Consider the following 125869-nt stretch of genomic DNA (forward strand, 5'->3'; position numbering starts at 1 on the left):
ATGCTTTGTATGGATTGTCAGCTGGGTATTACAACTGACAGGCACTGCAGCAAACAGGCAGATGTTCCTATGAAGTCACTGATGGACAAATTATGAGCTTGGTCATGGAAACTGGCTGGAGCTGTGAGCTGCAGATTCCCACAGTCCCTGTGCAACTGATTTGCATGTACACATTGGAATCCACCAGAAAACTTGTTAAACTTATGGGACTTAAACTTCAGCTGTATCTGGGAAAATAACACCAAAAGTGATGCTCTGTGGTCATTCCATGGGTCACTTGGATATAATGGTGGCAAGGATTGTCTTATCTGGATTGTTCATACAAATCTAACTGGATTAGAAAGGGAAGCATACTTTAAAAATCTCCCAGGATTTCAATATTCTAACTGGTTGTAAAAGTGGTGTTTCTTGCAGCCCCCTTCCTAGCAGAAGCAGGCTTTAAAACACTTCCCTGAAGAACAGTTTTAGCTTACAGACATGCCTCTATAGACTTCTGCAAAGCTTTTAGCCAAACGCCATCCAGAAATATGGAATTTAAACATATGTGGTCTGTAGTCTCCCTTTTTTTTTGCCTTTTTCCAGTGGATGATGTGTTGGGAGTTTGTTAACAGAACCAACTGCTCTTGAACACCCTGCAGGAGGACACGTTCACAATACAGGCTGTGGACCTTGGCATTTTATACAAGATCAAGATTCGTCATGACAATAGCATGTTCAGCCCTGACTGGTTTCTGGAAAAAGTGGAGATCCTGGATGAAACCACAGAGGAGTCATTTGTTTTTCTGTGCGAGCGCTGGCTCTCCAAAAAGAAAGAGGACAAAAAGATAGAGCGCACACTTTATGAACAGGTATAGTTATGGCTAAAAGCAGATCCCACTGCCACCCATAAAAATAAAATTATTGAGTATCTGGTTGGAGTCCAAGGCAGCTCATTAGGGATTCAGAGGGCTTTTGGCTTATCCAAAATTAATTTCTGATTTTCAGACGAGAGCTGAAAGTAAGGCCACTCTCAGCCCATTATCATTAGCTCTGTAATTTGCAATTTCAACAGAAAAATCAAGGAGTGTAAGTGGAACCCTTCAGATGAGAGTTCACTACCTTGCTGATAAACAGCATTTCCCTGCTGCTGTCCTGGCCATGCTCACAAAGCAGGTTGGTAATGGGTCCCACTATTCAAAGTCCTCCAGCCAGAATATTGGGTCCTTTGACTTCATCCTCACTTGGACTGGGTGTTTATTTCTGTTCAGATCCCTATTCCACCACTGCCTGACATAAAAAGCAAGGTCTCTTTGCTACCACTCAGAGCACCAAACATTTTCTAGTGAAATGTCCTTTCTACTTGCACACTCTATTGCTTATCAGCTTAGTGCAGCTAATTGGAATTCGAGGTACATGCTCTAATTAAAATTAGCAAACAAGATTAATAGACTTCTCTTACTTCTATACAGTGAGACATAATAAAGCAGCTGATTATAAGTTCATTTTATTTAAGGAGTCCACTTTGCAAAATACAGAGAGGCTTTAATTGACAGTAACCACTAAAATGATCATCAATGGAATTGGCCCAGGCTCATCCTGGAGGCAGCAGAGCGGATGTAAGAGGAGTTACACCATGGATGAGTGTTGCCATATGCTGCCTCATAAAACTGCAGCACACGATGCTGTGAGTGCCTTGTGGACAGGCTTACCCTGTTGCTTTTATCAATTTCTAACGAGGAAAAACTAATCACCCCATTTTTGCTTTTAATTATTTGACTGTGTGGCAAAAGCCTCACGTTTATTGGACAGTGACACCAAGTGCATTGTCAGTGACTCTTCAAACACAAGTAGTGTTTCACATCACCCAGATTTGCAGAACTCTGCCTCTTAAGACATTTGAGCTGCGTCTGATGAGCAGCCCTGGGAGAAGGACCTGGGGGTGCTGTGGGTGAGAGCTGGACCTGCCCCAGCCTGAACCCCATGTGCCCTGGGCTGAGCCCCAGCATGGGCAGCAGGACAGGAGGGGGATTGTGCCCCTGTGCCCCTGTGCTCAGGTCAGAGCCCACCTGCAGAGCTGCCCCAGCCCTGCCTCCAACAGCACAAGGACGTGGAGCTGCTGCAGCCAGGCCAGAGGAGGCAGGAAGGTGATCAGGGGGATGGAGCAGCTCTGCTGAGGGAATTGGGAGTGTTCAGCCTGAGAAGAGGCAGCTTCAGTGTGACCTAATCGTGGCTATCCAGTAGCTGAAGAGGGCTGACAATAAAAATGGAGACAATTTAAAAGGGCCTGGAGTGACGAGACAAGAGGGGTCTGAGTTCAGATTGAAAGAGAGTAGGTTTAGATTTCATATTAGAAAAAAATCCTTGCCTATGAGGGTGGGGAGGCCCTGGCACAGGTTGCTCAGAGAAGCTGTGGCTGCCCCTGGATCCCTGGCAGTGTCCAGAGCCAGGTTGGAAGGGGCTTAGAGCAACCTGGAATAGTTAAAGGTGTCCCTGCCCACGGGGGATTGGAACCAGATGACCTTTAAGGTCCCTGCTATGATTCTATGAGCTCTGGCACTGCTCCATTGATCTGGATTTCAGACAATCTCAGACAATTTCAGACAGGTAGCACAGAAAAGGTCACAACTCACAAGACTCTTAGGTCTATTATATTTTCTTTTAATGTAACACACATCCAAAATGGCCTGTCAGGGTTACCAATGAAGTAAATGAAAGACCACCAGTACAATACAAGCCACATTTATTCGAGCTATGCTGACTAAAAAGGTACCTGGGGAACTACAGGGTTTTCTTCTAATGTCTTTCCTGAGGCACATGGGAACAGCTGACAACAGTAGGACTCAGCCCCATTGTACTAATGCACCCCCACCTTAGTGGGTGTTTCCATATAAGGAAATGTTTAAGACTCATCTCTTGCTGTCCTAATAAGGTAAAAGACCCAGAAACTTCCATGTTCTTTTCCCAGTAGTTGTCCAGGTGCCAGCACAAGGACACTGGTTGGGCTTTAGAAATGTACCCCAAAACTTGTGGCCAATTTCATTGGATGAGGTGCCAAAAAACCCACCTGGACCATCAAGTGCTTAAAACCCTGCCCAGAACTGCTCAGTTGCTTTTTTGGACAGTTTTACAGAGTAAGAGTATTCTCTGCACTGTGTTCAACTTATATTTCCCTTGTTTGATAATGTTTGTTATTTTTGTCATTATTAAGCCCTTTTCCTATACAAAGCACATCCAGAGAAATTGTCTCACCACTCTTATTATTATTGTGGATTATTATTAAGCCACTGTGAGAAGTTGCAGGTCAACCCTCAGACTTGATGCATCTTCAGGGGACCTATTCCACTCAGGGCAGGTATAAGACTGTATCACTTCCTCACCCTCCCAAACATTCCTCCCTCCCAGAGTTACGATGGCGAGAGGAACAGCCTGGATGCCTCTTCTCTCAGCATCTCCAGCCAGGACAGCAATGCCAACCTGAAGGAGCCCAAAAAATCCAAGTTGGTCAAGGCAGCAGAGGAAGGCTCACGTGAGTGGTTGTGGCTGAGTGTTTTGGTTGCATGCATCCATGTGAGATCTTCGCTTTCAGTGCTTAAGAGGCTGTGTTCATCCTCCTGGAGAGCAAAGAGAGGCAAAACAACAAATCATTTCTCCTTGTGCTGTGGCTGGTTTGGGACAGGCTGGATCAGGGCTGGTGTTTCTGTGTCCTCTGCTTTTCCTGCAGCTCTCTGGCCTCAACAGAGGAATAAGTCATGAAGTTTCTCAGCAAATTCAGTGCTTGCAAACTGTTTATTTGGCTTAATTGAGATGGTATTTCAAAAGGAAATATTCTTTAATTTGAGTTTAAATGTGATTTATTTTTAGGACTTCTCAGGTTTCTTTTTTCCTCCCCACAGGTAGTGGGGAGGAAAACACAACACAACAGATTTTGTGTGGGTCTAGTGGAGGGTGCTCCTGCCCATGGCAGGAGGGTTGGAATGAAATGAACTTTAAGGTCCCTTCCAACCTTGCTTTTCTATCATTCTATGATTTTATGATTTATATACCCTTTTTTTTTTTTTTTTTACCACCTCTGTGTTCCAGGGCAATGACTTATCAGCTAAATTGAACCTACAGTTCTTTGATATCCTACACAGGATTAAGATTTTAGATATGTGATTACAATACTGTGTTTTATTGACTAACTGAGCAGCAGCTGCATCACAGTTACCGTCTGTCTGTGTGCTCTTAATCCACGGCAAGTGCAAAATGATTAAACTTACCTCAAACTTCCATGGTAAATGAAGAGAAAATTATGTAATTTTCCTTAGAAGTCTAAGATAGCTCTCCAGGGGGACTCACACAGGGTCCAACAGTGGTCACACTGTTGTGTGGATGGTTTGCAGCTCCTCTGATGCCCAGTAGCTTGTTGTGGTGTGATGCCTGGGTCCCACACCTTTCATTTGGGAAGCAGATGTAATGCTGCACCTCACTAAACCTGGCCTGCAACCCATGTGTCTTGGGGCAGACCCTCCTTTTGTAATCCCACATTGTGCTCAAATAAAAAGTAAGTGATTTCCATGTTCCTCCTGATGTTACTTTTGTGCTGTGACAATGGATAACATCTGCCATGTTGGCATTCTGTGTAGTTTCACGAATAATGGGTAAAATATCATCATTTCCCATGGGAACCCTTCTCCAGCAGAGCTAGGACAGTTCCCATCATCCCCATTGTGGCAGGGTGGTCTTTTTTCCTCTGAGTCCTGGAGGTTGTCATCACCACTATCTCTGCTCAGTGACATGGCCTCATTTAGGAAACTGCTTCCTGCAGGAATGTCAGATAAGATGGACTGAGTGAGCCAGGCAGCCACCTTCTGAGCTGGATAAAGAGCCAGCTCAGCTGGGTCACTCAGGAAGTGGCACTGGGAGTTGGCTGGGAAAGGGAGTGACTTTTGTCAGTCAGCCCAGTCCTGACTGTGCTGAGAGCAAATTGGAAATGCCTTTGAGGGGCAGGAGGTGGAGGATGTGAGGATGGAGTTCAGGGAAAGGTCCTCTTGGCTGGGATGATGCTTGGATCTGAACTGGGAACCTTCTCCCATGCTGGAAGGCAGCCCTGGGGATGGCATGGATGGATCCCTCAGGAAACCCACCCTCCTGAGAGGGGAACACGTGGCCTCAAGGAGCCTGAACCAAGTGCTGGCACCCAAGGACAAAGGGAGATGGGCTGGAGGACCTGTGATGTCCTGCTGTGGCCACTTGCTGCAGGTTTTGCATCCTCTAGTGCTTGAAAAAAGGGAAATACGAGTCCCAGACAAAGAGGGAGAAGACAGGGAGGGAAAATAAACTAATTTAAGGATCCATTTTCCAGTTTTCAGAGGAAAGAACAGCACAGGACTGCTCTCCCAAGCTACTATATACCTCTGCATCCATTATTTAAAGTGGGAAATCATAGTTACTCAAAGTTCTCATTTCTTTTTTATAGGTCTTTCAAGTACCTTGGCTTCAGGATCAGCTAGAAATGCTGTTAGTTCTCTGAACTTAGTCTGTCACAGCAGAACAGGACAAAACCTGTATGAACAAAAATGTCCCTATTCAAAATACACTTTGTTTAAAAGTCTGGAGATGTCCTAAACATTGCCCCTCAATATATTCTTATTATATCTGCCTTGACTACAACTAAACCCTTTTCCTGCTAAATGCATCATTGTGCTGATGCACCCACTGGAATGCAAATCACACCATAAATGGGAGAATAAATCTTGCCTAATCATCAGCTCATTTTGTGTTGGTACACAAAATTCACAAATTGGGGCTGAACGAATCTTTTTGGGTTCTGCTCTGCCCAGAGGTAAGGACAAATTTGATCAGCATGAATTTATGCCTTCCCTGATGTTGCACAAGTGTTCTGAGTCTGATCTGAATTTCTAGTACAACCCCCACCTCAAAAACGTTGTTAGTCATCATAAAGCAAAATTAGGTGTCAATCTTGGGTAATTTGGAAACCAGGCAAGTTTTTCTTTTTTGTCAACTTATAAACTTTTGGGTTGTTTTTTTTTTTTAATCAGAAAAGTGATGATGAAGCCAGGCTGTTTTGAGTCTGTGACGAAGCAAGTTTCAGAGCTCTGAGTCTTGTCAGAACTGTTTGAACAGCCCTGCACAAATGTTCTGAGAAATCAAACGAGTATTCAGCAACCAGCTCTGCACCGCCTGCTCGGCTTACCCAAATGAGCTTTTGGAAAGCCCTTGAAAAGCAGTCTGGCACTTCCTCCCTTTTAACAGCTGAACTGAAATTTCTGAAAACCACAGAAAAACCACCTCCTCTTTTACCAAGCCTTGCCCTGAAGGTTCCCCCCCCCACCCTGCCCCTAACCAAAATTATTATGCAATGCATAGAATTATTGAATGACTTACCTTTAATACAAGGATTGTTCTGTCTGGGTTTGTACAGGGATGCTGAAACCCGGAGCTGCCCCATAGATCACAGCAATCCTTGAATGAGGCACAAAGGAGAGCGTTTGTGGTTGTTCTGGGACTTTCAGTCAGTGATGGCTTACCTTGGAGCCAGCGCAGATTTATTTGTCTTTATTGAACGGGGAGTGTAAGATCACTTTGGCCTAATAGCCTGTTTAAGATTTAGGTTCCCAGACTCATCTTCAGGAAGGTCTCTTGGTGTCAATAAGGATTCAAGTCTTCTGCTATTAGGGAGAAATCTGGACTCCTTGCAGCCGGTAGGGTTGTCTGGGGAGATTAACCCTTGCAGAATTCAGTCCCAAGCGTGCCATGGGAAAGCAGTCTCCAAAGCACACTCCTAGCCCAACAAAGCATGATGTTATCGCTTCTCCAAATGAATTCAATGGGATGTGAACCTATTTGGCACGCACAGCTGCTCCCTCTGATGGGATGAGCCCCTGGTTTCCTCAAGTCTGGTACAAGTGCATGTGTGTGTGTGGGTTTTATGATGAGCAGACCTCTCTGTGTGTCACAGTGATCCCGTACCACATCACCGTCACGACGGGCACGGAGTACGACTCCAGCACCGACAGCCGCGTCTTCATCATCATCATGGGCCCCCAGAAAGTGCAGACTGAGAGGCTGTGGCTGGATCTCGAAGAAGGAAAGGATGAATTTGCAGATGGCTCTGTGGAGAAGTTTTCAGTTTGGGGCCTGGATGTTGGGGAGATCAAGAAAGTGGAGGTATGTTGTGAACGCAGCGCGAGTGCTGGGGGCGTATGAGATGTGTGGCCAAAGAAAGCATGTGGTTCTGTTATTCTTAGCAGTGAAGAAAAGGCTCTTGGGTCTAAAAGGAATGTAAACAGGACTGTGCTGGTAAGATTTTGCATGTGTCTGAACCTGTAAATAAGTATGCTTTACTTTTGCACAAAACCAGGATCCTTGTGAAGCAGAAGATAATTGTGACTCGTAAAGAAGTTACAACATGTCCCAGTTTTGTCCCATCTCTGGCACTGCTTTTTCTTGCTCCATCCCTTCTATTGCTAGATGCAGTGAATCTTCCCAGGATGCAGTTCTTCATGGGTCTTTTTCCTTGTTCATTTTTTTTCACTGCTTCCAATTGGATTTCATAAATTGTGAGAAACACATCTTGTATAATTTCCTAGCTAAACATGAAAATTGTTTTCACAGTTTGGAGGACACAGGCTTAGAGAAGAAAATTAATCATAATTTGTGAGTAATATGCGCAAATAGATTTCGGTACAGGAACCATTTTTTCTGTTATGGCTCAGGGAGACATAATTTGCATATACTCTCCATCACTGGGCTTAAACTTCACATGAATATTCCAGAGTGTTTGTATACATCATTCTTGTTTCAGATGGCAGTTCCATCTCCTTAAAGCTTGTTCCAGCCCCTCAAGTACTGAAGCCCCCAGTACCTGAGGACTCCAGGAGCCTATTTAATCTTGGTTTTTTACCCCTATCCCTCTGTGGAAGTAAACCTACCTGTTGATATGTGTGCCTGTATAATTGGAAAGAGATGAGAAAGAAAAAGAAATACTAATACTAAGAAATACTAAGAAAAACTAATAAGAAAATCTTCACATCTGTAAAACCTACTGTTGCAGCTGAGAGACTGTCACTTGCACTACCTTTCACTCAAGCAATGAATTCTGACATCTTGAGAAATTTGGGTTTATTATCAAGCCATTTTCTTAATGCACTCCCAGTGCCTGGTTATTATGAGTATTAGTGGCACTTTCTGTCTAGCCCATCTCGAAGTACAACTTTTATAGTGAAATAAGTGTATCAATCCTTCTCTTCCAGACTGGGCACACATGGAAACAGCCATGGAGCAGGACAGAAGGAGGAAAATGACAGTGTCACCTCTCAGGGTCAGAGAGACAGGAAGAGCAGCCTGAAGAAAGAAATAGAAAGAGATGCTAAAAAGGATATAGTGAATAGGGTAGGGAATGGGTAGAAAATAGAAGAAAGTAGGAGAATACACTTTGAAATAGGCAGAAGCAAGGCAAAAATTAATTTGGAAAGGAATACAAATGGAAAAAAAGATAAAAGGTTACAAATAAAATGCAGAGAGCTGGAAAAAGAAATAACATATATCTTTCAGGCTGCCGATGTTCTCCTGCACTCTTTCACCCCAGCACTCAGTGATCTCACCAGGCTGGTGCCTCACCCCGGATCACTTTCCCCTTCTGGTTTGCAACTCCCCAGCTCGCAGCTGAAGGAGCCACCTGCTCCTGGCCTTCTGCCTTCCTTCCTGCAGTGCCCTCAGCTTGGAAGGTCCCTTCTTTTGGACCCGTGTCCCAGGGATGACATCGATGTGCTAGTCTGCCGCGGTTGCCATGGCACCAGTCCGCATTTTCCTTCTAGAAAATTGCAGTGTTCAGGGACATTGCAGAAAATTGCTGGTTATCTACTTGGGGAGAAGTGAGGAACAGTTCGTTCTTGGATTTGGCGTTTGTCTGTTTGTGTGGAAGGTGAAAAGTTCTGAATGTGAGCTGCCATGTGAAAATAGCATACTATGAGGATTAAATTTCCAGGAGCCCTCTGTACAACCCAGGCAGCACATTGTACTATTTAGCAGGACTGTGATTCTACTTCAAGTTTGGTATTGTGCTCCTGCTGCAAAGATACTCCACTTAAAGCAGGAACAGTGGAACACGAAGTAATCTGAAAGGGGCTCATTTATTCCTGTCTTGTAAGCCTACAGATAAAATATTTATTACTGGTGGACTTTAATAGATACTCTGACATGAAAATAAATAACACAAGTTGTTCAGTGTAGACACTTTATACTGTGTTTTCAAGATAATTTTAAATATTTCTTCTCCTAATGAATGGAAGTTCCTAGGCTGTTGTTGCAGCAGAGAGACTCAGGTATGTCTGGGAATGTCCTGCATTGTCTTGTTTTCATAAACTGCTTTTGGTTCAGGGCCTTTCTCTGTTATTAATACAGAGAAAAATCAAGGACACACAAATGTTGCAAATGCAAGTCCAGTCCCTCAGTGGCTAGGGACCTGACCCTTAGGTTTCTCTAGTATTCTCTGAACCTTCTTTACACAAATATTCTCTCAGATTTTCCCTCTGCAACTGGGTTTCTATGTGATCCTGAGCTGCTCAGTATAAATTGTGAATCTCAGTGCCAGTGATGAGCAGTCCCTCAAAGACAGTAGGAAAAAGTTACAAAGGTTTTCAAACAGCCAAAGTAAGGATCTACTTACCTTTGAAATTCTGTTATTCTAATTTAGTTCAAACATCTCAGCCCAAAACACTTGTTGTGATATTGATATGCACATCCTGGCTACACTGCTGGTGTGGCCATGCCTTGGCATTAGTCACTGTATTGGCATGGTCTGTCTGCAGAATTGAAAGTCAAATCCTGGTGCTCTGCTGCTGAAGTCCATCTACAGGGAAGACTTGGCTGACACGGATTGAATTTGTCCCAGAATTTGCATTGTTCTTGAGGTCCTTGCCTTGTGCTTCTCCAAGGCAGCTGGATGCACAGGTTGTTTCCTTCTGGCTGTCACTGACACCAAAGAAGTTAAAGTTTGCTGTGATAATGTGGCACCTAGGAATGTTCTGGAATGAGACTTTGCCCAGGGAAGCTGTGGATATCCCATCCATGGAAGTTCCCAAGGACGGGTTGGATGGGGCTTGGAGCAACCTGGGGTGGTGGAAAGTGTCCCTGCCCATGGCAGGAGAGTTTGAATGGCATGGGCTTTAAACTGTTCTATGATTCTATGATGTGAGCAGGTAAGGGTGTGCCATGAACCCCAAATACCAGCAAATTTTATTAGGCTCATTGGGATTTTCCCTCCAGCTGCTTTGTCACTGCAGAACCATGGCCCTAAACTTTCCCCACTGCCTCATCCTTGCCTTGCAGAGCTGCACAAAGACTCTGGGCTTGGAGAGGCTCAGCCAAGCTGGCAGAGAGGGAATGGGAAGGCAAGTGTTATATTCCCATTCACCTCACACCCCAAGAATCAGAGGATTAATGCATCCATTGTAGGCTTGAATTTCCCTAGTGGTTAAGCTCTAATTTTCTGCAGCTGCACAGACCTTAGTACAGCAATAATACTCCTAATAGCAGTGATGGCTGAGACTGTCAGACAGAAAAGATCACTTGTTTTTGGGGAAAAAAATAGATACCACAGATTTATCACGCTAGATGAATCTGTTATTAAAAATTGCTTTCCGAGCCTCCCTAAATATCCTAATAATTTAGAAACAAAAACCAGTGAGGTTTTTGGATGAAGAACTTCATTTTCCTAGAGACGACAGAAAAAACACTTTCTCTGTAATTAATGAGGTGCAGTTAGGTCTTTTATGGACAGGTAGCTCATTGGAATGACTGACCAAGGTTCGTACATCGACCTGGATACATAATTTTGCTTCCAAGTCTGCCCTAGGCTGAATTTCCAACCTTCTTTAAGAGGGACACACACAGGTTCTTGGAAAAATTTATACTGTCAATATTGCTTTGCTGCTGATATACCTGCAGGAACTCTGCTTCCTGGCAGATTCAGTTCCAGGTGGGCTTTGGCTTTCATAAACTCATCCTTGCACACTTGTGCACTCTCTCTGCATTTCTGCAGGACCTCTGCCCCTGCTGCCACCTCTAGTATTCTTCTTTTTTTTCCCCTTAAATGTTTTCAGGAGGTCTTTGTTCATCCATTCAGGCTTGTGGCCACCCATGTGTGACTTCCTGGTCTCCAGGACAGATCATTCTTGAGGCTGGAGGAGGTGGTCCTTGAAAACCAACCAGCTACAGATGCAAGCTCCATCTGTTGTCTCCTGCACAAAGACAGAGCTTTTGCAGTCTAAGGGGATGGGAAGCAGAGAAACAGCATCATACATTTAGTTCACTTATATGTGGATTTGTGAGGGAAGTGCTTGTAATAATACATGTGGGTGTTTGCTGAGCTGCATCTTCCCTCCTGGCTATAAAGCTTTGAATAATCACTTTCCAGTGTAGTGACAGAAGTGGAAAGGCTTGTCAAGGTGGAGAGATGTGTCTGCTGCCAACTGCAAATGAGCATATAGAGGGCAGAGTGACAAGAGACTGGACACATTTCATGCACAACAGCCCAGTCTACCCTGGGGTTTCTTTTTTTGAGGCTGGGCTTCCCTCATGCACAGCAGTTGATGACCTGATCTCCCCCGCCCATGGCAATGACGCTGTTCCAGAGTTCCCTCCATTCCCTCGAGGAGTGGTTTGTTGTGATGCTGTTATACAGACCCTGAGTCCTTCCTTGCCAGGTGAATCGCCCTCATGCAGAGAAATGCCCTTTCCCCAGGAGGTGTTTTCTCTCTGGCCCTCACAGGTGGGACACGACGGCGCTACCCCTGAGAGCTGCTGGCTGATGGAGGAGCTCACCATTGTCGTGCCCACCAAGGGCGTCATGTACAACTTTGTCTGCAAGTGCTGGCTGGCCAGAGACAAAGGGGATGGGCTCACCTCACGAATCCTCAACATCCTGGATGCAGAATGTGTTAACATTGGCATCAAGGTAGGCACCAGGCTCACTTTGTGCCTTTAGCTGCTGCAGGGACCTCTGCTGACACGGGTGGTGCATCAGCGGCTCTCAGACTTTGACTTTTGCAACTGGCTTGAGCCTTCTCTTTGCTTTGCTTTCCTGTCTTATTTTATTAGCAAAATCTCTTGGCATGGTTTAGGATCATGACTGTTTAGAGCAGTGGTTAGTGAGGCTGGCTGGGTGCAGCCATGGCATGGATGGGAGGGCAGAGCAGCCTGTCCTCACCTTGTTACCCCCTGAATCACCTGGTACCTGTGGAATGGGAGCAGCTCCAAGGTGAAGGATTACTTCTAACTCATCAGATTGGAGCAGTGGAAGTATCTTAATGTTTTAATCCCTCCACGATGTGGCTACATACCAAATTTTCCTATAGGGGATAGGGAAATGAACAATTACTGGGAGTTGTTGAAACATGAAAACATTTGTAAGCCTCGTCTTTGGTGAGAATAACTGATGAAAGTTGAATCAGTGATGAATAAAACTCTATAGTATTTTCATTCAAATATATGAATTTTGAAGTAATATCTGCTATGCCATATTTCAAACAAGTGCAAATTGGAAAGCTGAGCTATGCTGATTTTGGATGGAAGGTTTGTAGCAGAAATAACAGTCTGGATGAATGTGACAATAACACTGTGTTTAAATACCTGTGTGGCAATTTAAAATCTCCATAGATGTGCTTCTATTTAGAGTCGGGTTACACTTTCTTAGTACATTTTTTTTTCTTTATGCTGCTCTTGATTCCCAAGCTAAGGATATTCTCCTGAAATCTTTCTTGCTCCCCAGACACCCAAAAAATTGATAACATTTTTAGCATTTGTGAAGGATTCACCAAATCAACACAGATTTCAGTGGTGGAATTGACCTAAGAGGGTATAAAGAAACCTTCCTCAGACTTAATACCAAGGTTAAAACCAATCTCATAAAAATGTCCCATCTGTCATTTAACCTGCTGGATGAGGTTTCCACTCTCCTATTGGTGAGCTGATGGCTTGCCCATAGATTGAAGTGAGTGTTAATGAAGGCTTATGTTCAGTCTTCCTTTAAAAGTACAATCCTGAATATTTATTTTCATAAGCACACCAAAAATAGATACATCTAACAACATTTTTTTTTTCCTGTGATGTCAGGCCAGAAACTTGATGGGAGATTTGAAGGAAATCTGGGGAGTTGCTTGGGACATGAAACCAGAAGTGAGCATTTCACTTTCTGATCAGTCTCCTTATTGAGGGAATTTGGGGCTGCTCCCTCCTAAATAGCTGTAGTTAGAAACTGAGTCTTACAGGAATTTTAGAGTTCAAAGACAACTTATATGTTTAGCATCATTGGGAGGATTAATACTTTTCTCTTTTATTTTTTTTTCTGCTTGGCTTTTGCACAGCCATATGTACCCATTTCAACTTAATTTTCTTCTTGGCTTGATATTCCCTCTTTTTGCTTTAAATTGAGTGCTTGCTTTTATTTGCTTTCCCATAGTTGGAGAAATTACTCAATGTCCACCACAGTAATTAGAAGCCTTCAGTGCATTGGTAAAAGAGTTTCTTCTCCTTCCTATAAAAAATAGGATGCATCGCTAAGATGTAAGATACATGTGGATGAATATGTGATCAACAGCTTACTCAGGTTCAAACAAATGTGAAAAAGAATTTTTTTATATTATGTTATTCCTTTGCACTGTTTATTTCTGTGGCAGCCAAAATTCAGGCCAACAAAACTAGCCTAGCAGTGCACTATTAGAAATGTGTTTCTGGGAGCTGTTTCTTGATATTCTTCCACATCTTAAAGAAGCCTTTTACCACAGCTATGATCTTGAAAGCATCTAAGTGGTCTAGAAGTCTTTAAACCCCTGACAGCCACTGGGACTTGCACATTTTTGACATGTTTATTCTGAGTCTTGTTGCTCCCATGTCAGGAGAAAAGAACAAAATTAGACTAGTAAGGTGAAAATTATAAAAAAACCCCACTTTTCACAAAGTGGCGTGCCTTCAGTGCACACAAGATCTGGAAGGACTCTGTAGCTGATGCAGCAGTGAGCATCCCCTTGGAGAGCAGGATAGCTGAATTTTTGTACCACAGGGAGTGTCCTGATGTACAAACCTCCACACCATGTTACTGGAATAAACATTGACCAGATAAACACTGTACTTTTGGGGAAAACATTTTGCAGCCAAGAAAAAGAAATAACTCTTCTTCTGTGAGACTCTTTTTTTTAAATTAGCAAGAGTTTGATGCAGTGCAGAGCTGGAGTGCTGGAGGTCACCAGGCAGTGACACTGGTAGCAGAGGGTTGGAGACCCAGCTATTGCTGTCATGGTTGTGATTCCTGTGAAGAAGCAGCTTAAAAAATCTTCATCACTGACATTGCAACAGGACAAGGGATAATGGGTTTAAAGGTTGAGGGAAAGTTGACTTGGATTAGAAAAAGGGAGAGATTTTGTACACTCAGGGTGATGAGGGCCTGTACAGTTTTCTCAGAGCAGCTGTGGCTGCCCCTGGATCCCTGGAATTGTCTAAGGAGAGGTTGGACAGGGCTTGGAGCACCTGGGATAGTGTAAAGTGTCCCTGCCCATGGCAGGGGGTGGAGCTGGATGAGCTTTAAAGGTTCCTTTCAACCCAATCCATTCAGTGTTTCTGTAATTCAGATACTGTCACAATAAAAGTGTCTCTTTCAAGGCTGAGCAGATCTGTGGAAAAGGTCACAAAAGTCCCGTAGCAAGTTTTGACGTCCAACTTTACCTCTGAAAACAGTGGTGTGGACAAGAACCAAGAAGCTGAGTTGTCTGAGCTTGTCTGCCAAGGAAGTAGATCACCAGGAAAATGTGTTGTTGCCCTGTTCAGGGTGGGTTAAGGACAGGTGTTTAAATGAAACATTCTGATTGTTTGTAATCCTCACCAGATCCTCTACGAGGTCACAGTTGTCACTGGGGACATCGAAAGTGGTGGGACCGATGCCAACATTTTCATGACTGTCTTTGGATCCAATGGGAACACTGAGGAGATGCTGCTGGAAAAAAATGGAGACAGGTACAGCAAATTTTGTCATTTTTGTTGGTTAGAAGCGGAGTGATGGCAGATTTTAGTGTCAAGTCAAGGAGCACTCAAGGCTTTGATCATGCTCCCGCTGAAACACAAACATTTACTCCCATTGACATTATAGATTCAGACTTGGCCTCCTGTGCTTCTGTCAGATTTTTAGCAAAGCAAAGGAGAGGAGAGCCAAAGAAACCACCCTTTGTCATTTGTGCAAGTTTTGCTTAACCTGATCCTTGGTGGCTTTGAGATTAATATCTTGAACAAAAGTATGAAGTCCTGCATTGTCTCCAAGTGAACACTGCCCAGAAGAGCACTGGGAAGTGGATGGGTGGTGGCAGAGAGTGCTGCATTGAATGCCCTGATTTTACTAAAAATGTGGAACCTCATGTTTTCTTCAGCAGAAACAACTAGCAAACACTCTAACCCTAACCTGATGCCAGCACTTCCATAAGCCAAAAAAACCCACACACACCACCACCCATCCACTTCCCAATGCTTTTTTGTTCCTTCCTAGCACCTTCCCTAGTACAGAAAGCTTCGACCTGCTCAAGAATGAACCACCTTTTAGTGGCATCATGCTTAAATTTAATTAATTGCCTAGCTCTGATCTTATTCAGCAAGGCGTCTACAGAGCATCAGAAGGGTAGGAGCTTTTTGACACACAGTTTGAGCTCAGTTTGCTGAGGGAAGGCTGCATAACTGAGGATAAGGTGCACCTTGCATAGAGGTGTTTGCTCAGGGAATGTTTTACTTGAAGCTGTTGTAGCAGAGTGGGTGTCTGGACAAACATAGCTGAGACTGAGAACTTCATGTGTCTAGTTAGTAACAAGCACGAGCCTTGTTTGTTTTGAAGAAAATGCAGCAAAGGTGCTGCCGACTAAAATATCTGTGAGAAACACAGCTGAGTCATGCAGAAAACCACAGGTTTTGGGGCTTGCTGCTCCCCATCATGGAAGGACATCCAACACATGGGGCAGTGCCCCTGGGTTACCAGTGACTGTGACCATCAGTGGCATCCTCTTGCAAGACCCTAGGCAAGCCCAAACTGGCCTGTCTTCCACTCATTTAATCCCAGCACTCAGTCCTAGTAGGAGGGAAAATGGACCACTGATGTTTGGATTCAGAAAGGAAGCATATTTCACATCAGGGCGTGTCAACCAAAAAACTCTAAAGGGGATCAAGTCATCTCCAGCCTCTCAGGAGCAGGGTTGAAATTTTTCTGCAACTGGAGCAAGCCATACCCCTAAGCTTTGCGTCCTCTAAAAACACATCCCATTTGTCTACATGGGTGGGATGGACAATCTCTGATACAAAAAAATGCAATACAGGAGAACAGAAAAGTCTCTGAGTTATTAGTTGCTTGGGATATCATCTGGCAGTAGAGGACCTGTGAAAGGTGTTGAAAAATCACTGGGGCTGTGTAACGAAGAGGAAGTGCAAGGCACAACTCTTATTATGTTAATATCCCCAGGATGCTGTGCTATTCTGCTGGCACATCTCTGCTAGCTGGAGGTGCTCCGTGTCACACCTCCAGCTGTACAGAGCTCTTGTCATCTCATTAGCACCCTCTGCAGAGGACATTCATGTCCCCAAATTCACATCCTGTCTGCTTCCACGCCACTGCCACCAGCCTTCATCCAGCTGTTAAAAGCACAGGCTTTCCTGGCTCTTTTCCCCGTGGAAATCTCTCCAGCCCTTGCAACCAGCAGAGCAGGGATGGGTGAGAGCTGCTGCAACCAAATGGTAAAAAGCACTTCATCTTTATTGGGGCCATCCAGTGCCAATTCACTCACAGCAGCTTAGTGCATTACGAAGAAATGTCTGTCTAACCTGCCACAGATTTAAGGCAATTTTCGCTACATTACACTTATTGCCAAGACCCCTGGGCAATGGAAATATTTATAAGGGCAGGCATGGGTAGGAAAGCTTAATGAAATCCTTTAGATAAATGGTTCAGTGTCCTGAAAAGGGAATAGCAGCAGTCGGCTTGTCTGGCTATTCCTTCCCTTCTCAGTTTTTTTTTCAGGTTTATGTTCATCTTCATATAAATTAGGGATAGCAAAGAGCTTCTGGGTCACCCAGTTTGTCACTTTGGCAATCACTTCCCTCTAGGACTTCCCTCTTGGAAGCAGCAGATGAGTATCAGTGTCACAAACTTCAAACAAGGTATTTGCTGAAGATAAAGAATGTTTTATTTTGCTAGCAGACATTTTAGCTTAGAGTTGCTCAGCCTGGAAAGCCTCAGAGTGAGAGAGTTCTAGGAAGCTTTGTAGGTAATAGTGATTGTAATAAAAACTGATCATAGGATCACAAGAAAATTCAGACTGGAAGGGTCGCACCTTTTTGTTAAATAGATGTGGAAATCAATCCAGTCCAGGGACAAAAGTACATTCTATTTCTCAGAGTGAGAGAGGCTGCCTCAGTATCTGGTACCACAGAAAGACAAATAAGAAGAAAAAGGGGTTTTTCAAAGAGCAAACATAACCCTTAATAACTAGAAATGGACTGGGACCAAAATGCCCTGTCTAAATGCCTCTGGGAGTGCAGAGGAAGCAATGCCTGGATGAAAACTGAGAGGCTTGAGCCAATCCTTATTACTAACATCTGCAGCTATGCATGCTCAGATAATGGTGTGAGTATAATCACATTCATCCTGCAGGGGGTAATCTGAACAGAGGTTGGTGAAGAAAATTATTTTTTTTTTCTCCACACATTCTGGCACTGCTATGGAGGCTCTGTGCACTGCCAGGAATGAGATATCATCATTATGGATTGTTTCTGTTATGGCAGTGCCCACATCTTGCAGGGCTCTTCCCAAACCTCTCAGCACATTCAGGTAATTCCCCTGCAAGGAAAACTTTGCATGAAGGAGAAACCTCAACAGCAGAGTGGTCACCATATGCTTGGTAGACACCCCTGGATTTAGCTGTCGTTCTCCTTAGCAAGGACTAGATTTCCAACTCCAAGACCACATCAGTTCTCCAGGTATTTGAGGGAGCAAACTGGAAGATCCACTTGTTTAGAACAGAATACTGAGCCTGAGGCAGCAGTTCCACTGAAGCAAGGCTTTCCTCCCAGCACCAGTGATGCCAGGAGGGAGGGAAGGTGCAGTCCCAGCCAATGTAATCTTCTTTGGGAAGCACATGTTGGCTGCTTTTTTTCCCTTCTCCTGCTTTCTGCTGATTGCTATGGATGAGCAGCTCCTGCACATCCCTGTGCCTGCACAAAGCAGCCACGCACCGGGGAAGGTCTTTCACGCAAGCTTACACAAAACCACCCCAGCTCTTACCAGAGGCAGAGACAGTCTGCAAATCCAAATCCCCCAATTTCATCAGGCTGGTTTTGTCTCCATTCTAACACAATTTGCCTGTGCTTGCTAAACTTGGGTGTTGGGCTTCAATCCCAGGGCTGCGTTCAGCTGAGCTGCAGCAGCTGCCTCTCTCCACAGCAGACACAAAGTTTTGTGCTGCACCTCAGGAGAAGGAGATGTGGCAAAAAATTATTTTGCCTTCTATCTGGAACAAGCCAAGGACAGGCAAGTGGGTAGAATGCCAGGAGGGAGGCGATGTGCAGAAGCCTGAATGTGAGTCCCTATTGTTCTGGTTACAAACAGAACGGCAGTGTATGCTACAGGCCGCCTGGAGCAGCTCCAGGTGGGCTGTGTTTCCCAGGGAAGGAGGAATCCCTGTCAGATCTGCACTGAGGTGTCTTGCCAACAGCACAGTAGCTGGCTGCTGCAGCGCAGGAAAGCTCAAGTCCAATAAAGAACACTCATAAACTTTAGATTTGAGGCTGTTGGCATGGCCAGGGCTGCGGCACAGGATGGAGACGCAGAGAGGCTGTAAAGGAGCAGGAAAAAAAAAACACCTCCTTGGTCTTCCTTCCAATCCCTGCAGGTTTGAGCGGGGCCAGGAGGACAGTTTCATCATGGAGATTGCTGATATTGCACCCCTGAGGAAGATGAGGATCCGGACAGACGGGAAGGGGACGCGCCCGCACTGGTTCATGGAAAGGGTAAAGCTCTTGGCATCACGGGTCTGCCACAGCCTGAGTGTCCTGGAGCCTCCCAGCCCCTGGAAAAGAGGAGAAAGGCACAGAGGGACTGAGTTTTTATTAATTTTCTACTTTTTTTTTTCTGTTTGGTTTCTCATGTTTTTTCCCTGCAGGAATTGAGCCAAGCAAGAAGAGAGCAGAGGGAAAAGCTGTGTTTTAAGAGCTTTTTTTTTATTTTTGTGGTGGAATCGCCATGTCTGGAAGCATTCAAAAGGCTTGTGGGTGTGGCACATTTGTGGGCTGTGGTTTAGCCATGGTCACTGTGGTTTTGGGTTAATGGATGGACATGATCATATTGGGCATCTTTTCCAACCTAAATGGTGCTGTGGTTTCACCACGAATTCTGTGTTAGATCTCACTCTCCTCTGGACAAGCCTTGGTTTGCCACCAGGGCACCTGGAATATTTTCTGGTTCCCTGGGTTGTACCCTCAGCCCCTGCAGATCTCTGCCATATGGGAATCTGAATCCCTGGAGGGGAGGGTGGATGTTTTTCTGCCAGACAGAGACACATTGGAATGGGTGGGACATTTCCAAATAATCCATCCATTCAGCTAGGTCATTCTATTTCTCCTCTTTCCTTCTCTTCTAGCACACATATTTATTTCTTTTCTTGTCCATACAAGTAAGGTGTCATTTTTATCTTGCATTTTGAATGGAGCATGCAAATTGATGGTACTTTTCCCTGATGTCCTACCTTGCACTATAGTACAGTGCTTGCCTTTATCTTTGCTGCCAAACCACCAGCTCCTTGTAAGGATCACCTCTGTCTGGGCAGTCAAAAGCAGTTTGCTTTTCGTGAGTCCCTGTAGTTATATTTCTAAGACAGAGGGGGAATGATGTGCTGATTGCAGACCATCAGAAGTCATTAATGGAGAAACACATCTCTGCCATTTTCCTTTACCATGCTTTTCCTGAAGTTGACATCCTGATGGATTTCTGTATCTTGATCTTTTTATGAGAACAGTTTAGGACCTAGTAGTTTAACCATGGTCAGAGGGAATTTTCCTTTTTCCTGCCATTTTCCTTTACCATGCTTTTCCTGGAGTTGACATCCTGCAAGATGCAGAAATCCTGGATTTCTGTGTCTTGACCCTTTTATGAGAACAATTTAGGACCTAGTAGTTTAACCATGGTCAGAGGGAGAACACTGCATGTTTTTTAAATTGGATTCTTCACCCTTTTTGACTAATTTACAGCAGTCTTTTTCACATAGATAATGTGTTTCTAAACACTGATCCTACATAGCCACCAGTTTTCAGTGAAATGATGGACTCCTCTTCACTGTCAGAAGAATTTCTGTGCTGCAGTACCATTTTTGCTTCAACATTTCCTCTTCTAAATTTTTTTCTCAGCAGCTGGGAAAGGAGAGGAACTGAAAGAGGGGTAATTCAGGCTGGATATCAGGAATAAATTATTTACTGTGAGGGTGGCAGAATACTGGCAAAGGTTGCCCAGGGACACTGTGGCTGCCAGAATTGTCCAAGGCCAGGTTGGATGAGGCTTGGAGCAACCTGGGATAGTGGAAGGCATCGCTGCCCATGGCAGTGGGTGGGACTGGATGAGTTTTAAAGTCCCTTCCAACCCTTAACATTCTATGATTTTATGATGATGCTTCTGCAACTCCTCAAAGGATTAGACCTCCAGCACATATCTTTAGAACTGATGCCACAGATGCACAGTTTTTCTCTCTGTGCCTGAGGAATAACTCGATCTCGTTGTCTGATTTGATTCAGATGTCTTGGTCAAATCCCCTTTGTAATTTCTCACATGCTTTCCCCTGAGTTTTATAAATCATATTCATATAAAATGAAATCAAATAAAGCTCATTCATCCAGAGGCATTCCAGGTCCTGCAGCCATGAATCAGCAGCAGCATAAAGGCAAGGGATGGCTGCATCTTTAGCTGTGTCTTCCCACCTTCCTGTTGCCTTGTTTGTCCAGGCATTCCAAACCCTCATCCTGCTGGACTGTTTTACCAAAAGCAAAGATTCCCCAGGGAAGTGGGCTCATTTAGATCTATCCAGCAGGCTTATAACCCCCTTCCAGCCCTACAGAAGTCACAGGTGGACCATGCAACAAGAGCAGGTCTTGAGAACAGACTTAAGAGGGGGCTTGTAAAAGTGAGGAAGTGCAACTTTTTACATGAGCAGATAGTGACAAAATGAGGGGCAATGGTTTTACACTGAAAAAGAAGAGATTTAGATTAAGCATTAGAAAGAAACTCTTGGTTGAGAGGGTGGCGAGGCCCTGGCACAGGTACCCCAAAGAAACTGGGGCTGCCCCTGGATCTCTGGAAGTGTCCAAGGCCAAGTTGGACTTTGGGTCTTGGAGCAATCTGGGATAGTGAGAGGTGTCCCTGCCTATGTCAGGGAGTTGAAATGGAAGGTCCTTAAGGTTTCTTCCAACCCAAACAATTCTTTTATAATTCTATAGCTTTAGAAGCCTATGGAAATTATGCCTATGGTTTCTATTTTTTTCTTAGATAAACAGATCACAGAGGATTTTTTAACTCCAGTGTTACGTAGAGTACTGTATTTATTGGTTTTCCTTCCCACCTTCCCTGCAAAGGTAAACACAGCATTTGCATTCCCAGGCAGAGGGTGGCTTACAGAAGCATTCTGGAAGAGGGGAGGAAGGATTTTTGTTCTCTGATTTGTATTCCAGCCTTAAAAACTTACGTAGCCTGGTGTGACATGAAAACTGATCGGAGCCCATTTCCATTTCTGTCAAAAGTGCATATTAAGACTGCATAATGAAATACTTGTGGGGGTAGTGCTAAACTCTCAGACAGATGGTTCACAGTTAGTGCTAACTAGCACAGTGAAATGAGAAGCTAGATTAAGCCATCAACCCCGTAATTAACCATTTGTTGCTCCATTTATCTACATGATATTCTCAGTTTTCTTGTTCTATTAAACTAACAATAAATGATCTTTTTAATTCTCTTTGGTCTTTTGGTAAACTGTTGCTAGCCATAATTTATACTGCTTTTAGTTCACCAGATATAGAAATGCATAAATACCAATTAAAATGCATGAATTATCAATGATTCTGTACACAGCCAAAAGATTCAATTTACAAGCAAGCAAGTAGTCATATTTTTTTTTCTGTCTACATAAAATACACTAAAATTTCATTCAGAATCTCAGCGAAGTAATGAACTTGGTGCTGAAAATTCAAACTGCACCACGGAGTAGCAATAATGGTAGTACCTAAACCTCTAGAGGGAACAAAATTTGATAAGTAATGTTTTGTGACAAAATGAACATTATTGATCATTACTATGCCCCAAAAGGCATCATGAATGTTCTCCAAAGCTGAGCAATGCCTTCTGATCACACCGCTGCTGGGAGGGACAGAGAATGGGGATCTTTTGCACTGATCTAATGCTGAATCTCATGTTCTTCCACATCAAGCTACCATGACACTGCTCTGTGTTTCTGAAAAAACAAGGAACAAAATCATAGAATCCCAGAATGGTTTGGTTGGAGACGACCTTAAAGTTCATCCCATTCCAATCCTCTGCCATGGGCAGGGACACTTTCCCCTGTTGCAGGTTGCTCCAAGCCTCATATCCAACCTGGCCTCAGACACTTCCAGGGATCCAGGGGCAGCCACAGCCTCCCTGGGCATCCTGTGCCAGGGCCTCCTCAGCATAATTTTTTTTTTTACTCTAATTAGGAAAGTTATCTAAATGCATGCTTTGGAAACCTCTTCCTGGGATAGCTGCTTTCTCAGTCCCTGTGATGATTTCACCTGCTGCCCAGTGTCTTAGCTATGAAGTTGAAAAGCTAGTAACAAGAAGAGATGAAAGCTCAGTGAAATAGCAGGAATTATGAGACTGTTGAATTCTGCAGAGTTGCTTCCCTCAGAATTTTAATGTTACTTTGTGCTGTCAAAGCCAGACAGATAAGAAGCTGCCTTAATGAAGCACTAATTGCATTGCATTCAAACGTCACGAATAATCCTGCATGTGGGACTCGGTCTTTATTCAGTCCTTTCTCCTTTGTATAAAGGAGATTAAGAGAATTTGAGAATTATTATTGAGAATTGAGAATTATATAGCTGAAGCTGACTTTTATTCTTTGCAAAAGAGTGAAGTCTTTGTTTTACAGTCAGAAGTTCCTGGGTTTAAGTGAGGAATAGTGACATGCAACAGAAGCATAAAATCCTGTGTTTGAGCCTTTAAAGGTGAATGCCAGGAGCTGTGTATTTTGGTGTCAGCAGAGTGGGAGACCCTGTGGAGCATGTTTTACATGACATCTGGAAAAAGGCTGGGTAGGGGCAAATCAAATAATCGGACATGTCAAACCTTTCCATTGCAGGAGACAGTGTGCAATTAATTTCAAATTGTTGGTTTAATGTTCCTGTCAACTACTGTATTTGCTCAGCTACAAAGCAAATTATGGATGTGTTATTCATACACACTTCTGCCACTTTCTTTTCATGGCTTATTGGTGTTCTAGAGCCCAGTTAAGCTCCTTGCATAATTATCAAGAAAGTTTGAGCTGAAAAACCCACTGGATGCCCACAGTAAATTCTAGGTATCCTAAAAAATAGCTGGGGTGCAATGCAAAGTAGTGGCCTCATTGCCAAGCAGTAGCTAGTTTTACTGAGAGGAGCAGGCAGAAATTAAATATAGTCTCAGCTCACTGAAATGGCTTTCTTGACCCTCATAATTGAAACCAAAATCCTGCATCATCCTCTGTGTGTGTAACACCCACAAACATCTCCTTGCAGGATGGGATTGATTTTCTGCTATTTCAGTCACTGAAAAAGGCTACATTCAGCTTTCATCCCCTCCAACAAACTATTCAGGCCCCTTCTGTGGTCATGAGACAAGCAGACCTGAGAGAGGGGGTGATGCCTCGGGAAGATCCTTGTCTACCTCCAGTTCAGGTGGGATGTGGGACTTCCCTGGGGATACCCAGGCCACACCATGGACCTCATGATGTGCTTGGGCTGGATGACCACAATTTAGGGGGTTCATGCTGGGTAAGTGAGAGGCAATGTGCCCACACTGTGACCCAGAGGTCAGCCTGACACTGCTGCTGCCTCTGTGTCCCTTGCTGTGACCATAGAATCGTATTTTGGGTTGGAAATTACATTTAAAGATTGTCTTGTTCCACCCCCTGCCATGGGCAGGGACACCTTCCACTAGACCAGGGTGTTCCAAGCCCTGTTCAGCCTGGCCTTGGACACTGCCAGGGATCCAGGGGCAGCCACAGCTGCTCTGGGCACCCTGTGCCAGGGCCTCCCCACCCTCACAGCCACCAATTCCTGCCCCAAATCCCATCTTCCTGCCTTCCCTGTGTCCTGTCCTTCCATGCCTTGTCCCCAGTGCCTGTGCAGCTCTCCTGGAGCCCCTTGAGGCCCTGGCAGGGGCTGTGAGCTCTGCCTGGAGCCTTCTCTTGTGCAGGTGAAGAGCCCCAGGTGTCCCAGGCTGGCTCCAGAGCAGAGGGGCTCCAGCCCTGGCAGCATCTCCGTGGCCTCCTCTGGCCTGGCTGCAGCAGCTCCACGTCCTTGTGCTGTTGGAGGCAGGGCTGGGGCAGCTCTGCAGGTGGGCTCTGACCTGAGCACAGGGGCACAGGGGCACAATCCCCCTCCTGTCCTGCTGCCCACGCTGGGGATCAGCCCAAGATTCAGGTGGGTTTCTGGGCTGACATCCCTTGGGCAAAAATCACTCAAAATGAATTTCTTTCCCCTCTCTGCCCCTTCTTGGCACCACCCCAGAACAAGATACCAGGGGCAGGACTCTGTTTCTGTCCTCAGCTTGCAGTGAGCTGCACACAGATGCAATCACACATCCTGGGTGAGGGGCTGAGGATGGAAAAAGCTGGCATTTTGCTGCAGCAGCTTTGGTAGCCAGGCTTTCTTTCTCAGGCAGCATCTGGAACTCTGAGCATGGGCTGGGTCTTTGTGAGAGGCCTGACCTCTGTGTCTGTGAGTGCTCTCCAGCTGACAACTCCTGATCTGCTTCTATTCCCACTGCTTCCCTGACAATTCCCTGGAAGCTTTGCTCAGGACATTTTGCTACTAACAGTGTCACTGTCATTCCCAAGCAGGGCAGAGGTACTGCTGGCTGAACCTTTTCCATAAATTAGATAGATAGATTAGATAGAGTAGCATAGAATAGTTTTAATGCACTGGGGTGGGGAGGAAAAAATACATTTTCAGTCATTATCACTCACAGTCCAATTTTGCAATGAAAACTTTCTGGGTTGGACTCCTAAGAGGATGCAGGCATGGTTCACACATCCTTGAGAGAGGACACTTTTGTGCCCCAGCTGAAAGGCCACCAGCTGTGTTGGGGGAGACCTGATTCCTGCTTGGTTCAAAGCAAGGGTCTGATTCAATATCTCTTGACTCACAGAACAGTTTTTTCGACCACAAAGTAATAGTGTCACTGGCTATGAATAAGCAGCTTTTTAGAAAAGTGGGACATCTTCTACAGCCAAAAATGTCCTGTCCCCCTGGGACAGGGGGGTTAAAGTGCTGTGTTACTGATACCTCTTTATCACCAGGCAGACTGAAAACCCCAGATGAGTGTTCTACCCACAGAACCATTCAATGCACAAACACCATGGCTTACTGCTCATCTTCAGTGTATCTACTGCCCTCTTTAATACAATATTTTATAACCTGGAGCAGGTTTTGAACTGCTCAAGACTGCAGCAAGGCTTGGCTGAGGTCAACAGAAGGCCATGGGCTGGGACACATTTTGAAGACAGAATTTGAGCACATTTTGTCTCAAGATAAATTTTCCTGGGTTATTTTTTCTTAGGCTGATAAATGGGCATGCAGTGGAAAGGCACTGAGGTAGTCAAGGGGCTACCGGAAGCATGTGGCACACTAGGAAAAGCTGAGGAAAATAGAGTTTTTAACAAGAAAAGGCTGGGAGGGAATCCAATCACAGTCTTCTGTTGCTTGAAAGGAGGTTACAGAAACCATTGATCCAGACTTTTCTCAGAGGTGGACAGCAAAAAGTCATGAGGCAATGGACATGAGTTGCACTGAGGAAAATCCTGATCACATACATAGACTAAAATCTTCCCAATGAGAGTGGTGCAGTCCTGGGATGAGGACTCAGAGTGTCTGGGGAATCTACGCCCTTGAAGAATTTCACAGCTCAGTTGGACATGGCTTTGCATGGCACGTGGAGCTCCAGACATCCTTTTTAATATAACATTCCCCACCACTCCTGATTCATTCCTCCCTCATACTATGCCATGCTTCTCTGACACATCTGGGCTCATATTTCCATGGCTTTTGCAGAGGCAGTGTGTTCTGGTGCACTGCTGCACACAGGTGCAGTCTGTGTTTGTGTTGGATGGTAACACAAATGGCAATTTACAGCACTGTCTCATCCCTTCCCTCCAGCTCCCCCAGTTTATTGAGAACTTACTGCTAGGTTTTTGCTCTAGGCAGGTGTAATGCTTTCCTCCCATTTTACTGATGCTCCACTGAGCCCACACACAACAAGAGACATAAAGGTGGGTATTTTATTAGTCATTTGTTGGAGTAACTTGTTGAGTTGCTCTGAATTCATTCCCATTCTGTTCTTATCACCACAGCATCTGAGCTGCTTCCATGACACGTTAGATAGTGTGACTAATATCTGTTGCATACTGTTTGTTCTGTCACCTTTTCCCAGAGGGAGAAGTGTGTGAAATATTAAGTTTTTGCTGGCCTAATTTTATCTTGTGCCTTGTTTTAACTTGTTTGGGCTTGTGTCTCTCTACAATGATTTCTGCTTGTTCCCGCACAGGAGGCAGGCAAAAGAAAGATGCTGAGTGCTTTGAGGAGATGTAGTGAAGTTTTTAATAACTCTGTTGTTTCTTTGGAGTGAATCCCATGCTGGCTCACAGGAGAGGTCTGACTCTCTTAGACATGAGCTTCATCCACAACTTGGGTCAGAGGAGCAAATTTCTCCCTTTGGAGAAATATGGTTGGAAAAGCATAATAATACTGTGGTCACCATTTCTCAGGACAAAACACCACAGCAAATACTGTCCAAAGGAGAGAGCTGCATTTATCCCAGGAGAGTTCAGCAAGGGCTTTGGAGCTATGGCCAAGATCTCCCCATGTCCTGTCAGATCATAGATTTCATAAGTTTAACATTTGGCCTCACTCAAATGGTAAGTAAATTTTTTTCACCTCATTTTGGCTCTTCACAGATCACCCTGAAGAATCTTACTAATCAAGAAGTGGCCACATTTACCTATGGGGATTGGCTGTCCAAGCTGAAAAATGCCAACGGAAGCCTGGTGTGTGAGATGCCAGCTGTCATAAATGAGGAGCAGATGATGGAGGACACCACGTACACTCTTCAGGTTAAAACCAGCGACATTGGAGGTTGGTCCTTGACAGATATTTTATGAATTTTCTAATATGAAGTTTGTTTTTTAACAATGGGAAAAAAAAAAAGCCTCTGCTTCATTTGAAATTACATTTGAAAAAAAACATATTTTAGCTGGAATACAACTGTTTTGGCTGGATATTCACCATGGCAGTGTCTAAGAGACTCATTCTCATCTGAGCTCTGGGAAGAACATATTTAGACACAAAGCCCAGGTCTGACTGCTCTGTGATTCCTCTGAAGGCATCCTGACAGAAACTATTACCAGACCACGCTGCAGAGGTCAGCAGCCACATTTTTCTTTTTTTTGGTCAGGTCCATCCATGTAGGGTGGTCAGAGCTGGTGTGCTTCAGGTTTTCAGTCAGAACTGTCTGCCTGCTGTCTAAAGCAGACAGCAATAATTCACCCACCTTTTCAAAGTGTTTTGAGACCATTTATCTCAGGCTGTGAAAACAAATATTCCTAAATGCACACCAGATAAAAGAGGTGGAACAGACTAGGCAGAAAGAGCTTCAAGAGCCAAGAAAAGTGGTTTCAGTGCCATTTCCTGGGATCACTGCCTCTTTTCAGGGGAAATTTTGTCAGGCTGCTGGATGAAATCTGCTGCCCCATACAAGGTGAATTGTGCCTAGATGGGGCAAGCCAGACATTGCCTTGAAGACACCTTGTTTCAAAAGTTGTTCCTCAAGTGAGATTCTGTCACACCAGTGCACATAACCAACTCCTGACCTCAAAATATCTTTTCTTTATTTCCTTTTTTTTTTTTTTTTTTTTTTTCCTGGTTTTATCAGCAGTAATTTATGCAGCTTCTAAGGTTTGATCTAAGAACATCAAAATTTCTCTGGCAGAGCATCTTCCTGCCACTTCACCACTTCTTATCTATCTTCTCTGCCAGCTACTTGTCTGAAAAACAAGTAGTGAAATACAAAAAAAACCCCAAAAAACAAAAGAGACAGAGAGAAAAGATTTGTTTAAGTATCTAACCATCCATCTAATATAATGGTAGATCTTTCTGTGACCTTTTTTTTTTGTGAAAACCAGCCCTAACTCACGGAGGTGATGGAAATAGAAATGAGAAGGAGAATAGAAAATGACAGCAGCAGCAGACAGATCTGCCCTTCCCATTGAATGAAGGATGACGGGTATTAATGAAGAAACATTTTATTTCATTATGAACTGCGACAACCAGTAGGAAAGAGCAGATTACTGAGAGGTTTCAGAGGATCTGTTTGTGATTAGATCACACAGCTCACTGACATAATGCTGAACTTTATCCAGCTTATCTAAAGCAGGTGCAAGTCATGAACCATCTCCCCTCTTTGATCATTATGTATTCCACAATTACTCCTGGCTGGACCAATTCAGGAAGAAAGACATTTTATCCTTGGTGATGTTTAAACGTGTTATATCATCTCCTGCCACACTGACATTGTCGAGGAGCAATACTGCACAAGGACTGGAATCAAATGTGTTTATTTCTAGGTATAAAGTTTTTTCTTGGCAATGGCTTTCAACTTTTCAGCTGGGAAAAAAAAAAGGGGAAAAAAAAAAGGCGGCAGTTAAAATAATCTCACCTATTTGCCACTCTCTGAAAAAATTTATTTCTGGTTTTAGTTCCTCCTAGTCTAAATTGTCTCTGGTCAATTCATCTGGGAGAGAAGTCTCCATCAGTGGTCTGGATAATTCTCCTGAGGATCTCTGCCTCTTGAGTTTTTCTTCATCAGATTCAGACAGCAACATCATGATTAAGTCAGGTTAGATAGCTAAAGTTAGGGAAAGTGACTCCCACAAAGAAGATTCTGCAGCAAATTAGGAAGCATAAGATATTTCCTCCCCACCACACACACGTTTAACAACAGCATTGTTTTACATTTTCCTCAAAGAAACCTTAAAGTCACAGTTTGTCTTTTGCAAAGTCACTCTACTCCTGCGAAAATATAACCTACAGAGTTTGCAACAGGGAACAACTCTGTTCCTGCAAAGATCCAATCACCTCTTTTCCACCACCAGCAGTACCTCAGATGGCTCTCAGATTACACAGATAAGAAGAGGTTGTTAGGGCATAAACCTCCCAAGTCAGATGGGTAATCTTTGGTTAAAATCAAGGTCTTGATCTCAGATGTAAAGCACAATCTGGTTTTCTTCAAGGCAAAACCCACAGGCATAGTTGCAATAGAGCCAGGCCACCTGATGGCTCTTTCTGAGGCACGAAAATGTCCTTTGGCTGGTTAATTTTTACTTCCTCTATGCAGGCATCATATACATGTTAATGCAGTAAAGATGGAGAGTGAATAAATACTGCTTTCTCATTTTCCAAGCATTAATGAAGCAGAAGGTTCTTATCTCTGCTGTTATAAGATTAATTAGGATGTTGTCAACTCAGTTCCAACCTACAAATTACATAATTTAGGACAGTTGGGGTCAGTTCCTAGTGCCTTATATAGGTCTTTCTTATTTCAAAAGAAGGACATTCTTTGGCCTCAGAAGGCTCTGACTCAAGCCCAGAGTTTGTTTAAAAATGAAGCATCTGCTCAGTAAGAATCACATAATCATAGAGATTTCTGTTGAAAGGGTCCTCTGGAGGTTATTTCACCAATTTTCCTGCTCCAAGGGCTGTTCCCAGCATCAGGCCAAGCCAGCTAAGAGTGCCCAGACAACTCCAGGAATGGTGATGGCACCACTTCCCCAGGCATCTGCACCCAGACCTGCACCATATCACTAAGAAATTGGTTTTATTCCTTCTTTCCCAGCCTGAACCTCCCCAGCAGCTTATGGCTGAGGCTTTTTGGGGTGTGATGTGGCACAGTGCATGGCCCTGCCATCATTGCCACTGTCCCCGCACGTGGGGCCCTTGTGCACCTGCCCCAGCTCCTCTCAGGGCTTCTCCTCACAGTGCTGTGTCCCAGCTCTTGTCCACCTTAGTAGCCACCCTCTGAGCTCTTCTCAGTGTCTTGATGCAGCCTAGGAATTCAAACTGGTACTCTGCACCAAACAATTCCTGCTGGTTTCCACAGGAAACTTTCTGCTGGCTTGGATCCGATCAGGATATGAATGGTACTGCTCTAAACTTTTGATGCCTTGGGAAGGCTGACCTGAAACAGAGACTGGACAGAGCTAGAGAATAAAGTAGGTGTTTATTGAAAGGTCTTTAGGATACACCTTGGACAGGACAAGGCCTGACCAGGGCTACACCCAAGGTGGACTGAGAATGGCCAGAAAAATGCCTGACTGGTCATGAGGTCTCACACTTTTGTAAGTTTTGGTCCATTTGGATATTGGGGTTTAATTTTCCAATTACAGCCTCAGGATGTGAGGTCCCATCCTTTTTGTTCCTCCCCTCAGCCCACCCTTGTTTGTGCTTTTGGGCCTGAAAGTTGTCCTCCTTGTTCTTGGTCTTCAGCAGGAAAAGGATTTGTTTTGTCTCCCTACTCTGTGAAGAGCTGACCAGCACTTAATGTGAGGCTCAGAACTGCACCCCTGAGCAGCACAGAATATGAAATACATGAAAGCTAAAACTCAAGGCATCATTTCCCCCTTTTAGAGTCATCTTCAACTTCCCAGCATGTGCAAGGTTTATTCCAACTCAGACAGGGGACTTGGCATTTCTCCTTTCTGAATTCCATTGGGTTTTTTTCCTTGCCCAGTCTTCCATTTTCTCAAGGTCCCTCTGGGTTGGAATTCTGGCATTCAGCATGCCAGTTGCTCACACAAATCTACTCTTAGCTGGAAATCTGCTGAGGAAACACTGCCATTGTTTAGGGTATTGATGATGAAGTTCAGCTCAGTTTTGCAGATCCCAGTATCAATCCATGAGCTATTGCACTCATTGCCAGCTAAGGCTGGTGCAACCACAGCACCTTCATCTCTTCATTTGTCAAGTTTTTTTTACAGTTCCTAAATGTACCTGACAGTTTCCTGGAACTGGCAACAACAACAGCAACAACAAAAAATATCAGAGACCCAAATAAATGAAATGTACATTGATTTAACGTTTCTGTTTTTTACTTTCTCATCTCCTGCTAATTGCTTCTGAGGGAAATGTCACAGCATGAGACCTTCATAAGCTTCTTCCTGCAGGGACAGTTTTGCTAAGAAACAGTTGGTTCTGTGCTTTTTGAGACCTGGCATTAATTAGGAGCTTGCTCCTTGCAAGGAAATGGACTTCAGTTTGCTTTGTTCCTCACTTCAGCAAGCTCTGGGGTCATAAAAAGTGCTGCCAGATGAACTGCCTGGATCCCTGATGCTTTCTCTTCCTACTTAAACCCTTCTCAGGGAACTGTTGAAAATTAGCCCCAATTTAACTTGGGCAGCTCTCACATGGACACTGCAGGTTGCTTTGCCTTTCCTTTATATTCCTCTTTTTCTCCTCTTTTTTTCTTCTAGCAATTTCATTTTCCAGCCCTTCCATAAGAACAGTCATGATTTCATCCTCACTTCTGTATTCCAGTAATAGTCCTGTGGAAGTGGAACATTTCTCCAGAAGTTTACAGTCCCCCTGAATTTGCCTCTGCCTTGTGTTTGAATGGAGCTGTGGGGAATACTGTCTGTGTGGCTCAAAGTGGATTTGTGACACTCTTGTGTAAGAAAGGGCCTGGCAGGAGGTGAGACTTTCAAAGCTGGGCTGTCCAAACGAGGGCAGCAGATTCTGACTTCCTTTGTGAGGCAGATTTGAGCTTGATGGTCTCGTTTTCCTTTTCCAAAATTTAAGGGCCTTTGTTCTGACACAGCAATGCCTGTCTGCCCATGTGTGATCTTATTTCTCTCCATGAGTATGCCTTTATATTATGGCATCAAAATTAAAATGCAATAGTTTTGGTTGGGCTGTACATAGTGCCAGGTGAAAATGTAACACTTGCAGCTAAATTGTAAGGTCACTGCAGGTGGTGGTTTGGCCTTGAACTCCCCAAAAGTCAGGAAAACAGCATGGCTGGTTTTTTTGGAAAAATGTGGACGGTAGAGGACAAGTAGCACTCAATATCAGGTAATAAAGATCATCTTGGAAATTTTTTAATTTCCTAAAGATACACAGTGAGAAGGTGGAAGTTGGTAAGAAGTTGCATGAGAAACTGGGACTTTTCCCATCAATTGCTGCAGGGACAATATTTTGGGAAAGAGCAATATAGAAGGTGAAATCTGTTGGGTGTTGAGAGAAATGAGCCATGGGGTGCTGCAGTGGCTTGGCTGATGATCTGTAGGTAGATCTGAAATCCCTGTGCCATCAAACACGGGGAGAGCAGGAGGAGACAGACCCCAGCTGAAGGACCCTGAGTGCCATAATTGCTTGGAGAAGGTTGTGGGACTGCAGGAGGGAATGACTGAGTGCTGAAATGGGACTGACTGTGCTTCCGTGGAACAACACTTTGTGGCTAGAAAAGTTATAAAGTATGTTCTTTAACACTCCTTAGTAGATTCTGCTGGATTCTGTTGGGTAAGTCACTTTACTTCCCAAGCTACCTGGATTAATGGGACTTAATACAATGACATCCTCTGCAGAGAGTTGTCATGGACAGTCCTCCATCAGGAACAGAAATTTCTGCTTCCTATGAGCATCACCATCATCAATCTGCCACCACCATGGTCACCACACCTCAAGTGCCAGGGCAAAGCATCCAGCTGTATTTGTGGGATGAAGTGGGGGAGCTGGTTGTCCTCCCTGCAGGATCCTGCATGAATCCACTGAAATGTCTTGGTGATGCCCAGAGAAACACGAGCCTCCCTGCAGTCTCTTCCAGCCTGCCTTTGCTGCCTCCCCATGGAACTGGGGATTGGGGGACAGCAAAAGGTGTCAGGGTAACTAACCCATGGGATTTTTCTCTGCTCTCTCCTTCCAGGAGCAGGCACTGATGCCAACGTGTCCTTGATCCTGTTTGGGGAGTATGGAGACAGCGGTACCCTGCCTCTGAAGGAGTCCAACAAGTCCAACAAGTTTGAGAGGAACCAGATGGATGAATTCAGCTTCTCTGAAATGCTCAGCCTGGGAGACCTCTGCAAAGTGCGGATCTGGCATGACAACAAAGGTCAGGGCAGTGACAGGGGTGGTGGGAGAGTTCGGGATGTTTCCACTTGAGGAAACACACAGAAACAAGGCAGGCTTGAGGGCAGTGTCCCCAGCTCTGCTTCAGGCTGGGAAAATCACCTCGATTTTACACAGATCCTGTGTCCCAGCTTCCCTGCCTTCATGCAGGTGACCCTCTCCCTGGCTGCTGCTGCAGCAGGTCCTCAGCCTCAGTCTGAGCTTGCAGCTACCTCTGCAGAACCAGGGATCCCACACTCAACTCCCCCAGAGCAAAGCCACCCAGCCTGCTGTCCCAACACTCTGACTCCATCCACAAAACACCTTTCAACACCTCAAACAGGCCAGCATGGCACTCCCAGAGCAATTTAATGTTCTCAGCCTGACACTGACACAGTGAAATGCAGCCTGGCATGACACAGCGAGCCTTAGAAGACAGGAATAAAAATCTGTGTCTGGCTTTATTAAGATCACTGCATCAGCCAGTGAGCACACAGCATGCTGCTAAGGGAGGTTCTGACATTTCCCTGCTGCTGGACACCCTGGCTGGTGTCACGAGCAGCAGAGCAGAGCTCGGTATGACTGTCATCGTCATTTGTGTTGTCATTCAGGCACCAAGAGGTGTCTTGTAACAAGTGCATCACTAGCACTGCTGTGGTGACATCCCATCCCATCCTAAATTCATGTAAAAGAGATGATGCTGCACTAGCAATGGCTAACTCACTAGTGGCCAGCCCAGAGGTGAAGCCCCAGAGCTCCCACAGGCTCACCTGAGTCACTGAATAAAGTAATATTTATCACAGTCTGGGGAGGAATGTCAGTGGGACTACCCAGTCATTACCTGGTGGTACTGAGGCAGCTGGTTCATGGCCAGGATGGGTTTCATGCCAGTGTGGACGTGACATGGCCACCACCCCCTCAACTACTCCAAGATGTGGCAGATGGGGAAGGCTGCATGTCGTGCTCTGTTAATAAAAGATGCTATCTCTGGATTAGACTTTCCCGCTGGAAAGTCTTGGAGAGAGAGAAAAAAACTCATCTAATTGTAGCCTCTGTCTGCTGTGAAATATGGGAGATACATCTACCTAACATGATTGTTTATTCCCAGACACTGCAAGCTCTGAGCTCATATTTATCACTCCCATAACACAGCACAATTTAGTTGATTAAACTCTGTAATATCATGTTATATAGCTGGTGCTGAATGCAGTAAGGGAGCTGCTTTCACCTGATTACTTTGCCAAAACACTAATTCCTTAGATCTGCAGTTAAGATGTAGATATGGAAAGGGCTATTGAATGAGAGTTTTAGCTCAATAAACAGGCTTGTTGGCAGTTCCAAGAGTGGTTCAGAACATCCCTCTGACAGCACCAAGAAATCAGCATGGAGTTGCAGATTTTCTTTCAAACCTATTACCAGCTAAAATGTTAGCTAAAATAACTTTTTTCCTCAAGTGGTATCGTGGCTCCCTGGTGACTGGCTGTGCTAACAGGATGAAATTCATCCTCCAGAGCAAAGCTGGTCCTTAGGGCTCAGGCACACAGGGACAGACTGGGATGCAGGAAGGTGAGACCTGGATCAGATGGAGGGTCTGTAGAGCCCAGCAGCTCTTTCCAACAGCAGCAGCACTGGATGCCTGAGGAAGAGGGCAGGCTGAGCCAGCGTGTGTAATCCTTTCACAATCCTCTGCATTTTGCATGATGAATAGCTCAGGGCATTTCCTGAGCTAGATATCGTTTTTGTCCATTAAATAATTTCCAGTGAATTTTCTCATTCAAGTTTCTTGCCCAGGCCCTCCAGGAGACATTTGCACCCACACACCCTGTGGCAGTGAGTCCCACGAGTCTGTTGCCTGCTCTGTGATGAGAAAATCCTGTTAATCCAGGAGGGTTTTGCTGCCTTCTTTTCCTTCTTGCGCAAGTGATCATGGTTCATCTTCGCAGTGCCCCTGATGATGCTGCTGACACGAGTTGGTAATTGCTGGCTGTGTGCAGCTGGTTGGTGGCAAAGGGAGGTAACAGTTTAGCCTTAGGCTAAGCAGTAAATAGGCTCAATTAGTTTAAATTTGCTCTGGGCTAAGAACATGTACCCAGATAGCCACCACAAGTCAGCTAAAATGCTAAGCTGGGTGTCTAGAACCTGAAATGTGTATATAAATACGCATGGCAACCTCATATTCTCTTTGTTTATTTCCTCACAACACTGGTTTCCACTTATAAATACTAGTTCTTACCAGACCTGGCTGACAGCAAGGTTAATTTAAGCCTTGGATAAACACCATGCTCAGGTTTTGCTCAGCAAAAATGTACTCGCTTTTCCCAACAGAAAGAAAGAAAACTGTTGTTTAAATCATAACATATGTTGTCTACATTGTTCTTGCATTAGTCATGTGAAAGGCATCTCCTATCTAAAACTTCACACAATTCAGCATGACAGTTTGTTGGGTGGATAGAGTATTTATTACTGCTGAGATCCCAGGATATAGCTATCCTTTGAATATATGCCTGCTCCCTATAAATAATTTATATAAATTGGCTGTGGCACTGGCTAGAAATTCCTGGCTCTATTTCTTTTAAATGAGTAGTAGGGTCAGAGATCAAGTGTGTTTTTTGTCAGATGCACGAGGGACTTTGGGTATTAAATAAAAACGTGTTTGTATTTACCACTATTCTGAGGCTTCAGATGTTGATCATTCTTTCTTTACCTTTCTTCTGGATTTTATTTTTTGACTAAATGGTTCTCTAAAAAAAGCAGTGGGCTCACATTGGCCCACCCCGTTGCTCCTCAAGTCCTGAATACCTGGAGCATGCTTGGTGTTCTTTTCCTTATCTTCTAAATTATCAGTCTCAATCACAGAATTGCAGAATCATGGAATGGTTTGGGATGGAAGAGATCCTAAAGATAATCTCATTCCACCCCCTGCCATGGGCAGGGACACCTTCCACTATCCCAGGTGGCTCCAAGATCCATCCAGCCTGGCTTTGGACACTGCCAGGGATCCAGGGGCAGCCACAGCTGCTCTGGGCACCCTGTGCCAGGGCCTCCCCACCCTCACAGCCACCAATTCCTGCCCCACATCCCATCTGGCCCTGCCCTCTGGCCCTGGGAAGCCACTGCCTGTGTCCTGTCCCTGCAGGCCTTGTCCCCAGTGCCTGTGCAGCTCTCCTGGAGCCCCTTGAGGCCCTGGCAGGGGCTGTGAGCTCTGCCTGGAGCCTTCTCTTGTGCAGGTGAAGAGCCCCAGGTGTCCCAGGCTGGCTCCAGAGCAGAGGGGCTCCAGCCCTGGCAGCATCTCCGTGGCCTCCTCTGGCCTGGCTGCAGCAGCTCCATGTCCTTGTGCTGATATTTGGGGCCAATGGCAGCACCACATCAGGTGTCCCATCAAGCTTAGTCAGGGGAAATATTAACCACTGAAAGGCTTCTTTTTTCTTGTAATATCAAGATGTCAACAGCCTGCCTGTATTTCAGGGTAAAACAGATTTAAATGCCTTTTCCCATTGTGTTCTCTGTGTCACGCACCACAGCTCAGCATCCTTCTCTCCTGCAATGGCTTTGCTCCCAGTTGTCATCTCACTTTTGTCTATCCTTTCACCAAAATCTGACTGCAGTGGGGTGTTCAGAGTTGGAGAGACAGTAATTGACATGGCAGAACTATCAGAAGGTCTTTAAATTGCAAACATGGTGTTTTCATCCTCTGGAAAAGCACAACAGTTTTATGGTCCCACTTTAATGCTTTTAAATGCCATTTTCCCCACAAAAACTGCTGAGTGACATCTCTGTCTGAGACATAAAGAAGGAATGAAGCCCCCATCTAATTTCTCTAACTTCAGTAAAAATGATTAGGGAGGAAGTTGTTGCTCATTTGAAAAGAGGCAGTTTAAAGACTTCACAACTGCAGTTTCAAGGAACTTGTTCCTGAATTTTTCTAGATGTTTAGAGCTCACCAGTGAGATTCTGGTAACAGCAGAGTGACGTGAATGAAACTTAGTTTTAATTTTGCTCCATGTCTTTTTATCTTGCCCCTGTTTATTTTGAGATACTGATGTTCGACCTCATATATTTAGACTCCCTGAGCAAATTTAATCACCTCCAGACTCCCCATCTCCTGATCTCAGATAGTCACTATGTATTTTCTCATATCTCAGTTCATTTACTTCTACATTCATGCAAGATCAATATCTGTAGGTCTGTAGAAATGTTGGCTGTCTAAATATAGGCTCCTTTTTTTTTTTTTTTTTTTTCTGTCTGCTATAAGGACTAAATCACCATTCTGGAAGAATGACTGGAAGTTTCTCAGTATTTCAGTAACAGAACTATTTACCTAGGAAAAACCTCCTTTTAAAAAATTGTTGTTGCCTTTTTCTCCATGAAACAAGGAGGTATGAGAAATCTGGACGCAGCTCTCTCATCTGCCTGAGTAGATTTGAACCCAGGTGATAAGCAGTCTGTCTAAAGTAATTAATTTCAGATTCTTGATTATCTCAGTTGCCATCAACCAAGGGGAGCCAGGAAGAGTCTAATTACGGATAAACCAGACTTTTCTGTGTTGTAGGAGCAAAGACAAAAGTAAATACCAAGGTTATGGAGCCAAACTTCTTCTTTGCCTTAACAAGATCTTTCTGTGAATTCACCAGCTGCTCTGGCATTGTCCAGCAGAGTTTTAAACAGCCTAACTGCCCCAGTAACTCCTTTTGGGTGTCTCTAACAAAAAGAAAAAGTATCTTATTCCATTTTTGATTTGGACTCAGGTCAAAACAATTTATACACCCTGGGTTTTCCTTTTCTTTCTCTGAAGGAACTACCTTTTCCAGGAGCAATGTCTTGACTCAGTTGTTAAATTGCCCAGGCCTTGAACTCACAGCACACAGCTATTCCAGAGGTCTGTTTCTGCAATTCATGGGCATGATTCCAAGCCTTTGGGGCACTTGCAGACCATAAATTATTTCTTAAAAAACCTAAGGAACTGTCTTTTTTAGCCCTTTGTAAGGATTTACTCAGCCATCAGACCTGAGAAGGGCTTTTCTAAACCCTCCCTCTCAGCTCTTGACTGTTGCCTCATAAACTCTGCTGATCCCCAGGGCAGATTTGTTGAAGAGTTTCTGCTTTAAATAAAAAGTGAGAGGAAGAGAAATAGATGTGTAAAACTGCCCAAGGAGAAGAGAGTCCATCACTGTCCCTGTTTTGTTGGTGGCTCAGTACAGGGGAAGACAATTCCTACTCCTGCACATTTTTCTGGACTCATTGAACTCTACAATTCAGACTGGGCTCAAGGGAGGGGGCAATCTGCAGACTTGCAGCATGCCAGCAGCTGTGCCATGGCTGATTAGTCCTTCAAATTGTCCAAATCTGGCTTCAGCACCTTGGGAGATCCCAGCACTGACCCACAGAGCTTCCTCTCATTTGCCTTGCACCTTCCTCTCTCTTCAACACCAGGTTTTTTCACCCAGCAGTGTTATCACAAAGATAAGGATTTCACTCCTGTGAGCATTGTGAGGCCCTGGCACAGAGAAACTGTGGCTGCCTCACCCATGGAAGTGTCCAAGGTCAAGTTGGACAGGGCTTGGAGCAGCCTCAGATAGTGGAAGGTGTCCCTGCCCATGGCAGGGGTGGAATGGGATGAGTTTTAATCTCCCACCCACCCCAAACCATTCCATGATTCTGTGAAAGGTGTGCTACAGGTGTTACAGCTTAACCAAGAGCTACTGCCAAGGTATCATAGCCCAGAGGAGATGTGAAGCAGAGAAAAGATGTAAGCAATTAAAATAGCAGATCCTCAGAGAATGCAAAGGCTTGAGTGTTGACCTTGTGCTTTCATTCCTTTCCAATATCGTGAATTGCAGAACCTTTCAGAAGGAGCCCAAAAGGACCAAAAAGAAGTAGCCTTAGAATTATCATTTCTGTAAAAGCTTCTCTTTTCTACAGGCCTCCTTTGCTCCTCTTGGGGACGAATTATCCTGCATCCTTGTTAAAAGCTTCTGCTTCAAGTATTCCTCAATAAAATACGAAATTTCCTTCAATCACAAGAATATAATCTGAGAAATTGTTCCATCTCCAGTCTGAGCTGTTAAGTGCTTTTGCACAGGAGTAGTTTATCTGTAAGATGTGAGGGCTGGAGGAGGAGTGGGGTGTGTCTGAGGGTAATTTATGGGTGGTTTCAACCTGAGTCAAATCCTGGACTGAACAAGTTGCAGAGACAACAGAGGGGAGGGGGGGTAAGGCACCTTTTTTCTAAAACTATCCCAAGTGTTAATCCTCTGCTTTCTCAAAGATTGTGAGAGGTTTTTTTGCATTCCCTGTCTGCCCTAGTGAGAAATGCTGTGGTGTGAACTAACATGGTCTTAAAGGAGAGATACACAAAATGGATCTATTTTTGCTCTGCCACTGGCTTGCCGGATGACCTTGCGTAAATTGTATCCCTGTACCTCGTTTTCAATTATGTAAATCAGGGATAAAAATTATTTCACCTTCTTGGGAGTGTTTTGAGATATACTGATGCACAGCTAGATGCCACGATTTTAACACCTCACAATTAATGCTCCATTTCCAGCGATTTGATGCCTCCATCAAAAAAACTCCCACCACATTCTGGGTGATGCCTCGTCAGGTGGGGCTTAGGGATGGATGCTCACCTAACCAGGCAGGGGACAAAAAAAAATAAAAAAAGTCAGAAGGTGCAAGGCTGATGAGTTGTCTGTGCTGTGGTTGTTACTTCATGGTTCAGAAAATGTGCATATTTTTAAAATAGATAAATAAAAAATGCAGCTCAGGGGCTGAGCAGCACTGGTTGGTGGTTGTGAGTGGCCTGGCAGCAGCAATTTTTCACTGGCCCTTGAGCAGTCAATGTCCCCAGCAGGAGGGATTTTTTACTCCTGTGGAAACATAAGCACCAGTAATGACTACTATTATCTTTGATCAGACATCAGCTGCTTCTGAAACCAAACCAGAAGAGATAAGCTACATAAACATAAGGGATAGGGAGGACAGCCAATGGATATGGCTGCAAAAAGCAGAGACTTCCATGGGCATGTGTGCATCCAAGCATGGATGTGGTTCTGCCAGCAGATTTCATGCCACCAGCTCTTCCTTTGCAAGGAACAGTTAATATTCACTAAAGCAAAGTCAGGGACAAGGTGCCTGGTGAACAGTGAACCCACCACACTTGTTTCGCCCTGTATTTTTTCTCCCATCCTCCCATGTTTCTGCAAGTGTCAGAATGGTTTAATATTTTAAGGGTGAGTACAGGCAAGTCATGGCTGCTCCTGAGAGAGGCAAAGGAAGCTTCTGGTGCTGCAGGCTGGGGTTTTAGTTAAATGAAGCAGTAATGTCATTATCTGTGTTTCATCTACCGCTTCCACAGTCAGGCTCAATTGTGCTAATCACTGCAGAAATGGGTGACAAGGAGCTTACAATCCAACCTGTCTGATGTCAGGGAAGCACAGACTTCCAGCATCACCTGGGGAAAAGGAAAGAAGGTCCTGTGAGGGCCTTTCAGGTCTACACAGGGAGTCCTTGCCCAGTATCACCCAGTGGTCAGCTTGGATCCTTTTAGGAGAGAGGATAAATGGGATAAATAACTGCTCTTTTGGATAAGGACATTTACAGAATACATTTCCCTACATCACAGTAAATTATACAGAGTCAAGCAAGCAAAGTGATTCTTTTTTCCCCAAAGCTCTTCTCTTCCTCTAATTACATTTGAAATGTTTTGCATGCTATTGAAAATGTCACTTCCAGCTGCAGACCATTAAGGAGCCTATGTGGCATTGCCATGGGTTTTATTAAGGCAGGTTTGTTGCTGGGGATTTCAATGGCTGCAAAATGAGGCCTGGGGTGAAATACCTTTTGTTACAAATGTTGAACACTTGCTTTGGTGGTAGGGGACCTTTCACAAAGGCACAGTGCTCACCAAATTATTTTAAAGACCAAGGGCTGAATAACTGGGCAGGAACTACTCAGATACATGCTATTTCTTCCCTTCTGCCCCAAAACATTAATGGAGGTCGATGTAATGGTCCTGTTTTGTGCTGTGGTCACAGCAGAAATTTGTGCAGCTGCTGTTTTCCTGAGCCCTTGTTTTCCTGGTGCTGTTGCTTGAGGTGCCAACAGGATACCAGCAGGTCTGCTCTGGTTTTTCTGCAAGCACCCAAAGCTGAGTGATAGAGCAGCTCTGACTCTCTCTGGATCAGAATCAGGGACAGAAAAGGCTGGTGAGCCATTGCTGCAGAGATCCTTCAGCTTCTCCTTGCAGCCAGGCTGTGTGAGCAGTGGTCAGCATTTGGGAAAGTCCTTTCACTCTCTTATGTTCACATCATCTTTCTGGCTCCTCTTCCTCTTTCACTTATGCTGCTCTATAAACCAGCTTGGGCTGAGGATTTGGGGTAGGAGTTTCCTTTCCTAACACTGCTTATGTGCTGTAGAGTCCCTGAGCCCATTGCAAAAGTCACAGAGGAACACAAGGGGTAAACAGGATAACAGCCTGAAACCAGGATTTCATGACCTGGAAAGTAGTTCTGCAAACATGATTTGTTCTCCTTCTGCTGACGTGATGCACAGCACACAGAGCCAGCCCAGCACAGGGAAACTCTCACATTTAGACTCTGTGCATCACTGGCCTTTCCATTTTCTTTTCCATACCAATGCAAAAAGGAATTTTATACATACTTTTGCAGTCTGAAATAAAAGAAAAACAATAACTTTTCTGGTAGAGCAGGATGCATTTTTCAGACATGAGCCAACCCTTCCAGATTAGCTTTTAAATGGTATTTAAAGCTGTGGCAATGAAACCCTTGATGTGACACCACTCCTGACACCATGGGACATGGACAGGGTGGGGAGATAGGCTGCTATGGGCATATCCAGTACAGCTTTCACTTGGGGTGGACATTCCTTATTTCTCCTAGAAATGAAGAGCACTTAGGGATTCTTGTAGATTCATAATCTAACTTAATGAATGAAAATGAGAAAAAGACAAATTTTAGTGAGAGGGAAGAGAAATATATTTTCTTTAAAGCAGACAGGAGGATGTTTAGGGGCAGTTGTACCATTTTTTTAAGACTGTCCATCCAGCTCCTTGATTTATGTACCCCTGTGCTGTGAGAGACACCCTGTTGGCATTTGCTTTTCAGTGCTGATCCCTGACAGAGCTCAGGCACTTGCTCTTTAAATAGCCCAGAGCTGATAAAAGCATCTTCATGGGGAGGAGCTGGCTTTGTCCTCAACTCCAACATCTGCAGGAAAGTCAGGTCTGTCCCATCTCTGCCTCTGATAAGAGAGCAGGGTTTTGTTGCAGCTTCTTGGTGAGTGTGGCTGTAGGCACCAGGCTGGAGAAGAGGGAGGAAGGGCATGTGCATCTCAGCCAGTCTCCATTCTGGTACTGCTGCTTAGCACTGATCCTGACCCCATCATCCTGTTCACTGCTGGCAGCTGGGCTGAGATCAACAATTTATTCCATCCTGGTCTGCAGGCATTGACATCTCTCATTGCAGAGGGAAGACATGTTTTCTTTCTTTCATGCTGCACTGTCACTGAAGTTTTGATGGAAGCAGAGCAGCCTCCTGAATATCCTGCAGAGACGTTCATTGAACTTAAATGGAAAAGATCCTACCAAAAGATTAACAGCTGACACTGCCAACATGTGTAGAATAAATTTCCAAAACAGCCCCAAAGAGCAAGTTGCTCCAGTTAAATCACAGTGGGAGCCCTGGAAAACTTCACAGAATTGTAGGATCACATGATGGTTCAGGTTGAAAGAGACCTTAGAGACAATTGTGTTCCAAACCCTGCTATGGGTAGGGACACCTTCCACTGTTCCAGGTTGCTCCAAGCCTCATCCAGACTGGCTTTGGACAATTCCAGGGATCCAGGGGCAGCCACAGCTGCTCTGGACACCCTGTAAAATTAAAGCAGATGGAACTAAACTTTTCTCACCAGTGTCCGGTGACAGGACAAGAACAAGTGGGTTCAAACTGAAATACAGGAAATTCCATTTAAAATAAGAAAAGAAAGTTTTTTTTCCTCTGCATGGGTAATCAAACTCTGGCACAGGCCACCCAGAGAGACTGTGGAATCTCCATCCTTGGAGACATTAAAAACTTGGCCACACACAGTCCTGGGGAACCTGCTTTAGGTGAGTTTGCTCTAAGCAAGATGTTCTGCAGATGAACCTTCCAGGCACAATGACTTTGCAGCTCTGTGCCCCTGAAATTTAAGGGCTGAATGGTGGTGTTGGTGAGGTCTGTGCTGCCTAGTGCAGAGCTGAATTTCTTAACTTGGAGAAAGTTCAGGAAGTACAAAACAACAGTGGTGAGAGGCTGGTAAAGGACTGCCAGCACATGGTGTGGAGGCTCACAGTCCACAAGAGAAAGGCGACTTGTTGACATAACTCAAAAATGTGCCATCATTTTCTATTCAAAGATAATGAGGATTAATTTCTGCAGACAAAGAAAATAGGCACACGGCAGTGAATTCCTGGAAGAGCAAGAGCTGTTTAATCTCTCCAGGATGTACATAATAAGTGAACAGAGATGTCTCATCATGAACATAACCTTTTTTTTGTCTGACTAATAGCAGGACTTGAAAGTAAAACTGTCAGAACCTCCCGTCCCCACTGAGGTCAACAAGTACTCCTGTGATTTTAACAAAGAAATCAGGAAAACATTCTCAAATGCTGTTTTTCTTCGTTTTCAAGCTGCTTTTGCAATGGGGGAAAAAAACCCAAACTGAACAAACAAAGTAGCAAGCTCAAAAGGTGCTGTGGCTCCTCAGAAGGCCCCAAGGGAAATGTAAAGTGGTTTGGTCATCCATGCTGGAACATCCATCACTTTATTCTGTTTTCACATTCTGTCCCAGCACTCATGAATTTGCCCTCATTGCCTGGTAAGGATGGGTAGTTTCCTTGTATGTGCTGGATGGCAGGGCTGAAGGAGGGAGTTGTACTTTATATTCTGACTTCAAATCCAAAGAGAAGACCTTAGAGCCCCTGCCTTAATGTTTGTAAGAAAGATGGGGACGAAAGTTTGGGAGTGGTTTGAAACTAGAAGAGTGTCAATTTAGATTAGATAAATAAAGGAAGAAATTTTTTTTACAATGAGGGTGGTGAGGCTATGGCACAGATTGCTCAGAGAAGCTGTGGCTGCCTCATCCCTGGCAGTGCCCAAGCCCAGGTTGGACAGGGCTTGGAGCAACCTGGGATAGTGGAAGGTGTCCCTGCCCATGGCAGGAGAGTTGACCTTTAAAGGTTCCAACCTAAACCACTGATTCTATGATTTACAGCAACAACTTGGAGCTACCAAGGAAAGGTACCTCACCTCCTATGTGCAAACATACAACCCCCTTTTTTTTTTTTACTAGGAATTGCCCCAGGCTGGCACTTGGAATACATTGATGTGATGGACTCTGCCATGGACAAGACCTTTCGCTTCCAGTGTGATCGCTGGCTGGCTAAGGGTGAGGATGATGGGCAGCTCATCAGGGAGCTGGCCTGTGCCAACAACGACATCCTGGAACTGAAGGAACGGACTGGTGAGTTGGGAGTGCTCTTCTGCCATTTCCTGAGCCACCTCAGAGGTCACAGGACCTCATCTCCTGCAAGCTGGAGGTTCCCATGTAGGCTTTGGGGGTTATTTCATGTATGCTTTAGTTCAAGAGTGCAGAACTGCTGTAAGAAAGAAACAAAACAGGCTTTGTGAGGAAGAAAAAGATCCCATTCAGGGTTGAAACCTAAGAGGGGCCCATCTGCAGTGGTTCAGTCCATCAGTAAGCCATGAGAACACATGGATATGATCTCATTAGAGGTAATGTGCTTGAGTCTTTGAGGTGGAAAATGAGTTCAGTCCTTAAAGCTTGGTAAGTAACATTGCTCCAGCTCCCTCCTTAGCTGGTTCTGGGCTGTGAGCTTAAGTGTCCCAGCTGAACATGACAGCTGAGCTTAACAGCCCATGGCCCTGGATCTGCTCTGGGTAATCCCAGTGGGCCCCAAGGTAATTACACTGGTGTCTGATGTGGAGGGTGACTCAGCCAACAAGAGTGTTGTACTTTAGTGTTACTTTAGTGTTACTTAACCACACTAACAATGTGCAGAGTCCACCTCAAGAGCTACAGCACCAGTGCTCTTCTTCAGGAGAAGCCTGGGGAGGCAATGATCACATCACTTCACTGTGATTGTGCTCTGCCCCTGAAAAAATGTCAGCCTTGTGAGGGCCATTTTGGGTACTTGTAGGCCACCACAGCATCTGAGCTCATCCTGGTGGGTGCATGGACACCCTCACTCTGCTAGGAACAGTGGCACAAAGCAAAATAAAAAGAAAGAATGAAAAGAAAATGTGGAGGATTTGGGCTGTGTTTCAGATTAAGTGCTTAGCACAGCATGGAGCTGGACACAGTTTGTTCAAGATGGACCTCAATCCTTGTGGGTCCCTCCAACACAGAATATTCTATGATTCTAAGAATAACTCCATCTATTCTTGCTGCCCAATCGAATAGGAATCATATTTTTCGTGTATTCTATCCCAAACCACTTAGAAGTCAGAAGTCCCACAGATTTCAGCGTGTTTCTACCCTTATTTTGCAAATGCTTGCTGCCTTGTGGGCTGCGATAAATATTAGGAAAACGGTTTTTAAGCAAAGTGACAGCCAAATGAAGAGATCTTGCAGGCCATCTGCTCCTCCTTTTCTGTTTAACGTGTGTGCTAATTATGCTTTAAAGTCTACGAGATTGTCACAGTGACCAGCGACAGAGAGGATGCAGATACCAAGGAAAACATCTGGATCATCCTAGAAGGGAAGATGGGCCGCTCAAAGGAATTCCTCATGGAAAACTCCTCCAAGAAAAGGAGATTTGAAAGGTGGTAAACAGGGTGGTGGGCCACAGGAACTCCCCATCCATTGTGTGTCCTCCACAAATGCCACCTCTTCTTGCCATGGGGAGCTGTGTTTGTGCCATGCTGCATCTCTCCCCCCTTCCAAAAAGCTGGATGGCTTCCCACTTGAATTACAGGGAAGATATCAAATGAGTTTCTGGTGGGCAGGCACAGAGTAGGTTTTAGAATGACAAGGAAAAAAAAAGGCATTTGGTAAAAGGAAATGTAGAAGTTGCATGTATATATGTGTGTGTGTGTCCTTTTGTATCAGTGCACACAAAGAGGATCCTGGCAGCCCCCCAGGGAGGCTGTGAGGTTTTTTGAGCTGGGAGGAGCAGAAGGAAGCTGGAGGTGGTTTTAGCTGCTTTTACAGCATCTCACTGGCAGTGGGAATCAGAGAGAAAGTAATAATAGTTGGAGGCTAGATGTTGTCAGAGCTGCTCGGATTTGACTTTGCAGACAGAACCGGGGGGGGGAAAGGCTGGGAGATCAGTGTGGTGTGAGGAGAGGCAGGAATCAGCCTCCTGCTGCAGGCACACCCATGGAACGTGGGCCATATTTCTTCTCCCACGTGGGGACAAAGTGTTTCAGGTGTGAGCAGAGTCTTCTGCTTGTTTAAGGGCACAGCACACCCTCAGGAGATGGGGGCCTCACCAAAGTCACTGATGTGCTGCTGATGTTCTGTTGCTTTGAAGGGAGGAAAGTTTTTTTCCTGGTGAAGGAAGGTGAAATTATGGGTTGTGTGGAATGTAGTATGGCTGTCTGAGACATCACATGAAATATGGAAGATCAGAAGGAGCTTCTTGAGCTGATGGTGCCTATGGAAGAGTTAGACACCACTGTTCATTAGGCACAGCCTGTGCTCAGAGGGACCAAGGAGCAAGTCCAAGGAAATAAACCCAACAGATACTCAGAGAACACAACAGGGATCCAGTCAACACTTTGACAGAAACCTATCATGCCTGCTCATGGCAGGGGTTTGGAATTAGATGATCTTTAGGGTCCTTTCCAACCCAAATCATTCTGAGATTCTGTGATTTAATTGTTTCTCAGAACTATTTTCAATCCTAGCTTCAGGAAGGGTGGCTCAACCAGCAAATTTATAACAGCTATGGTGGGTAGATGTGTAACAGATACAGTATCTGTCAAGAATGAATGAATAAGTGCTGGAGGGGAAATTAGTCATTCTTTAGCTTTATCTATAATGAGGCAAATTGATTTTGTATGTGGAACAGCTCAAGTTTATCCTAGAAAGTCCTAGTGGCAACAATTTCAAGTGTCACCCCTAATCAGGGAAAATACTAAATTTAAATATGGAAATTATACTTTGTGTTGAATGATTGTAGGTTAAATCAAATGACTGTAAATGAAGGCTTATCTTCTATCTTCCATAGCCATGTGCAAATTACTTAATGTCCATATGAGGCAAGTCACTGGCAGCCTCCAGGATGCTGAAACTGCTCCCTGTTTCCTGCAGGGGAGCAACAGACACATTCCAGTTTTCTTCAAAGAATGTTGGGGATATTGCAGCCATCTGTGTTGGTCACTGCCCAAAAGATGGGAAGAAGTCATCTGCAAAAGCTGATGTCTTCTGGCATGTCCAGGAGATTATTGTGACAGAGATGGAGCTTTCCAACAAGTAAGTGCCTTCTCACCTGCAAGGACCTGCCCTGGGAGGGCAGGGGGGAGCTGGGCAGCTCTGCACACATCCTCCTGGAGCATCTCAGGCTTAAGAAATAACAGAAAGTCTTCTTTTCTGTTATGTATCAGGTCCAGAATGTCTTTGTCTGACTTACCTGTGCAATTTCTGGGTTTTTAGAGAGGGTATTTGCATGTGCAGGTAACTTTACAAACAAGTTGGCTGGGGTGAATCTCACAGCCAGGTTGAATTGGTGATTCATCCTGGTGATTGGTTTCTCACCTTTTGGAAAATTACCAGAGTGGCTGAAATTCAAGGAGTCTGTCGGATACTCTCCACAGACTGGTCTTTAAGTAAGCCTTGTGAAAGAGTTCCTAGAAATGTGAGTATGACAAAGTCTAAGCCTCTGATTCAGACCAGTTTGGATAAGAGATCCTTCTGGTCTGGTCCAAAAGGCCACACATGACTGGAAAGGTTGTAATCCTGCAGCTGAAACATACCTGAAGAGCCTTGAGCATGGTCAGGTCATGCACACTTTGATCTGAGTCCCATCTTTGGAAGGGAAGCAGATTCCACAAGGACTGAGCAGGAACAGAGGAGATCACCCATTTGCAGAAAAAAATCTGCATTTTAATAAAACAATCCACAAACATTAATTGCAGATTCCTTCTGTTCTTGGCGATATTTCCATTGCTGCTAAAGAATTTAACTACAAGGAGTTTGTTCCAGCTGAGACAATTGAGTGTTTAAGAAGAAATCCTTGAAGTGGTGGGTTTTTTTTTTTTTAGAAGCTAAGAGTCTCTCCTAGCAAATTAATCAGCCAGCTGAAGAGCCTTAATAATATTTGCTGAATGAAAACTCAGTCAATTGCATACTAAAACATGTTCTTTTCTCCTGGTGGGGAAAAGCCTGGAACCCTCGAAGTCCAGCTGTGCAATCAGATCCGTGCACTGAACTCACTGAGAGCAGGCTGAAACTGCTGGGACAGTGTGCTATGAAGGGGCCAAAGGCTTTCCTCATAAAATCTCACTTTTTAAAGATTTTTTTAAATTAAAGAGGACAGCCAGAAGGTACGGGTAGAGCCTGCAGTCTGTCCTTGCACTGGAGCAGGGCTCCAGTCCTGCAGATGCAGCACTTCACAGTGGTGTTTGCTGTGCACATGAACAACTAGAGAGCTTGCACCATGAGAACAAGTTCTCACTTAAGGTATTACCCACCCCAAATATCAAAAAAAAAACTACCCAGATAAGACAAAGACCAAATTAAGAGTTACAAGATTGTTGCAGCAATAGTTTTGAATTATACCAGGATTTTTCCTTTTGGTAGGATTTCTTAGTGTGTAAAAAGATTGTATTTAAAGATTTTCCTCGCACATTCCAGGGGTACAGAGGTCACCTTTTTTTTCTTTTTGCCCCTTATGAAGATTGGCATGCACCATTATATTTCCAGATTATGAGATAATACACAGCTGAGGAAATCAATCTGAAGCATTGGGCATCCCTTTCATCACACTCTCATGCAGTTTTTCTGTCCCTGGGCCTAAAATTCTGTTCCCCCTGGAACAAAATTTTGTCCCCCTGTAGAATTTCTCATCTACAAAGCTTCTTTCCAGGGATTGAGCTCTTCTCTTTGGCTGCCAAGAGTACAGGAAGTGCTTAAGAAACACCATACAGCTGGAGCCACAGTAACCTTTCCTCCAGGTGTTTATTTCACACACGCACTCGCACTGCAATCCAACCACACTCCATTCAGGAGGACCTGCTGCACTTCAGTGAAGGTGGGGGAAGGGGGAAAAGCTCATTTGGAACTGATCTGCATCATTGGGAATGAAATACATCATTAAAGGTGGAGTGCTCCAGCCCCTGGCTGAGTGCCAGCCACGAGGTAATTTATGGATGTGCTCAGTGTTCCCCGCACATCACCAGAGACAGCACTGCACAGACAAGGGCTGTCGGCATCTGGTACCTATCATTTCTGTGTTCTGACCTTTTTTTCTCTCCTGCTAAGGATGAGATGGGTGATCTAGAAAGGAAAGGGGAGATTTAAGCCTCCTCCATCTGTCCCGCTCCTTTTTTTTATACCTTTTTCCTGCTGTAGCTCTGGGTCTGACTGCTTGTCCTGCCTTGGTGGGTCTGGAAATGAACATGCCATTGCACAGGCTAAAGAGGTGGCAAGAGCCATGCAGATCCTTCCCATGCGCAGTGTGTCTGTAGCTGTTTGTGGAGAGGTCAGATTTTTCCAGTTGCAAAGTTCCATTGTGACTCTTTTTCTAGAGAACTATTTGAGTTCTGGTACATAGAGGGAAAAATGCTGAAACAACATTAATATTGGGCAGTTAAGTAGAATGCACACTCCCTAACTTGCTGGCTCCTTGGTTGTACCAACAACGTGGCCACAGCCCCAGGGCAGGGCCCATCCCCTCCAGTGCTGGGGACAGCTCTGGGCCCCTCAGGACAAGAGAGACCCCGAGGGGCTGGAGCGTGTCCAGGGCAGGGAACGGAGCTGGGGAAGGGTCTGGAGCCCCAGGAGAGGCTGAGGGAGCTGGGGAAGGGTCTGGAGCCCCAGGAGAGGCTGAGGGAGCTGGGGAAGGGTCTGGAGCCCCAGGAGAGGCTGAGGGAGCTGGGAAGGGGCTGAGCCTGGAGAAAAGGAGGCTCAGGGGGGACCTTGTGGCTCTGCACAAGTCCCTGACAGGAGGGGACAGCCGGGGGGGTCGGGCTGTGCTCCCAGGGAACAGGGACAGGAGGAGAGGGAACGGCCTCAGGCTGGGCCAGGGAAAGGTTAGATTGGATATTAGGGAAAATTTTCTTCACCCAAGGAGCTGTCCAGCCCTGGCACAGCTGCTCTGAGCAGTGGTGGAGTCCCCATCCCTGGAGGGGTTTAAAAGCCATGTGGATGTGGCACTTTTGAACATGGATCAGTGGTGACCTTTGCATTGCTTAGCAGTTTGATCAATGATCTTAGAAGGCTTTTTCAACATAAACAACATAAACATAAACAATTCTACAACTCTCTAACATTTGCCCCACAAAGTGGCCGTCTATGGGAAATGGATTTGTAGAGAGTTCTCAGAGCCTGAGGGAAGGCTCCCATAGTCCTGTGCACCTCTATGCAAACTTTGAGATGAGGTGTGCTGACTCAGAAGGGCCATGGAATAGACATTGTTGAAAAAGAAATTGAGCTAGAAACAAGTTTCAAATTATGATCTTGCAAATAGACCAGATATCTTGGAGAAATAGAACTATGAAAGTAGTTTCATTTGTATTGTACCAAACCCACGTGGGGTATTTTTAAATCATTAGCTCAGAAGCATTAGCAGCATTGTGTGGCAAAAGTTGATAGGCCAAAAAAAACCACTTATAATATATTATAATTAGGAAATAGTTTGGCTTCTGGTTGTGATGGTGTGAATCTGTAGCATCTGTACCATCTCACCCTTCTCATGAGATTGAAAATGGAATAAGAGTCTTTAAAACACCTCTCAGGAGCCCCATCTCTGGGTCAGAAAAAGGGATACTCCAACAGCACTCAGTGCCATGGTTTAGTTGAGATGTTTGGGCTGGGTTGGACTCAATGATCTTAAAGGTCTCTTCCAACCTAGTGATTTTGTGAAAACTCCCCACAGGAGCCCCATCTCTGAGTCAGAAAAAGAGTTTTCCCCACATTCCTCCACGCCATTAACCCACCCGCCACGTCCTCCCCCGCGGCAGGTACTTCTTCAGGTGCAACGTGAAGATCCCCCTGCGGTACAAGAGGAGGGACTACAAAGTCTTCGAGTGTGCCAAGGTCACGGAGAGCTTTGCCAGCAAGGCCAGGAGCCTGGTGCCAGTCAAGTACGAGACCATTGTGGTCACGGGCTTCGAGAAGGGCGCGGGCACCGACGCCAACATCTTCATCACCATCTACGGCCTCAACGGGGACTCGGGGCGCCGCGCCCTGAAGCACAAGTTCAGGAACCTCTTTGAGAGAGGCAAAACCAACAGGTTCTATCTGGAAACGTTGGACATGGGGGAGTTGAAGAAGGTCCGGATCGAGCACGACAACACTGGCCTCGCCCCGGGCTGGCTGGTGGAGAGGGTGGAGATCACCAACTCGGCCACTGGCGTCACCACCATATTTCCCTGTGGGAAGTGGTTGGATGAAAATAGAGGGGATGGGTTGATCTGTAGGGATCTTTTTCCTAGGTACTGAGGAGGGCATAGCTGGAGTCCTTCAGTGTTTTTTTCTCCTCATACTGTTTTATATTGCGTTTTACTTTTTAATACACTGCCTTTTGTATTGAGAGATTTTTAGCAGCGAGACGTTCTTCCTGGGTTAACATTTTGTAAAAGTTATGCTTTTGGTAGCTTTTTTTAAAAAACTGCAAATTAAATAAATTCATTTGTTGCTTACTTACAATTAAAAGCTACAACCAGCTGTCCTTTACCAGCTCAGATGTTTCTGCTTTCAATGCTAGGCCTTGGCAGGGCTGAGAAAACTCACTGACTTACTCCAGTGATAGGCTCCACTTTTAGGTGATAGGGGTTAAGAGAATTGAGACACTTTTATATAAGAAAATTGACCCTGGAGATGCCAGTTTTTTTCCCACTTCTGGCAACTGCAAGCTCTGCACATCCATACACACACATGCACATCTCCAGAGGGCACCACATCAAAAAACAGCAGGCACAGTAGGATTTTCCATAGGAAGCTTGGGGAGCATCTGCATCCCCCCAGCCAGGTCTCAAGCAGTCGGATCTGGGTGGTGTTTTCCACCCCAAGGGCTTTTTTCCTGCCCAGGGCAGACTCTATGCCCTGGCTGAATTCCTACAACTCTGCCAAGAGCTGAGATCTATGGTTACAGCTTCCAGTGTAAAAGACCTTCCAGATAATCAATTCCACAGCAAGGAAGCTATGCTAACTATATTCAAAGCTGACTCAGGATAATCTTACCCTACATGGCCTGAATACCAGCTCCATTTCAGAGCTACTGCCATTCACTTCAACTTTTATTTTTTTCTCCTTTAATAAGGATTGCTGTTTTGTCTTTTTCTGTGGCAGAGAAGGGATTTCCTGGAGGCAGTGAGGGCCAGTGCTCCTGTCAATGAGCTCTTCCCAGGCACTCACACCCCTACAGGTACCAACAAGAAAACCTATTGGTAAATCATTGCTTCTGGAGCCCTCTCACTCTCTCTCTTTAGGGAGAAAAGCAGCAAGACACATCCTTAGGAGGAGAAAGGGGGGTGTTTGAGCCATGAGGACCTTCCTCCTGGCCCACCCTGGAGAGGACATTCCCTCTCTCAAAACCTGGTTTTAAACAAGAGCTTTGAATGAATGGGGATCAGATGGGTCAAGAGTGGGGTCAACCCACTAAACCCACCCACCCCACCAGGTCCTGGCTTGAGGATGATGATGAAGCTTCTGCTGGGACCTTACCTGGATGTTCCAGGCCATGAGGCAGGATTGTCCCACTGCTCAGTCCCTCACTGCTCATGGGCAAAGGAGGCACAGCAAAGGCTGGTGGTGCTGAGACAGGAGTTGGAAGCATCTTAAAAGTGCTGTCGATCACTCAGAGGTGTTTGAAAGCTGCTAACCCACCCAAGCTCTTCCAGGGAAGTTCTGGATTTCTGTTTCCCACAGCAGGCACCACCAAAGAGACTTGACCTTATATTATGGCTGTCTGTGCCAGCTCACAAATAATAGCCCAGATTAATTCATTTGAGAAACTTTTATGGTAACTGATGGTGTTGAAGAAGAGCAAGTTGCTTAAATGAGCCCAGTAATCAACTTCATCAGTGATGAGCTACTCACTGAGAGGAACAATAACAGCAGCCTTTGCTGGCTGTGTCCTCCCTCCTCGTGGGAGGCTGGTGCTGCCCAGCCCTGAACAAGGAGCTGGGAGCTCACAGGAGGAGCAGAACAACCCTTAGGAGGGCTGGAGGTGATTGCTAGGGTCTGATTGCATCCCTGGGACCCTGCTGGGATAGAGTTCAGACTCCGTGGATGCCCAGGGGGTCCCATGAATGGAGTCTGGCACATCTGGGTTTGCCGTTCTTGTGCAGAGTCATTGCAGTTCCCCAGTAGGTGTTGGAAGCAAAATAAGGGTCAGGCTTTTGATCTCTCTGCATTCCCTACCACCCAAGTTTAATCAGCACTGCAAAAAAAACACACTCCTGTGAAGAAGTTTGGCCCCATTTTAGACAAATTTGTTCTGCAGTGAAATAGGAGTTTGTCCCAGCACAGTGTTGTAGTCCCAGCATTTCCAGCTGGCTCCAGTCACCCCCTGCTTGGTACAGGGTGGAGGGGAAGCTGGTTTTAGAGCATGAATTTAACCCCTGCCATCCCCTGGGCAAACCCACTGCACTGGTTCTTGTCTCTATGGCCAGGTTGGATGGGGTTGGGAGCAACCTGTGGAAGGTGCCTCTGCCCATTGCAGGGGATGGGAACTGAATCCTTGAGGTCCCTTCCAGCCCAAACCTTTCTGATCCCATGATGATTCTATGATTCCATGATCATCCTTTGATTCCAGCCCTGGGGAGCAGTGAGGCAGCTGCTGACCCACACACCATCCCTTCCTGGGGCAAGGAGGAAAGACAAATCCTTACCTTGCACGTGAGATGTGCTCAGGTCTGGGAGGAAATCACAGGTAGCAGGTGGCTATAGAACCATGGGCTGAGGCACAGCTGAAATGGGAATTAATATCTTCAGGGTGACCATATCACTGCGTGGGTGGGAAATTGGTTTGTAGCTACCTGGGTTTTCATCAAGGCCACCTGCCATCCCTGGACAGGTTTATTCAACACAAAAGCTGCAGGAAAAGCTGCCCTGAAAAGGGCCAAGGGAGAGTTTGCTGGCAAACTCTTTCCTAGGAAGGCAACCTTGTCAAAGCATGAAAGGGCTCTGCTTTTTTCCACTAAACACTTCAAACAAGCCCCTCCTTAGGGCAAAGCTCAGCTCCACCCTGGCTCTGGGGAATCCCTCTGTTGCTACAACAACTCAAGCTACAGAAGTAATAAGGCAAGAGTGGAGTTTTTCCAACGGTTGGATTTGCATTAAGCTGCTAAATTCAATGCATTCTTGGCCAAGGGGAGGAGAAAAGCCAAAATTTTCTGAGTCCTGTGCCTTTTGCAAGGCTTAGTCAATCTTTTCCTGTGGAGGCCAAGCATCCCACAGCTGGTATGTCAGGCAGATACAAAGCTCCTGCTCCCACCACCACCCTCTACCACCTTCTTTTCCACTTTATTCCCTAATTGATATCCATTTTAATGCACATTCCTTCATCCTAAATTGACAGTGTAAATAAGAAGCAAGAGAAAAGGACAAAATTGGTAGGTCTCAATGTGAGCCTTCGAAACCTGGATGTCCCATCCTATTTGTGATCTCCATCATTTTGGGACTCTGATGAAGTTCTGTGTTTACTAAATTTAGGTTTACTAAAGGAGTAAACCTAAATTTTGTTGGGTAGTGCCAACAAAAAAAAGAGGATAAACAAGGAGTGCTCAGCAGAGTTTCATGCTGAAGGACTGGTTGCCTCTCGGTGCAGGACACTGAGAATTAATTGCAAATCTCTATGAAATTGTTGCTAAGCATTTTTGGTGGCATCATATGCCTACATGACCCTTAGGTCCATGAAGGGAGAATGACTGAGAGATGAGAAGTATCTTATATTCTGTGTGTAGAAAACGTCTTGTAATCCTCCTTGCCCCTTCCTTATGTCTAGAGGTCCATTCTAAACTACCAAAAAAGCTAGAAAGAAAAAAATAAAAGAAAAAAGAAAAATAGGAAAAAAAAAAAAAAAAAAAAAAAAAAGAAAGAAAGAAAAAAATAAAAGAAAAACCAAGAAAAAAAATAAATTAATTAATGGGGTTGTACAGCTCTGAGCTGCAACCTGTGGGCCAGCTGCAGATTTAGACACCACAAAACACTGATAAGGGCTAACTACACTTCCCAACCCTGGGCAGCTGCTGCGAGAGCAGAAACTGGCAGTGAATAAAGATGTTGCATCTCAGCCCGTGCTGCTGTACCGTGATGGGCGCAGCCCCTCTCCCTCCCCAGGCAGGCATTGTGCTCAGCAGGGCTGTTATCAGATCGTGGCGGCTCGTTTGCTGCTCCGGCTCCAAAACAAACCCGATTGCCATCTGCACCATCTCTCTCCGCGCCGTCACCCTTCCGAAGGACATCAGCAGGATCTCAGCGAGAAACTGAGATTTTTTTTTCCCCAGCTGGACCAGCAGGCCACTTTTAACCTGTTTTCTGAGTTTCTAAAAGCTTCCTATAACAAAAGCTCCTTGTTGTGTGAACACGGTTCATCCCTTATGCAGCTTTTGATGGATGCTGGAGGAGCCGGCAATTCCCTTCAGCTGCAGGAACCAAATCTCTAATGATCAGCAGCAGCCGCTTGTCTCCAAGGCTTATTTAGTTTAATCACACAGTCAAAGCTGGGCACTGGTCTCAGCTTTTTTCAGGAGGAGCAGCTGAATAAAGAGTGGGCAGGAGCAGAGACTGGCACCACTTGGTGTGGGAGAAAATAAAAGCACAGGAGGACCTACAGAATGGATTTTTGCAGGATGCAAAATTGGGTGTATGACCCACTGGAGTAGCAAAAAGGATTATAAATACCCCCAAATGTACCTGTGTTAGTTTGAAGGGATTTTTTTTTTCTTCAAATGGGTTTCCCCTTCCTTAGCTATTAAACTAGAGACTCGCACAGAAGGAAATGCTTCTCCACCAGGAGAACTTGTTGACACCTCTGCAGGACTTGCTAGAGATACCTTACAGGCACCATGTGATGTGTTTAGAGGGGAGATCTCTCTTTAATAGGCAATTTTCTGAAATTTTCTCCTTTTCTAGAAAGCAGTTTTGGTACCTGATCACCAAACCGGTGCCACAGGGCATCAAACACATCAATGTGCCCAGTGTGGAGAGCCTCACCTTATCTCTGCCCTGGGGCTCAGCCACCAGCAGCAAACCAGATGGGCAGAGCATTTTATACCCCAGCTGTGGTTCTCCTGCACATCAAAGACACGAGCAGTGAGAGGAGAACTGATTCCAAACCCAAAGAAACCAGAAATGAGCAGTAAATAAAGACCAAAGGGCCGCCCTGCCAGGTGGCTTCTGCGTGGCACAGGTTTATAGTTAGCAATGCGGTTTGTTTTATTAGTTATAAATAAAGTACAAAAAATCCACCAAAAGTGAATCTAAGCATTTACACAATTTCTAATGTCTTTCCATTTCTTCAATGCACTATTGCTTTAATATTAATAATAAATATTTTTCTAGCTTTCTTCTATAAAATAGTCTATGTAGCAAAATGTTGCACAGCACAACAGAACAGCAGTAGGAATACAAAAATGTGGGTGATCCTTTCACCTGCCCCGGTCATTAAAGGAGAGGGGGTTTTGTTTACTCGCTCCTTGTTTTGCTTTTCCCCCTTACAATGACTTTGAGGGGGAGGACAACCAACCCCCCTGTCCCCACACAGCTCAAAATCACAGCTCCAGGCTACAGGGGAGGAGTGTTACAGAGCAGCAAGGTAAAAAACACAGACAGGTTTAAAACCCGGGGTAAGGCAAAGTCAACAAAGCAGCGCAGCACCCTGAAGGGACAGAGAGAAAAAAATTAAGGTACTGTGATTTTGTGCCTTTCTAACCCAACTGAGAATTTCATCCAAAGTCTTTTTTTGTGGGGAGGATGGCTACTGGGATGAGCACATGAACCAAACCCCACTTCTGTCTGTACACGGCTGAATGTCTGCACTGACCGAGCATGGTTATGGCTTAAAGCTTAAAATGTTACCAAAGGTTCTCCAACCTTCTGGCAAAGCTGGAGCACGTGATACTCAGGAGCCTCTGGGGAAAGGGCAGTGCATTGCAAGAACAGTGCTGCCATGGCAGGATGGGGATGCTTGGCCATGTCAGTTTGGGGCTGACCCTCTTCCTGGGGACAGGAGGGCTCTGGGGCAGGTACCAGCTCTACACCGGATTTAAAAGCTCCAAATTGAGGCTCCCTCCTGTACAGGAGGAAAGAAACCAGCTGGTCAAGATCATGACAAGATCGTGTCTCCATGCATGTCTCAGATCTGGGTTACAGCCAGTGCTCATGGCAGGCGTTGGAAAGAGATGGGAAATGGATCCCATGTCCATCCCAACCACACTCAGCTAGACATGGTGTCACAGGATCACAGAATGGTTTGGGCTGGAAAGGACCTTAAACCACATCTCATTCCAACCTCTGCCATGGGCAGGGACACCTTACACTATCCCAGGTGGGGATAGTTGGCCTTGGACACTGCCAGGGATGGAGCAGACAGAGCTTCTCTGGGAAACCTGTGCCAAAGCCTTCCTAGCCTCTGAGTAAAGAAGTCAGCCCCTAAAAACCGCATTGAATCCCCCAGTTTTGTTGCCTCCAAGCCCAGGCTCACCCTACTGCCTCCTTCACCCCAGCTGGGCGCACACACAGAGGGTGAAAAGAGCCAAACTGAGCACTGACAGATGCCAAAAATTACAAAGCCACAACACCTGGGCTTCCTTCCTGGGCTTTTGACACAACTTTGAGAGTCTTGCACTAAAGGCATGCACTGCCCCAAGCACAGCCTTGCAGTGGGGGCCTGCTGGGTGTTATTGCAGGGTCACACAAGCAGCAGCAGCAGCAGCAGCAGCAGCATCACCAGAGGCAACAGGGACAGGGCAGTACCAGGAAACAACCAAAAACATTTTGGTTTATGCAGAGCGTCGTTAACCGCCTTCAATGCACAAGGATGCAAGTGAAAGGATCACCAGAGTTTGATTATGAGTGCAAATAATATTCATATATATGTGCTAAACACAGTCACTATATTGCAGTTTTCCACTATGTCACAGCATACAGAATCAAAGGTTTGCATTTTTATGGAATGTATCCAAGGTAACAGCACCACAGTAATACAGTTTGTAATCACACACCCTGATTTTTTTCTCTTTTTTTTTTTTTTTTTGTTTTTGACAAGATAAGCATTACCCCCCACATCCCCTGTTTAATTTTATTTTAAGTACCGATGCATGCAAAGCATTCCATTCCCAGAAACAATGCAAAAATGAGGTAATAGGAGTAATAAAAAAAATTAGTAGTAATTTCTAAATAAATAAATTATAATTAAAAATGCAAAAAAACAACTATAAAAATAATTAAATAAGAACCCACAATATCTACAAGTTAGTCATAAATTATGATTGTTAAATATAAGGCATTTAAACTCACAAAACCCTGTAAACTATTGATGTTTTGTTTCTAGATCTGTTGTCATCGTTGTTGGACGTTTGTTTTGTTTCGTTTTTAAACTCATTCTAACTCTCAACCTACTTGTACAAATTATTTAAATGCAAAGGAACCTGACACACCGATACAACTCCAGACACTGTAAATTCGCACGCACCTTGGGATCAGTCACTCACACGAGACCATGGGAGTTTGGTGCTTTTCTTCACCAAAGGTTTGTTTGGTTTTGTTGGTTTGTTTATTTTTTTTTTTTTTTAAGTTTGATCACTTTTTTTTTTTTTTTGTAAAAACTGTGCTTGTTTATTAGGCAAATAGTAACACTTTCTCGTAGGCTTTAAAAGAAAACACACAGTCCAGAAGCGTTCTTCATTCCCTCCCCACCCAGTGGGGGAATCAATCCCCCTGTTATTTCTCTCCCTGCTTCTGCCTTCCAAGTCACAACTGGGCAGACCAGACTTGCTCAGGTTGTATTTTACCACCAAAGACTTGCTTTGCTTGTCATGGTATTAGTATTATTTGTAATGCTGCTTCAATGCTGATGGAGCAAGACCCAAGGGTATCCATGGGCCACTCCTCGACCCATGGACATCAGGGCTGGGACCACCACGTTCCCCAAGAAGCTGTCACTTGTGCTGGGTGACAAATGTGTCATGAAATCATGGAATGATTTGGTCTGGGAGGGACCTTAAAGCTCATCTTGTTTCAAACCCCCTACCATGGGCAGGGACACTTGCTACTAGACCAAGTAACTCCAGCTGCCATCCAGCCTGGCCTTGAACCCTTCCAGGGTTCTCTGGGCAATCTGTGCCAGGGCCTCCCCACCTTCACAGCCAAGAATTTCTTCCTTATGTCTTCTCTATATGCCACCATTTGTCCCTTTCCACTCCCTCCCACCTGCATGGGCACACAACAAAAGAGACTCCTGCACCCTCCTGTGGGGCTTCCCTCCTTGTCTCCCCTCTCTCACTGGGAAAAAAAAGGCAATCTCTGTGTGCCTCTGAGGTTGGTGTTTTCCAGTTTACATCTCATGAGAATCTTGCAGTTTCTCAGATGATAGTTTATGATTGAATCTACTTGGGAGAGCATTTCTCTCCAGCGAAACAGACGCTCAGGGGAGCCAGAATTATGTTTCTAATTCCCCTGCTGCTCCTCTGCAGCTCCTTTCTCCCTTAGTATGAAAGAAAAAAAAAAAAAAAAAAAAAATAGAAAACTACAGGTCTTGTTATGACTATCAGTTTTCCCGAGGACTTTCCGCCCGATCCCTGCGGTTGGCGCGCCAAGGCCTTTTTATTTCTTTTTTTCAGGGGGAGCATGGATCACAACAGCTCACTCCTTTGGGTATTACATCTTAATTTTGTTTGGAGTGTTAACACGATTAAGTTTCATTTTAGCAACCACTGATTACTCCATGTGGATACAGCCTGGAACCTGCACACAAAGCCCACGCGGGTGCCGGGTCACAGCCTGGCAGTGAGGCTCCCAAAAAAAAGGCAGCCTCACCTCCACCCTGCCTTCCCCTCCCATGCCCAAGGGCTCTTGGTCTCAGCAGTGTCTTGTGAGCATCGAGTTTTCTTCTGTCCTGTTATCAAGAGATGCTTTTGCAACGGGAGAAGAGCTGACATTCTGCACCTCTCTGGTGTTAATCGCACCCCAAAAGAACAGCGGGTAGGCGCCGGCTCCCGTCACCATCGTTTTGGAGCAGTGCTGGCCAAGCCAACCAGCCACACTGCTCACAGAAGAAACCATCACGGACAATTGCAATCATGTAGACAGAACTTCCTTGGATTTTGATATGACAAGCAACTTTGTTAAAAGTACAGAAAAGCAAAGAAACAGCATCTACTCAAATACTGTGCCACTACAGAAAGTGTCCAGCACCAGCAGACAAGCAGGAACGAAGCTCTTCCCTATTGCTTCGTTCGTTTTATCCCCAATTTTTTTTTTTTTTTTAAGCTTCTCTAAATTTGCAACACACTGTAAATGCAAGGGAAAGAAGCACACGCGGCTGAGGCAAAGAGCGCAAACCCTTCTGACTGTAAACAGGATTTTGCTTTTTCTCTTCTTTCCCCCACCCCAAGGATGGGAAAGTTTGACCTCTTTATTTCCCTCTTCTGCAATGTCTTAATCAGGCACCAAAATAAGGAATCTATGAAAAAATATTTGGTGCAAATTAGGTAACAGCAACATGTCCACCACAAGATGAGTAGGGCATCAAACACAACATTTCTTAAGCTAACATGCTCCAGCTGCCATCCATAGAAATAGCTAAAGGACCCCTAACATGTTTCTACATATTTGAGAGGTATATATACAATCCCCATTAAAAGCAGGATTGACAGGCCGGACTACCACAACTAGTTCCTTCATATTCAACACTAAAAGTCTTCTGCAGCACGGGGTCACTGAGCTCCGGGAATGCCAGCTCCCTTCCACTGGGCCTGTATCCTGCGTATATGTGCAATATCTCCTACTGCTAGATATTGTATCACCACCTCCTTCTCCTCACTAACGTGCCTGCAGACTTCCCCTCTCAATCAAATGGCTCAGAAGGCAAAAAATATCGCTGCAAGGGCTTATGGCCATACGACCTGGTAAGGAAAATGGTGTGTCCAGCTAGTCTTTTCAGCTGTCCGAGCCGAGCTGTGTTTCAATGTCCACCCTGCAGATCGGGCATTTCTTGCTGGTGGCCAGCCACTGGTCCACGCACACTTGGTGAAAGAGATGCATACAGGGCAACCGCCTGCAGAGAGGAAAAACACAACACTGTTAGGATGGATGAGGCCCAAGAAGAGCTGAAAAAACAGCATCTGGGGCTGTTTTGAACGTGGGAAACAGTGCTGTGGTGACACCATTGCCACCAAAGTCCTGCAGCCTTTCCCAGCCCTGCCTGTCCACACAGGCTGTGGGCTGCAGGTAGTGACCTCATTGGCCTGTTAGAAACCCCCACACCATTCCGAATTGAGTTGTTCCACTTATTAATTGTTCTGGCTGCTAATTTTTACCCTTTCAGGAGCAAAGTTATACTCCAAAGCCTCTTAGTTTTTTATGGTTGTGTCACGTGAGCAGTCAGGTGGGTCCACACTGTTCTTACATGGGTGTCCCCAGGGAACCTGGTCAGGTTTTTACCTACATCACCTCTGCCATCTTCACACATCTCCCTTGTGATACAAGGGAACCTTGAACCACAGGAATCCACATCCAAAGGATCAGGGCTTTTCTTGACAATTTAAGGGTGAGAAGAAGACCTGGGTACTTCTCACCTGCAGTGCCTTCAGCCCCTTGGAATTTCTTATCCCTATCCTCTCTCACAAGCAGAGATTTGACCCAGTCAACAGCCTGGCATGTCTGTTAGAGACAACTGGAGTTCCGTTGGCTGGGGATGGTTCTCTGTGACCATGTGGGCAGAGTAATCCTACTTATTGTACAATAAAGCAGCTGTGTCTTGGACACAAGCCCAACTCTCCTGGACTTCACACTAACACTGCTTTTTATCATACTTTGGTCATCTGTCAGGCTCAGATGCTGATGACCTCAAGCTCCAGATGGTTGTCAGAGATCAGTCTGACCTACTCTTCTCTGACACTTTGCCACCTGGCACAGCCTGGAAGCAGATGATCCAAGCCCAGGAAACACTATAAAAACTTGACCCCCTGCTGCTGCAGGGCTCTTCTTGCCATACCAATATCTGTCTGCAAAGCATTTGGGTTCCCAGACCCTGCAACAGCCCAGGTGACTTCCTCAGGACAAGAACAGAGACAACCCCACCAATGCAGAACTGCATTAGCCCAAATGAACACAACTCAGGTGGCACTGAGAGGCAGAGGAGGGGATGAAAGGATCTCACCTGACGTCCTCTCCGTCTTCAAGCATGGACAGACAGATTGTGCATTTCTCGTCGGTGTCTGACTCCTCACCATCGTCCTGCTCAGCTTTGCCTTCCTGGGGTCTTCTCTGCAGCAAGGTTAAAGACATCACTTGGTTAGACCTTGCCTTTCTAACGCTCTCCCAAAGCCTGGGTAGTTGCAGGAAGATAAATAATAATATCTCCATCTATCAGCCAGATCCTCCAGCTCAGGGAAGCCAGTCCAGCCAAAACAGCCAGTGAGATGAGTGTGCCACCAGCATGCTGCAGGTTGGCATATCTCCTCCTGGGGCTCGTGGCAGGACCCCAGCTGTCCTCTGCTGCCCTAATACAGCCCCACACCACTTCCTTGCAGTGGGGATGGCCCCATGACCTCCTTTGTGGGAGGCTTCTCCATGGGGAGACCCCAAAGCTCATGGTGCCATCACTGCCAGGAAGGGCCACCGCTGTGCCCCATCCACTGGCCCAGCCCCACACTGCACCACAGGGCAGTGCTTAGCCTGTCAGCTCCCCCTTTTTCTCTTCCCCCACACATCCATTCCTATTCATATCCTTTTCCTGGGTTCACTGATGAGAGACAAGAGCAGCAGGAGTTACCTCACTTCCAGCCTGGGCAAACAACATCCCTACCCTCCAGCCGGCAGTGACCAACACAAGGAAATCACTGCCCAGACTCTTCCCAATTTCTACTCAGCACAACCCAAAGGTGTGCCACCCATTTCCTCAGGGGCAGGGGGTCAGCTCAGACAGAGCAGACACCCCTGGGGAAGCCAGGGGAGGACAAGGCCCCCCGGGCTGTGCTGGCATGCAGAACAGGGCGGGTTTGCATGCACGAAGCTCCCTTGGTGCTGGGCACTTTCTTACCAGACAGGGGGGAAATTGCACCCGCTGGGTGGGAGAAGGTTGAGACCCCTTTGAAAATTTGGCCCGCAGCTTCCTAGCCTAGAAGTGAGAAACAGGCAGCTGAGCTACGCCACCAGGAGCCCCACAAGACATCAAAGCACCACTACTGGGCTTCACATTCCTCCCCCGCCTCGGGGCATGGTTTGGTTGGTGGTGCCAACCCTGAGCATTGAGACCCACCGAGGTCCTTCCTTCTGCCTGCTCCGTGCCCACAGCCCTTGGCTGGCTGAGAGGGGCTGGCAGCTGTGTTTTGGGGCACTCACCTTCTTGTACTTGTGGGGGAAGGTGAATCTCTCGATGGTGTTCTGGACGGCGCCCCGGCTCACGCTGCCCAGCCTGTCCTCCAGCTGCAGCAGCTCCTGTGGCACAGGAACATCAGGAGAGTGCCATGCCCACGGCTCCCAAGGCACCAGGTCCCACCACACAACTGTACCTGCTGGCAACTAAGGCTCCCTCCTGTCCTCCCCTCAGTGGAAATGTCCATCAAACCCAAATCAGCCATGCTGTAATAATGGATCTGATCCCTGGCACTTGGGATAATGACTAAGAGCTCGAGGCAAAAGAGCTGGATACCCAATGTTTCACAAATTAGGGTGGGATTTGAGTTTCATCTGACAGGCTGGGGAAATAAAATCCCATAGATCTGGAGCACTTTGTTCACAGACATGAAAGGAGCCAGAGTTAACCCAAGTCAGACCCAGGCACCTTGGAGTAAACCATCTTTTACCAGCCTTAACCCCATCACTTCCCAGTTATTACTAAAATTGATGGAAAACTCATTGCAACTGCCACGCCCACTAAAAAACAGTCTTACAGCTTTATATTAGAGCTTGCACAAATTCACAGCACTTTAAAAATTAATAATTCCAGTCTCCAGATACGTACTTCATAGCTCTCCCGCACAGCGGATGTGTGCCTGCTTGGGTTCAGTCCCTGAAGAGCAAGCAGCTGAAGCTGAGGGTAAGGGTAATTTCTGATTTCATGAACAACCTGAAAAAAGTGAGGGAGACAAATAAAGCCACCTGCACTTGCCTACAGAAAACCCTTGTGTGCCCTGATGTAAATCTAATGCTTTAAAAATTCAAATTGACACAGTAGATTGACACTTTCACCACTTTAAGCCTTTTGATAACAAAAAAATGAGGCTTTATCAAATACACTTCCTATAAATGATACCTAAGAACATGCACTTCTTCCAAATAAACTGTTATAATAATTCCTGTATCATCTGTAACATCGTGGTTCCAAACTCCCAACATGGATTAGATAACAATGAAATTTTATTTCATTTAAATAGGTGGATTTCTGTTCATTCAAGCTTTGATTGAGTTGTTTTTTTTTTTTTTTCAAAGGCTAGCTTTAGTATACAGGGTCTGACTATGGACAAAGGAAAAGCACCCTTGTGGGATTTCTGAGGATGTTTTAAGGATTAGCAGCACTTGGCATGACTTAGCTCCAAATACAGCACCCTGCTAGGAGAAGGGGTAGAAAATTACCCCAGTCAGCCTGTCTCCTCATCAATCCCACCCCCACCTGTGCAAGAGGTCATGCAAAGCCTGTACAGATGGCATCAAAGCTGATGTAGAGAGCAACAATGTGGTGAGGGATGCTCCTCAGGGGTGACACCAAGGAAAGCAGTCACCCACTACCCATCCTCCTGCTTACAAAAACTCCTTGGAGACCACAGTTCCTTCCAGTATGTAATATTATTATTAATATTAACTGCTGAGTCTCTCACATCCTGCCCATATTTTGCAGACCAGCTTGTGAACGTGGTGCTGCAAAAGATGGACCGAATCCTTCCAGAACAGCTGAGCTTTTCTTTTCTTTCTCTAATCCAGTGCAATGATGCAACATTATCCTTTCAGACACTCCCTCCCACGGCCGGAGATAAGTGGGATTTGCAGAAGACAGGTGATAGAAAGATAGCAGCCTTTATTTTGACTGCTTTCTGGCAGACAATGCATAAAACATTTCTCACTGGAAGCGTTTCACTTACCATCTGGGTTGAGGATGTGCTTCTGGGGAAATGGTGCATCCGAGGCGTGGCCAAGTAATGCTGATAGGGCTGGGGCACCGGCCGGACCTGGAACTGCGCGTGAGTCAGCCCCGCGTCCACGCTGAGGTCCCTGTGGGCACCAGGAGGGGGGAAAATGTGGCTCTGAGTGCCTGGTTGTGCCTCAGGGACTGCAGCAAACCAGACCCTGCTCACAGGGCAGCCTCCTCCTGCTGAGCTCTGGGATGCTCTGAGCTCCTCGGTGTGGTTCAGAAGGGAGTTTCTGTTCCAGTTTGGGGAATCACCCACCAGGTCGCCACAAAGGTGTGAGGAGTTGTTTCTGTGCCAGGTAGAGTTTGAGTTGTTTGGGGTCAAGAGCTGTGCAGATTCACCCTGCTAATTTCAGAGCAAGAGTATTTTGGTGGCTCAAAAGGACACCCAAGCTCAGCAACTCAACCTGGTCAGACCAGAACCTTCCTGTGCTGCCAGCACTGCAAACTATTACAGTTTGCTTTGAATGTTTTGCAGGAATGCAGATAGTTACTCAAGAGACTCAAAAATGAACCATTCTGGTAGCTTTTAGAAGCTGGATGAGCACTGTCTGTGGGCTTTCTTGATGTGCCTGTGCTCTCCTTAGAGGTCTCCCAGCCCAGATCATGGCAAGACTTAGAGAGTCAAAGGACACTGTGCCTTGTCTGAATCCAGCCTCAGGGTGGTGAAGGTTTGAGGGGTGAGGGTGGGGAGGCCCTGGCACAGGGTGCCCAGAGATCCCTGGCAGTGTCCAGGGCCAGGCTGGAGAGGGCTTGGAGCAACCTGGAACAGTGGAAGGTGTCCCCACCCATGGCAGAGGTTGGAACAAGATGATCTTTGAGGTCCAGTCCAACCCAAACCATTCTGGAATTCTGTGATTCTGTGAACTCCAAAACTGTGATTTGTGCAAAAAAAATTAAAAGTTTTAAAAGTGTCTGGATGAGGCTGCTGTAGGAAAGGGCCAACACCAATGGAGCAAGACATCCCTGATGGCTCTGCTTGCCTGAACACAGCCTGGCCTGGGTGAGCTGAGATGGAGCTCAGCTTGGTGAATCTGGGCACTTTTATCCTCCAGAAAACTAACCTAGCTCATTCCCTGGACTTGTCATAACCAAGATCCCATCAAACACCATAGCTCTGCTCAATCCAACACAGGGACAAACAACAGCCCCACCACTGCCACACCATGTGGAGGGAGTGGGAGGGGGCCTAATGCAGCATCTTCATCTCTAATCCAATCAGCTGATCCCTATTCTCTCCAGCCTAAGAGTCAGTCACCAAACGAGTGCTTTAAACATCATTCACTTTATCATTATTATAAAATCCAGCACTCTAATAACAAGTGTCTTCACATTTCCCAAAGCAAAGCTAATCTGAGCGCAAGGGTGGCTTCCCATTTCAGCCTCCAACTTCTCCTCCTCTGCATGAGTGACAGCAGCAGTGCATACCACAGCTTCTTAGGAACAGACCAGATGTGTCCTCCAGCTTTCACCCATCAGAAGATGGGGACCTGAGGGGACAGTAGATGCAGAAATGCTTCATCCAGAACAGCCTGTGCACCAGGCAGCAGCACCAGTGCTCCATAACTCCCTAATACCCACACCAATCTGGATGCAATGATCCTCATGGGTCCCTTTCCAACTCAGGATATGCTGTAGTTCCATGATTCTAAGTTGGAGCCAGAAGAGGGACTACCTTTGCTGGCCCTGTGTTAGCCATGTGCTAGACAGACAAAACCTGGCAGAGGATAAAACACAGCAGCCAGCTGGCAGGAAAACAATCAGGGTGAGAATCCGCTGGTCTTGGCACTTTCCAGCTCCTGTGTCTCGATTTTGGATATTTACCCAATTGCTTAAGGTTGTTCCCAGGTGGATGGAGGGATCAACTGGAAATCAGGAGGCTTTGGGCCCTTTCCCAGCCCTGCCATTTTCCTCATGCATGACCTTGATCCATTTCCTCTCTGCCTTCCCATATTCCCTGGCTATGGAATAGATCTGGTAATTCATGGAGTGCTTTGAGATCAAGGACTGAAAAGACCTCTCAAAGGTGAATGGCCATTATTAAACTGGACGAGTAATTGCAATAACAGGACTGCTGAACTCTTTGTGCATCTAGAGACCCAAAATCAGATGTTGAGGTTCCTGAAGTGATGATTTGAGTCTACAGATGTGTCTAAAAAAGAATAGAGCACAGAGCAGTGTTTTCCCAGGGTTTGGGGCTGAGGAAGCAGAGCCCACTTGCTGAAGGAGAATGGAACTAACTGTTACTTTCTAGCCCATGCTACAGGAACAACTGTACAGCATCTTGATGCTCAGGTGAGAAGAGCTGTGGTGCTTGTAGTAAATGGGCTGCCAACAACTAATGGGTGAAGCATAAGACACCAGGCAACAGGCAGGGTGGCCATCACTACATGTGTGTGCAGAAGATGATTTAAGGAACCAAATGGGAGTTTATTTGTTCTTCACCAGATTTCAGCTGGGGGTTGGGCTGTCTGAGACAACTGATCTTTCCTCAGATCTTTCCTCCATCCCCACTTCCACCTCCTGTGGCAGTGCCCACCACCTACAGCCTCTGGGAAAACACTGCTGTGGCTGCTCATCCAGGGGTAACACTTTAGAGGGGGGTTTTGATATTTGTCACTGGGCAAAACTGAACGTGTGCCCCAGGGGAAAAGTGAGTCACCCAAACATATGCTCACAGTGTATGATTTCTGTCACCCCCACTCCCTGGGTTTTGTAAGGCTATGGAGCAACAGAGGGGAGAAAAGGAAGGAGGGGGAAGGCACTCAGTGATGCTTTATCAGATACTTCTAATGATCATAATTAAGCACTCTGAGCTGAAAGAGAGGCAGAAAGAACCACTCTATCCAGATGGTACATGAACTGCTTTGCAAACCGCCCCGAACAATGTCATCCCGACCACACTCAGCCCACAGGAGTGCCAATAATGGGAACACCTGAGAAGAAAATTGCAGAAGGATGTGGTCATATTTGAGATTGTGTATTATGCACTGAAGAGGGGAAGAAAAGCAACAACCCTGGGCTAAAAGGACTTTTCATTTGCAGAGTGGAGTGCTCAGATGTTAGGAAATGCCATCATTAAGACTTCCTGTGCCATTTTATTTTGGTCCCCTTGTGCAAATACATTGTGATTGTCTCTAATTACAAGCTCACATGCTATTTTTTCCATTCAGTGAACAGAATGGACTTTGCTCAGCTTACAAGCAGCTACTCAGAAGGATGTTTTTATTTTGTCATTCTTTTGACCAGGTTACCATACTTTCTTAACTGTTCAAGGGCTCTCAACCTGCTCTGAAAATGAAATGAACAATTTCCTGTAAAGCTTTTCCAGGGTATTGAATGCTGCAGTTGGAGAATGATGAACAACTCTCCATTCATACCACCCTGCATGGCAGGGTAGCAAGGTGCTCCCTAATTTGGACCACAGAAAATATTATGGCCATTGAGTTTTGAGTGCCTGAAGGACAGAAATGGTCTAGTTGAGGCAGATAGTTGTCTACAGGAAAGAAACCCTCTCTGTGCCTTACTGCACAAAGAGCAACTTGAGAGAATTGATGTTTAACTTCACTCTAAATCCATAGGTGAAAAGTTATGAGCAACAACAATGGAGTGTGCCTAAAGGGGGGAAATGGAGCTGGGGAAGGCACTGGGGCACAAGTCTGATGAGGAGCAACTCAGGGAGTTGTGGGGGGACTTGTCCTGGAGCAAAGGAGGCTCAGGGGGGCCCTTCTGGTTCTCCACAACTCCCTGACAGGAGGTGCAGCCAGCAGGGAAGAGGCTCTGCTCCCAGGAGGAGAGAGAATGGATTCAAGTTGTGGCCAGGGGAAGTTTGGGCTGCCTATTAGGGAAAATTTCCTCACCCAAGGAGCTGTCAATCCCTGACACAGCTGCCCAGGGCTATACTGGAGTCTCCACTCCTGGAGGGATTTAAAAGCCATATGGATACAGCGCTTGAGGACATGGGTCAGTGGTAACCTTGTGCTGAAGAATGGTTGGTCTCCATGCTCTTAGAAGGCTTTTTCCAACCTAAAGGATTCTATTGTTCATTTATACAGGAGGCTTTCACATTCTCATGGACCTCTCAGAGATGAGTTTTCCCATTGCACATCCCACACACTGATACCACTGAAATGACCCATTTGCTTTCACCAAAGCCCTAATCCCTGATGGCATTCCCCAATACCCCAAGCCTTCCCAGGACATTTTAAACACCTGCAGTGAAATGGGGATCACTTACCAGTCTGTGCCCTCTGCCAAGTACCTGGGCTGGGGGCCCATGGGCTGTGGAGTCTGCAGTTGGTGGCTGAAGTCAAAGCTGGGGTGCAGGCGGTGGGGCTGGACAGACATGCGCTCTTGGGCTCGCCTGCAGGGAGGACAGCACCAACAGCCAGGGTCAGACACCACTGGGCACTGCAATCCCTGCCAAGAACCCACGGGAAAACCCCAAAGGCTGGGCTTGTGAATGAGTGCCCAAAGCTAAGCACTTCCAGGCAGGTGTAGGGATGATGAGGAGAAGAACCCAGGGCTGTCATTCCCTCACAGCAATCCACTCTCAAGCCCCGTGGCACACACATATGCTCAGTTTGCAGGAGATGCTGTTTGCTGGCAACACGCAGAGAAAAGGAGGAAACCAAGCAACTTCTCAGCAGCTTTGCACTATTTCTTTTGCTGCAGTCAGCCCCATAAACAACACACAGGGTAAAACGTGCCCCTGCTTCGGGCGTGATCCATCATCATAAAGAAGCCGCAGGTTGTCTTGTCTCCCGTGCAGTCCATAAACTCCTGGGGAACCTCATTCATAACCAGATTACTCACGAGTGACTGAAAGCAGAATTTACTCTCACTGGCCTTTGCCAACATTTCTTTGGATGATGGACAGGCCAGGCTGGATTCCAGGTCCTTCTCCCTCTGCTCTGCTGCTATTGCAGGCAGAGAAAAGAAAGTGCTAGAAAATATAGCAAGGTTTTTTCTAGGGATTTGAGTCTCATGATTATTGGTTATTTGAACTACTCAGGGTAAGAGCATGTGCTGCTGGACCAGTGTCCACATTTGGCAAGAGATAAGGTGGATGCACAAGCAGGATTTGCATTACAGACAGATTCCTACCCTTTGCTTCCTGGCAAGTTACCACTTACCAGTGGAATCATCACCAAGAAAATCTCCAAGAAAAAACAAGGGCAAATGGAACAGGGAACCGCCAGGTAAATAACTTTTCATGCAGCCTCAGTTCAGAGGTTTCACTCTCAAAGGCATAACCTATATTCCCATTACTGGGACCTCCTGCCCCACACCTGGGAGGGTTCTGACATCCTGCTCCATTGCAGCTTTCAGAGAGAAGCCCTGGGACTGGGCAAGAGGTTCCTGCCTTCTTCCACACCACAGCCCACTTGCAAATACAACACTGACAGCATTTACCAAAGCAGATTCTGTGTGGAATTGTGCTCTGTGCTTTTATTTGAATTCAGCTTATGACTAAGAGATAAACACTTGTATCATCAGTTTCTCAGCCTTGAACATACTTGCTACCCAATTATTAGCTAATCATTAAATCCACCTAAAATCCAGCTTATGCAAAACAAAAGAGCGACAAGAACAACACACAATTTTCAGACAGAAAGGACATGGAAAGAAAGGGTTTTCTATCCATAGCATTCCTTCCAAATGAAGCATCATTGCAAAGTCTCATCCTCTGATTCTTGATCCATGGGTACAACCCACAAATAGCTTCCATATGTTTCCAAAAAAAATCACTCCTCTCTCAAGAAACACAATCAAGGCAAGGCCAGGCATCCATTTCCATCCCTGCTGAGTTACAGCAATTCCCTCAGCGCTTGTCAGCTCCATGTGGATTTAGGATGCTCTCTGTGACAGAGTGTGCTGCAGGTCAGCGGCATCATTCCCTCACAGGGACAGAAAGCCTACCAAACCCTGGGCAGCAAGAGCTTCATGTGTACAGCCTGATGAGACAGGTGGACACAGCCCCTTGCACGATTTTGAAACAGTGGCTACAGGGATGTAGAGACAGGAAAGGTCCCTGGCAACACCATCACAATTCTCCTAGGAGGGACAATAATGGGGCACACTGGATGGATGGGGACAGCAGGGATATCCCCACGGGAAGGGCACACCTTCAGGTGCAGCCTCCCAAAAAAAAAAAAAATCTCCCTTTTCAGCGCACACGGCTGAACCAGAGGAGAAAATCTGACACCGCCACGGGCAGTGTGAAGGTCGGCACAGCTTCTCCACATCCCTTGGGAAGAAGAGGTGGGATGATCCCCTTACTTTTCGGAGTCCAGGGCATCCCTCTGAGTGCCCTGGAAGGTCACAGACCTCAATAGAGAGGCCTGGGACCCAAGAAAGAGGGTCTCGGGTCTGTGCAGGGGGGTTTGCCTGGCACAGAGCCCAGGAAGACACAGGCTTTGATTTCAGTCCATGAGAAAAACTTTTAACACAGAGAGGAATTACGAGTCACAAATGTGTAACAGACAGTAGTGTAGTTTATCACCAGATAGAAAGTTTTGTAGTTTTGGGATTTTTAGAATGTAGGTGCAAGGAGACAAGCTGGTGGAATTAGGGTGTTGCCTTAAGTTATTGTTCTTCTTCTCCCTTGGCATCCATTTTCTGCAGTGACGTGGGCATAAGGTAGTTTGACAGGATTAGGTCAAAGTAGAAATGACCCTTCTTGTATAGGTGTTAGGCATTGGTATAAAATTGTAAATAAGAGGCACTCAGTTATCTGAATAAAAGCCCAGCGATCTCCCATCATGGAGGGAGTCACATCATGTCCGAGCTGCTGTGAACACCTTGGCTGGACACAAAGAACTCGTAAGATAAGAATTAATAAACCACATTAATAAACCAAGAAAATAAGACCTTAAGACTCCACATAATTCTCACACCGAGCCCAGACTCAGATTCAAACCCTTCAGAGGTCATAGAGACAGAACCCAGAAAGAGAGAACAGAGAGAGGAAAATAATAACCACTCAAACCATCACCAGCCTCGAAATCTCGCGCAGAAAGAAACCTAAATCTGAGTGTTGGAAAGATGGAACAGGAAGAACTTATGGATATGATTGTATGGTAAGAAATAATGCAGATGTAAAACCTGTGAGTGAAATAGAAATGAAAGCCAGCTTTGAGATGTGATCATGGGAGGCAGGAAAACAATGATTAGCTGAAGATGGGTTGAAGGATAGGAAAACAAAAGGAGTCAGGAATGTAGCCTTTCTACTCTGCCAAGGCATCAGGGAGAAAACAGATAAGAAAGTAGTCTTTAGAGTTCGGAATATAGGATGATATGGTAATATAGTAGTTCTCATAGGCTGCATGCAAAGTTTGTAGGTTTTGTATCTTGCACGGGTCGGTCACTGTAAATTAGAATATTCAACACAAAAAGAGATATAATGTATTGTAACAAGGTGATCGCTCTCCTGCTCTTCTCCGCTCTTTCCTTCTGCCCTCTTGTCTTCTCTTGCTTCTCCCCTCTCTTCCCCTCTCTCTATTGCTCCTGCTTTTTCCCCACAAATTTTTCCACCCTCTTTTCCCCTACTCTTACCCCTTAGATCTACCCTATCTCTCTCCCTTTTTTCTCTCTTTGGGGCTTCCCTCCAGCCCCAAAGGCAAAACCCTCTTTACCCAAGACCCTTGCAATAAACTCAGGTGTTTCTAGAACATCTCAAGTCCGCAGAGTTCCTTCTCCCTGCCATCCACAGATATTACCCCACCCGAGCCTCGCTCACCTGGGGTGGGGCATGAGCCGGCGGTGCTGTGCCTCGAGGAGCTGCTGCTGGAGGAGGTATTGCTGGTGTAGCGCCTGAGGTAGGAAAGAGGGCCCGGCGACGTCCTGGAAGGGCAGGGCGGGCACGGGGGCCAGGGGCTGGTGCAGGGCTCCGCTGTGCTGGTGCGCCGGGGCCATGTGGGGAGCCAGCCCCGGCTGCGGCTGCACCGCGTGAGGCAGGGCGAAGTCGGCGGGGAGCTGAGGCTGGGGACCCAGGTGGAAATGCCGGCAGGAGGTAGCATGGGGATGCTGAGACCTTTGAAAGGGAGCACCTGGAAGAGAGAAGAGTGTGGCGGTCATGGAGCGCGGCAGCGCGTAGGGAAAGCCCGGCCGTGTGGTCTCCTTCCCAAAGCCAAGGAATGGCTCTGTTGCTCTTCCATTTCCAGAAGGTTTAATTTAAAAAAAAACCAACAACAAATAAAAGAGAACAAGTCAGTTAAAGCTGATTACAAGCGCTGGTTTTGACTTAATGATATTTCTCCTCCAAGGAAACTCTGGAGCCAAAACATAGATTTGGGTTCAAAGCCTCTTTTTGGCTCCGAGTTGGAGTGTGTGCTGATGAAAACTGCTTCGAGCTTGTTTTGGCTTTCCTGCCTTAAACAGAGAAAGAACAAAAGTCTTAATAGAGCCTTTGGAGATAGAAAAAGGAGTGATGGCTTTAACTAGGAGAGAGGAGATTCAGACTAGAGAGAAGGAAGACTTTTTTTGTGGTGAGAGCCTGGTACAGACTTCCCAAAAAAGACATGGATATGCCATCCTTGGAAGTGTTCGAGGCCAGGTTGGATGAGATTTGGAGCAACTTTGTCTAGTGAGAGACATCCCTGCCCCATGGCAGTGAGGTTGAACTAGATGGCCTTAAAAGGTCCTTTCCAACACAAACCATTCTGTGAGATAGACTCAACACCCTAGAAAAGGAAATAAACAATGAAACCTGTTTTCTAAAGCATTTGGTGTTTTGGATATTATCTCACTGAAGTTTTGAATGGTTTCCCTGAATTGCAGACTTTCCCTGTAAGTCATATCTTTGCTTCTCTAAAAACGTCTCATAGGCAAGGAAATAATCTCTGCTCTAAAAAAATTGTCTCACATTGACTTCAGGATGTGAAAGAGACAACTTCCACCTCTGAGAGCAGGGATGAAGGCCCTGTGTGTTTGTTGAGATCCTTCAACAACCTGTCCTCATGCAGGCAGAGAGCAGCTGCTGGAAACACAACATGGACTGCTATGAGACCAGTCATGAAGATGATGGGAATGAGGAAGAAATGAGGTGTGAAAGATATCCATAGTGGAGGCGTTTTGCAAAACATCTGGCACTGGCTTGCACCTTGCTCAAGATCCCCACTTGGACGGGCCCTTGGCCCTTTCCTGCATTCCTGGAGCATTTACAGGCATCATGCAAAACTTCTGGTTCCTAAACTAGGGAAAGCATCAGCTCAGAGATGAAGGAGTGAGGCTATTAGAGATGCCTCTTTGCTGAGGATCAGCCCCAGGATGGGACACCTGCCCTTTTACAGTGTTTTTGAACAGCCTGTCTTCCTCCTTCCTGTTTTAATCTTTGTGAATGGTACAAAATATCCCAGAAGAACAGCACCAAGGGACAGTGTGTGATCCCAAAGCACAAGCACGTACATCATGCCTTCTTCACCCAGATCCCTTCTGCTCACATCTCCCTGGCAGGCAGGGCCAGTCCATCACTGCAGCTCAGAGAGTCCTGACCAAGCCAGGTGCCAGCAGGAGAAGCAACAGGAGAGGGCCTATCAGAAATGGATGGTTTGCAAAACTCTGCATAATTACAGCATCTCTTAAATACGAACTAATCCTCCACAGTGCCCCTCTGAGAGAGAGCAGGTTACACAATATGTGCCACCCACAGCAGTGCTTCTTGAGGTGATAATTTCCCCTGCTGTCAGATAACAGCACAATTTGACCACGATATTAATTAAAACCAGAGGTGGTGGGATCAGACCTGCTGTTGCTCAATGACAGAGCTGCAAACCCAGGCCAAAGAGCCATTCATATACCCTGTTCCTCTGCAGGTTGTATTTGTTGCCTGATGGCCTGGCCCAAATCTACCACAAAGAGGTAAAGTAATGAAATGGAGATCCTGCACTTCTCTGGCCTGTTGCTAAAGGGAATTATGAAGAGAAGCCTTCTGACTGCTGTGTGTGCTTGGTACTTGGCAAGAGACTTGTGGAGAATTGCACAACCTCTGATGGCCATGTGTCCTCCCAGCTGGAGAACTGCTGCAGCAGGTCACAGGTGAGCCACTGTGCACTCCCAGCCCATCACAGGGCCTGAAGGCAAGGTGAGAGAGCAGGTAAAAAGTGCTAAACCCTCTGCACACACACCAACACACCAACCTGTGCCACCCAGCTACAGTTCAGCTGTTTGAGACAGAAATGTCCTGGGGCGATACAAGACAGTGAAACTCAGCGAAACTCCCCCACATTTCCTGGGACACATTCTCCAGCACTCAAGTAAAGCAGGGAAAGCCTGTCTCTCATCTCCTGTGATTCTCTTGTCTCTCAATCCCTGGTGTAACCTCAGCAAGCAATTTCCAGCTTTTTCTGAGTCTTGGGAGCCCTTAATCTGATTTAGTTAAATGTCTGGAGGGCCTTTGATACCAGAGCCATGGTGGACTAGAGAGCACCAGACGGGCAGATCAGCTGGTCGTGGTTTTGGTTTGGATTTTGCTTCTCATACAAAGACAGTCCTTGGGAGGAGCTCAGTCATACACTTTCCCAAGGTCCAGAACACTCAGACTTTATCTGTGATTTGTGTGCAGGAAGATAACACAGAACTAACATATCTGAAAGCAAAAGCCTCACTCATTTCGTTTTGGTACAGAGTCAATTTGCCTTATCTTCAGGAACTAATTAATTAAATAAAGTGTTTTTCCAGTATTTTTTGCTAGTACCTACTAGTGCAGTGATGCATTTCTCTTCATAGGAATAACACCATCAAGATGTGACCGAGACCATATGATTAAATAAAACCCATCAATTTGTCTTAACATAACACATTACCCTATGTAGTAATTGTTCATTCTCTTCAACTAATCCAATTGCTGATGAGGATTTTTACAGCAAAGCAAAGACTTTGGGGAATACTTCAGCAATCCTATGCTTATTAGCAGTTATCCAATCACACTGCTGGCACAACCAAGCCAGTCTGCAAAACAAAGAGCCAGTCCTCACTAAGCAGGATGCTGGTGAGCCCCAGACAGCCCTGGCAAAAAAAAATAACAGCTCAAAACAGAAAATTGCATTTTTCAGTTAGTTATTTTTGAGTTTACTCTCTCCTGCCCATTGCATCTAGATGCAAAGGTGGGGATTGCTTTCCAAGTCCACAATTTGGTTTCATGTGTTGGTAAATACAATTTCACCCTGAAAACATGTTCAGGTAACAGACTTGTCCAGGTAACTCACCACAGTCAACACCACAAGCAGGCACTCCTCCCTTTGAATTCCACAGAGGTTCATTCATTAGCAGTGTCAGAGATTTGCAGGATTGTTAAGGTTGGAAAAATCTTCTAAGATCAGTGAGTTCATTAACCCAGAGTCACTATGTTCACCACCAGCCCTTGCCCTCAGGTGCCACATTCACATGACTGTTTGAACACTTTCAGAAATAGACTCCACCACTTTCCTGAACGCCTCTTCCAAAGCCAGACCACATTTTCTGCAGAGAAACTTTTCCTGATATCCAACCAAAACCTCTCCTGGAACACCTCCAGGCTATTTCCTCTCATCCTGTCCCTTATTCCCAGGGAGCAGAGCCCAACCCCCACCTGGCTGCCCCCTCCTGTCAGGGAGTTGTGGAGAGCCAGAAGGTCTATTAGTGATTACTTTTCTAGCAAATCTTCTCCTTCTTTTCCAAGCCACAAGTGTGGTCCTAGATCACATTTGTATTGAAACCAACAAGCATAAACCTCGTCCATAAGATACTTCAAGAAAATTGGATTCACGGATTTAATCTGTTTTTTGCCTAGATAGCAATGCCTGCCACAGCAGAGACTAATCCATGACTTAAACCGAGTCCTGATGCCACATTCCAGCTTTTGTTTTCACTCCCCAGTACAAGGCCAGAGCTGACATTTTCATTTGCCAAGCTTTGGGGACATTTCCACAGCAAAGACAATGAGGATTTAAAGTGTGCCTATCATGCTCCAGAGCCTGGAGCATCCTCCATGATCCTTGTTCCCCCATCACCTGCCCAGTGCTCCTTGCATGAAGGCAATGTTGCTCTGGGATCAGCAAGGTAGAGACTGACTTTCAGCTAAATGAACTCAAGTTTTGCTCCTCATACCATAGAAGGATTCCCCTCATGCATTGGGATACTTTGATTTTGCAGGAAGCCAGATCTTGGGTGGTTTTATGGTTTACCATCCATGCCCAAGCACTTGCCTTCCTCCAGCCCAGGATATAATCACAAAATCCCAGAATTAAGGTTGGAAGGACCACTGGAGATCATCCTGCTCTTAGGGACCCTCTAGGCAGGACCTCTAAAACACATTACTCAGGATTGTGTCCAGCTTTTTAATATCTCCAGGGAAGATTTTCAGGGAAGTCCACAGAGGCAATACTGTCCTCACCAGCCCTAGAGAGGCTTTTTACCCAAGGCCAGCCTGGAAACACCTGGGGCTGTGCTGGTTGGGATGAGAGGGCCAGCCCCTTGCTCCTGCTGCCTTGAGCAATTCCAGTTGCTCCTGTCTGGAGCTGTGGAGGACTGAATTCCCTGGGATCACTGTCAGGCTGCCCACCAGTCAAAAATATTTTTTTTGTCCTGATGGTGCTTTCTTTCATTTAAATGCTGTTGCTGTAGCAGATGATGACAGCTCATAGCAACATCAGATCAGCAGCTCTGAGGTGAGCGATGCATCACATCTATGTCAGCAAAGCAGGTTGACTTACTCCAGTTTTGGGCAGTTTTCCTTTCACAGGTTGAGGCAAAATGCCATCAAAATGCCCCCTGATGCCCACACATCCACCTAAGCTCCTGGCTTGGGCAGCCCTCATTGCTTTGCACTCAGCTAAGCCACAAAGGTAGCTAGTGCCTGAATCTAGATAATCCAGGTCTAAAAGGTGCCTTGCAAGCCTCAGAGTTTGTGAAAACACATGGAGGCAGAGATAGGATCTGATGGAGAAATGAATAATGTCTTGGGGAAGTCAGGCTATCTGTGGGGTGGGAAGGAGAGCTAGGTAGGGACAAGTCTGACCCAAAAGAGGCTGTGGCACTTTCTGATGGTGCAGGACTATGTGGCCAGGGATGCCTTTGAGTGATTAGCAGCAACATCTCCCTGCCTTGTGTGATGCTCTGCTGGTTGCTGATTCCAGTCCCCCTCAGCTTCTTCAGTCACATCCTAAAGCCAAGTTCAGCACCAGGGGCCAATGGATGGAGAATCAGTACTTGGGTGATTCCTGCCACTATCAGAACAGGAGTGTGGATCAGTGGCTGCCCCAGCTGGCCTGGCTCTCCTCTGCTGCTGTGATGGATGCTGCAGCTTCACACTGTGATGCTGAAAACCTGTTATGGGGCTGGGTCTGTGAGACATCCCACTGCTCTGGGCCTCTACAGCCTCCCCACAGATACTCAGTTCTGCAGCCACAGAATCACACAATCATAGAATCATACAATCACACAATCATAGAATGGTTTGTGTTGGAAGAGGTCTTTGAACCTTATCTAGTCCCAACGCCCTGCCATGGGCAGGGACACCTTCCACTATCCCAAGTTGCTCCAAGCCTCATCCAACCTGGGCTTCGGCACTTCCAGGGTTGGGGCAGCCACAGCTGCTCTGAGAAACCTGTGCCAGGGCCTCACCACCCTCCCAGGAAAGAATTTATTCCTAACACCTAATTTAACCTACTTTCTTTCAATTTGAAGCCATTCCCACTTGTCCTGTCACACCAGGCCTTTGCCCCATTTTTCCTGCAGGTTCCCTTCAGGCACTGGAAGGGAATGAGATCACAATGAAGTCATTCTGAAGCCTTCTCATTTCCAGGTTGAACAGCCCCAATTCTCTTAGCCTTTACTCATAGCAAACGTGCTCCATCCCTCTGATAATCTTGGTGTCCTTCTCTGGACTGCCTCCAACAAGTCCCTGTCCTTCCTCTGCTGGGGACCCCAGAGCTGGAGGCAGCTCTCACCTGAGTGTGGCAGAGGGGACAGGATCACCTTCTTGATGCACAGAATCATGCAGCACCATGGGATAAAAGTACAGAATCATTTGGGTAGGAAAAGCCCTCTCAGACCATCAAGCCCAACCAGGCACTGCCAAGCCCACGGCGAGGACCAGCCTCATTAGTCCATGGGGAATGTGGTTAACAACGATTCACAAAGCACCCAAAACACTCAGCTGGAAAGCTGGCATTACAGCCTTCAGCCTCAGCCTGGGGAAGGTACAGATTTGTTTTTAGAAAGCCAGCAGCTGAGGCAGGTGTGTGGACAGCTGAACCTGCTAGCTGCTGTGCCATTTCCACCCCTCACTCTGGCGGGTGTCAAGCGTGGCTGAAACCCACGGGGAAACTCAACACTTCCTCCTCACCACTGCTTTCTCACCTCCACGGCTGCTGCTTCTTTTTATTTTCCTTTTCCCCCCTCTGCTCTACAGTTATATTTATTGTTTATCCAAAGCAGCACGGGCTTTTTTTTTTTTTTTTTTCATTAACAGAAACATTCCCATTTCCTTTGCACCCCCAGGTGAGCCATGGGAATGATGAGTTCAGGTATTTTGGCAGGTTGGGAAGTGACATTGAGAGTCACAGAAATGTACTGGTCTGGTCTTAGGTGCTTCTGCCACTGGGGATTTTCCTGCAGCATCAGTCAGGGTTTGACTACATCCAGGCACATGCATATTTACCCACCCAGCAGTATTTCAGCCAGAAAAGCTCAAGGGATCTGTGTGCTCGTTCAACACTGACCCATCTCTGAGATGCAAAGCCTCTGGGTAATCCCTGCAGTGAGACTGGGGATGCTGCAAGCTTCATGAAAAGAAAAACCCAGAAAGCAGAACTATTTATTTCCACCTCCTTTCCCCAGGCAATAGTGCTCCTGATGCAATCAGGCTGCTGGTAAGGGATGCAGGGCCTGGAGCTGGCACTGGGATGGGTGTCTCGAGCAGACAGCTGCAGCCCAGGGAGCCTGGACACCTTCGAGGAGAAAACAAAACCTGTCTCATGCTGTTAAGCTGCCTGCAAAGCATATGAATATTTCCCCTGGGTGAGGCAACCTGGACTGCTCGTTGAGCTCTGTGTGGGGGGGCAACAGGGAGGCTGGGGCTGGCTCACACCCGGGTCCCAAGGTGGCAAAAAGGAGATGGCAGTTCCTGGAGAGCCCTGGCTTCACTCACTGACAGGTTTGACAGCTGAGGGGGATCTGCCTGGGGTAATCAGCCAGGCTGGGGGATAGAGCCAGGTTGTCTCAGCCACTTTGTCCTGATTAGACCCTTGGTGACCCTTCCTCCTGTGCTGGGGAGGCAGATAAGCCCCTTCAACAGGGGCCCCTGTGGTGCCTCTCTGAGCAACAGGAGAGCCTGCCAGGCTTTTAACAGCCTGGGAGCCTGCAGCTTGCTTCCCTGGATGTACATTAAAATTCCCCTCAGAGCCAGTGGAGTTTGGGAAGTTTGCTTGACAGCATGCAGTGTGTAAAGACCAAAATCATGGGAGCAGCTCCACCTTCACATGGAGAAGGACACCATGGGGGACTCACACTGCTTAGACAAACCAGGTCCTGATTGCCTGATGCCATCAGACACGTGTTAATCCCTTCCAAATTGTTTGTGAACACACCCTTAGAAATGAGTGAATTTCACTTACTGATGAGGAAATGAGGTGTGACAATCACAGAACAATTGGGTGGCTTGGGTTGTAAGGGACCCTAAAGATCACCCAGTTACAACCCGTATTGCCATGGAAAATAAAATATTAAGTAAATAACCCTCCAAGACCAAATTCAGCTGCATAAAGGTTGAGTGTTCTGGCAGAGGGAGATACTGAGCTGTCCCACTCCTGTGATGGGACAGCTGACTGCAGGGTGAGGAGATTGGGGCAGGGAGGATGAAGGAAGAAGAGGAAAGAATTTAAGAAAAATCTTATCAGGCAGGAAGGAATCTGTCTCACTTTCAGCACCTTTGCCAACAGCTTTCTCATTTCATCTAGTGACGCTGAGAATCACAGAATTCAATCAAGGTTGAGGGAGACCAGCAGGATCATTGGGTCCAGCCAATAACCCAGCACCACACACAACCATCCCAAATGTCACATCCAGATACTTCCAGAGATGGTGATAATACCACCTTCCCGAACAACTTATTCCAAGGCCTGGCCCCTCCACCAGTGAAAAAAAAAAATTCTAATATCCTGTTTATCCTAATATCTGTCTGAACCTCCTCCAGCACAGCCTGAGGCTGTTCCCTCTCCTCCTGTCCCTGTTCCCTGGGAGCAGAACCTGACCCCCCCGGCTGTCCCCTCCTGTCAGGGACTTGTGCAGAGCCACAAGGTCCCCCCTGAGCCTCCTTTTCTCCAGGCTGAGCCCCTTCCCCAGCTCTCTCAGCTGCTCCTCACACAACTTGTTTTTTAGACACTTGACCAGCTTTTCTGCTCTGCTGGGGCATGATGCAAGAAGCCAAAAATCATGTTAAAAAGTAATGGGCTGCCAGCTCCAATGCAGCTCAGGGTACAGCCTGCCATGTCTAGTGCCAGGGAAATGGCAAAGGACCCCAGATCTGTGGCTGGGAGATGCAAGAAATGGATAAAGAATATTTAAATTTGCCTTATTAATGTGTTCAGGTGGTGCCGTGCCTGCTGGTCTGTGGTGGCTGGTGGGGCACATTTGTGTCCTGGGTGGCAACAGGAGGTTCTGGGGGTTTATCATCTCCTCCTCAGAGTCTCTCACACTTGATGGAAAAGAGCTTTAAAGGAATTCAGGGGAAAGGGGCTCAGATGGGCTCTGCACTGCTGATTAATTTTTTGGTGGTCACAGCCCTCTTTGCACTGTGCCTCTGTGCAGGCAGAGCACAGCACAGCTGAGCTCTTCCCAAAAAAAACCACATAAACACAGACCTCAGAGCCTGCACAGTGCCCCTGCCTGCTTGTACAATTCCCAGTCAACATCCTCTCGCACTAATGAAGCCTCTCATTAATTGCTGAGTGACATGAGCTGGCGTGGCTGGAGGGTCCCTAGCACAGAGCACAGCATCTCCTCTCCTGCACACCACGTGGGGAAACCACGTGCAGCCTTAATACACCCAAAAAAAAAAAAAAAAAAAAAAAAAAAGAAAAAAAGAAAAAAAGAGGTGGGACTCCTACCAGGGCCTAAGCTCAGCATTCAACAAAATCAAAACCCAAAACACAGTGTGATTCTTAAGGTTTTTCAACGCAGGGCTTGGAGCTGGACTCAATGATCTCTGTGGGTCCTTTCCAACTCAGGATAATCAGTGATTTTGTGATTTACAGCTGGCAGTGACCAGCATTAAATCAGCGTATTTACAGAAAATCATAGGTAGTTAAGGGTTGGAAGGGACTTAAAGATTACCTAGTCCAAGCCCCCCACCTCTATTTACATCAAGAATGATGAATGCTGGGGATGGAAACCAGCAAAAATGAGGGATGGGATAGAGCCAGGCAGCCTGGACCCATCACACAAGGGAGACAGCTGTTTATACAGCACTGAACAAGAGCTTTCCCCCTGCAACTCTTTCCCACTAGCTCCAGGGAGGAAAAAAAGTTTTGTTGAAGATGATGTTTCACAGCAACGTGTTGAATTCAGCAATATTTTCCAAGGAGGAAGGAGAAACACTTCAGCAGCGTTGCTACACTTAAAGCTGTCTTTTTGCTTTTATACTTCTCACTGTGTTTTAATTATAGCTTTATCCTCAGTGTTGAATTCGAGGGTGTATTTGAGATTTTTTGGATCATCACATTAAAAAAGAAAATTAAAAAAAAAATTAAAAAAAAGGAAGCCAAATTACACTGAGAGAAAATGTTTTCTGGGATTTAGTGGTCCCAGCTTCACCCCTCCCCTCTCAGGCTCTGGCATTCCTGCAGGGATGGGTGGTCCCCACAGCCTGGCAGGATGTTCCTCACCCAGCCCAGCTCTTTCTCCTCAGATTGCCCTGTTTCTCCTGGGTTTAGGCCCAGCCCTGCACATCTGCCAGGAACAGGCTCTGGAGGAAATGTGGCTTTGGAGATGTTGAAAAGCCCCTCTGAGGCTTTATTTTTAATAGTGTTTCTCCTTTCTGTTTGGTCTGAAGGTGTTGGAGAAGGAACAGCTGACAGGAATCACTTGACCACAATTCCCATGCTAAAAGCAGGAACCACACTGCAGGTCTCAAAAGCATTTTTGGGCTGCAGGGCTCATGCCCAAGCAAAATTCCAGCAATTCCAGGGGCAGAGAAGGTTTGCCTGGTACCTGAACTTTAAGGCAACTCTTGGGGCTTTGCCCATCAACCCAACTCAATCTGCTCAGCCACCCCTTCTCCCTCACCACCATTCCATGCAGTGCACCCCAAGCCTGTTCTGCATTGCTCTACACTGGAAAATGAAAAAAAAAAGCTGGAATATTCCCAGTTTGTGGGAAGATATCTGGGCTCAAAGGCTCTTCTCCAAAGCTGAAAAGGAAGTGGAGTGGATCTGGGTCCCCTTTTGGTCAAGGGGAAGCAATAAAGCTCATCTTTTGTGGTTTTATATTACTAGCAGGGTGATACATCCATGTGAACGAGTTCCCCCGACCTGGAAATGTGATAATTAACCAGGGGAAGGAATTTATCCCCTAGTTAAAAATAAGAAATAAAAAAAATCCTGGCATGACAGCAGCTTATTACTTGGCTCTCCCTGCAGAGAGCAATGGGGAAGCACTTGGAGCAACCCCTATCTCTACCCTTGGGAATGTAAAAACGTGCTGACTTGTGCCTTCAGCTTTGACAGGCAGTGATAGGCTGCAGCCAGTTGTTTGGAAAAGGAAATTCAATACTTGTGTTTCCAATGTTTCCTTGCTTTCACAGTGTCCAAAGCCTTCCCCAGGCATTTGGAAGTGCTCAACACCTGCCCTAAAAACACTCTTAACTGCTCCTAATGACTGGCCAGGGAGGTTTGCAGCAGCTCCCTCCTACCAATAATGATATGCAGGACATCCAGAAACAGGCAAAATGCCAAAACCGTGGGGAAAAAAAAAAAAAGAAGAAGTACGGCCAGACACTACAAGGGCCTGTCAGGGTCTTGGGGGCTGCACTGCATTGTTCATGGAGCCTCTTAATTCTGTGACTGCCCCAAACCAAAACCCTCCACACAAACGCTGCCAAACCTGAGGGGTCTGAACCCCACGTGGAGTTTAAATTTTAACCCTTTCCCAGAGATGGAGTCAATGGGAAGAGCCAATGCCTCCAGCTGACTTTGACCTGTGTTTCAGCAAAAGGTTTTGTGATTGCCTCTTTGGAAGGGGCCTTAAAGATCATCTGGTTGCAATGCTACCTGCTGTGGGGAGGGACATCTGGATCCACTGGGACACTGATTCCACTGGATCAGGTTGCTCAGATCCCCATCCCATCTGGCCTTGGACATCTCCAGGACATCCAAAACTTCTCTGGGCAACCTGTTCTAGTGTCTCACCACCCTCACAGCAAAGAATGTTTTCTGATATCTAACCCAAACCTACCATCTTTCAGTTCGAAGCCATTCCCCTGTCACTACATGCTCTTGTGCAAAGTCTCACCCCTGCCTGTGCTGAGCACCAGCCCAGGACAGGCTCCAGGGGCTGAGGCAGGAGCAGAGCCCTGTGGTGTGGCTGGGCACCCTGGATCCAGGGATTATCCACAGCCGTGGCACCCACAGGCCCCCAGCCCTGTGCCAGCCTCAACATCCCCTCTCTCCACAGCAGCTTTTGGGTGAGGACCAGTATTGGTGGCGGTGTTGGCCCTTCCCACACACGTTTTATCCCCCCAATAGGGATTTCCAGTGAAGGCTTTCCATTCTGTTTTCCCAAAAAGGGGAAAGATGCCTTTTTTTGGAAGGCATTGTTTGCCTGACCTGCTTTAAACCTCCCCTCTGGGGAGAGATTGGAGCAGACTTTGAAATCTGTCCTGAAAACACAGAGGAGGCTGCTTTGGGTGGGTTATTCTGCATCAATCCCCATCCGTCTCTGTTTTGCATGCATTAATTCCCCACCCACACACCCGTTGTTTTAAACGGGACTGTAATAACCAGCTGGGTTTTCCTGAAGGATTTATTTATCTGCATCTTAAGCCCAGGGCTGGGAGATTCCCATCCATCATGTCCACAGAGCTGCAGAGTGAGTGGCAGTGGTTTGCAGGGGACAGCTTTGGGAAACAGGTGGGATGCTTCACCATTTCTAGGAACAGCACATCAGTGTGAATGGGGGATGTTTGGCAGCCCAGCCTTTCTTTTGCTGGCTCTCTGGCAAATCAGCCCCTAAGCCAGAACATTTTGGCAGGGAGTCAGGACATGGGACATCCCCTTGCAAAGGGATTGGTTGATGATGGAATGTTGCAGGTCACCCTCTGGGCTTTATCTTAAATCCTGTAATCCTGTATCAGGTAGGGTGCAAAGGATTTACCAGCCTGCGTGAGACCCTCCGAGTGCCAGGAGGGCAACTTGTGCAGTACCTGACACTCAGGGAAGGCAATATCCCCCTTGAGTTTTTTACAGATGGTTCAGAAGCCACACCAAAAAATGTCCCTCCTCACCCCAGAAGGCAGTAAAAGTTCAGCAGCTGGTTCTCTTGCAAGTGACATTATACAGAATACAGGAGCATCTTACAGCTGCTAAGGTACAGAAAATGAGGATTATCTCTTAAGAGAGAGCAGATGCTCCTAGGAGGTGGGTGTGTTGGATGCAGTGCCAGAACAATGCTAGCAAATCCCCTCTAAAGCACTCTCAAGTTCCCATCCTGAGCCCAAGAGCTCAGCCCCACAGTCAAAGCATTGCCCTCAGAGTGGGGGATTGGTTGCACCTGTGGAGCTCCTGCAAGTTCCTGTCCCCACTGGATCTCTTAATTTACCCAACCTAAAGGATTTTGGAGATCAGTGTGTGCTGGTTTGAGGCACCTGCTTGCACCTGCAGCAGCTGGGGCCAGGGGTCCAGGGTCCCTCCCTGGTGTGGAGCTGTGTGAGGTGCAATGGATGCTGGCACAGATCAGAACAGCTCAGCAGTTCTTTACTGAACCGGCTTGAACTCAGGTTTGGGAAAACCCCAGCTACTGTGAGCCCTGCCACGCTGTGTCCTGGCAATTCCCCTTTTACGCCCCGTGAATGAGAAGTCTGTGGCTAAAAATCAAAGATCCTGGAAGCCTGTTCCCTATTAAATTTAACATCCCGAACTTTATAGGTACATGTCACTCCAGGAGAGACAGAGCTGTGTTTAAAGTACAAGGGAAACGTCAGTTCCTTGATGTGGAAATAGCTCTTACTTTACATTTCTGCATGAGGTCCTGGCACGAGTTAGTGCTGCTAAGCCCTGCTGTAATAACATATAAAGGAAAACTCTAACCAAACAGCAAAAAGTATGTATTTTATACAGCTAAGTGTAAAGTCATCCACCTAAAAAAAAACCTTACAGGTGCTGTTTGCAGGTGTCAGGCTATCTGAGGGAAAGTGAATTTTGGTAATCAGCAAACCATGAGCTCCCAGAGCCCCAGCAGCATCTGAAGGCACAAATGTTTGCTATATAAAAAGCAGGAGGTGGGGTTCCTTGGGAGCAATAAGCGCCTCAGATTGATGCCAAAGCTGGGAAGGAGGCTTGGAGAGGAGCCCAAACATTCACCGTGGAGGGAGGCACTGCAGGAGACCTGTGATTCCACGTCAGAACGAGCAAAGGTAAAACCATGGTTGAGCAGAGCCTAAAGTGCTGCCACTCGTGAGCTGGGCAGGATGGGGTTTATCCTCATCAGGCAGGCAATGAGCCTGACAAAACCCAGAGGCCAGGTCTGGCCTGCAGCAGGCACAGCCTGAAAACACAGACCACCACGTGCCCACAGCTAAAATCCCTTCCTCAGCACCAGGGTTGGTTTGTTTCCTAAAGGACATCCCCTCACTCGCATGGGAGTTAATTCTGGGATGTGGATGGAGAAGGTGACAGCAGCTGTCCTTTTCCAGCATGGAAATCCACCTGCCTGTGGGTATTTTCCCCTCCCTCTGAAGCCAGAGGAGACTGAGGGCAAGGGATTCACTTTTCCACCACAACGAGAAGGGAAATCATGTTCCTCCTAATTCCATCATAGAATCATAGAACACCCTGAGCTGGAAGGGACCCACCAGGATCATCCAGTCCCTGCACAGACCCCCCAACAATCCCAGCCTGGGCACCCCTGGCAGAGCTGTCCAAGCTCTCCTGGAGCTCTGGCAGAGTCCAGCCCCTGTCCCTGCACAGACCCCCCAACAATCCCACCCTGGGCACCCCTGGCAGAGCTGTCCAAGCTCTCCTGGAGCTCTGGCAGCCTCGGGGCCGTGCCCATTCCCTGGGGAGCCTGGGCAGTGCCTGAACCTTCTGGGGGAAGAACCTTTCCCTGATATCACGCCTAAACCTTCCTGGCCCAGCTCCAGCCGTTCCCTCAGGTGTTATCACAAATTGGTTCCTATTTAATCCATCAAGAAAATCCCACAGGGCTGCACATAACCCCACAGGATGCTGCAGATACAGCTCCATGCCATAGGGAGCATCTCATTTCCCTGCAATCAGGGACTGGATCTAGCTTCCCTGAGAGAGTTAGGACTAAGTCAATGTTTCCATCATCAACCTCACTTTTGAGGGCCTCGTAACTCTCAACATTTGTGCTCTCACAGTGCCAAAACTTGGCGCAGAAACACATGGCCCAGATGCAGTTTTATTTGATAATAAATAGCTTAAATCTCATAAGCTATTTTTCATTCTGGCTTAAATGTGTAAAATGGGAAAAGAAAAATGTGTGGGATTTTTTTTTTTCCTACCTTCCAATAATTTTGGAAAAGCAGATTATACTGAGTAATGGCAGGCTTTTTTTTTTCAGACGCAGACAGCCAACCATGCCATTTCTCAAATCTTTTGCCCTTTTTGCATCCACTTTTTAACAGGATTGATGGCAGTGCCATCATTGCAGCCCCAGTTGTTCTGGGGGGTGTTTCAGATTATTCTATTTTTGGCACATCAAGCCTGAAGTTCCGTGAGAGTTAAAACACAGCAAAATTCCACAAGCCCTTTCACCAATGACGGCAACATTTTGAAGGATGCATTGCTGTTTTAACTGTGCCTCTGTGACCTCACATTTCTCTGGAGTTCAGCAATTATTGCATCCCAGCTCTCTCTGCCCAGCCCTTGGGGTGAGGACTGGATTTCGTCAGCGACTCGCCAGGATTTCAGCGCTTTCGGATTTACTCCAAAACTCAGGCTTTGCTCTACCTACTCCAGCTACTTCCCAGTGGCCAAAAGCCGAGGAAACGCCCCAAACCCCCAGCCCAAGGACTTGGCTGCCCTTCAAAAGTCCTCCTCAGCTGGAGCAGAGAGAAATAGTGATTTTGCTCATATGGTCAGCTCCAGCCGGCGGAGGTTCCCCAGTGGGACACTGGGCTACCGTCCAGATGGTGCCATTGCTGAGTGATTTGTTATCTGTGGGGCTGGGATTTTTTCACAGGAGGCAGTGGGGAGATTGAGGGAATGGGAATGTTGCACTGGTATGGGGAGCTGGGGTGATATAATGGGTTAGAGGCATGCAATGTACTCCAAGGAGGATTCTGCAGATTTCACAGAAATACCAGAATGGTTTGGGTTGTGAGGGACATTTAAAGACCGTCTTGTTCCATCCCCACTACCATGGACACCTTCCATTATTCCAGGTTGCTCCAAGTCCTATCCAACCTGGCCTTGAACATTCCCAGGGATGGGGCAACCACAGCTGCTCTGGGAAATCTGTGCCAGGGCCTCACCATCCTCACAGGGATGAATTTCTTCCTAACAGTCAATCTAAATCTCTCTTCTTTTAGTTTACATCCCCATGTAAGAAGTCCTCCTCTCTCTTTAGTATCAGCACCCTTTTGGGTACTGAGAGGCTGCAATGAGCCTTCTTTTCTCCATGCTAGACAACCCCTTCCTATGTGTGCAGATCCCCTCATTCCCCTTTGCTGGGAAGGAGGGTTGAAGGCAATATTGCATGATTGGAAAGGCTCCCCCGAACAGCCTCTCACCAAGTTTTCCATCTCAATGCCCACCTTGCAGCCCAACAGCACAGACAGAGCCTCCCCATGCACGGATCCCATGTCTCAGCCTCCCCAGATCTCAGTAGATCCAGTGAAGACTTGCCTCCAGGGGGGATTTTCTGTCTGGAAGGGAGGCAGGCAGCTCGTGCAGCAGAGCCCACCCCCTGTCCCAGCAGGACCCAGGCTGCTGTCAGCCCTGCCTGCACGTAGTCTCCAGGAGGAGAGGGATGGCTCACATATGGTATGGATTCACAGAGGATCAAGCTGACTCACTGGATGGGGGAGTGGTGAATAGGAAGAAAAAAAACCCAAAAAACCACAAATACACAGGTAGGTTTTGGGCCATCTGTCCTCGGAAATACCAGCCATGAACCACGTTACAGAGCACGTAGGAGAAGAAGTCACTCATATGAAACCACTCTACCAGGACACAGCAACCACACCCAAGGAAGAAGCATCAGCCTGCTGCATTTTATGGGGGAAGTTTTTGGAGGACAAAATTCAGCCCTGCATCCTTACAGCAGCCTAGAGACCTTTAGAGTGCTTTTCTCAAGTGCCTAAAGGGGCTCCAGGAGAGCTGGAGAGGGACTTTGGACAAGGGGTGGAGGGACAGGACAAGGGGGAGTAGTTTGAGCTGAAAGAAGGTAGATGTAGGGTAGATATTAGGAAGGAATTCTTGGCTGTGAAGATGGTGAGACCCTGGCACAGGTTTCCCAGAGAAGCTGTAGCCCCTCCATCCCTGGCAGTGTCCAAGGCCAGGCTGGACAGGGCTTGGAGCACCCTGGGATAGTGGAAGGTGTCCCTGCCTCTGTCAGGGGATTGGAACTGGCTGAGCTTTAAGGTCCCTTCCAACCCAAACCATCCCATTGGATTCTATGATCCAAAGCTACCTCCAGCCACAGCAAGTCCTTTCCACCCTTCATTCACAAGAAACATAACCCAGATCCCACAGCTGGGTCTTTGGAGGAAACACCAGGCATGCCCCATGGTTGGGAAGCATTTGCTTAACATCAGGCTGGTGCCAGGAATGTCTGTGCAAATCCATGCAAGCTGGCTTCAGCCTCTCTGCAGGAAAGACACAGCAGTGGGTCTGTGCTCCCTGCGCTTGTAATCAATGAATGCCTTTTATTTTTATTTTAAAATTAAAGTCAATCGAGTAGTTGAACTAGTCTGAGGAAGCAGACGCAGCCACCTCAAACAGAAAAGCTGCTGCAGAGCCAAAAGACCTATTCAAGCATGCATTAAAGACACAGGAGCTACCAACAAATCCAGAATGAACCAAGCTGGGTGACAAGGGAGACCCACACACAAACCAGCAACTCCTGGTTTCATGAGGAATCAGCAGATAAGGAGGAACGGGACCCTGTCAGCTAACTCTGCTCCCACCTTTGAGCAAAACATGACTTCCAGCAGCCTGGTTCCCATCAGGCAGAGCTAAACTGAGCACCACAGGGTGGGAAACAGGTCTGAGTCCAGCATTCTCACACTGCACCAGCCCCATGGCTGGGCAGGAGGGGCAAGTCAAGGATTGGAGAGCACAGGGGAGCTGGGGAAGCTGCTAGGACCAGAACATTCTTCTCACCAGAAGACAAGCCAAACCAGGTCATCTCAACTCACCTTGAGGCAGGGTTGCCAACGTAATGGCAGATGAGTCTATCTCCCTTTACCATTTCCTTCCAAAGAACTGCATCCTCCCACTGTGCACCCTTCCAGGACCTGAGCTGACCTCCCACTGTGATTTTTAGCATTCCTGACAGTGGTTTAGCTGAGCCTGCTCAGACAGAAACATTTTTCCTCTCTCACGTGGATGTTGTTTTTATTACCTTGGAAACTTACACGCTGCTATTCAGCATAACCAGAAAGCACAGCAGGTACAGGGGGGCCACACAGCCCTCTGCCCTGCTGGACCAGCAAGCCCCCCTTGCTATATTCCATTAACAGCACCAGGTTGCCACCATTATGTTGTTTTGCAAAGCCAGCCTTGCTGTTGAGAAATAAAATTGACATTCAGAAAGAATCTGACTCTCAGGGCTGCGGGCAGTGTTCTTAACAGAGACAACAAAATAAGAGGGTTTTGGTTAAAGGGTGAAGAATAACCTGCAAATTGCTGTTTAAGGGGCTGGTTAAGTGCCCCATAAATACAAAGAGTGGAAATGCCTGGAGCCCATGAGCTGTCACACCGCAGGAGGAAGGTGGGATGCTGTGGCATTTCTGCACCCTGGGCACCAGGCACTTTTTAATTTAACTGATGCATCCATCCACAAGTTTTCAGGAGTAATCACTACCCACCACACATCAGAGGATATTCCTTTCATGCCAGTGGGTTAATTCATGTTAGCAGGGTTCCTCACATGGGCTTTTAGTGGGTTTAATAGGTGTGAGCTTCATCTGCTCCTCAAACTCCTGGTCTTGGCTCTCTAGAGTTTGTGTGGGAGTTAAGAGTAAAGCATGAGAAATTGGATGATGGGAGAATGAATGGAGTGAGACCATCCATCCACGACAGAGCCAAGGGATTTGCCAGTTAATTAGAACAATGCTATTAGGAGAAGGCTGGTGGCCTTGGGGAGAAGCCTGCAGCCCTGTTCAGCTCTTCCCCCAAGTGCCTGACCCCTGGTTAAACTGATGCTTTGAACCGCTTTTCCCAGATGAAATTCCTGCCCGGCGCAGCTCCCGCACTCACAACTCTGATGTCAGATGAAGCCTTTAAAAGACAAGACCTTCAGAAGATTTTCAAACAAATGCAAGGATGGGTTGATCCACCTAACAGAGAGATGTCCCTGGCCGTCCCCAGGAGCCAGGACTGGAGGCTGGCAGACGGACAACGCTCCGTTTCACAGCTGCTGATTAAACTGCCATGACAATGCTCGGCACCACGCCAGATTAATTAGCACTAGCCACATGATCTACAACTCCCTTTTGGCTTTAAAGGAGGAAAAAAAAAATAAAAATCATCTCAGGATTTTCCAAACTCATTTTCAAGCACCCCACCGGCCTGAGGCCTTCCCTTGAATTTTCTGCCCCTGAAGTTGTGTCTCTCTTTTTTCACGGGGGCTTGTGCCATTTTTAGATGTTTAGAGGCAGGAGGAACTCAGAGCCTGTTGTAGCTCTTGGCCTTTTGGAGAGGATGGACTAATCTTTGGCTGATATTTAGCAGAGGCTTGCAGCACCACACGCAACCTCCAGCTTGATACTGTTGTGACCTTTCAGCTTCATTTGCGAGACCATCTGAAATTTGTTTGATTTCGGGTCCTCTGCAGGGCCCTCAAGCAGGCTTTTCATGCCATGGCAAACCACGGCACACACACACACAAATTAGCTGTTCCTCTGCTTAAATGGCATGGAGAGAGGGTGGAAAAGTGCACTGAGAACCAGGACTGATGGCTGCACCTTGTTTTACAGAGCAGAGGATGGGGCAAAGAGCAGAGCTGTCCTGGTCAGCAGAACCAGAGGGTGTTGCATCCAAGGTCAGAATCCCCCCCTCTGCATGTCTCCCATGGAAAGATGTTTGTACAAGGGCAGGCTGCTGCCATGCTATTCCCTTCCCACTCTCTCTTGGTGATGCTTTGAGGATCAAAGCCACTTTTCCCCCCTTCGACCAGCCAAGGCCTCCCACAGGCCTGCAGAGCATTTTCTGTTCATGTCTAGGGCCAGGGTGGATGAGGCTTTGAGTAAACTGGTCTGGTAGAAGGTGTCCCTGCCCATGGCAAAGGCTGGAACTAGGTAGGTTTAAGTTCCCTTCCAAAACCATTCTATGATCCCACAACTTTCAAGTATCACCCTCCCAGGGCTCCCATGACAGTAAGTGTGTCACCACTGCTACCAGGATGAGCCAAACAGGAACAGGGCTGAGTTTCTACCAGTAGCAGCCTGGATACCCCTATTTTTGCCTTATGTGCACTCTTTTTTTTTCCCCAGCAGCAGGCAATTTTCTGCCCTGGAAACCATGGACACACATGACCAGGAATGGGAAGTCACATCCTGGAGGGCACTGGGTCAGCCCCAGGGAGGTGGGCAGCACAGTTACAGACTGTAAAATTGCTCAGCTTTTATCCATGTATCTCACTCCCGCTTCTTATGGAGACATTTCCTTTCCCAAAGGATCTATTATAGTGTCATGGCCCTGTGATTTCAGGAGGCATTTAGGAAATAGTAATTTGATCTTTTGTAGAATCATAGAGTTGTTTAGGTTGGAAAAGACCTCTAAGATCATTCAAGTCCAACCATTCCCTCAGCACTGCCAAGCCCACCACTAAACCATGTTCCCAAGTGCCACAGGCACACTTTTTTTTTTTTTTTTTTTTTTTTTTTTTTTTTTTTTGGGACACTTTCAGGAATGGTGACTCCACCACTTCCCTGAGCAGCCCTATCAGAGAAGAATTTTTTTTTTCCTAACATTCAAATAGAATACCAGGAATATTTTATCTGGCACCGTGCCAGCCTAGAGCTTCCTTCCTCCTGGCCCCAGAGAGACACCTTCATCTGCTCCAGACTCAGGAGCCAAACAGCTGGAAATGGTTCATTCCCCAGTTTTATTTTGTTCTGGCAAGGAGCTTATGCTGGGAATTCTGCCTGTCCTGCTGCTCTGAGGGGGCAAGAGAAGAGATGCTCATGGGGAGAAGGGAACAGGCAACAAACCTGGGGACACCTACTCACACTCGTTATCTTTGGGACTGGCAGGGCAGGGATTTGTCAGTGCTGGGTCCCAGGTGAAGCCCAAAGCCCAGAGGCAAAGGCAGGGGGTTTGTGTCTCCTGAAAATCCCACAGGAGGAGAAGAAAACATCCTCCAGCCAACCTATCTTGTGACTCAGACTCACAGATGTTCCCAGCTGTGGACAACCTCACCAGGGAAGCATCCCAAAGCAGTTCCAGGTGTGTCATATCCAGCAAACCTGCAGGTCCAGAGGACCAAGACCTGCAACCAGGCACCAAGGATGGGGAGTGACCACATTCCCTCTGGGCAATCAGGGGTTTTCAGCAGGTGACAACCCCAGGGCCACACAGGGACCACAGGGAGCCAAAGGGAAGGGATGCCATGAGGTGATGGGTGCACCAGGAGAGGTCCCTGTGGGTGAGGACCTTGGGGTGACAGAGCCTCAACAGACCAGGAGGGTGATGGTGATGAGGCTGGAGACAGAAACACGGAATCATTTAGGTTGGAAAATCCTTCTAAGACCACTGAGTCCAACCATTCCCCAGCACTGCCCAGGCCACTACTGACCTGTGTCCCCAGGTGCCACATTCATGTGGCTTTTAAATCCCTACAGGGATGGGGACAACATCTGCCCTGGGCAGCTGTGCCAGGGCTGGACAGCCCTTTCCATGGAGGAATTTTCTCTGATATCCAACCTGACCCTCCCCTGGCCCAGCCTGAGGCTTTTCCCTCTCCTCCTGTCCCTGTTCCCTGGGAGCACAGCCCGACCCCCCTGGCTGTCCCCTCCTGTCAGGGACTTGTGCAGAGCCACAAGGTCCCCCCTGAGCCTCCTTTTCTCCAGGCTCAGACCCTTCCCCAGCTCCCTCAGCCTCTCCTGGGACTCCAGCCCCTTCCCCAGCTCCATTCCCTGCCCTACACACACTCCAGCCCCTCAAAGTCTTTCTCATTGTGAGGGGCCCATCTGAGTGGGGTAAGAGCATCCCAAAATTTCCCACTAATCCAGGACAAACAAACTGCACCACACTCCTTCCTGCAGCACACAAGATCCTACCAGGAACCTGTACAGCTGCCAAGTGGAAAGAAAAATACACTTTTTTTTTTTTTTTTTTTTTTTTTTTTTCCTGTTCCATATGTGACCTCTAGGCCCCAAGGATTTTTACTAATTACCAAATTTAATTTATTTTGCTGTCTTCTCAGTGCTAAGGCTTTGCATTGCTGGGCCTGTATTGTTCCTGTTGCAGCCTGCTGGTGTCCACAGAAATTTCAAATTAAATATCAGGCACACATTAAGGTCAGGCAGCTCAATTCCATTAGCAGGCAGCCAGGCTCAGCCTCTCTGTAATGAATGCTGCTCTTGCCTCCTAATGATAGCAGCAGAGGAACTGGGCAGTGCCAGCCTGTGGTGATTGGCACCCCACTGACACTAGGGACCACTAAATTGATTTTAAAAGTCCATTCATCTCCTGCAAATCATGGCTTAAGTCTTCCTGACCTGTGACAAATCTTCACGAGCTGCAATTTGAAAGATAGAGCCAAGAGGAAAGGGAGAAAAAAAAAAAAAAGCTCAAAAAAACCCTACAAAAAAAAATTCCCAAGTGCAAGAAATAGATTTCAGCTGGGTTGTTCTGCCTCAGGAGAGAGCCCTCTCCCCCACCTGTGTATTCTGCACTCACTTGGTGAGCAAGTTTAAAGGTTTTTAACCCACTGCCCAGTGCAAAGAGGACTCAGAGCATCCAAGGATGCCACAAGAGCCTGCCTGTTGCTGGACTCATGGGCATTGGAGGAGTCATGAGCAACAGAAGTGTCCTCTCCATCACCAACCTGACACCCTCCTGACCCACTGCAGCACAGCCTCGTGGACAAACAATGTGCAGCTCCCTCCCTGCAGCTAAATGGGATGGCTGCTGTCACCCTTGGGAAAAGAGGACCTACAAAATCATGAGGAAAATGTTTTTTCCTACACCCTTCAGCACCACAAACTCCAACCGAAGGGTGCAGCCAGCTCATGTCTAGACCAGACTAGTCCAGGCTGAAACTTCCTCTAGATCCATATCTATGTCTCAGAGGGTGAGATATGGATATCTCCCCACCTTCAGAGGGTGGGGAGGCCCTGGCACTGGCTGTCCAGAGCAGCTGTGGATGCCCCTGGATCCTTGGAAATGTCCAAGGCCAGGCTGGACAGGGCTTGGAGCAACCTGGGACAGTGGAAGGTGTGTGAGCAACACCACAGTTTTGGAGATACTTTGAAAAATGCTCTTGGGATGAAGAAGAGGACATGGGGAAGAGGATTAAAGTCCACTACCACAGCACGAGGGGTCTGGATTTCAGGCTGTTAAGTTGTCATATCATTATTACTGAGGCATCTGGGAGGTTCTTAACAGCCTCTTTTACTCTGCAGAATTCTCCCTTCCTAAAGGAAAAACATTTATTCCGCTCAAATACAAATAACAGCTAAATACAGGCCGATCAGTTTAATAGCCTAGTTATGCCTATTAAAGCGACTGTAAAACCAACATCAAGGCATTTCACATTAATTTCCCCCTCAGTGGCTCCAGATCTGATTCACTTAGACAAATCCCCTGCTAGGAAGAGGTGGCCACGGATCTCCACAGCTCTGTATCAGGTAGTATTGAAAAAAAAGTTGCTGTTGGACTTGAAAATTTTGTCAAGATCTGTCAGGGAAAGAGAACCTGTTGATCAGAGCAGCCAGATAAGGAAGTTGTACAGGTAGTGCCAGCAGAGGGGTTTTCCCACAGATTTTTAAGCAGATTTCATCAGAGGAGAAGGGGTGTGAGTCACTCTTCCCACTACTGTAGTGAGTGACCTTGGGGAGGTGTCTCCCCTTGGATTTTAACCAAATAATGTTAAAGCTATTATTTTAAAAATAATATTTATTCATGCTTATGATATTAAGAAAGAACTGAGGTTTTTGTTTTTCATCCAAAAGTCTCAGCTTTGTCAGCTTTCTGTTTCATTTCCAAATCTGCTTCCTGAAGAAAGCAGAGACATCTGATCAAGTTTTTATGGCTAAATACAATCCTTCAGACAACTCCTGCAACACATTTCCTCAAGAGTGACCACAGAAAGGAGGGTACAAAACAGAAATCTGCTTTTCTCCACCCACATTTACATTTACCCATGAGTTTTGCAGAATCATCTGCATTTTTCCTGTTCCCTGAATTTTACACCCAGTGGCCTGAGAGGCAGTCACTGGTGCATTGTACAGGTGGAGAAATGAAGGTGGGAGATCCAAAGCTCTTGCTCATCCTTAGGAAAGACTAAAACGTCTGATGGAAATCTGCAGAGCTGGGGGTCAGCATCCACACATGGGTATTTGGGTAACCAGGAGCACTTTGGGAAGAACTGGGTTCTGCTCCAGGTGTTGGGCACAGATATTTGGCCTTGGTGGTTTGGGTCATAGAATCCCAAAAGGGTTTGGTTTGGAAGGGATATTTAAAGCTCATCCAGCTCCACCCCGTGCCATGGGCAGGGACATTTTCGACTATCCCAGGTGGCTCCAAGCTCTGTCCAGCCTGGCCTTGGACACTTCCAGGGTTGGGGCAGCCACAGCTGCTCTGGGCACCCTGTGCCAGGGCCTCACCATCCTCTCCAGCATTAAAAAAAAAAAAAAAAAAAAAAAAAAAAAAAAAAAAAAAAAAAAAAAAAATTCTTCCTACTCAACACCTTATGGGACAGCTGGGACAGATCAAAAACCGTAATGAAAATAATCCTAGATTTTCCACTTATACTGGAATGTAGCTGGACCTTTAGAGAGAGCAGAAAAAGATTACAAAGGGTTTTTTTTTTTTTCCCCAGTGCTAACTGCTGAACCCCAGAGAAGTCTTCTGCCCGGGTTGAAATAATAAAGCACAAATAACACTAACCCACGTAATATCCACTGGATGGAGGTTCTGGCAGATAATAAGTAGAGGAGAGAGAAGTAGCAATTACAAAGCAGTATTTCAGATTAAACCCAGCTCTGATGGGAAAAAGTAACATCTGTTCAAGACACAAACCTGTTGACACCTAAGAACTCCCAGTTATGTACAAAAAAGAATTAAATTTGGGATCTGAACTTCTCAGTGATGTTAATTAAAGGCTGGCACCTCTAGAACATCAGATGAGCCACAGATTGAATTTCTAAGATCTTTTTGGTGCTTTTGAGACCGATGGGCTACAAAGCCTCCAACCCTGCTCCTCCATGCAGAAGAAGCATTTTGACCAAGCAAATCAATCTGAGGCCCCAGCTGGGAGGTCTGAGCTGGTATTCAGAAATTGTCCAACATTTGGCAGGTCTGTAAACATCAAGCCCTGAAGAAGCGTCTGCAGGCTGTCCTCAAGCCCTGAGTACCCTCACATGGGAAATTGGTGGGCAAATTCCTGGTTCCTGACTTTTTTGTACATTCAGGATGGGAGCAAATGGCCTCAAGTTGTGCCAGGGGAGGTTTAAATTGGATATTAAGAAAATATTTCCCCACTGAAAGAAGACATTTTCAGGTCAGACCTCAGACTGGGCTGCCCAGGGCAGTGATGGAGTCCCCCATCCCTGGAGGGGTTTAAAAGCTCTGTAGATGTGGCACTTGGGGACAGGGGTCAGTGGTGGCCTGGGCAGTGCTGGGGACATAGTTGGACTCCATGATCTTGGAGGATTTTTCCCAAGTTTAAGGATTCTATGATTTTGCAGAGTGAGATCACCCCTACTTTTTTTACAGCAACAACAAAAGCTGTGTGGATGGCAAACTTCCTCTGGGACCCCTGAGTTCATACATGCTCCTGAAAGCCCTATTTTCTCAAAGACAAGGGATGGCTCCTTCAGAAAGTTGCCTGGCCCTGCAGAGCAGCTCAGCAGGCTGGACAAAGGTCTCCTTTCCTCTCAGTATTGCAGGAACCAGCCAACAACCTCCTCCACCCCCAGCCTGGAGACTCACAGTTCTCCCGACCTTCACCAGCCAGCCCCAGACCAGTGTGGGATTTTCTCTCTGTGTTGCTGTTTTTCTTTCACTTTCTGGTCCATTACCTGCTGCCCCAAGAACTTCCTGAGCTTCTCTCTCTGTGTTACCCTCCCTCCTCCACTATCACCCAGCACTTCCACAACAGAGCTCAGCTAAAATCTCTCCCACAGATGAAAACTTCCCAGGAATTTTAAGCCCTGCTCTTTGCAGAGAGATACCTTTCTCCCCCAGGGAAGGTGGTATGCACTAACAGACAAGAAAAAGCAACTCCTACAGCTGATGGGCTGTACCCCACCCAACCCCAAACTCAGATTTGGGGAGCAGTTCACTCACCATGGGTATTGACAACAATAAATCAGTTTTCACTGGCTTTTTGGTGCCTGAACCTTAGCAAGCACTTCACATTTCCATGATGATGTTGCGCTCTGGGGCTTTCATCCTTTTTCTTTCCTTTTTTTTTTTTTTTTTTCTTTTAATCTTGAAGTCTCATTATATTTTCTGGCTTTCTCAAAGCTCCAACTCCCTGGAGTGATGCAAAGTGTGCAAGTCATGGCATCACTAGAAAAGGGCTGGTTCTTTTCTGGTGGGGGGGGAAACCCCAATAGCAAGCAGGACTGGGGACTATTTATGGACTGAAGAGGAGCACTTTGGCTCAGGGGGCTGGGTGCTCCATTAAACTTATCTCCAACAGACTGCACCCAAAAAGGACCCCCCAAGGGCTCTGCAGTGGTGGCAGCTCCAAGCAGGAGTTGTGTTGGATGCCCTGGTGCATCTCTCCTCCCCTGCACCACCCTGCTGCCAGGCCCTGGCACCTCTCTGATGTCCTTTGACCCCCGTGCTGGCCTGGATGTCACCTCCCAGGGGAGCCAGTCAGGCTTCTGCAGAGAGTGTCCATCCCTGTTTCCCACTTAAATTGCAGGGCACTGGGAAGGGGGCCCTTGCTGCTTCCCCAGTCCCATGATGGGAGCTGTGACCAGTTGTGCCATTGCAGCAAAAAGAGGAGTGGGGAGAGAGGAGAGGCACCAGTGCTCCCTGTTCTGTGAAAGAGCAGCAGCCCTTTAGCACTTTCTGCACAGCGTCCATCAAAACCCACCTCCCCCACTAAAAGCAGTGTTTTCTAGAAGTGAAACTGGAAGAGGGATGTGTACTGAGAGCCTGCTTGGCACCACACCACGATGTTCCTTCCTCCTGGCCAGATAATGAATGCCACTAGTTGATTTAAAGCTGGTTATGAGAGAGATCTGCCCATCGCTGTGTTCCCAACACCACTTATTACACCATCCATCACAGACATCCCCCAGGGCAGCAGCCAGAGGACAGGGCTTGTTCCTCAGCCTCCTCATCCCTTCAGCTCCCTCTCAGGGAACTCTGGACACATGGAGAGCAGTGCCTCACCCTCTCCTACACCAACACACACCAGGACAATGTGCTAAACCATCTCAACTTTTTTTTAGCAGAGCCAGCAGCAGCCATGAGGGAGATGTTGGTGCTTGGAGGAGGAATGTGAGGAAGGAGTAACTCAAAAAAAAAAAAAAATCCCTCTCATCCACAAGGGAAAGCAGGGCAGGTACTGTAACACCCAGTGGGAAATGAGGGAGGGAAAGGTGGAGAAGTCAAGTGAAGTTTGTACCCAGGGTGGTGCTGGTTAGGAGGAGAGTCAGGCTGGATATCAGGGAAAGGCTCTTCCCTCAGAGGGTTCAGGCACTGCCCAGGCTCCCCAGGGAATGGGCACAGCCCCGAGGCTGCCAGAGCTCCAGGAGAGCTTGGACAGCTCTGCCAGGGGTGCCCAGGCTGGGATTGTTGGGGTGTCTGTGCAGGGACAGGGGCTGGACTCTGCCAGAGCTCCAGGAGAGCTTGGACAGCTCTGCCAGGGGTGCCCAGGCTGGGATTGTTGGGGGGTCTGTGCAGGGACAGGGGCTGGACTCTGCCAGAGCTCCAGGAGAGTTTGGACACCACTCCAGGGATGCCCAGGGTGGGGTTGTTGCGGTGTCTGTGCAGACACAAATCCAGGTTGTGGATTTGATGATTTGATGATCCCATTTGATTTGTGGGTCCCTCCCAGCTCAGATGGCTCCCTGATTCTCAGACTACTCATCCAGCATACAACCAGGCTTGGAAGGCATTTGCTGGAAAGGAGCAGAAGTTGAGTCTCTGCAGAGAGACAGAAGATGAGCCTGAATCTGACAGTGCCAAGGTCAGCCCAGGGGGAAAAGACCTCCCTCATGGCTTAGATTCTAATAAGAAAAGGCCCAGTGAGAGATGCTGGGCTGTGGATAAGGAATCCCAGGACAAAGACAGGGGTTCTACAAGGCCCTGCATGATGCTTGAGTGTGCTGGTTTGGGCTGGAGTAGAGTTAATTTCCTTCACAGTAGCTGGTACAGGGCTGTGTTTTGGGTTTGTGCTGAACACAGGGTTGATAATACAGAGATGTTTTTGTTATTGCTGAGCAGGGCTTGCACAGAGCCAAGGCCTTTGCTGCTGTTTGTGTGGCCATGGTGGTGAAGATAATATAAAGTGAGGGGAAGGAGAAAAAGAGGAAGGAGGAAGAGAAGGATGTTTGGGGTGATGGTGTTTGTCTTCCCAAGTTACTGTTATATGGGAGGAGGCCCTGCTCTCTGGAGATGGCTGAACACCTGCCTGACCTTGGGAAGCACTGAATTAATTCCTTGGTTTTGCTTCACTCATGTGCACATTTTTTTTGCTGTCCCTGTCAAACTGCCTTTATCTCAACTCACTGAAAAGTTTTCCAGCTTTTACCCTTCTGATTCTCTCCCTGAGCCCACTGGTAGGGGATTGAGAGAGGGGCTGTGAGAGGCTGTATGTAACCACAAAGAGCCATTGCAATATACCCCAAAAACTTCTGTGATCTTCCCAGATAACAGAAGGTTCGGCCCTTGATTTTACTCAAGAGGCTAAAAATCACTTGTTGCAGGAAAAACAGAGAGAACACCAAGCAAACATACCTGGCTTCCCAAACAGCATCCCAAGCCCTCTCAGGAGGAACTGCTTTCTGTCCAAGGGAACATGCCTTCCTTCCCCCCGACACACATCCTATTTTTCCAGTCCTCCTGGCAATATTTTCTTTTCCCAGGACACCTCTGCACCATCCAGAAGGAGCACCTGGATAGCACCACAGCCATCTGGATCTGGCAGTACAGGACTCTCCCTGCAGATGACCCAGGGCAAGAGATGATGTGTCCTGACCTCCAGGGTGCCTCTGTGGTCTCCTGTGGCAAAACACTCAGGATTTCCACTGGTAAGTTTGTAATCACACACACAGAACCCAGACAGCTTTTCCTGCCCGGAGCAAACAAGGCCATGGAGAAGGCGCTGTTTGCATCTGCAGGCTGAAGGAGAACCACAGAATATCCTGAGTGGGAAGGGAACTCACAGGGATCATGGAGTCCATGCCCCTGCACAGACACCCCAACAATCCCACCCTGGGCACTCCAGAGAGGACTGTCCAAACTTTCCTGGAGCTCTGGCAGCATTGGGAATGTGCCCATTCCCTGGGGAGCCTGGGCAGTGCCTCTACACTCTGAGGGAAGAGACTTTCCCTGATATCCAACCTAGAAATCCCATTCATGCTGTTTTCCCAAGTCCTGTCTGCTCATGGGAGTGCAGAGATCAGTGTCTGCCCCTCCTCTTCCTCCCATGAGGATGTTGAAGACCACAATGAGCTCTACCCTCAGTCTCCTCCTCTCCGGCTGAACAGACCAAGTGCCCTCAGCTGCTCCCCCACAGCTTCCCCTCAGTGCCCTTCACCATCCCTGTGGCTTTCTTTGGATGTTCTCTGATAGTTTAATCCCTTTTTTTATGTTGTGGCACCCAAAAGTGCCCTCAGCACTCGAGGTGAGGCTGCCCCAGCCCAGAGCAGAGTCTGAGGTGGGTGAGACCAGTGAGGAGCAGAGCAGTGGTGACACATCCTGGTCAAGATTTTCACTGTCATTGTCATTTTGGAAATGACCTCTGGCCCCTCCTGAGCCTGGAAACACATCCTTGATGCCAGTGGAGGTGAGAGGAGGGAGAGGCAGCGGCTGACATGACCTTCCTCCTTCTGTACAGGGCCAGCTACATTTGGTGACCTCCCACATCTTTCCAAGACTCATCTCAGGCATTAAAGCACTTTCTGTTGATTAAATAAATTTGATGGGTTTCACAGTACAAGAACACAAAGGCAGTCCATTCCTGACCATTGCATGCTTCCCAAAAAACCTAACCCACCTTTAAGACACTGAAAAAAAATTACGTCAGAGTGAAACATTTGTGTATGAAAACTCAACTCAAAAATCATGATGAATTGGTTTTATTCCCTCCATCCAGTTGATGCTGTTTCATTTTTTGTCATAAGATAGCATTTCACTTTGGGGGTTGTGGCCTATTTCATCTCCCTTCAAACGAACCATTTAAAAGCTTCTCCCCACCCTTTCATTTTGCTGAAAAACCCAAGGACAATTTTAAACCAGGAAAATAAATTTTCAGCCAGTGAACTGGAAAATAATCATCATCATCAAAACCAGATATTCTTGTTTTCTAGTCCCTGGCAACTCAGTTCAATAGAACTGCCACCAGCCAAGCTGCTGGCCCACCACCCACTGCTCACCCATGCACTCCCCTGGTGCTATGGGGACAGGACATCCCTTGCCTTGGGGCACAAAATCCATGCCATACCCTAATTTTCAGCTCACAGTTTGAAGGAAAAGCCTTGGAGGCAAGAGTCTGGCCACCACTGGTCAATATCCTACAGGAGGGAGTCAGGCAGAGCTGAGCAGCAGATTAAGGATAGAGATGGGTTCTGCTACTGCTTTGATACACTCGGGAAAGTACAGAATCAACAAATAATTTAGACTGAAAAGACTTCTAAGATCAAGTTCAAACACTCCCCCACAGTGAAGGCAACCACCGACCTGTGTCCCCAAGTGCCACATCCAGATGGCTTTTAAATCCCTCCAGACAAGGGGACTCCAGCACTGCCCTGGGCAGCCTGTTCCTAAGCTTAATGACCCTTCCCATGAAGAAAATTTCCCTAATATCCAGCCTGACCCTCCCCTGGCCCAGCTTGACGCCGTTCCCTCTCCTCCTGTCCCTGGGAGCACAGCCCAACCCCCCCGGCTGTCCCCTCCTCTCAGGGACTTGTGCAGAGCCACAAGGTCCCCCCTGAGCCTCCTTTTCTCCAGGCTCAGCCCCTTTCCAGCTCCCTCAGCCTCTCCTGGGGCTCCAGACCCTTCCCCAGCTCCCTCAGCCTCTCCTGGGGCTCCAGACCCTTCCCCAGCTCGGTTCCTTGCCCTGGACACGCTCCAGCCCCTCGGTGTCTCTCTTGTCCTGAGGGGCCCAGAGCTGTCCCCAGCACTGGAGGTGTCTCAGCTGTGCCAGCCCAGGGGACAGGCCCTGGGGCTGTGTCACACCATGGGTGGCTCCCTGAGACCATCTGCTACAAGTATTGAATCTCTACTTCCCAGGAATTAGCCACACATCACCTGGTGATGGGAAATAGAGTGTAACTCTTCTGTTTTCCTTCACAGGCTTTGCTTCTGCGTTATTTAATTGACTTTATCTCAACAGCTTCTTGTCCATTTCATTTTCTCCCCCATGCCCTCCTGAGGAGGGGAGTGATGGAGCAGCTGGGTGGGCACTTGGCATCCAGTCAGGGTCACCCCACTCAGACAAAGAGGGCTGAGCAAAACCAGCTCTCCTAATGTTTTTGTTGCACAATAGATAAGATTTTGCCCGTTCAGGCTCGTAGAGATCTGCCTGTAGCCCTTTGATCTCAAAGGAGGCTCTGCACAGAGGAGCAGGAGAGACTTTGGGGTTGCCAACAGGCTTTGCAGGTGCCCAGCAGGGAAAGGGCCTTTTTTTATCAGGTTGACTGCAAGGAGTGATTCATTATAAAAAAGAAACAACTTTGTAACAACCCCAAGCCCACTAATGTCAAGCTATCTCTGTGCAGGAAGCCTCCTCATTCATTATCTCAGCCCCAGGAGATTTGTGGGATATCACAAATAACAGCTGGTCAAGATAAGGTCTCTCCCAACACGCTGCTTGCTCCCAGCATCTGTAAAGCCTCATCCTGACTGGCCTGAACAGACCAGTGCCTGGAGCTGCTACATCTCATCTGTTTTCAGCCCAACCCTGCTCTTTTCTAGATATTTTGAGCAAATATTGTGAGGTTTCTTCCCTGTATTTCCATGCCTTCATCTCCAAACCTTCCCAAACACCCTCACCTACCATCAGGGGAGCTCAGCAACCAAAGGCCCTCAGTTTCAGCCGAGCAAAACTTAATCCACTCCCTGTCCCTTCCAGCTCCTAGCATGGAGGGAATCTCCTAATTTCAATCAGGAAAACCCCCCCAAGGAGGAGGGGAGCTGTCAGGATCCCCCCATGCTAACATGAAACCAAGGCATGCCAGCAAACAAGATGTTTATAGCACAGTGATTCATAACACTGCAGAGTTTGCAGGAAACGTAGCACACCATTCATGGTTAAGAAATTCTCTTGTTTTCTGCTAAATATATAAAATAATCACTCATCCCCTGAGCAGCAGATGCAAATTACACCTAGTATTAGCCTCGTATGCCAACCACTGTAATTCTGGTGCTGCATGAAGCCGTTTCCCAAGGCTTTAAGAAGTCCCTTAATCTGCCTTTTGACGTCAAATGACAAATTTCCAGCCCGGGATCATTAACGGAATGACTAATGAAAGCTGATAAGTGAATTTATAAATGAAATTAAAGATATTAATATTAAAGGCCGGGCTATGAGAGAAGAGAGAGAAATGTGGATTTAGCAAACCACAACAAGGAGCATGGTAATCTGCATGAGATTTACAGCTCCTTTCCTGACAGGCAAATGAGTGGTATTTTCCGCCTGGAGGTTGTGGAAGCTGCCAGGCTTGATGGACACTTCTCCTGAAGCATCACCACCCCCATTACCTTCAGAGGCTGTCTGAGATTTAAAAGGCTCCTGCTCAAGTTTAACTGCAAATGCCAAACCAGGGATTAGCACACCCCAATAGTCTCTGCAAAGATAACTGCACCAGCAAACCCTCCTGGCAAACACAGCACCTTTACTCAGCGGCCAGTTTGCTGCCAACTTATTTTTTTTTTCTTCTTTCTCTCTTTTAAGATAAAAACACACTGAGAATCAGACTAGATTCTCATCTTATTCACCCCAGTATAAATGCCAAGCAACTCTTTTAAAAGCTGAGGGTTTTTTCTTTTTGGATGGAGGGGTTTATGCATGTCCAAACAAGTACAGACCTTGCCAGATGGGTATCCAGCCCCAGGTCCAGGGAGCTTCACCATGAACCCACAGCTCCTTTTAGGCTCCAGCTGCTCCTCACTGAGGTTTGGGGCTCTCAGGAGAGACTGCTTAAGCATCAGCTCCCACCAGCTGATGATGGTCAGCCCTGAATGGAGCAGACAAACATCCTGCACTGCCCCAAGGCACACAGGCAAATACAGGCACCTCCTCTGATATTATTAAAAAAAAAAAAAAAAAAAAAATTTAAAAAAAGGCTGAAGAAAGCTTCCTTTTGTCTGCAGATGCCCAGTTTTCAGCAGAGACAGCACAGAAACTGGCCAGCTGGTTGGGCAAGTGGTCATGAGTGGCGCCTCCTCGTGCACCCACAGCCTCCAAAAAACCCAAATTCCTGTGGGAAATATCAGTGCCTTGATCTAGCAGTGTGATTGAAGGAAGAGCCAGATGCCACCAGGAGAATGAGGAATCCCAGAGACACACAGGAAGCACAGCTGAGGAGGGCACATTTGCTATAGGGATGTTTCCCAGTCCCTTCTTTCACTGGAGGAACCCAGGGTGGGGAGCAGCTGCAGCAAGACAGATGCCCCAGGGATGTTTTTTTCTGAATGCCTTTCAGAGACCCCTCCCAGCCTGGGAAAAAGGACAAGAGAATGTTTCCACAGCCGTTCTTAGCTCCAGAGCTGGACATATGGTTTGGTAGGGCTGTCCAGTTCCATCAGTCCTGCTCCAAGAAGTCCCAGAAGGTGCTCGTGCCTGGTGCTCTCCTTGTTTAGGGACACACCTGCTCTTGGGATCATTTGGGAAAGGACATGGAGGGGTGGTGCACATTAACAGCTCCACGGCACCACTAGAGCCTTCACGAGGGAGGAAAAAAGAGGAAAACCAGAACCAGCCAATGGCTCTGCCTGAGCTGAGGGTCACCCACACCTCGGGGTGTCACCCCCACTCAGGGCAGCCACTGGGAGAAGCTGGAGCCCACAGGGATGTGGTGAGAGAGACAGAGACACCTGGAGCCTTCCCCCAGCTACCAAAATCCTCACCCAAACATTTCCCTACAGGCGTGTCTTCACTTCACAGGCTCCCAGCCCAGAGGGCTGTCCCTTATCTCTATTTCTCCCCACAACCTTTGCTGCTTCCAACCCTTCTTTGCTGCTGACCCCACTGGGTGTAGCCCCTCAAGCCAATGAAGAGATGATGTTCATTTCAGAGCCACAAGCCGCACACACACACAATTTTCCTGCAGGCACATTTTGCAGCCTTTAAAGGGAGGGAGAGAAAACAACAGAGGTTAAGGACACTTACCAAGAGGGATCCACGACAGCATGGGCCAACCAGCCCAATCCAGCTGGGGATGGGAAATGCAAAGGACCATCAGGCAGGGAAATGTGTGAGAAAAGGTCCTGGGAGACTGCAAAACTGAGCAGAGGAGGAGCAGAAAGGGTTAAGAAAAGGTGGAGAGGAGGCATGGAGCAGACAAGCGTTTGCTTTCCCTCCATCCTGGCTGCTGCTGAGCTCTCCAGCACAGGAGCCCAGTCCTTGCCACCACCAGGACCTGTTGCAAGAGGCTAAGGAGTGATTGCTTCTTTTTTTCTCTTTTTTTTTTTTCCCTTCCTTTTAGAGAGAATTTAACCTTTCTCACAAGACAGAGTTTTCTCACTAAGAAGGTTTAGGAGTAAGACAAGACCACACAAGGATTTGACTTGTGGATCTCCCACAGAGTCCTGGGCAGAGTTGCTTGGGAAACCACTTTGCCAACCCCAACTGCAGACGAACCCACTCCATCTCCCCAAACTGAACCGAAAAAGGGAGAATATTACCATTTTCCCCACTGGGTTTTGTCCCCAGTCTCTCTGCCTCCCTGCAGGTCCCTACCCTGGCCCACTGCAGCCCCACATCCCCTTCCCAAACGCCCACATCAGCTGAGACACCTGCTGAGTGCAGACTTGGGAGTTTTGAGGACCAAGTTTGCCATAAGCAGCAGCTTGAAGCTCTACATTATGTACAGCCCCCTAAGAGAAAAGCCTTGTGCTACCAGCCAGCTCCAGGAGCTGCAGGGTTTTGCAGGAACACCCAAATACCACGAGATGCCCAAGAGTCACAGCATTTGGCAATGCCATCACATCTCTTCCAACTGTCAAACTCTGTTCCTAGGGGTTACAGATATTGAAGACAGTTTAACGTAGGAGAAGACCTTTTGCAAATGTCCCCTTGGATTTCTCACTCATTAATTTAAAGTCTCTCAAAACGAGCATTCCCAGGTTAAAGGTGGGAAAGGATTTTCTCTGCTGACCTGCTGCAGTGCCTGTCCCTTTTTGAACACCTCAGGAGATAAGAATCTTCCAGTTTAGACATGAAACGGCCCCAGTGCATGGTTTGGGGTTAAACCAGCATGTAAGGGATGGGAGGGGATGCTTGTGTCCTTGCTACTCCCAAAAGAGCTGTATTCCCCTGTCCTTCCACCTCTGCACCTCCAGCAGTGGCCACCATTCTCCCTCTGGTCATGGAGACGCATGAGCCAGTCTTGGATGTCCCATGTGCTCCATTGTGGTACCTGGGGGAGCATTTCTCCTACAGCTTTTGGGGCAGCACCTGCCCCAGCCACGCTCCATCCTCCCCTTTCAGCTAACAAGAAGCTGAGCAGCGTTTGAAGCAACAACAAAGATTAAACTCAAGACTTACTCCAGTAAAGTCCTTCCAGAAAGGTCACGGAAAGGGATTGGGGGTGGCTCTGCGAGGACACCCACACTCTGCCCAAGGCACCCCCAGCAAGGCTGGGCTGTGTCCCCACAGTGTCCTCAGCACTCCATCCCCCTCCAGCAGAGCAGCTCCGGGGTTTTGTGGCAGACACACCCCCCCGACCACCCCCGAGCTTCACAGCTTCTGCTGCTGCCTCCCTCGCGCACCAACTCACCGGTTCTTAAATAACACGCTTCCACAGGGGCCAGATCCGCGCTCAGCAAGGTAAATCCAGATCAGCTCTCTTTAGCCTTTGCTGGTAATTCCCAGCATGAGCAAAACGTGACCACCGCTTGTTTCTCTTTCTCTTAAAAAGGGATGTGAGCTGTGCCACCAGCCCAAAGCCCGTGTGAGAGACCCACCAGCCCAGCTCCCTTTTTGCCATCGTTGAATGCGCACAGATGGGTGTGAGACCTTTGCACAGCCCTGACATAAATGAACCTCAGAGCCCGTTTTGTCTGTGTTTGGGATTATCCTTCTCCCTGTTACTGAGTTATTTAAGGGAGGCCAGAGATACAGGTTGGTGCCGGGGAGATGTCTAGGTTTTACAGAAATCACTGCATGTGCCTCCACACCCACAGCAGCACCACCGGCACGTGACCCGCCTTGGATTTCCTCAGCCCGTGATACTAAAATAAAAACAAAAAAACAAAGAAAAAAGACTAAAAAAAAAAAAATAAAAAAAAAAAATAAAATAAAATTAAAAAAAAAATTCGTTTTCTTTGTACCAGGTGGCTTTTTCAGGACTCAAAACGTGGCTTTTCAAGAGTGTCAAAGGAATTAAGTCATTAAAATGTGGATGAGTTTGATGGATTATGAGCTATGAAAGCCTGGTGGTTACTGACTAATAAGGCTGGGAGGTGGAGGGGGGGGGGGGATGTTTCCTCTTGTATGGATGTGTTTCTAACAAGACAGGTCAAAAATATGATGCGGATGATAAATTGCTTTAAAAGTTGCCATTAACCCAGCAGTTTTCTGCATTATTAGATTACCAAGGCATCCTTGGAGTGGATTGACCAGGCAGCCCTGCTCTGTAGCAGAGCTAATTTGCAGAGTGAGACCTGGAGGGGGGAGGTTTGTTACACTCACTGCAATGAATCCCCACTCCCAACAAAGGGGCAGCTGCCGGCAGGTGTCCGTGGAGGGGATGGGTTTATCCGTGTCAGGGTTTGGGGTGGGGGGAAAAGGAGAAAGGGGGATTTTTTAATTTAATTTTTTTCCCACGCCATAACCCGAATCTCATTGTCTCACGTGGTGTGGGACTGGTTGTTGGGGGTGGGGTGGGGAGGGGGTTTGAATTTAAAAAGAAAAGGAAAACAAAACAAAACAAACAAACAAACAAAAAAAATTAAAAGAGGAGGGGGTGGGGAAGGAAAGGGCGGGAGAAAGGGGGGGAGAAAAATAATAATAAAAATAAAAAATCACATTGGAAAATGATCAGCCCCAACAGGCATGCATGTCTCCCTTCATGCAAGCGAGAAGCACAGCCTCCCCTCCTCGGGATGTGTATGGGGGACGTGTCAGGCACGGAGGAGCTCAGCGCTGGCCCGGGGCGAGGATGGAGCGAGAGAACAAAGGGCCACGGCATACACTACATCCAGGGGGGAGCGGCGGGGGCACCCCACCGGTGCTCATACAGAGGGGGACAGGATGGCCAAACAGTCACCGAGGGACACGGAAAAGGAAGATATGGAGAAGGAAATCATAAATAAATGCTCATAGAGAAAAACCGACCAAACTCAGGATAGAGCTAAGGAGAAGAGGTGGAAAGGCACAGCCTTGCGAGATGATGCGTCTCTGGGAGGGATGCTGGGGGTAAAGGCAGGGCGGGCTGCAGGAGCCACTGGCTTTTGTTTGGTTTGCCAGCGGCTCCTCGTGAAATTTTAGCGGGTGGGAGCCACCGACCTGCTGAATTTGTCTTCCTCTCATTAAAGACCAATCACCAATCCTGCGTCTCCCCCCTCCGCCCCGGCTTCTGTGGAAATGTAATTAAAGACAAGATGCTCCCCCCCCTCGCCTCCCCTCCCAGCCCCATCTCCTGGCTTTGGGAGCCCTGACTTCCTCAGTTCCTCGTGGCATCCAAGCCAAAACGGGGAGGTTTTTACAGGACCGTTTTGCAGACCTGGGAGAGGAGGTTCTGCTGCAGGCACAAGGAGAGGTGACCACTATTATTATCATCGCTTTTGCAGCCGCAGCAAAACTGCTCGCTGACCGCAATTCATCCATTCCTCCCTCCACGCTCCCAATATTTTAAGACTTTCTCACAACCCCACAGTTTGCCTTTTTTTTTTTTTTTTTTTTTTAAACCAAATCGAGTTTTTATTCAGAAGATGGTGGGCCTGGAGGCTTAGAGCAGGGGAAAAAAAAATGTAGTTACAACATTAGCAGCTGGGACGTTTTTTACGAGCCCTGCCTTGCAGGGGTCTAGTGGAGATATTTATAGCGTGCCAGTCGCCGCGGGACCGAGGCACAGCAACTTCTCGCATGGCAGATGGTGGGCAGGGCACTCGCAGGGATGTATATGTTTAAAATATACAGCTTAAAGATTAGAGGGGGATTTCTTTTTTTTTTTTTTTTTTTCCTCATTTTAATACAGGTTGGTTTACTTCTTGTTAATCAAGAGTTTTAGAAAAAATAAACATTTCCCCCCCCTCCCATCCATACAGAGGTAAGGAAGGTGTAATGTTGTAACTAGAATGAATAAGCAGCAGACCCTTCATCAATTTTTTTTTTTTTTTTGATTAATAATGAGGGATTGGATTTGTACACTTTTTTTTTTTTTTTTTTTTTTTTTTTTGGCTGTTCTGCGGTAAAACCAGAATTCTGCATCGGCACAACAGCAACATGGACTGTGCGCTGGGGAGTATGTACACACAGACTAATGCTGAGGGTAGATATGGGATAGGAAGTGGTGGTGGTGGGGGGAAAAAAAATGTATTTAAAAGCCCCCAAATCTGTTCTACGAGGGAGAAAAAATCCACTCACTCAAAACCTCACGATGAGGGGAAAGCAAGGAAAAAATCTAAACAGCAGGATACGACAATAAATGGGAAAACAGCAATAGAAAAAGCACACTAGGTTAATATAGGAAAACTAGTTTCTTTATTGAGAGATCGTATATTAGTATTAGTGGAATCGTGTGTAACAATGTCATCATGCACACAATACAAAAAGGCAAGGCCCACCATGCTATGGAAGGGCAACAGAACAAAAGCAGCGTACACTGAGCAGATGTATAGGCTACAGCACATTACATTTCAGCAGGGTATGTCTCTACAGAGAGATTTACATCAGAAACTAGGTAATGTAAAAAAATACAGACCATGCTTTAGTTTTAGTACAAGAAAAAAGGTGGAGATACACAACCAAAGGATATTCGGTACAGAAAAAATTACCCACAAAATAAGAACAGGAAGTAATTCAGCACAGCAGAAAAAAATGTTATCCCTGTTTAATGGAAAACCATTTTGCCAGTCGTCTCTTTCGGCAGCCCGGGTTGGTTTTTGGCTTTTTTTTTTTTTTTTTTTTTTTTTTTTTGGGGGGGGGGGAGGTTTGTTGGGTTTTTTTGGGGGGTGCCTCCAGCGGGACGGGACACTTGTGGCTGCAGGGGAGGGGACAGGGCTGGGGGCGATGCCCGCGGGGACAGCGGTGTCACCGCGGGGACATCAGGGATGCTGCACCCCCCGCCAGCTTTCCCCACACACATCCCACTCCCCAACTCTGCCCCTTTCTCTTCTCTCTGCCAAGCCCGATTTTTTTTTTTTTTTTTCCCGAATCGCGGCCAATCGCTGCTGCGCTTCCCCCTCCCCAAATTTAATTTTAATATTTTTTTTAATTTTTTTTTTTTTTAATTTTTTTTCGGCAAGGGACCGGATGATCCCACCGTGATCCTTTCCCCACCTCAGCCGCCCCCCTGAGGGTCTGGCCGCAATGTGGGGGCGGCCTGGCCCCCACCCCACCCCAAAAAAAAGAGACTCTGCGACGACGACCACAAGCAAAACGAATCCACTTAACAGGAATTTACAAGTGCAAATGTAAACTCAGCTACTACACAGGATGGAGGTACAAAAATGGCTGGTTATCGGCTACAGCTACGCTGGGATGGCCTGGTGGCTACGGGTGAGGGGTGTGGAGGGGGGTGGGGGGAGAGGGTAAATTAAAAAATAAAATAAAAATCCGTAAAAGAACGGGAGGTGGAAAAGGGGGGGGAGGGGGGGGAATGGATCTACCGCAGCGGAGACGGGAGGAGTGGGAGAGAGGGGTCCCAAAACGTGGTGTGTGTGGGGCGGGAGGCGCCCCAGAGAAGGCTGGGTGAGGTGGGCTGAGGGGGGACGCTGAGGGGCAGCTCCCCCCCCTTTTTTTTTTTTTTTTCCTGCCGCCGGGGACCCGGGGACGCGCCGCCCTCCCCTCGCCGCCGTTGGCGGCCCCGGGACGCGAACCCGTGTTGCCGGGAGCGGTACCTCTGTTGCGCACGGAGCCGAAGACGGGCAGCACCAGGTATCCGACGTGCACCAGGACCATGCTGCGGCCTTTGTGCCCCCCGGACGCGCCGGCGACTGGCGGCGGCCGCGCTCGGCCGGCACACAAAGGGGCTCCCGGCCAATGGCAGCGCGGGGGCCGCCGCCGGGACACGCCCCCCTTTCCCGGCGGCGGCCAATGGGCGCCGGAGGGCGGGGCGGGGCGGCCCCGCGCGCGCGAAGGGAGGGGGGCGCGCACGCGCGCGGCCGGGGTCGCGTGCGCGCGCACCCGCTCGCCCGGGGGTCCGGCGGTCTGTCCGTGTGTCCGTGTGTCCTGCCCTCTGTCCGTGTGTCCGCGTGTGCTCCCGTCTGTCCGTGTGTCCTGCCGTCTGTCCGTGTGTCCCGCCGTCTGTCCATGTGTCCTGCCGTCTGTCTGTGTGTCCCGCCGTCTGTCCGTGTGTCCCGCCGTCTGTCCATGTGTCCTGCCGTCTGTCTGTGTGTCCCGCCGTCTGTCCGTGTGTCCCGCCGTCTGTCCGTCCACCCGTCCGCCCTTCTGCCTGTCTGTCCATTCAGTCATCCTTCCATCTGGCCGTTCATCCTTCCTTCATCCATCCATCCATCCATCCATCCATCCATAGATCCATCCCATCCTTCCATCTCTCTGTCCTTCTGTCTGTCCAGCCATCCTTTCATCCATCCCTCCAGCTGCCTGTCCACCCGTCCATCCTTCCACCTCTCTCTGTCCTTCCAGCCATTTCTCCAGCTGTCTGTCTGTCCGTCATCCATCCATCCATCCATCCATCCATCCATCCATCCATCCATCCCTCCTTCCATCCATCTGCCTGTCCATCCCTCTGTCTGTCCATTGGTCCATCTACCCATCCTTCCATCCATCCATCCATCCATCTCCATCATCACTCACCCATCCATCCATCCATCCATCCATCCATCCATCCGTCCGTCCATCCATCCATCCATCCGTCCGTCCGTCCGTCCGTCCATCCATCCATCCATCCATCCATCCATCCATCCATCCATCCATCCATCCTCCCACACAAACACACCCCTGTCAGCTGCACACACATGCACACCCGTGCAGACATGCACTCACAGGCAAAGGCAGCATCCCTACACCCATGCACAGGCACACACACACATGTGCCTTGTGCAGCAGCACAGGTGTGCACAGACATGCCACAAACACCCTCAGGGCACGCACAGACCTCACACACGTGGACAGACACACCTCACACCCCCCCTACACACACACAGGCTCTTGATGTCCCCCAGACACAGCCCCGTCCTCTCCCACATCACACACACCTGGGTCACACACCTGGAGCTCTCCCTGTGCTGTGATGCTCAGGAAGCACACGTCAGGCTGTGCCACGAGCACAGGGCCAGCAGTGGCTGTCCCTGTCCCCGTCCCTGTCCCCGTGCCCGCTCTCCTCCCCGCGGGTGACACAGTGGCCCATTGTGTTGACGCCCCAGTTACTGACAGAATTTATCCGTTGGGGCATCACTGACCTAAAATAGCTCGGGCCAAGCCCGGAGGGGTGAGGAGAGCGCCTGGAAACCCCCGGGGGCTCGGAGCCACCCACCTGCTGCTGCAACCAACACCCCCGGCCTAAAGATGGGCGATTCACCCCTCCCAAAAAAACCCCAACAAAACAAACCTAAACAGAGGCTCATCTCGAGTTAAAACTGTTTTAATGTAGTCAGAAGCCCCCTGTTCTGCAGGAGGGATTTCTGTCAAAGCGCGGGATGCAGGGAATCATTTCACTCCTCTGCCAAGCGACTTTTCCATGGCCTTCCCACCCTCCCTAAGCTTTTTTTTTTTTTTTTTTTTTTTTTTTCCTTTTGCCCCCGTCCTCCCCCCGGCCTTTGTGGCCGCCGTCCCGCCGTGGGGAGCCCCTTTAATCCCCGCTTAGCCTTATCCATCCCGTGCATCTGGCAGGTTTAAGCGCCCGGGCAGCCTCCGGACGGGGATGTGCGATGGATTTGTCCGCCCGGATTATGGCATTGAGTCTGTCGTTGGGTTGGGTTTGTCGTGGGTTTGTTTTTTTGGAGGAATGGCGAGGGGGCGCGGTTAGTTTGGGGGGCGCTTTTTTATTTTCTTTTTTTTTTTTTCTTTTTTTTTTCCCTCCTGATCTGAATAAAAAACGTGATCTTGGTAACCTGCATGTGTGTAACCCCTTCCTCACCCATCCCACAGCCCCCGGGCAGATGCCTGGGAAGGATTAACTTGATCCTCAGGGAGAACTGCCAGCTCCAGCCTTCCCCAGAGCTGCCACCCCCTACCCAAAAAAGGCCCTTTTGGGCACATTCGCACAGCTGCTGCTCTGAGCTCCCCTCGAACGGGAGCAGGACAAGTTCCAGGTGTCCACTGCCTCCCGGTGGCCATCCCACTGCATCCCAGCCTGGATTTGCCTCAAGAGGCTGCACTGACTCGTGGGGGGCTCTTGGCAGGGAAAGGCTGGACTTTGTCCTCTGCTGTCACCCTGCTGCTGTGACCATTGCCCACCGCAGGGCAAAGCCAGCCCCGGCTCGGTACCCATAGGCAGCACCTCATGTTCCAACAGCATTAATGTTTTCAAGGAAAGAGCAAAATTTGGTTGGATTTTTGGGGTTTGGTTTGGGGTTTTTTGTTTGTTTGTTTGTTTGTTTTTGGGGGTTTTTGTTTTGTTTTGTTTTTGTGGGTTTTTTGGGGGTTTTTTGTGTTTGTTTTTTTGGTGTTTTTTTTTGTTTGTTTGTTTGTTTGTTTCTTTTTTTTTGTGGTTTTTTTGGTGGGTTTTTTTTGTTTTGTTTTTGGTGGGTTTTTTTGGTTGGTTGGTTGGTTGGTTTGGTTTTGGGTTTTGTTGGGGTTTTTGGTTTGTTTGTTTGTTTGGGTTTTGTTTTGTTTTGTTTTGTTTCGTTTTTTGTTTGTTTAGTTGTTTTTGAGTTGGTTTTTTTTTGTTTGTTGGGTTTTTTTCCCCCCAAGAACCTCTGAATGGTTTGGGCTTGAAAAGACCTCAAAACTTATCTAAAACCATGGGCAGGGACACTTCCCACTGTCCCAGGATGCTCCAAGCCCCATCCAGCCTGGCCTTGGGCACTTCCAGGGGATCCAAGGGCATCCACATTTTCTCTGGGCACCCTGTGCCAGGACCTCCCCACCCTCACCATAATAAACTTCTTGCTGACATCCAAACTAATCTAATTTTCCCTGTTTACGCTGTAATGAAACGCTTCCTGAGCCCCATTTGTGTCACAGCATGGAAAAACAACCACTTCCCACCTGTCTCTGCCAGCAGCAACAAATCACCCCCAGCCTAGAGGTGTGATGTGGGCTGGCTGTGTCACACACACCCGACAGAGGGACACCTCTTTGAGAGCTAAAAAGCCTGCAAAAAGTGCAAGGCAGCCAAAGCCAGGCATGAATCAGGCAAGGAGGGATGCCCACTGTGCCTCCCCTGGCCCATCCCCACTCAGGATGGGTCCCAGGACCCTGTAAAACACCCTGGCATCCCCTCCTTGGTCCCCTGAGATGGCTGTAGTGAGCCCTGGAGAATCCTACCCAAAATAATCAGGATTTCACTTCATTCCCCCTTGCCTGGCCATCCAGATGGTTTTTACTCAGTGAAGAGTGACAGCAAAGTGTAACTGCATAAAGCAACAGAATGAAGTATTTTGAAACAAAGATACAGGAAGGACACAATAAACATATTTCTGGGCACATGCAACTGAAGGAAGCAAAATATATAAACTCAATTAACTGTGAGTAAATTACAATTAACCTTTTTTTTTTTTTTCTTTTTTCTTTTTTTTTTTTTTTTTTTTCTTTTTTTCTGAATGCTGCGATCTAGTAAAGAATTCTTGTGCTATGGAAACAATGTTGTATTTGCAAGCAGTGTTTAAAAAGTAATTAGGATGCAGACAGAAATCCAGGAATCCAAATCCTCTCATAGGACACCATTAAACAGCTGGTACCATAGAGCTGATACCTCACAAACAAGATGTAATGCAGCAAGCTCATCTAGGGATCAATTCGGGCTCTGAGTACATAAGGCAAAGGAATGACAATTGAAAGACCTCTATGTTTCAAAGTCTGTGGACAGGTGGATCTAGGATAAAGGATCTTTTTTTATTGCTACTTACCTGTTTAAGTGGGATAATGGAAGAAAATGTTATCACTAACAAGGAAAGTCACAGTTTCTACAGATTCAGTTAGTTTGCATCTTCATCAGTAAATAGTGTACTTCCAAAACTGTCAGTTATAGTCATGCCATGTAACCTGACAAGAGTTTTATTAGAGTGGCTTAATCAAATCTAAAAGGCCAGTACCTTCCATGATTAGCTTTCACTTGACTTTGATTCCTTGCTTTTCCACACATATATTGGCACATACCTTTTAATTACAATGACACGTGGTATTTTTTTACACAGTGACAGAGCATTGATTTCACAGAAAAAAAGGCAGATCCAAAGAGGCACAGGCAATTATGTGATGCCGTCTCTGCACTTTCCATCAAACATTCAGATGTACATTGCAAGCACTGGCCTGTTCCAAACCAACAGCCTCCTTTTGCTTTTTCTGAATTTGCAGTTATGATTCATAAAAAGCAGAAAGGAAGAACTGGTGTGTGTTAATAAGGGCTTTAATTTATCAGATGTGTTTATTTCCTGTCCTTCCTATTTTATTAACCTGGAAAAGAGCATTACCTGTCTCTCAGAGTGGAAGAGGAACCTGTTAAGACAGACTGGAGCAGGGTAGGTTACTTTTCCTGCTGGAGTACTGGTCTAATCTGTGCCTACAGCTTGGTGAAGCTCTTCAGCAGTAGATGTGAGGATGTGAGAAGCTCTTGCATCACCACTGTGTCATCAGAACTGGGAAACAGACTGACAGTGGCTCTTGTGGTCTGTCCTCTCTTCTGATGCCCTTAGACTGACAACATCATGTGTTTTTTACCCAGTTTAAGGAGGACTGTAAAGTTTCTCATGGATGCATTGCTCAAATTTTTAACTTCAGTAAAGGAATATTCTAGACTTGCTCTTATAAACAATGAAACACTTCCAATAAAATTTTGTCAATGAAATTAGGAGAAATTATCAGTTCTTGATAGGCAGCTGGCATGTACAGTTTCAGCTTGGATGATAAAGTAAAACTAGAAAAGCTTGACAGGCCACCAAAATGGAAAAAAGGCCTAAATGTTAATTTAGGAGGTGTACAAGCCCCCAGAATATAGTTTTAGTCCCTGATACTTACCTTAATATCTTTGCAGCATTTAAAAAATATATATTATAGAACAAGCTTGTAGCAAGAATGAACTCATTAGTTTATCTGTAAAATCCATTAAGTATAAGGACTAACTGATGAGAGCCATTTAAAGGAGATGATGTTTTGACATAAAGTAATATTGTGGACAAATTTTCTTTAAAAAAACTCAAGCCAGAAATACTGGACTTTACTAAGGTGTTTTCTGAAGGTTAGAGGACTTATATTCATTTTTTTTCTTGGCACTGCAGTGGTCTCTGCTTTAGTTCTGCATGCCAAGTACTTTTAATCTTGTAAGAAAACACTGTACCAGAGGGTGGTGTGCATGGCTGACTTTGGCTCAGGGTGACATAAATGATTATTGCTTCTGCAACTATAGAGGCATTTCTTTGAGATACACTTTTCTCATATTTATTTTCAAAATTCCATGGACTGGAAAGCAGAGGGAAAGGTTAGAATGTGGTAAAACTTCAGTCTGTTTGTTTCTAAGCCACAGGTAGGTGTGTTGTGTGCAAGCAATGGAGTATCCTTCCTATTTTCTCTGTTTTTCAGTTTCTTCTCTGCATCCCTCAGCTGCCTTTGAGTGGGTTCCATAAGGTCAAGGCAGAACTGTGGCTCTTTTGCTGTGGAGAAATTGTTGGTACTGTCTCATGGATGTTTGGCTGCTCCCTGACATCCGTAATGCCTCAGAGTGGTTGGTGGGCAGGCTTATTCTGCACTGCAACATTTAGAGGAACATATCACTTTAAGACATACTTTGTCTGAAGGGTGTAATTTAATTTTCGTGTTGAGGGTGGTGCCCTAGCTGGATTTTCTGATCCCCTTAACCCAGGTGAATGATAACCTTGGAGTGGGAAGGGGTTTCAATATTTTCTTGTAAATATGATCTCTTCAATAAGATGCTGAAGAGAAAGCAGCAGTAAGGGCAAATATTGCACAGCCTGTGCATCTCTACCTTTGTTGTGGAATACCAGACCTGAGCACACAGTCTCTGTCTGCCACCTTCTGTACTGCATCTTGGGCTTTCTGTGATCACATCAGATGAATGAGGACTGCTGGAGGATTTTCTGCATTTTAAATGTCTCTGTGCCTCAGGAGAACGAAAAAAGAAACGGGATAGCTGTGCTCTTCTGAGGAGTGACAAATATATTCTCCTGCCTGTTGCTGGGTCAGGTGTTCTGAGGAGAAACTGAATGCATAGGCTGAGAGAAAGTATTTTCAGTATGGAAACCACAAGTCTTGGAAAAGGAGTTTTCCACCAATTGCTCCTCTTTTCCACAGATATTATTATCTTCATCTTTACTGCTTCTTTAATGTATCATGTATTTGGTATTTTTAGCTGACTTTCTGGGAAAACTAGTTCAGAAAATCCTGTGCAGATTATTTTGATATTTAAATAAAATTCCATCATGGTGAATACAAGACCAGCAAGAGCTCTTTAATTCCTAATTAATTTTTGTTGAGCTGGTTATCTATATGGGAAGAAACCACGTTGCAAATATTTACATCTCCTGTTAAATATAAATTATTTTAGAGGTTTTAAATTCCAGACCAAAATAATGAAAAAAATTCCAGATAACAATGAACTTACTCTTCCTCAGTGCAGAAGAGTGTGCAAAAATATTTGTTTAATAAGTTTAGACTCCTGAGGTGTGTATGCTGAGCAGAAGGAAATACATCCTGTGTTTAGATCATGCTGTTAACAAAACTGACCAAGTGATTCAGTGCTCAAGGTCCTTTAGTGTTGCTTGAACACAGTGAAGACAAAACAAGGAGGAAAAGTTGTTTATTTTGGTAAAATGTTAGAGAATAAAATTCTGTGATTTATTGAAGAAAAAAAACACAAAACAAAAACAAAACAAAACAAAACAAAACAAAAAAAAAAAAAAAAAAAAAAAAAAAAAAAAAAAAAAAAAAAAAAAAAAAAAAAAAAAACCTGAAAGGCAATGCAGTCATTGGCCATAGTCAGCATGGATGCATGGATTCATGATGGGGAAGTTCTGTTTGAAAAAGCTTAATTTCCTTTTACAACAACGTTACCCACCTAGTAGAATAAGGGAAGCCAGTTAACATAATCTTTTTGGATTTCAGTAGAGATTTTAATGTTGTCTCTCACAGTGTTCTTGTGGACAAAATGTCCAGCACACAACTGGATAAATACATCACGTGATGGGTGATGAACTGGCTGATGGGCTGAGCACAAAGAGTGACAGTGAGTGGGGTGGCATCAGGCTGGGGACCTGTCACTAGTGGGGTTCCAAAGGCTCCATCTTAGACTCTGTGCCCTTCAACATCTTCATAAATGACTTGGACACAGCACGAGAAGGGATACTAAGCAAACTCACAGCTGACACTAAACTAGGAGGAGCTGTTGACTCCCTTAAAGACTGGGATCTTAAATTAAAGTGCTGGGAAATCACCAGCTGAGTGAAGTGCAATGAGAGCAAGAGCTGGGTTCTGCACTTGGTGGGGGATGTGCAGACAGACTGGGGAATGAGATGCTGGAAAGCAGTGCCACAGAAAGGGACCTGGTCAAGGGAAGGTTGAACATGAGCCAGCAGTGCCCTGGCAGCCAGGAGGGCCACCCCTGTCCTGGGGACATCAGGGACAGCATCAGCTGGGCAAGGGAGGGGGATTGTCCTGCTCTGCTCTGCTCTGGGGCAGCCTCACCTCCAGGGCTGGGGGTAGCTCTGGGGGCCACAATATATTAGAGAGTCACAGAATGGGTCAGGCTGGAAGGCACCAGAGCAGGTCATCTGATCCAATCTTTCTGCTCAAGCTGCTGTGAGAGTCTCACCTGTGGTGCTGTATCCAGCTCTGGGGACCCAACATAAGAGGACATCAACCTGTTGGAGCAGGTCCAGGGGAGAACAGGTCCATCATAAAGATGATCAGAGCACCTCTCCTCCTTAGAAAACTGGATTAAAGAGTTGTGACTGTTCAGGCTGGGGCAGAGAAGTTTCCAGGAAGACTTCCAGTACATAAAGGAGGTCTACATAAATCTGAAAAGAGACTTTTTACAAGGGCATGTAGTGATAGGACAAGCGCTGATGTTGTTAAAATGGCAGAGAGATGGTTTAGATTAGATATTACGAAGAAATTCTTAGCTGGGAGTGTGGTGAGGTTGTTTTCCTTTTCTTTTCCTTCTTATTTTCTGCTTTTAAAGCCACAGAACAACTCACAACAGAACAGTAATTTTCAAGTATTTTTTGTTGTTGTTGATGTTGTTTTTTTAACATTATTCTGTTGATTTTGTCTGAAGTCAATGTCTAATAGGCCTCTGTGAGTGAAAACACAATTTGAATTTGGAAATAGAGCTCTCTGGGTGGTTTTCTTTAGAATGCTTTCATTATCATTATATTTTCTACAAAGTGAGAGAAAGGTGTCTGCAAGTGCTAATTTTGTGCCCAAAACAATTGATCAGGTAAATTTAAAAAGTAGGAAATTATTTTATTTCAAGTCAACAGAACATTAGTCCAGGTGCCATTACCTTGATGCATTGTCAGAAAGGGATTGGGGTGCAGAGTCCTGACACTTACCATGTATTCTGCAGGACAGAACCTGACAGAGCACGAGCAGACATTGTTTTGGAACATTCCTAGGAGCCATGAGTGTCTGGGATGCAGGGCTGGTCACAAATACTTGTCTCTACAAATCTGCTGAAGAGCAGAAGCCACCTCTAGTGTCTGAATCACACTTCTGATGTTTAACTGTGGAAAGAACTAGCTACTTCAAAATTTTTGGAATTTAAATTTCAATTATTGACTGAACCTAATTTATAATGAAGTTTATGATGTTCAGGACAAACGTTTGTTTTACAGCATCATCCCTTTTACTGCGCACAGAAACACAGTGAAAGCTCAAGAGCATGTTCCCTGCAGTCAGATTCTGCTCTTTGCCATAATCCAGTTGTCCTGAGCACTGTGAGCATCCATCTGAAACCAGAAACTACTAAAATAATAGTAAATACTGATGTAGGAAACTGCGTTGGTCAAGTTGTTTGTATGGCACATTCCGAATTCCCCGCACTCCCAAAGCCTGGAATTGTCTTAATTTACTCCAGTGTGGTGAAAACAAAAGGAAATTAAGTTAATATTAGAATGTATTTGTTATTGTTACAGTGGTAGAGCATGAAAAACACAACTACGACTACAGTGTAACAACCACAGAGTTAAATAGTTTCAAGAAGTTCACAGAACACGATAAAACAGGGATAAAAGAGGCTTTGAGAAATGTAACCCATTTCCCTTTTCTAGTTATGGTTGTCATTGATGTCTGTCGAATCTGTTGGTGAAAAATCTCCATTAATGCCAAGTGCACCCTTACATGCAAACACCATAGCTACCCATTTATTTATTGAAAGTTACAACAGCATCAAAAGAGAAATCTGTTGTGGCCAATTATTCTGCCTTCAAAGCACATCCTGATCCTGAACTCAACCAAGGGAGGAGCTCCTGATGTACACAGATCTGTCATGATTTAGCAGATCACGTGCCAATCCCCATGCTCTGTTTTGGAAGGCATGGGAGGGCCAGTTACTGCTTTCTGCTAAAACTTTGTGCCTGATGTCTCTGCCCGAATTTGACTCTGCTTTGTTCAGAGTCGTCTACTCTCAGCTGAATACAGAAATTACTTGTATTTTTAGGGCCTATACTGCTGGGGTTTTTTTGGTTTTGTGTTTTTGTGTGTGTTTTTTTGTTTGTTTGTTTTTGTTTTTGGTTTTGGTTTTGGTTTTGGTTTTGTTTTTGTTTGGTTTTGTTGTTGTTGTTTTGTTTTGTTTTGTTTTGTTTTGTTTTGTTCATTTGTTTGTTTTTCTTTGTTTGTTTGTTTTGGTTTTGGTTTTGGTTTTGGTTTTGGTTTTGGTTTTGGTTCTGGTTTTGGTTGGTTGGCTGGGTTTTTTGGTTTTTTGGGGTTTTTTTCCAATGTAGCTGAGAATCTGGGCTGCTATGCTTCTGATTTTTTGGGGTTTTTTTTCATATGGAGAATGAGTAAATTAAATAAATGCTTTTCTTCCAGCCTTCAAATGCAAGAACATTTAAAACTTTCATCATGTAGCAAAATTCTTTTCAACCTCCCCAAAGCAAGGACACCTATCTAATATGTATAATAATGATTCTGTGGTTAGATTTCCCTGCTGAACTTTCAATGTACGATTTGCTGTGGCTCTTTTGTCTCAAAAGGTACAGATTATTTTTATCTCTTACCCTGCACAAAAACTTGATGCTTGCACACACTGGTTCCTTCCCTATTTAGCAGCTGTCATCTCATCAAGATTTTGTAAGGGATCTCGTATGTGGGAAAATGAATTCTCTGTTCCCAGGTGGTGTGGCCACCCATCCATATTCATTAGAGCTGATGTTGTTTTCCTTCTTGTTGTTCTAAATTTGCCATTATAGTGATGAGCTCCCTGGTCATGGTTTAGTGATTAGTCTTGCTGTGTGTTATTTCATTCCTTAGGTAGAAACAAATCCTTGCCTACATCCATCTGTCAGTGGTTGTGTTTAAAAACAGGTATTGCCATCCTGGGTCAGAGCTGAGGTCCATTTAGGCTTATATCCTGTCTCTAGTAATAGTCAGTACCAGAAGAACCATGGAAATGAATTTGCCTCCCATTCCTGTGAACTCTCTCTTAAGCATGCAATTGCATTACCTTCCAGTCTTTTGTTTCCATTGTCTTGTTTTCAGCTTGTCATATTTTTTGATTTTGCTGTTGGTCTTGGTTGGCTGCTTGGTTTATTGCTTGGTTTGCCTTTTTTGTGTGTGTGTTTGTTTTTTTTTAATCCTGATTTGTTCTCATCCATAAAACCACATTTTGATAATGACCTGGTTTCTCAGTAGAAAAACCTGAAACTAGGGGAATTACACTATATGTTGGTCTTTGAAAACAGATAAGGTAAATGCACGTGTGCCAGCAATGATCTGCTGGTGCTGATGATAACAATATGAGAAGACAGGTGGAAGGAGAGATGTTGAGGCATTCTAAATAAGAATGTAATGTTTTTCCTAGCAGAGCTCATTTTCTAAAGTGCAACTCCAAAAGCACGGATGAAATGTTTGTGGTCACAGGGACTTTCCATGAGTACCAGAGCAGTGCAAGGACAAAGCTTTATTCTGCCATTCTAGGCAGTACTAATTCAAAGGATGGAAGAGGGGAATCAGGGAAGCAGGAACTTCTTTGCTCTTCATATGTTGCTGTTCATTCTTTCTATCTGCTTCTGATACCGTTTAGATGATGAGCAGTTCATTTTGCTCAAAAATGAATGCAAATTTTCTTTCATTCTGCATCAGTTCTCATGAAAGACGCCAGGGAGATGGATGTGGAAACTGAAGCCCTCCACCTACAATGAAAAAAGCACACATCAACCAACGTAATCCTGTGCTGCCTGATGTGTTGGGGCAAAGGGGAGATGAGTTTTCATAGCATTAATTTTCTGTTTTCTGTGACACCATATTTTACAGGATACCTTCTATGGGTCACCATTCATTAGGAATGGGGCTGGAGGCTACTAAACAGTTATGACCAGTGGACTAGTTTTTGGTCAAATCAGGTTATAAAAGTTCATGTGTTTAATTTATTTAAAAGAGCATCTGTGCACTTTATCATCAGAATGTTTTTGGTTACTCTGTTTCCTAGAGGAGGAGGCT

General features: G+C 46.6%; 2 protein-coding genes across 3 annotated transcripts in view; one reads left to right on the plus strand and one right to left on the minus strand.

Moving 5' to 3' along the window:
- The window catches only part of LOXHD1 (lipoxygenase homology PLAT domains 1), a gene marked incomplete at both ends in the record, with an annotated part of 189042 nt that extends 136938 nt beyond the window's left edge, over positions 1 to 52104 (plus strand). Inside the window, 12 exons of the mRNA XM_083883544.1 lie at positions 639 to 848; positions 3382 to 3505; positions 6941 to 7149; positions 11753 to 11938; positions 14861 to 14988; positions 18894 to 19011; positions 27228 to 27405; positions 33242 to 33427; positions 44770 to 44940; positions 46124 to 46262; positions 47755 to 47916; positions 51624 to 52104. Of these exons, the coding sequence (XP_083739670.1) occupies positions 639 to 848; positions 3382 to 3505; positions 6941 to 7149; positions 11753 to 11938; positions 14861 to 14988; positions 18894 to 19011; positions 27228 to 27405; positions 33242 to 33427; positions 44770 to 44940; positions 46124 to 46262; positions 47755 to 47916; positions 51624 to 52104 (2292 nt within the window). The remainder of the gene's footprint in view (positions 1 to 638; positions 849 to 3381; positions 3506 to 6940; positions 7150 to 11752; positions 11939 to 14860; positions 14989 to 18893; positions 19012 to 27227; positions 27406 to 33241; positions 33428 to 44769; positions 44941 to 46123; positions 46263 to 47754; positions 47917 to 51623) is intronic.
- A 9663-nt stretch (positions 52105 to 61767) lies between these two features.
- ARK2C (arkadia (RNF111) C-terminal like ring finger ubiquitin ligase 2C) lies at positions 61768 to 114172 on the minus strand (the record flags this gene model as incomplete). Of its 2 annotated transcripts, none has more annotated exons than XM_083882949.1 (8): positions 113974 to 114172; positions 73698 to 74007; positions 70194 to 70319; positions 65910 to 66039; positions 64796 to 64900; positions 64174 to 64269; positions 62990 to 63096; positions 61768 to 61885 (listed from the first exon to the last, which is right to left on the minus strand). In XM_083882949.1, the coding sequence occupies exons 1-8, from the start codon at positions 114032 to 114034 to the stop codon at positions 61768 to 61770; spliced, it is 1053 nt and encodes a 350-aa protein (XP_083739075.1). In that variant the 5' UTR covers positions 114035 to 114172. The 2 variants fall into 2 exon arrangements, with proteins under 2 accessions (XP_083739075.1, XP_083739074.1); XM_083882948.1 differs by having other exon boundaries at positions 70194 to 70406.
- Between the last annotated feature and the right edge of the window lie 11697 nt (positions 114173 to 125869).

Source organism: Zosterops lateralis (assembly GCF_965231275.1).
Source record: "Zosterops lateralis genome assembly, chromosome: Z".
Lineage (NCBI taxonomy): Eukaryota > Metazoa > Chordata > Aves > Passeriformes > Zosteropidae > Zosterops > Zosterops lateralis.